General features: G+C 38.4%; 2 protein-coding genes, 1 non-coding gene and 1 pseudogene across 9 annotated transcripts; 1 reads left to right on the top strand and 3 right to left on the bottom strand.

Annotated features, from left to right (window-relative positions):
* Positions 1–8,128: 8,128 nt before the first annotated feature.
* Positions 8,129–92,662, bottom strand: IPMK (inositol polyphosphate multikinase). 6 transcript variants are annotated; one of them, XM_005565821.5, is made up of 6 exons: positions 92,164–92,662; positions 66,873–66,967; positions 53,720–53,816; positions 36,398–36,570; positions 15,631–15,712; positions 8,129–13,316 (listed from the first exon to the last, which is right to left on the bottom strand). In XM_005565821.5, exons 1-6 carry the CDS (start codon positions 92,351–92,353, stop codon positions 12,694–12,696), a joined length of 1,260 nt encoding a protein of 419 aa, XP_005565878.1. In that variant the 5' UTR covers positions 92,354–92,662; the 3' UTR covers positions 8,129–12,693. The 6 variants fall into 6 exon arrangements, with proteins under 6 accessions (XP_005565878.1, XP_045217102.1, XP_005565879.1 ...); XM_045361167.3 differs by having other exon boundaries at positions 36,452–36,570; XM_005565822.4 differs by having other exon boundaries at positions 66,882–66,967.
* LOC141407703 (translationally-controlled tumor protein-like) lies at positions 32,564–33,175 on the bottom strand (annotated as a pseudogene).
* On the bottom strand, positions 67,808–67,911 carry LOC123567015 (small nucleolar RNA U13). The gene has a single exon (XR_006689724.2). It is a non-coding gene; the product is annotated as a small nucleolar RNA U13 (small nucleolar RNA).
* A 1,261-nt stretch (positions 92,663–93,923) lies between the features above and the next one.
* Positions 93,924–113,312, top strand: CISD1 (CDGSH iron sulfur domain 1). 2 transcript variants are annotated; one of them, XM_045361168.3, is made up of 4 exons: positions 93,924–94,024; positions 100,755–100,916; positions 101,748–101,953; positions 112,772–113,312. In XM_045361168.3, exons 2-4 carry the CDS (start codon positions 100,910–100,912, stop codon positions 112,859–112,861), a joined length of 303 nt encoding a protein of 100 aa, XP_045217103.1. In that variant the 5' UTR covers positions 93,924–94,024; positions 100,755–100,909; the 3' UTR covers positions 112,862–113,312. The 2 variants fall into 2 exon arrangements, with proteins under 2 accessions (XP_045217103.1, XP_005565876.1); XM_005565819.5 differs by lacking the exon at positions 100,755–100,916.
* The last annotated feature ends 15,748 nt before the right edge of the window (positions 113,313–129,060 follow it).

Here is a 129,060-nt window from a genome sequence, read left to right as displayed (position 1 = left end):
CACAATCTAATTAATACCCACTCCTAGTTTAGAAAAAATAACTAGCATGTTTTAGTGTGTTCCTAATAATGAAATACACCTAGCTTGTGGCTGGAGCTTGACTCTGTTTGAATTGTGGTGTGGTGTGTTTGGGTTTGTACCCAAGTTCCTGATACTGTGGACAGAACTGTTAAACCATCGGGGGCCCAGACTCTCTCATCAACCCAATGGGGATTGTAGTGAAAATAAATTGTAGCCTAAAAATGTTTTACACACACACACAAAAGCACTGCAAGATGAAGCTATGTGATTTTAAAATGTAAGAAGTGTAATTTCGTTTGTTCATTCAATACATGTGTACTAAGAATCCTGAATCATAATTCATGACTTATCCATAATGTAAAAATCTTTGTGACCTTGGGTTAAGTAAATACTTCTTAGAGCCGGTATCGAATGTACTATACATAAAAAAGAAAAAACATTGATGAATTCACTTCTGCAAATTTAAAAATTTCTGGTTTTCAAAAAGAATGTTTTCTCTGTAATGAGAATGAAAGACAATTCACAGACTGGGAGAAAATACTTGCAAATTATATCTAATAAATAACTTGTATCCAGGATGTATCATTAACTCCCAATGTGCAATAATGATATGGGCGGGAAAGCCTATAAGAAAGGAATGCTTAAAAAGTTAAACAGATACTTCCCCAAAGAAGATGTATACATGGTAAATAAACACATAAAATGACATCATTAGCCATCAGTGACATGCAAATTAAAACCACAATGAGATACTACTATAAATCTATTAGAATGCCTCAAATTGGGGGGGAAAAAAAAAAACAAAACTGACCATACCAGTGTTGGTGAGGATGTGGAGCAACCAGAATGGTAAAAATGTGAAATAGTCAAATCACTATGGAAAACAGTTCAGCAATTTCTTAAAATGTTAAACCACTAAATGACCCAGCCAGTCTACTTCTAGGTATTTATCCAAGAAAAACCAAAGCATATGTTCATACAAAGATTTGTACACAAAAGTTCATAGTAGCTTTATTATGGTAATAGTCAAAAACCAGAAATAATCTAAATTTCTATCAACAGGTCAACAGACAAGAAAATTGTGCTCTCTCTCTCTCTCTATATATATATGAATACTATGTAGCAGTTAAAAAGAAATGAACTATTGATACATGAAACTATGAGAATAAATTTTAAAACAATTATTCTGAAAGCAAGAAGCCACACCAAGTAAATCAATAAATAAAAAGTATAGAAATAACAAAAATTCAAATAACTGTATGTACTCGAAAGCAGATCATTATTTGCCTGGGAATGGAGAAAGGAAGGAGGGATGATGAGGAGGGCCTACAAGCAGGATTACCAATGGGCATAAGGAAATTTTTACAATTGATTGACATGTTCATTTTCCTGGTTTCAAGGGTATATGCATATATCAAAATTATCAGATTGTATATTTTATATATGTGCAATTTATTGTGTATTATATAATAAAGCTGTTAAAAAACCAATTGATCATATTTGTTTGTGTCTACTTCTGACCTTTATTTTCTGTTCCATTTATCTATATCTATCTCTCAATACCACAGTGTCTTTGTTTTTTGCAGCTTTAGAGTGAACCCTGGAATTTGGTAGTGTGAATTATACAACTTCACTTTTTTTTTTTTTTTTTTAGATGGAGCCTCCCTCTGTCATCCAGGCTGCAGTGCAGTGCAGTGCCGTGATCTCAGCTCACTGCAACCTCTGCCTCCTGAGTTCAAGCAATTTTCCTGCCTCAGCCTCATGAGTAGCTGAGACCACAGGCATGCACCACTACACCTGGCTAATTTTTGTATTTTTAATAAAGATGGGGTTTCACCATGTTGGCCAGGATGGTCTCAAACCCCTGACCTCAGGTGATCCCTCCTTCTTGGCCTCCCAAAGTGCTGGGATTACAGGCATGAGCCACTACACCTGGCCATACAACTTCATTCTTTTTCAAAATAGTTTTGTCTGTTTTATTCCCTTTGCCTTTCCATACATATTTTAGAATGTAGATTTTTTTAAGGGAAAAATATTCTGCTAGGATTTAAAACAGGATTGTTTCAAATCTATAGATCATTTTGATAATAACTGACATCTTAAAAACTGAGTTTTCAATCCATAACTATGCCATATCTTCAATTTATTTAGGTCTTCCTTGACTTTTTATCAGTGTTCTGTGTATTGATTTTTAAAAATCATATGTGTGAATAGATTATATTACCTATAAGTTTCAGTTTAGGATAGCAAATATGGTTTTATAAAGTAGTCATTATTGAAACCTATTAAGTCTAATAGGTTTCAGAACCTGACCTAAAGAAGTATTACGTAAAAGAGAAGACTGACTTTCAGAATACACCAAGACTCAAGGGTTGGTGAATAGAGAATGATTCAATGAAAGGTGCTGAGAAGATAAAATGTGGGAGAAAAATATGGAGAATGAAATGTCAATAAGGCCAAATGAAGAAAGAGAACATTTATAATGGAGAACACATTCAACTGTATCCAATGCTATTACGTCATGTAAAATGAGGAGAATTGAACTTCAGATTTAATAATAAAGAAGTTGTTCTTGTCAAGAACTGTTTCAATTTATGGGGGTGTCAGGGCTGGGATGGTGAGAAAGCCTGACTGGAGTGAGTTAACAGAGAAAAGAAGGAGAATTGGAAATAACTTGAGGCATTTTGCTGAAAAGGGAGCAAAGAAATAGGGTGGTAGGTGTAGGAGTAAAGGAAAAGTCAATAATAGATGCTTAAAGGGGGGAATATCATAGGTGTGGAAAATCTTACCTGTATACTAATGGGAATGCCACAGTAGAGAGAGAAACATTTCAGTTGCAGAAGAAAGGAGTGAGCATAGCAGTAGTAATGTTTTGCTGTTGTTTTTGAGACAGGTCTCACTCAGTTGCCCAGGCTGAAGTGTAGTGGCACCATCGCAACTCACTGCATCCTCCACCTCGTGGGTTCAAGTGATCCTCCCACCTCAGCCTTTTGAGTAGCTGGGACTACTGGCACATACTACCACAAATGCCTTTTTGTTTGTTTGTTGCTGTTTTAGAGGCAGGATCCCACTGTGCTGCCCAGGCTGGTCTCGGACTTCTGGGCTCAAGAGATCATCCCTCCTTGACCTCCCAAAGTGCTAGGATTACAGGCATGAGCCACCACACTTGGCCCAGTGATGGTTTTTAATATGAGAGAGAGTATTGGATCTAAGGGCAACAGGAGAAGAGTTAAATTCACGTAGAAAATGGCAGTGTTCATCCATTATAACAGCAGAAAAGAAATATATATATATATATATATCTAGAAGGAGATGGATATGTAGGTTTGAAGATGTGCTAACATTTTGATTACAACCATTTTCTTAGTGAAAAAGTAAAAACATGGACTAAGGGAGGCTGAGGGAGGAGGCATGGTGAAACAGCCCTCTGGAGAATGGTGGGGTAATTGGCTTTGAAGGCGTAGTAAGATTGCCTTGACAGTAGTGCAGGCAATCTTCAAACCACTTGGAGTTTGAAGTAATAAATTTCAAGAGACACCAGGAAGATTGCTGTGTTTTTCTCCAACCATTTTCATCTAGCTCTTTTTATTAAAATAATTTCAACTTTTATTTTAGATTCAGGCCATACTTTTGCAAGTTTGTATTATATTATATTATACATATTATATTATATATTTATATATTATATAGATTATATGGATTATATTAATATATATTATATTACCTGGGTATATTATATTGTGTGATGCTGAGGTTTAGAGTATGATTGATTCCATCACTCAGGTACTAAGCACAGTACCTAATAGTTTTTATTCCTTGACCCACCCCACCCCCAGTAGTTCCCAGTGTCTGTTGTTGCCATCTTTATGTCCATCAGTATCCTTTGTTTAGCTCCCTCTTTTAAGTGAGAACATGCCAACTTTTTTCATCTCTAAGGTACAGGTACTGAGTTGGTAGAAAATAAAGAAAACCAGGGTTTGAGTTTCCCAGGGAAATACAATGAAAGGAATAGGGCTAGAAAGTCTGTAACTGTGTATATGGGAGTGACTGTAATGAAGGACTTTTGAATCCAAGTTGTATAAGGCTTAAAGTAAGAACATGAAGATGATGAACAATGCAAAGGTTAGAATCAATGCACTGGATCCTTGTGGGTGAAAATAGTAGAAAGAGGAAGATGAAAGTATAGGAGGAGATAGGGTGGGATATTAATCAGTAATGTCTAGAGTGCCCATGAGAATGAGTGGCTGAAGTTGGGGTAGAAAATAAAATCACTGGAAGTGAAGAGGTCAGGGACTGAGAGGTCAAGGTATCGGAAAAATGACCTATGTGTACAAAAAATCATCAAAAATAACTTCAGAAACTGTAATGTGGAGTATGAATGTGAGCCAGGTACTGTGTTTGACATCATTGGAGGAGCTATGGATAGATAACTGAGATAAGGAGGGAGAGCAGGTACTTCAGAGGCACTTGCCTTGTTTTATTAAAGGAAGGAGCAGGAATAACAATGATTCTGAAAGTGGCTACAGAACATCTACCACCTCCTGGCCTGACCTTATTTAAATACGGTGAAAAAATAGCCACTGTTTACCTTAAATATCTCCTTCTGAAAATATAAGGAATTGTGCAATATCTTTTGGAAGGATTATTATAAACAGTTTGAGAACACTGTAATACTTGAAGAAATGCACTTCAGTTATTTGCAGATTTGTTATGTGGAAGCTTCTAATATGTTATCTGCTATTTATGGCTTCATCTCAAATGGATGATACCATATTTCAAAAACTCAGATCCTTGAGCACTTTCATGAAAGTAAGGTCTCTACAAAAGCTATATGGAAAAAGTAAAAATTAGCCTGGAAAAGCTACATAGCACATATTTGTGTAGTAACTGAGCACAGGTCTGATTAACCCTTCTATTTAAGATTAGGCAAATTTACTTAAATCTAGAAACTAGAAGTTAGGGATAAACACACTGATATATTTGGATAAGGCCAGAGTGCTAGATGTTGCCATTTTTCAAAGGAGATTTACTAATTTTATTATCCCCAAGAAACAGATTCAAAACTAATTATTACATATGCAAATGTACATATTATTATCAATAACAGAGTAAAAACCTAACAGTATCCCCTCTGGGGAAAAAATGAATGGGAAGTGCATGGGAAAGGGAAATTATAAAGTAAATAGGCATTCCTCCTAAGACTTTTCACCCTCTTTGGTACATTAAAAAGAAAAAAAAATAGCAGGGAGAAAATGACAATGAATTAATGTGAAATTCTGATTTAGGATGATGAAAATCCAACTAAACTGAAATAAAACAGCATATTCAAGTTCAAACAGTATTTTAAAACTAAGTAGCCCCTGCATCTAAAAGCTGAACTAAAACTACTAGATCTGTGAAAAGAGTTTCAACATTAACTAGTGAACTGGTGTTTATAACACACAATAGAAGGTATGCATTATTTTGCATTATTTCTGTCATAGAAGCGAACAGTTTGCCTACATTAGAAATAAAATCAGTTGACATTGATCACCAAGGAAACTCATGAATAAGACAAGATTGCTTAGGACACCAAACCACTCTCCAAACTATAACATCATAATTTAAAGAGGAAGATGGCAATACTCTAGGACTGCCCAGTGGGCTCTACTTAGAAGAGGTAACGGATGAAAGAAGAAACAAAGAAACAAGAAAAGGGATTTTAAAATTCGCATATGCTGCTTGTCCTGCTGCCTCTGTTCTGATTCACAGAATTAAATATCCAAGTTAAATGTCTAACTTGTTCTGACATTGCTGCCCCAGAAAGCCATGGACGACAAGACACACTTTCTTGGTGCCCTGTGTGAGTTAATCTGAGGTTGGAGCATGTAGTTGATTGTACTGTGGTTTCCCGGTATCCACACCCTTCTTCAGCGTCCTCCCACTCTAACTGCATTCAGCAACAGTAGCAAACTTAAACAGAAACTTGAAAACTGTTTGCATGTTTTCAGCTTCTCCTGAACTCCTAACTACAACTAAGAGAAATGCCGGGACTAGCCTGCTGAAATATGAGACACATTGTCCCACCCCTACCCCCAGATGACCTGCCAGCTGATTCTAGAGACATAAGTCTAGCCAAGATCAGTAGAACTGCTCAGCCAACTTGCAGACCCATCCAAATAATAAACGGGGTTAAGACTTACGCTGACCCTTTGGGGTGTTATGCAGCAATAATTGCGGACAGAGTGGTCAGGCTAGTCCACGAGTTGGACTGATTATCCCCTCCACCTCTGACATAACTTGGGTGGGTCAGGGCCAACCACTATGAAGAGTGGAAACTGGGAGTTAAAACGAGTAAGAATTAAAAGTTATGGTATTACAGTTTCTTTACAAATTTGTAAATATGAGGATGTTATTTGAACTGCATTAAAGCCTCAAAAGCTATAAACTAGGTCTATTTACCTTGAGTGTATGATCTTTAAAGTGTATGAGGTGAGACTGGTTATTCCTCTGTGAACTGTCTCCACACGATGCTTCCACACTCATCATTGTCCTAGAGCCTATTCCAAGGCACTTTAAAAATTTAACTTTCATTAAATAATAATTTTAAAGACCTTCCTAACTCCTCTTAGAAAGACTTGGTTTTCAACATTTCTTGGCATTTGAGCCTATGGTACCATGTCATTTATGCCCAAAGCACATCTAGAATGTTGTCAGATGACAAGAACAATGTAATTAACAAGCATATGCAGATATTTTCTTAGGTTGGCAAAGTAGTAATTATTCACACAGAAAGAAAAAAAAAAAAAAAAAAAAAAAGGCCAGTGGCACAAATAATAGAAAATAACAAGTCTATCATTACAGGACTCCCAAAACTTGTTGCAGGAGGCATGGTTTAATGTCCTTGACATTAACTTTCCAATGAACTTTTTCTTCCAATTTAGTGGCCAGCGTTATCTTAAGCCATTTCTGGCTGTATTTTCTTCACATTCTAAGCCCATTTCCTTTTCTGTTGTCAGCACTCTCTTGGCCTTCAAACAGCTCTAGTTGGGCCTCTGTTCAAGTGGTAGTGCACACCCTACCTCCAAGGAACTTGTTGCAAATCTTGTTAGTCAAAAGTGCGGTCCATGGACCAGCATCAGAGTCCAGTCCAGTCTACTTAATCAGAATCTGCATTTAAACAAAATCCTCACGTGATTATTTTTACTTACAATTATTTTCACTTTTTATTCTTTCTCTTTAGCTTTTATTTAGTCTTTACACTTAGCTATAACTTGGGGACTGTGGCAGTGGGGTTCCATGGTTTTTTGTTTTGTTTTGTTTTTAGCAGTTAAGCAGCCTATCTTAATCAGGAGGGAAAAAACTACTACATCACATAGTATTGCTCCTCCTCATAGCATTCACAAAGAAGCAGGCATTAAAGGTGGAATTCAATACAACCACCTTTAGCACTACGATCTTATAAATTACACTCTCTTCTTCCTCTTGCATGCTATTAGAATGACTTCTCTATCTTTACAACCCTGCTGGATATTGAAAAGTCAATCATAATTCCACTACTTTATCCCACATCAACATGTTTTCTTCTCTTTCAGTCAGTATATGTCTTGATAATAGGTACTGAATCCTTTTTAACTTTTTAAAATCTCCAAAGCAAGATATAGTGCCTGGAAAACCAGTAGGTGTTCAACAGTACCCTCTTTTTAACTAATAATGAAAAGAATAACTTGGTCGCTAATTCCTGAAATTTCAAATACACGCAAAAACAAAAACAAAAAACTTACCTACTTAAGCTTAAGTTATTGCATTTTCATAGCCATATCAATTTGTTTCTCCTATGGCCCACTTCTCCTTCTAGGTTGATTCTAAAGATTTTAGTTTATGTGATAGAAAATATAAATATCCATGGAAAACCTTAAATATTTTATCATTTCCAATATGTACGCTTAAAAAAAAATCCCTTCTCCAATTTGTCTGAAATTAGGGAATTTCTATTGATGCACTTTGTCATCTTTGATTCCCCAATGATTCCTGTAGTTTCTGATACATAACATTCAAATATCTGTTGAATGAATGAGTTATTTTTAAACCACCATGTTCGTTAGCATGTTACAATTAATGAAAAAAGTTCCAATGCAAAACATTTTAATAGGTTGTCAAATATACAGTTATTAGAATTATGTAAATATCATTTATAAAAATTGGTATATCACATTAGATGATTCTATAAAATAAAAACACAAATCACACATTGACAATAACCCCTGCAGTCCAAGTATACTCCCACAATAGTACAAATTACAAACACATTAAAAAAAAAAAACCCTAAAGACATTTATACATTTAAACCAAAGTAACTGTGACTAGACTAAATACATTCATTCATCAAGTACAATAAATTTAGCATTGTTGCTCATAGTCACTAATAACACAATTTTAGGTGCAATTTCACATGCTTTCATAAATCTTCCAGTACAGTTCCCATAGTAAAGTGTCTTTGTGCACACCATTTTCATTTATATGCAGGTGCATCATACATCATACTTAAAACTATTTCACTTCACAAACTGTTAATATATATTTTAAGTGGACAGTAGGTAAAAAATTTAAACCTCAATGATGACAAAATCTAAAATTAAAGAAAAGTCTTGAAAGCCTATAGTGACTTGTTTACTTGCATGAATAATATTTTCACTTAGTACAGGCTATTAATATAAGTAATGAGAACTTAAATATTAACTCAAAAAAAGATAGAGGCTCCAAACTTTTCTAAGAAATTAATGCATTTTCAAAGTAATAATATAATCAGTCTGTAAGTCAAAAGTAATTTCATATTCATTGCCAAATTTAAAATAACAGTGATGTTAAGATTGAGGCCTAAAACTGTTGTACTAAATTGTAAAATACAGTAAAGATGCAGCTCATTTGCTTGGGAATATGTAATGGAATGTTTCTCAGAGCAATGTTTATGTTAAACATTACTTTAAATGGACAGTCTAAATAAATGTACCTTTGCCAGCAAGGAAAGTGAAAAATTAAGGCTTTTTTATGCTATCTGTAACTACTACCCAAACTTAAATAGAGGTTACAATACTGCAAAATATTACTTCTCACTTCAACTATTGTTAGTTGCTTCATTTCAACCCCATACTTATTATTTAGATGCCTATTTTTCTATATCTCTATTTTAATTAAGTCCCCAATCCCACCCTATCCAAAGAGAATGCTGAAAATGGTTAGGACCTTATCTGTTTGGTTCACAGTTGTAATACTGGGGGCTAAAAATGCTTAACACATGGCATAAATCCAAGAAATATTTTTGAATGAACTAAGAAGCCTGGCCTCCAAAGACAACCCTACTTGTTTTTCCAAAGCAATAACAGATAATTGTTACCTCTTTAGATAATCAGATTGACAATTATTCAAAAGGAATAGATGTTTCCTAGGCTATGAAAACATCAAAAACATGTAATAGAAAGGATAACTGAGGGTACAAACGTATCAAATCAAGACTAAAGGCACCAGAGCAAAAAGGTAAGCATTGTAAACATTTTTTAAAGCAAAACAAGTTTTAACGTGTAAATGTCAAACTAGTAAGAGAAAATGTACTAAAATGATGACAACGCTTTACCATAGTAGACACAATTCCTGTAATTTCACAAACAGAATTCTTTCGTTGTTCTATCGTTTTCTTTCATCCTACATCTTCTACAATATTCCAACCCCTAGAAACAAATGTATTTTCAGTTGTGTGAAACAAAAAATTGCAACTGAAGGGTCTACGGAAATTCCTTTTTCTTAAATGATGTTATAAATTTGATACACAGACTTGATAGACATAAGAACATCATCTTGGAAATCATAAAATACTAAATTATGCTCAATCAAAATACAGACAAAGCTTCTTCAGTTGAACAGTTTAGAGCCCCATAAGAGCAAATTGTAGTGTAAAGAAGAAAAGTAAGTACAATCTTTCCAGACGCACGAAACAAAGAATAATGAATACTGAGTTGAAATACCACAAGCTCCACATTAGAGCCATTTAATATACACATTTTCATAACTGTTTCTTGAAAAACTATTTAGATAAAATATTTAGCATTTATCATTGATTTTAATTTACTTGAATCTATGCAATGTCCATCCATATTAAAATATCAATTAATGTAAATACTTTATTACAAAACTATTATACAATTTAAATTTTTATTAGAGAAAGGTATTATTCACATCCACAATTTCTTAAAGTCCTTTTTAAATGAGTGTATTCCATAAGAAATACACTAAAATCATTACTTATGTTTCATAGGGGAAAAAACTATGAGAATCCTATTTACCCAAACTATATCCCTAATATGCTTATTTCTTAAGCCTTTACATGTTCAAATATGCTTGTTGAATAGTGATCATTCATCCCCACAGTGGTAAATTTCAGCATAACATTAAGTGACTGAGAGAGACTAAAATAGTCACATGTAGATTAGATAAACAGATACTTATTCTGTTATACCTAAGCTTTCTTATAAAGCAACACAAAATGAGCACTGGATAACAATAACAAATGTAAACAAACAGAATTAAATGTTAATCCCTTCCCTGAAAAACAACAGATAAGAGGGCTTCTTGCTTTATTAAAAACAAAACGATCTATTTTATCAAAAGGGTAAGACATTGATTTTACAAAATTATATTTCCAAATACAGATAAAAAAAAATCTTGAACAGTTAATTCAGATTTTATTGAGCTAAAATGTGCAAAAATCTGATAATACTTACGTGTATTAAATTCATTGTACATAGGTTGATATAATCCCATACATAAAAAGCCTCAGTATCTTGTTAAGATTCAAAATAGTGTTTAATTATCTGAACTTAAGATTTATTGAACCACTATCCAAATAACAACAAAATCCATATTGTAAAAGAAAAAAGTAAAACTAAAAATTTTCTGATTATCACTTGAAATTCATTCCCATTAAAACATAAAACTATAGCCAATATCCATTTGAAAAGTGAAGAAAAATTGGAAGTCCCCGTGATAATTACACCAATTCTAAATAAAAAATTAAAATCAAATTTTGCTATTACAAAATGCATGTGATTTTAGGTTATTCAGGTTTAATAGATTTACTAAGGATAGAGTTCATAGAGCATTTAGTTGGTACTTCTGTTTGTACTCAGGTATTTGCAAAGTACCCCCAGAAAAGGCTGAGAAGGTAAAATAAACATAAAATTGTGAAATTTTCTCCACACCACAACAAAGGCGCTCAGATTTAAAAATTCAATTTGTAACTCTAGAAGAAAAAGAGGAGAAACAATTTACAACCCCAAAATATTTTCCAGAACTATGACAAAACTGATAACTACCTAGAAATGTTATTAGTGAATCGAAGTGCAAGTAATGACAGCATTAACATCAAATGTATTTGAAGACTCAAAGTTTTAAATGTTTTCAATGACAAACAACTAGTTGATTTTTTTTAAGGTGGTGGGTGTGAAACAAAGATAATACAAATCTAATTTTTCCGGGAACAGTAGCACTGCTCCTGTCCCCATGAAATTAAGTTATAATTTCACCATTCAACATAATATAAAACTGTTTTGATTAAGAGTGAAATAGAAGCATGAATATAGATACGCACCAAACCCTATATTAGGGACTAATTTACACATGGTATTTTGATAACAACCTAATTAGATACTGTCTTTCATTGCTTACTATAATTCTGAGAAACTGCTTTTAACAACATTTACACTACTGCTTAACTAAATGGGGACACAAAAATACATAAATTTTTAAAGAAAAAATTCAAGTTATTTAGAGGAGAAATAAAACTTCAATTATTTACTTTTTTGAAGCTGCATTTAGATACAAAGGTATATGGTTTACGATACTTTTCACAATGTAATAAATTTATATTCCAATTTTCTCATGAATTTTCGATTGTAAAAGAAAATATTTTGTTCCTTGAAAATAACATCTCTCTTCCCCTAACCCAGGTAAGAACAATTAGTGTGCCCTTAATTTCAAGACTTTGTTGTTGTCATCCATGTCAATTGTCTTTTTCATGAAGTATAGTATTTTGAGAGAGAGATGTAAAAATTAAAGAGAAAATCTGCTTTTGGAATGCAACGATTCTAAATCATTTCACTAAGAAGCACCCTTTGACACACTGGTCTGAACTTTTAATATAAAACCTAAACAGTACTTATTTCTGAAGTAGAATTTTCTCCAGTTTTAGTAACTTCATACATAGCAATACTAAGGACATCAACCTGTGCTTTTGAGATTTTGATAGGTGTTCTAATAACGTAATATTTTAGATATGGCTCATTGTCAAGGCTGGGTGGACAGAGATTTCATGAACTGGCTACAGAAAGCTAACTAAACTCTTAATGACTGAATAATGGTTTGCATTTTGCTTGAGCCAAAAAAGATGTTTAAGCCATGTACCACCACATTCCCTGCTTAACATTCCTAAGTTTCTTTATTCTTCATAGTTTTCTAATGAACAAATAATTAGTTTTCCTGAGTAAGATTATAAAAAAGTTAACCTTTCTTCCAAAAGTATAAAGACAAATAAAATGTCGACTCACAATACAAATTTTTTACACAGCATTACAGGTGCAGAGATATTGACTGCTCCTCTTCACTATGATTGGCCCACCCTTTAAAAAGACTGTAACAGAGAATTCAATTGTCTAAAATACTTCGAAGTACAGAAATTAAATGCTTTAGCCCATAAACATATCCCTCATCGATTGTGTTGCTAGGGAACACATGAGCAAAATCTATCATTCGCACTTCTACTTCAGCGATCTCTTGGCAACCAGTGGGAAGATGGTAGAAAACTTTTTCCAGTTGGGAAAGTACATTTCCATTTAAATGTTCCTGTGACATGCTTTTCCACCCATTGTCTTGCTCCAGATGTTCAACTTTCAATGAAGTCTGACTGTGATGCTTTTTTGTATACATTTTCCTGTGACGAGCATACATCTTGGACAAGCTTTTGCCCACTGAAGCCTCTATTTTTCCATTAGCTGTGGAACTTAACACATGAAAGTTATTATTGTACTCTAGTACTTCTGTGTCTGACAGTTGTCCTTTGGACAAAAACTTTTCTGCCAAAGTTCTGTCATTCAATTTTGTAGTGGTTGGCTGAGATGAACCTTCATAAACAAATAGTAATGAACTTGCGTAAAAGTTAAGCTGCTTCTGGTTTTCAAACCACTGCAGAATTTTCTCAATCTTCTGAATACTGGCAGCAACAGCATCTTTTCTTAAGCAATACCCATTATGAAAAAATCTGGAGACTCCTATAAAAAAGAAAAATATGAGCATTATAATCAAATTATGAAATAACTATTATTTGGGAAGTAAACTCATCACAGAATTCTCCAATATTTTCCCCATCCTCCCTTATAATTAAGTGAACAGTTAATCCTAGAATTCTAAGAATTCTAGTCAGATATAGAAATCTGACCTCAGCTTAATTTTTGGTGAAGATGATCTTACTAGAAAACATTTAAATTACACTAACATGATATGAAATGTCCTATTTAGACAAAAGAAAATTTATTACACTTGACTGATAGTTTACTTCTCTCACTATATTCTCTTAAGAAATAGGATTCCAGGCTGGGTGTGGTGGCTCATGTGTGTAATCCCAGCACTTTGGGAGGCTGAGACGGGCGGATCACGAGGTCAGGAGATCGAGACCGTCCTGGCTAACACGGTGAAACCCCATCTCTACTAAAAATACAAAAAAAAAAAAAAGAAAATTAGCCAGGCATGGTGGCAGGTGCCTGTAATCCCAGCTACTCGGGAGGCTGAGCAGGAGAATTGTGTGAACGCGGGAGGCGGAGCTTGCAGTGAGCCGAGATCATGCCACTGCACTCCAACCTGGGCGACAGAGCTAGACTCCGTCTAAAAAAAAAGAAAAAAGAAAAAAGAAATAGGATTCCAAGACTTGCTCTATTTACTATTGTGAGAAATTTTACAGTAAAATTACTTGTTCGGGCTGGGCACAGTGGCTCACGCCTGTAATCCCAGCACTTTTGGAGACAGAGGCGGGTAGATCACCTGAGGTCAGGAGTTCAAGACCAGCCTGGCCAACATGGTAAAACCTCGTCTCTACTAAAAATACAAAAATTAGGCTTGGTGATGCATGCCTGTACTCCCAGCTACTTGGGAGGCTGAGGCACGAGAATCACCTGAACCTGGGAGGTAGAGGTTGCAGTGACCCGAGATCATGCCACTGTGCTCCAGCCTGGGCAATAGAGCAAGATTGTCTTGGAAAAAAAAACAAAAAAACAAAAAAACTTGTTTGTTAGAATCTCATTTAGAGCTAACTAAAACCTAGAGTCAAATTTAATTATTTTTTAATGGTACCATTACCAAATACCAAACCATAACTCTACTAATTTTCATTTGCTTTCAATAATATTGATTAAGTCAATTGTTCCAAAAAGTTCAGCTTACTTTTGGGAATAGCGCTTTTCCAGGTTAGGTATATTATTGAAAATTGAGACCTTTAAATGTTTTAACCTATCAGATTATTAGGGCTTTTTAAAAACTAGGCCTAGTTTATCATACTTGGGAATTTATAGGTACATATAATTTGATTTCTGCTTTCAAATAACTTGTTTCCCCAATTTGGGACAGAAACTATTAAAAGATACATTCAGGTATGACTAAATTAGTAGCATGGGAAAATATTTTTTAAATAGCCCATCTGAAAGTTATTTTGCTGTTAAGTACTCCAAGGCAAACACTAATTGTTAAGCTCAAGCTATGGATGTTTGCTTTCTATACACAAAGTAAGAATTGTTCTACAAACTTTTTACACTATGCATAAGTTCTTCTCTAACTATCTTAGTATAGCTAAGAATAAACGTGTAATATAAAGTTATTTCCAGGAATCTAGGATATTGTTGTTTTTGTAATATCTTGGCCATAAATATTTTAGAAACATACTATATGTATGTTAACAGATTTTATTTAAATCAGTTTAATGCCACTTAATTATTCATTATGAAGAGCTCTAGAAACTTACATAGTTCAACTACACATGGAAAAATTCAATAAAAATACATTACATGCTACAACACATATTTTAAAGTCTCTTATGTAACAAGCAGTTTTAATATACTATGATCTATAACGTTTACTTACAAAATAATTTTATAGACAACCTCTAGTTCCAGTATTGAGCTAGATGGTTGGTACACAGCTGTTCATTATTTTTTTAAGTTATATTAATAAGAAATAAATGAAAATGTAACAGGGCCATTCATAGTCCCATGGTCTTGATGTATTATGAACCAGGGCTTGCGATTAATCCAATTCTGTAAATCTAAGTTTCATTATTTATTTATTTTATTTATTTATTTATTTATTTATTTTTATTATTATACTTTAAGTTCTAGGGTACATGTGCATAACGTGCAGGTTTGTTACATATGTATACTTGTGCCATGTTGCTGTGCTGCACCCATCAACTTGTCAGCATCATTATTTTTTTTAAAAAAATGATTATGAATCAAATCACCTTTCCAAATGGCAACTAAAACTGAAATAACTTTAGAATTAACTGTTCAATCATAAAAGCATTAGTTTTTTAATCCTTACCATCTTTTATAGTTTCTTTTGTTAAGCTTCTTCCATAATGCTGATTTTGTGTCTCATAGCTATCGGAATGAACATGATAAACCTGTCAAAAAAAAAACCAGTGAATATTAAAAAGCTAATACTCCTTGACCATGTGGGGTTTATCCCAGCCACAAGGGTGGCAAAAGATGAAATCTACTCAGGTAATTCATTCTAATAGATTTGAGAAGAAAAAAAAAATCGCAGTCATATCAATGGATGCTGAAAAGGCACTTTACAAATTTAACATCCACTACTGATGAAAACTCTTTGTAATATAAGGATAGATGAATATTTCCAATATGATAAAACTATCTACCTCAACCTACCAGGAGTTAGTCTCAAGTTTAAAGGACAGAACTGAAAAAGCACTTCTTTTAAAATACAAGAAGCTTTCACAAAAATATTTTATCACGATGTCTTTTATATTATTATCATCTAATATTCTGGAGTTCCTAGTAAATGCAATTAGAGAGAAAGAAATTAGAGGTATAATAATTTGGAAAGGTGGAGATAAATACTCTGAATATTTGTACACTGGAAAATAAAATTAAAGACAAATACAAATAATAAAATATATGACATGGCATTTGAATACAAATTAGTAAACAGAAAATAAGCTTTCTAAACACAAACAATGCATTAGAAAATGTAATGAAAGAAAAGACCCCATTTATAAAATGTAACCCCCCCAAAACATGAAAATAAGCTAGATAAGTAAAAGATGTATAAGAAGGTATCTTTAAAACATTCCTAAGACACACACCTATGTTCTCAAAAAAGATTCAACATAATAAACTATATCAATTTTCCTTAATCTACAGCTAAAGTGCGATTATAATAAAAATACCAACTCTTTTTTTGGGGGATGGGGAGGGACACAGTCTCTCTCTGTTGCCCAGGCTAGAGTGCAGTGATGTGATCTCGGCTCACTGCAACCCCCGCCTCCAGGATTCAAGTGATTCTTGTGCCTCAGCCTCCAAGTACCTGGGATTACAGGTGCGTGACAACACAGCCAGCTAATTTTTGTATTTTTAGTAGAGGTGAGGTTTCACCATGTTGGCCAGGCTGGTCTCAAACTCCTGGCCTCAAGCAATCCACCCGCCTCAGCCTCCCAAAGTGCTGGGATTACCGGAGTAAGCCACCATGCCCGGCCTCAAAAATTGTTTTTAACCATAAGCCAACTCTAAAGTTCACATATGTAAAAAAAAAAAATTAAAAAAATAAATAAATAAGATTAATAAGGTGGAACTAACCTTGCCATCCTACCAGATATTAAAACATATTTTAGAATGAAACATACGTGAGAACTTACTATATGAGAATGGGATTTTAAATCAATGGGGAAGGATTATTTATTAAATGGTGTTATTCTGATTAAACAGTGATCAGGAAAAAATAAGTTGTATTCATACTTGATAGCATATGTCAGGATAAATTCCAAATGTATCAAAGATTGAAATGATAAAAGGGTCCCTGAAAACATGTAGGAATCCTTGAGTAACTGATAATAACTAGGGACGGCATTTCCAACTAAAACTCAGAAATGACACAGTTGTTTTTTTTTGGTAGATAGTATTTGTACATACTTATGGGGTACATGTGATATTTTCTTACAGGCATAGAATGTGTAATGATCAAGTGAGAGTATTTAGGGTATTCACCACTACAAATATTTATCATTTCTATGGGTTCACAGTGTTTTTCCCATGCAGAAATCAAAAGAAAAAAAGATTAAAAAAATCATTTGAAATGTATTTGATGAACAAAGGGCAGGTTTACACTTATGGGGGAAAAAACAAGAAACAGAAAGTGTTTAAGGTAGATTTTGTAATAAACATATACAGTATTTGCATGTTTAAAAATATCTCTGGAAGGATATATAGAGAAAAATAACTATAATATCTTGTGTGGAGGCAGACTATGCAACTGTACAGGTACACCTCATTTTATTGTGTTTCACTTCATTGTGCTTTATAAATATACTGCATTATTTACAAATTGAAGGTCTGTGGCAGCTTGAGCAAATCTATTGGCACCACTTCTCCAACAGCATGTGCTCACTTCATGTCTCCGTATTACAATTTGGTAATTTTTGAAATTTTTCAAACTTATTATATCTGTTATGGTGATCTGTGATTAGTGATCTTTGATGTTACTCTTGTGATTATTTTGGGATGTCACAAAGCACACCCACATAAGATGGCAAATTGGATAAATATGTGCGTCTTGACTGCTCCACTGACCAGCTGTTCCCCCATCTCTCTTCCTCTCCTCAGGCCTCCCTATCCCTGAGACACAATAATATTGAAATTAGGCCAATTAATAATTAATAACCCTCCAATGAATAATTAATAACCCTCCAACGGCCTCTAATGAAAGGAAATGTCACGTTTCTCACTTTAAATCAAAAGCTAAAAAGTGATTAACTTAGTAAGGAAGGCATTTTGAAAGCAAAGACAGGCCTAAAACTAGGCCTCTTGTACCAAACAGCCAAGCTATGAATGCAAAGAAAAAGCTCTTGAAGGAAATTCAGAGTGCTAACTACAGTAAACACACAAATGATAAGAAAGTGAAACAGCCTGACTGCTAATATGAAGAAAGTTTTAGTGGTCTGGATAGAAGACCAAATCAGCCACAACATTACCTCAGGCCAAAGCCTAATCCAGGATAAGACTCTTTTCAACTGTATTAAGGCTGAGAGTCACCATGAGGAAGCTGCAGAAGAAAAATGCAAAGCTAGCAAATGCTGGTTCATAGATCCTAGCAGAAGTTTATGGAAAGATGTTGTTTTTAACCTAAAATGCAAGGTGAAGCAGAAAGTGCTGTTGTAGAAGCTACAGCAACTTATCCAGAAGACAACTGATGAAGGTATCTACCCCAAACAACAGATTCTCAATGTAGATGAAACAGCCCTCTATTGAAAAAAATGCCACCTAGGGTTTTCATAGCTAGAGATAAGAAGTCAGTATCTGGCTTCAAAGCTTCAAAGGACAGGCTAACTCTCTTGTTAGGGGCAAATGCAGCTGGTGACTTTAAGTTGAAGCCAATACTCACTCATTTGTCCTAGAGCCCTTAAGAATTATGCTGAATCTCCCAGCTCTTTCGGAGGCTGAGATGGGAGGATTGCTTGAGACCAAAGGACAACTTGAGGCAAGGAGCTCAAGAACAGCCTGAGCATCATAGTGAGACCCTGTCTCTACAAAAAATTTAAAAATTAGTTGGGTGTGGTGGAACATGCCTGTAGTCCCAGCTACTCGAGAGGCTGAGGTGGGAGGATGGCTTGAGCCCAGGAGTTGGGGGCTACAGTGAGCTATGATTATGCCACTGGACTCCAGCGCAGGCCAAGACCCTGTCTCAAAAAAAAAAAAGTGCTGAATCTACTCTGCCTGGGCTCAAAGCCTGGATGACAGCACATCTGTTTATAGCATGGTTTACTCAATATTTTCAGCCAACCATTGAGAACTACTACTCAGAAAAAAAGATTCCTGGCCGGGCGCGGTGGCTCAAGCCTGTAATCCCAGCACTTTGGGAGGCCGAGATGGGCGGATCACGAGGTCAGGAGATCGAGACCATCCTGGCTAACCCGGTGAAACCCCGTCTCTACTAAAAATACAAGAAAATTAGCCGGGTGAGGTGGCGGGCGCCTGTAGTCCCAGCTACTTGGGAGGCTGAGGCAGGAGAATGGCGTGAAACCGGCGGGGCGGAGCTTGCAGTGAGCCGAGATCGCGCCACTGCACTCCAGCCTGGGGCACAGCAAGACTCCGTCTCAAAAAAAAAAAAAAAACAAAACAAAAACAAAAACAAAAACAAAAAAAAAAAAGATTCCTTCCAAAATATTACTGCTCATTGACAGTGCACCTGGTCACCTAACAAGAGCACTGATGATGTACAAGGAGATTAATGTTGTTTGCATGCCTGCTAACAACATTCCTTTTGCAGTTCTATGGATCAAGGAGTAATTTCAACTTTTAAGTTGTATTATTTAAGAAATATATTTTGCAAGGCTACATACAGCTGCCATTGATAGTAATTCCTCTGATGGACTGGGGCAATGTAAATTGAAAAGCTTTTGGAAAGAATTCACCATTCTAGATGGCATAAAGAAGATTCGAGATTCCTGGGAGGAGGTCAAAATATCAACATTAACAGGAGTTTGGAAGAAGTTAATTCCAACCCTCATGGATGACTCTGAGGAGTTCAATTCAAGACTTCAGTGGAGGAGGTAACTGCAGATGTGGTAGAAAGAGCAAGTGAACTAGAATTAAGACTGAAGGCTGTAAGAGGTGACTGAATTGCTGCAAACTCATGATAAACCTTGAATGGATGAACAGTGGCTTGCTTGCTTGTTTTATTGATTGGCTGACTGAGATAGGGTCTCGCTCTGTCACCCAGGCTGGAGGGCAGTGGCACAATCATGGCTCACTCTTGTACTCAAGCAATCCTTCCCACCTCAGCCTCCTGAGTATCTGGGACTACAGGTGTGCGCCACCAAATCTGGCTAATTTTTGTATTCTTTTGTAGACGGGGTTTCGCCATGTTGCCCAGGCTGGTCTCAAACTCCTGAGCTCTAGCGATCCACCCATCCTGGCCTCCCAAAGTGTTGGGATTACTGGCAGAAGTCACTGCCCCTGGCCTCAGAGTGGCTTCTTATGGATGAGCAAAGAAAGTGGTTTCTTGAGATGGAATCTACTCCTAGTAAAGATGCATTGTTGAAAGCATTGTTGAAATGACATTGTTGAAATGACAATGTTGAAATGCATTGTTGAAATGACAATGAATGATTTAGAATATTACATAAACTTACTTGATAAAGCAGAGGCAGGATCTGAGAGGAGTGACTCCAATTTTGAAAGTTCTACCGTGGGTAAAATTCTATCAAAGAGCATCACATGCTCCAGAGAAACCTTTCATTTAAAAAAGAGTAAATTTATGTGGCAAACTTCATTGCTGTCTTATTTTAAGAAATTGCTGCAGGCACTCCAACCTTCAGCAGCCACTACCTTGATCAATCAGCAGCCACAGGCAAGAGCCTCTACTAGCAAAAGGAAACAACTCACTGAATGCTCAGATAATCATTAGTATTCTTTAGCAATAAGTATTTTTTAATTAAAGCATACACGTTGTTTTTTAAAAAACACAATGCAGCCAGACACAGTGCCTCATGCCTTTAATAATAGTGCTCTGGGAGGCCGAGGCAGGAAGATTGCTTGAGCCTAGGAGTTTAAGACCAGCCTGGGCAATATGGCAAGACCCCATCTCTATAAGAAATAAAAAATAAGCCAGGTGTGGTAGCAAAGATATTTGTAATAAAAAGTTAACATTCTCAACCTAAAAACATGTAAATATGTAGAAAAAAGTATCCAATTTTTTTTTTTAATGTAAAGAAAACTGAGAAACAGGTGTAGGAGGACAGAATGATAAGCAAAAGCAAGCCTCTGCTTTTCCTGGATTGTACATCACCATATTACTTGCTCATTTTGCGACTTCTTTGCAGAAACTGACAAGCTGATCTTAAAATTCATGTGGAAACGAAAGGGACCCAGAATAGCCAAAACAAATTTGAAAAAGAAGAACAAAGTTGAGGCCAGGTGCAGTGGCTCACACCTGCAATCTCACCACTTTGGGAGGCCAAGGCAGGAGGATCACTTGAGCCCAGGAGTTCAAGACTAGCCTGGGTAACAAAGTGAGACACAGTCTCCACAAAATAACTTAAAAACTAGTTGGGTGTGATGGTGTACACTTGTAGTCTCAGTTACTTGGGAGGCTTAAGTAGGAGGACTGCTTGAGCCCAGTAATTTGAGGCTGCAGTAAGACACGATCATGCTACTGCACTCTAGCCTGGATGACAGAGCAAAGACTCAGTCTCAAAATAAAATAAAATTTTAAAAAGAACAAAATTAGGGGGCCGGGCGCGGTGGCTCAAGCCTGTAATCCCAGCACTTTGGGAGGCCGAGACGGGCGGATCACAAGGTCAGGAGATTGAGACCATCCTGGCTAACATGGTGAAACCTCGTCTCTACTAAAAAAATACAAAAAACTAGCCGGGCGAGGTGGCGGGCGCCTGTAGTCCCAGCTACTCGGGAGGCTGAGGCAGGAGAATGGCGTGAACCCAGGAGGTGGAGCTTGCATTGAGCTGAGATCCGGCCACTGCACTCCAGCTTGGGTGACAGAGTGCCGAAAAAAAAAAAAAGAACAAAATTAGAGGACTCATTATTCAAAACTTACTCCAAAGCGACATTAATCAAAGCAGTGTAGTACTTGGCATAAGGATAGACAATATGAAATAATGGAAAACATTTATGGTCAATTTATTTTCAACAAAGGTATCAAGAATATTCACTGGGGGAGTAACAGTCTTATCAACAAATGGTGCTGGGACAACTGGATATCCATATGCAAAAGAATGAAGTTTGACTCCTTCCTTAAAGCATACAAAAAATTTAATTAAAATGTATCATAAATCTCAATGCAAGAGATAAAATTACAACATTCTTACAAGAAAAATAGGAGTAAATATTGATGAGTTTGGGTTAGGCAATGGTTTCTTAGATTTTACACCAAAAGCCAAGGTAACAACAACAACAACAAAAAAGCAAATTGGACTTCAAAACTAAAAATTTGGAGGCTTCAACAAATACTATAACGTAAAGACAATCAGATTAGAAAAAATATTTGCAAATCAAAAGTTTGATGGATTTATATACAAGTCAATAATTAAAAACAAAATGTCTGAATAGACATTTTCCCAAAGAAGACATATGTAGTCAATAATATTGCACACAAAAAGATGCTGAACATCATTAATCATTAGAGAAAGGCAAATCAAACCACAAGGAGATGCTACTTGACACCTACTAGGATGGCTTATAGCATAAAAACAAAAAGGAACAAAGGTTTCAAGAATATGGAGAAAATGGAACCATCATGAATTGCTGGTGGGAATGTAAAATGAATGGTGAAGACACCATATGTTCTCACTTACAAGTGGAAACTAAGGTATGAGTAAACAAAGGCATACAGAGTAATATAATGGACTTTAGACACTTGGAAGGAGAAGAGTGGGAAGGGTGGCTAGGGATTAAAAAACCTACATATTAGGTACAATGTACGCTACTCAGGTGATGAATACACTAAAATCTTAGCATTTACCACTACATAATTCATCCATGTAACAATAACAACAAAAAACTATACCCCAAAACCTACTTAAATAATTTTTTGAAAAATTAAATAACTAAAGAAAACGGTGAAGTCACTTTGGAAAAATACTTTGGCAGTTTCTCAAAAAGTTAAACATAAACTTAACCCTAGGACCTACCAATTTCACACATAAGAATCTACCTGAGAGAAATAAAATATATACCTGCACAGAAATGTGTATACAAATGTTCATAACAGTTATTAGTAGCCAAAAAGTAAAAACAACCCAAAGTCCATCAATGAATGAATGGATAAACAAAATGCGGTATATCCATATAATAGAATATTATTTGGCAATAAAAAACAAAGTACTGACTTATATGACATGGGTGAACTTTAAAAACATGAAACTAAATGAAAGAAGACAGTCACAAAATACCACACATTGTACTGTACAATTCGATTTATATGAATTGTCCAGAAGCCGCAAATCCGTAGAGATAGAAAATAGATTAGTGGTTCCCTAGGGACAGGGAGTTTGGAAGGAAATTGGTAGGGACTGCTAATGCATATGAAGTTTTTTGCAGAAGTGATAAAAATATTGTAAGTTGAATGTGGTGACAGTTGCCCAAGTCTATGAATTGACTAAAACCAGTGAACTGTATACTTTAAATAATTAACAGAATGTTATGTAAATGACATCTCACTAAAGCCATCATAAAAAAATAAACCTCTTTAAGGAATAAAACTTCTATTTATGTCTAGGGAAACAATATATCCCAGTAGAGCGAAATCATACAATACCTTATTTGCTTATCCTGTTTATGTACCCTAAAGGTAATGCAAACCCAAAGAAGAGTTTACTATTGTTATTATTTTATTTCAATAGCTTTTGGGGAACAGGTGGTTTTTTGTTACATGAATAAGTTCTTCAGTGGTGATTTCTGAGATCTTGGTGCACCTGTCACCCAAGCAGTGTACATTTTACTGAATGTGTGGTCTTATCCCTCACCCGCGTCCTACCCTTCCTCAAGTTCCCAAAGTCCATTAATCTCATTCTTATGCTTTTGCATCCTCAAAGCTTAGCTCCCACTTGTGCAAGCATACAGTATTTGGTTTTCCATTCTTGAGTTCACTTAGAATAATTGTCTCCAACTCCATTCAAGTTGCTGCAAATGCCATTATTTCATTCCTTTTTATGGCTGAGTAATATTCCATCGTGTATATTTCTTTATCCATTCATTGGTTGACGGGCATTTAGATGGGTTCCATATTTTTGCAACTGTGAATTCTACCACTATAAACATGCTTATGCAAGTGTCTTTTTCATATAACAACTTCTTTTTCTTTGGGTAGATACCCAGTAGTGGGATTGCTAGGTCGAATGAGTTCTACTTTTAGTTCTTTTTTTTTTTTTTTTTTGAGACGGAGTCTCGCTCTCGCCCAGGCTGAAGTGCAGTGGCGCAATGTCGGCTCACTGCAAGCTCTGTCTCTTGGGTTCACGCCATTCTCCTGCCTCAGCCTCCTGAGTAGCTGGGACTACAGGTACCCGCCACCATGCTTGGCTAATTTTTTGTATTTTTAGTAGAGACGGGGTTTCACCGTGTTAGCCAGGACGGTCTCGATCTCCTGACCTCGTGATCCACCCACCCCGGCCTCCCAAAGTGCTGGGATTACAGGCATGAGCCACCGCGCCCGGCCTACTTTTAGTTCTTTAAGGGATCTCCATACTGTTTTCCATAGTGGTTATATTAGTTTACATTCCCACCAGCAGTATAAAAGTTTTCCCTTTTCAACACATCCATGCCAACATCTGTTATTTTTTGATTTTTTAGTTATTGCCATTCCTACAGGAGTAAGGTGGTATTCCCTTGCAGTTTTAATTTGCATTTCTCAATTAGTGATGTTGAGCATTTGTTCATATGTGTGTTGGCCATTTGTATATCTTCTTTTCAGAATTGTCTATGCCCTTTGCTCACTTTTTGAAGGGATTATTTGCTTCTCGCTTGCAGATTTCTTTGAATTCCTTGTAGATTCTAGATAGTAGTCCTTTGTCAGATGCACAGTTTGCAAACATTTTCTCCAAATCTGTGGGTTGTCTGTTTACTCTGCTGATTATTTATTTTGCTGTGCAGAAGCTTTTAATTAGGTCCCATTTATTTATTTTTGTTTTTGTTGCATTTGCTTTTGGATTCTTGGTCATAAATTCCTTGCCTAAGCCAATTGTAGAAGAGTATTTCCAATGTTATCATCTAGAATTTTTATAGTTTCAGGTATTAGATTTAAGTCTTTGATCCATCTTGAATAGATTTTTGTATAAAGTGAGAGATGAGGATTCAGTTTCATTCTTCTACATGTGACTTGCCAATTATGCCAGAACCATTTGTTAGACAGGGTGTCATTTACCCAATTTATGTTTTTGCATGCTTTGTTGAAGATCAGTTGATTGTAAGTATTTGGCTTTATTTCTGGATTCTCTATTCTGTTCCACTGGTCTATGTGCCTATTTTTATACCAGTACCATGCTGTTTTGGTAACTATACCCTTGCAGTGTAGTTTGTAGTCGGGTAATGTGATGCCTAGAGATTTGTTCTTTTTGTTTAGTATTTCTTTGGCTATATGGACTCTTTTTTGGTTCCATATAAATTTTAGCTTTTTTTTTTCTTTTTTCTTTTTGTAGTTCTGAGAAGAATGATGATGGTATTTTGATGAGCATTGCATTGAATCTTTTGGCAGTATGTTTGTTTTTGGCAGTATGGTCGTTTTCACAATATTGACTCTACTCATTCATGAGCATGGGATGTGTTTCAATTTCTTTGTGTTATCTATGATTTCTTTCAGCAGTGTGTTGTAGTTTTCCTTGTAGAAATCTTTCACCTCCTTGGTTAAGTATATTCCTAAGTACTTTTATTTTTTATTTTGTGGCTGTTGCAAAAGAGATTTAAGTTCTTGATTTGATTCTCAGCTTGGTAGTTGTTGGTGTATAGCAGTTTGTGTACACAGATTTTGTATCCTGAAACTTTACTGAATTCATTTCTCAGATCTAGGAACTTTCTGGATAAGTCTCTAGGATTTTCTAGGTATTCAATCATGTCACTGGTGAACAGTGACAGTTTGATTTCCTCTTTACTGATCTGGATGCCCTTTATTTCTTTCTCTTGTCTGACTGCTCTGGCAAGGACCTCCAGTACTATGTTAAACAGAAGTGGTGAAAGTGGGCATCCTTGTCTTGTCCCAGTACTCAGGGGAAATGCTTTCAACTTTTCCCTATTCAGTATGATGATGGCTGTGGGTCTGTCATAGACAGCTTTTATGATTTTGAAGTATGTCCCTCCAATGCCAATTTTGCTCAGGGTTTTTATCATAAAGGCATGCAAGATTCTGTCAAATGATTTTCTGCATCTATTGAGATGATTATATGATTTTTATTTTTAATTCTGTTTATGTGATATATCACATTTATAGACTTGTGTATGTTAAACCATCCCTGCATCCCTGGTATGAAATCCACTTGATCATGGTGTATTATGTTTTTGCTATGCTGTTGGATTTGGTTAGCTAGTATTTTGTTGAGGATTTTTGCATCTATGTTCATCAGGGATATTGGTCCGTAGTTTTCTTTCTTTGTTATGTCCTTTGCTGGTTTTGGTATTAGGGAAATATTGGCTTCACAGAATGATTTAGCGAGGATTCCCTCTTTATCTTATGGAATTTCAGTAAGATTGGTACCAATTCTTCTTTGAATATCTGGTAGAACTCAGCTGTGAATCCATCAGGTCTTGGACTTTTTTTCTTGGTAATTTATTACTGTTTCAATCTCGCTACTTGTTACTGGTCTGTTCGGAGTTTCTATTTTTTCCTGATTTACTAGGTGAGTTATACATTTCCAGGAATTTATTCATCTCCTCTAGATTTTCTAGTTTGTGCACATGAAGGTGTTCATAGTAGCCTTGAATGATCTCTTGTATTTCTGCGGTATCAGTTGTAATGTCACCAGTTTTGCTTCTAATTCAGCTTATTTGGATCTTCTCTCTTCTTGGTTAATCTAGCTAATGGTCTATCGATTTTGTTGATCTTTTCAAAGAACCAGCTTTTTGTTTCATTTATATTTTGCATTATTTTTTGTTGTTTCAATTTCATTTAGTTCTGCTCTGATCTTTGTTATTTCTTTTATTCTGCTGGGTTTGGCTTTGGTTTGTTCTGGTTCCCTAGTTCCTTGAGATGTGACATTAGATTGTCTATTTGTGCTCTTTCAGACTTTTTGATGTAGGCATTTAATGCTATGAACTTTACTCTTGGCACTGCTTTTGCTGTATCCCAGAGGTTTTGATAAGTTGTGTCGCTATTATCGTTCAGATTAAAGAATTTTTACACTTCCATCTTGATTTCATTGTTTACACAAAAATCATTCACAAAAATAATTCAAGGGCAGATTGTTTAATTTCCATGTATTTGTATGGCTTTGAGGTTTCTTTTGGAGTTAATTTCCAATTTTATTCCACTGTGGTCTCAGAAAATACTTGTTATGATTTTGATTTTCTTAAATTTATTGAGACTTGTTTTGTGGCCTATCATATGGTCTATCTTGGAGGATGTTTTGAATGTTTATTCTGCAGTTGTTAGGTAGAATGTTCTGTAAATATCTGTTAAAGTCCATTTGTTCTAGGGTATACTTTAAGTCCATTGTTTCTTTGTTGACTTTCTGTCTTGATAACCTGTTGAGTGCTGTCAGTGGTATACTGAAGTGCCCCACTATTACTGTGTGTTATATCATTTCTTAGGTCTAGCAGTAATTACTTTATGAATTTAGGAGCTCCAGTGTTAGGTGCATATATATTTAGGATTGTGATGATCTTTTTGCAATGAATTTCCTAGGACTTCTTTGAGCTTCCTGTAATTGATGTCTAGATCTCTAGCAAGGCCAGAGAAGTTTTCCTCAATTATTTCCTCAGATAAGTTTTCCAAACTTTTAGATTTCTCTTCTTTAGGAAGACCAATTATTCTTAGGTTTGGCCATTTAACATAAACCCAAATTTCTTGGAGGTTTTGTTCTTTTTTTTTTTTTTTTTTTTTTTTTTTTGAGATGGAGTTTTGCTTTGTCAGCCAGGCTGGAATGCAGTGGTGTGATCTTGGCTTACTGCAAGCTCTGCCTCCTGGGTTCATGCCATTCTCCTGCCTCAGCCTCCCACGTAGCTGGGACTACAGGCGCCCGCCACCACATGCGGCTAATTTTTTGTATTTTTAGTAGAGATGGGGTTTCATCGTGTTAGCCAGGATGGTCTCGATCTCCTGACCTCGTGATCCGCCCGCCTTAGCCTCCCAAAGTGCTGGGATTACAGGCATGAGCCACCACACCTGGCTCTGTTTTTTAAATTTAAGTTGCTTTTCACCTTTCTCTGGTATCTCCTTGAGTAGCTTAATAATCAGCCTTCAGAATTATTTATATGGCAATTCAGAGATTTCTTCTAGGTTTGGAACCATTGCTAGGGAGCTACTGTGATCTTTGGGGGTGTTATAGAGCCCTGTTTTCGTCATATTACCAGAATTACTTTTCTAATTCCTTCTCATTTGGGTAGACTGCTTCTTCGAATTGTTCTTGAATACATTTTTGATTGGACTTTTTTTTTATTTATTTACTTTTTTTCTCTCTCTCTCTTAAGGATTAGGCTTTAATTTTTATTTTAGTCTAAACTGATTCTTGGTACTTGTAGGGGTAAAGACTCTGTATGATTTCCTTAGTTATAGAGAGTCTTTGTGTGCTGGCTTTCCCCAATGCTGGCTATAGTAGTTATATTATTGGTGGGTGAGTGAGTTCACTGTCTCCTATAGAGTTGGAATGGCAGGGATCTCTTGAAGCTTATCTTGTTCTCTCGTGGTGCATGCTTCATTTATTTAATTTTTTCCTGGTGTTTTATTTCCTAAGTTGATGATTCCAGTTTCAGGCCCATAGAGGAGGTATCCCTGGGTAGCACCGGGTGTGGCTAAGGCAGGTGAGTAGATGTAATACCCAATGGTGGGCCAAGGTCCCAGCCTTGATGAGGGTAGCTGGGGCGGCTCTCAATTAGATGTGCTGAGGACTTATCAGAGTGAAGAGTGGAAACTACCACAGCTCCCCTGCCAAGTCAGCAGGAAAACTATTTACCTCGCAGCCTCATTCCTATACTAGTGTTTCAGCTATTCAGATTAGACAAGCACCTCTTTTCATCTATAGGAATGTTGGTATTCCAAACAGGGAATGATTGTGACTGTGCCTCTCGTGCAGGCCTGAATCGGGGGGATGGCTCCTCCTGTCAGGTTGCACTCACCCTGGATTATTCCAGGAGGGCTGTCTGTAGGTGCCTCCATGCTGCATTGCTGTGGGGGATGTCCCAGCTATATCTACAGTGGAGTGCCGGGGAGAACAAGGACCTTTTCTCCAAGGTCCTTCATGATCACAGTGGCTGCCTGCCTGTTGCAGTGTATGTGCAGACTTTCCCAGCTATGCCTAGCACTGCAATTGTGTCTCTGCTGTGAGAAACTACCCACCAGTGAAAAGATCTGGAACTCAAGGCCTGCTGTTCAGATTCTTTTGTCCCACAGGGTGATCCTTTGACGTGGTGCTCTCCCCATTCCCCTAGTGATGGGGCTTCCTGAGAGCCAGACGGTAGTGATTGTTATTGTTCTTCTGGGTCTAGCCACTCAGCAGGGCTACCAGGCTCCGGTTTGTGCTGGGGAATGTTTGCCTGTGATGCAATCAGTCTTCAGGTCTCCCAGTCATGGATAACAGCACCTGCTCTTGTGGAGGTGGCAGGGGAGTGATGTCGACTCTGTGAGACTCCCTCAGTGTAGGTAGGTTTAGTGTGCTGGCTTTCTCAAATGCTGGTTATGCTAGCAGTGAAGTTGTCACATGGAAAGACTGAGGACCACTGGTTAGCCAGGGTGTTGGAGGCAGTACCTTTGGCGCTTGTTTTCTCCTTCCTGGGAGCAGAGTTATTCCGTCATGAGTTGCTGTAATGGCCTGAGTTTGTCGGCCTCCAGCCAGGAGGTAGCACTTTCAAGAGAATATTGCAATACTTGCAGTATTGGCAGTAGGATTTGAGCTTGCCCTAAGTTGGCAAGCGGGAAGTATTCTGGTTTCTCACATGATGGGCATTGCCATAAAGCTCCCAAGAGTTTATGTCTTATCAGGGCAGGTAGAGAAAAACCATCAGGTGGGGGTAGGGTTAGGCAGATCTGAGCTCAGACTCTCCTTGGGTGGGGCTTGCTACAGCCACTGTCGGGGATGGGGGGTGGTTCTCTCAGGCCAATGGGGTTATATTCCAGAGGGACATATTGCTGTCTCTGTCGTGCTATCCAGTTTGCCAGAGAAGTGGGGAATAGCCAGTAGCAAAAGGCCTCACCCAGCTTCCATGCAGTTGGCGAGGCCGGTGTTGCTCCCGCAGTGCATGTTAACAGCTCCAAGTTTAGATCCAGGCAGCCTGCATGTGAAACATAGACCTGCCCTGGGCCATAAGCTTCCCCACTGAGAAAACAATCATGGCTTTGAGGCCACACCCCTCCTTGTCTACCAACAATGGTGGTGGCTCCTGTGCTCCTATCTGCAGCAGTTCCTATTTGCCCCTGGATTCTGCTCAAGGAAGTTCGTGCCCACTTGAAATTGCCCAGAAATTCAGCTGCAAGCTTCCTTTCACCCAATGACTACTCCGTAATTCTGCTGGCTGCCTTCCCTGAGATCTCATGTGAGATATAGTCAGGGAATGACTTCCCTGGGCTTGCGCTGGAGACTGGGAGTACCTACAAGGTTGTTCCTGCTGTTGCTTATACTTTTACATTTTACGTGGCTCCCTAAATCCATTCCACCTCTAGGTAAGGTTAAATCCTTCTACTGTGATCTGGATTCTCGGATTCACCCAGGGGGTATGTGTTCAGAGGCAGGTTTTCCCCCTTCAAACTTTGGGAACTCACAGTTTTTCACCTGACTCACAGAGTTTGCAGGGATCCTTTCAAAAGATCTGTGAATTCATTTGGTTTTCCTGGTACTTTCCTGTGGTGGTTTTCAGAACGACAGTTCACTTTGTGAATCTCCACACACTGTTCTGTCCATCCACGTGGAAGATGCGCATTAGCCCTGCCTGCCATCCACCATCCTCCTACCATCTGACAGAAGAGTTTTTGAATAGGGAATATCATGATTAGATATACATTCTACAATGTTTAGAGAAAGGATTATAAAATGACAAAACTGAACTTGAGAGACTAGAGTCTGGAGAGGGATAACAGTGATAATGGAACTTGAGAAGTTCAGGAATCAAGATCAGTAGGATTGATGGATGGCTGACAGGTAACAGTGATTACCCGGTTTCTTTCTTTCTTTCTTTCTTTTTTTTTTTTTGAGACGGAGTCTCGCTCTGTCGTCCAGGCTGGAGTGCAGTGGCCGGATCTCAGCTCACCGCAAGCTCCGCCTCCCGGGTTTACGCCATTCTCCTGCCTCAGCCTCCCGAGTAGCTAGGACTACAGGCACCCGCCACCTCGCCCGGCTAGATTTTTGTATTTTTTTTTTTAGTAGAGACGGGGTTTCACCTGGTTAGCCAGGATGGTCTCGATCTCCTGACCTTGTGATCTGCCCGTCTCGGCCTCCCAAAGTGCTGGGATTACAGGCTTGAGCCACCGCGCCTGGCCTTTTTTTTTTTTTTTTTTTTTTTTAATGAGACAGTCTTGCTCTGTCACCCAGGCTGGAGTGCAGTGGTACAATCTCAGCTCACCACAACCTCCACTTCTGGGTTCAAGCGATTCTCCTGCCTCAGTCTCTCGAGTAGCTGGGACTACAGGCGTGTGCCACCATGTTCAGCTAATTTTAATATTTTTTATTAGAGACAGGGTTTTGGCATGTTGGCCAGGCTGCTCTCGAACTCCTGACCTCAGGTGATCCACCTGCCTCGGCCTTGCAAAGTGCTGGGATTACAGGCATGAGCCACCACGCCCAACTGACTACCTGGTATCTACTGTGTAACACTGGATATATGGTGATGCCATTTACTGAGACAGGGAATAATAGAGATTTGTTTTTAGGTTGAGCACAGTGGCTCATGCTTGCAATCCCAGCACTGCTTGGGATTGCCCAGGATCACTTGAGCCCAGGAGTTCAAGACCAGCCTGGGCAACACAGTAAAACCTCATCTACACTTAAAAAAAAAAAAAAAAAAAAGTCAGCCAAGTGTAGTGGCACATGCCTGTAGTCCCAGCTACTCGGAAGGAGGCTGAGGCAGGAGGATCCCTTGAACCCAGGGGTTGAGGCTGCAGAGAGCCATGATCTTGCCACTGCACTCCAGCCTGGGTGACATTTCACACACACACACACACACACACACACACACACACACACACACAGACAGATACTTGTTTTCATTGCTGTGGTGGTTGGTTTGCAAGAGGGATAATGTGTGTCAGTGTTGTGGGGTTTTTTCCCCCAACTAAATTAGAATCTTTTTATTCTCTTAGTAATCTCTTCCAGAGTCAACTACTTCCATTGTAGGTGATAAAATCTGTAAGGCTCCACTTCAGATGTTGGCACTGCTATGAGCATGGTCTCTCCCTTTTACTGCAACTCAGAATTAAAATTTTTGCTTCTTATTTTTTATATTTCAGTTCCAGAAGTAGTTTCCGCCATAAAAGTTATCTAATGACAGTCTTACTCTTTCTAGTAGTAGCTTACTGCCAGGCTCTAGCTTCTCCAGGAACGTTACAAGATGGATTTAGTTTAAATATGTATTAAAATAAAAGGTATTCTCTCAAATGAGTTTAAATGCACTTTATTTTTAGACAACCTACATGGCACGTTTTTCTTAAAAACAATGCATCCACTCCACGCATCCACAGTCAAAATAAATGAAGAGCTCAAGATGACATCAGTCCCATTTGTCTTAAGTCCTGGTGTTGTATGGATGACAAGCAGTAGCCAGTTACGATGATAAGTGATAGATACAAAGTAATTGCCAAACGCTTTTAACATTTTTCCATTTCTGAACCACCCTTAAAGAAAATCATTTATGCAGTCACACTATCCTCATGATAGTTCAATAGAGCAACCATACCATCTGGATTCATGTTTTCACAAATAAAGAACTAGTAGTTTTTGCAATTAGCAAGGATGTGCAGCCTCTGTCGCAAAAGGTTTTACTCTTTCTGGTCTCTGTTCTTCAAGTTTGCCTTTGATTGTTATCATGTAATCTTTGATGTAGTTCTTGCAGGTGTTTTTAGTGAAGCTGGTTTCTTGCAAGTGATAGTTTGTGACAGCAACAACAACAGTGATAACTGTGGTTTTGGTACCTTCGCCCTCTGGACCTTCAGCAGAGGCATTTCCACCAATGAGGAAGTCATCAATGTTACCCTCTGTCTTACTGACCATCTTGCCCTCCACCACCAGGCACAGCCCATCTGCAATCTCGTAAATGTGGAAGAACACCTATCTCATCACAGCTGATGAGATGCTGGTAAACAATCATGATGGCAGCTGAAGGGAGACAGAGGACAGCGGTGCTAGCTTAGCAGGAGCCAGGAGCTCTGGGCCAGGGTGATGGAGCCAGAGCGCTCCAGGAATGGCGAACCATGGAAAAAGCTATGTCAGTTTTTTACGTATTGAGTTCAAGACGTCTTTAAGCACTTAAAATATTTAAGTAAGGTGTTCAGTAAGTTGTTAGATGTACGTATCAGGAGATTAAAGAAAAAGCAGAGCCTGCTGATAAACATTCATGAATTATCTGTGTAACTAATACTGAACTAATGAGAATAGAGAGCCCTGCTTAGGAAGAAATAGAAAAGAAAGGTAGACATTAAAATGGAACCAAGAGGAATACCTCAGCATTTAAAGAATAAATAGAGGCCAGGCACGGTGGCTCACGCCTGTAATCCCAGCACTTTGGGAAGCCAAGGTGGGCGGATCACGAGGTCAGGAGATTGAGACCATCCTGGCTAACATGGTGAAACCCCGTCTCTACTAAAAAAAATACAAGAAATTAGCTGGGCGTGGTGGCGGGCGACTATAGTCCCAGCTACTCGGGAGGCTGAGGTAGGAGAATGGCGTGAACCCGGGAGGCGCAGCTTGCAGTAAGCGGAGATGCGCCACTGCACTCCAGCCTGGGCGACAGAGTCAGACTCCATCTCAAAAAAAAAAAAAAAAAAAAAAAAAAAAAAAAAAAAAGGAGAGAATAAATAGAAATGGGCTGGCAAAGAGGACTACAAAGTGGCCTTAGGCAAAAACCAGGAGAGGGGTGGGTGTCAGATTCAAAGAATAATGTTTCAAGGAGGACGTGGTTGGCATTGAAAGCTACTTTTCAAAGTAAAGTTAAGGTAATGAAAAATGCCATTTGGAATTAGTGGCATGGTGGTGCTTAATGAAGAGCTAATCCATTAGCATGATGGGGCAGAAGCCAGATTAGAATGAGCTGAATACTGAATGGGAAACAGGGAAATAGAAATGAGTTTGGTTGTAAAGCGAAGACAAGCTAAATCTGCGGTTGGAAAGCAAAGCAGGTTAAAGGTGGGGTTTTGATGTTTTGTTTTTTAAAAAACTTGACAGTGATTTGAAGATATTTAAAGCAAAACGATAAAAGCCAGTAGAGAGAGGCAGAAGTTGAAAATATAAGAAAGATAAGAGAAAATCAATAGTATAAGGTTCTTGAAGACGTAAGAAGGAATGAGATTCAGAGGGTATACAAAGGAGCAGTCCTTAGATAGGAGGACAGAAAATTCTTCAATGTGACAGGAAAGAACAATGAGGGAATAAAAGCAACTGCAGGTATGGCATGTGCATGTGTTAGCAGGAAATTACGGGAAATCCTGTCTGATGATTTTTATTTTTTCTGAAGCAGAAAGCAGTCATCTGCTAAAAGTCAGAAGGAAAGAGGGAGGGTGAGAGATCTGAAAACAGTGGAGGCTTAAATAGTTGCCCAGTCAGATTCCTGTGGGATGTTTATTTCTTGTTTGTTTTAACTTCATTCCATTACCGTTTTTTCTTTTTCTATACACTCATATTTAATTATAGTTTTCTAAAATGAAATAACTGCTTGAACAATTTCTCTGGTTTTATACACAACCCAAATATCAAATTCAATTTTGCTACTACCATCACAATGACAATTTATCCATAATGCTTCCTATTAGCTCTTCTGTTTAAAACTCAAAAAGGAAGATCCATATATCATTTTACAGGAATTTCAGAACTACCCATCATGCTTACATATAGGTAAACAAGTACTTGGTATATCCACAAATTTTACCTTCACACATCTAGAAAATGCAGCATTTGTTCAGAGGACTTTATACCACATTACTTCTTTTTTTCAAAATGGCCTCAACAATTCTCCTCACCCTGTGCACATTGCTATTCATGCTGTGACTTTGCTTTTCCTACCGTCGGAGGTGGAGTCTGTTTCCTCACCCTACAAATCTGGGCTAGATTTTGCCCTACAGAATTTCATAGAAGTGACAGCAAATAACTTTCTAACCTAGAGTTTAAGAACCCTTATAGCTCCTGCTATCACTTTCTTGGAATGTGGTACTTCAAAATAAAAAAGCCCAAGCTAGCCTTCTGATAGATAATACCACAAAGAAAAAGTCCCAGCCAACAGTACCAACTTCCTGACACAAGAACAATTTCTCTGGTTTTATATACAAACCAAATAAATGAGAGAGAGTCATTTTAGACCATCTATACCCAGTTGAACCATCAGATGACTGCAGAAGGAACCCTAGATGAGATCAGCAAAAGAACTGCACACTTGAGACTAGTTCAAATTGCAAATTCACAGAATTGTGAGAAAATAAAACAACTATTTTAACCCAAAAAGTCTGAAACAATGACCTATTTGTGTTTTTTTTTTTTTTGGGGGGGGGGGCGTTGTTTGTTTTTCTGAGACAGGATCTCACTTTGTCACCCAAGCTGGAGTGCAGTGGCATGATCACGGCTCACTTCAGCCTTGACCTCCTGGGCTCAAGTGATCCTCCCACCTCAGCCTCTCGAGTAGCTCAGACTATAGGCACATGCTACCTCTCAACCAGCCGGTTTTTGCATTTTTGTAGAGATGGGGTTTACCATGTTGCCCAGGCTGGTCTCAAACTCCTGAGCTCAAGTAATCCACCCATCCTGGCCTCCCAAAGTGCTAGGATTATAGGTGTGAGCCACTGTGCCCAGCCACACAATTACCAAAATTTTAATTTATTTTCTATTTCAAAAATGGAGAAAAATGACTGAATATATAAATTTAGCACTTTTCTCATGGGACAATCATAAACAATATCACGTTTACATTTAATATTTGCTTGCACCTAAATTTAAGACTTCTTTAAAACAAAATTACCAGAATTATAGTCTTGAGATTCAGCCACTATCCATTTATTTATTAATCACCCTACTATGTTCCTGAACCAGAGAAACTGATCATATATCAGTGAACAAACAAACAAAAAATTTAAAAAGCCTTGCCCTCGCTTTTCACATTGGGGAGTTACAGACAACTCAATTCCAGAATACATTATTTTCTGATATATTAGTACTACAATGACACCCATAATTTTCAAGGGAAGAACAAGTACAGAGAAATGTGCATATTACACTAATAAGCACTCTTACCCTCATGCCAAGCACCAAGAACCCAATCTCTTCCATTAATGGGTACTTGCTGACCTGTTGCTGAATCTTCTCAGATGAGGCAAAAGGATCATAGCTTTTTTGCCCTATCTTTACATCCATTATACAGGGCTTATTAAATTTATGGGTCACATCTTCCAGTTTTAGGTATAAATCTGTTATTAAAGAAAAATATTAATTAGTAATAGGCAAACATATTACTACTCAAGTACTTGCCAGGGAAAAACAAAATGAGAAAATCTTAAAACAGAGAAAAAAGTTAAAATAAATGTAGAGTCAATAATTATTCTTACTCTACCTAAAAAAACAAAACAAAACAAAAATAAACCTAAACAACAAATTTATAACAAGTATAAACATCACAGAGAAACTCCTGCAGGAGGTGAATTAAATAAATTCAACCATTAGCAAAAGACAGCAGATACAAGGTTTCCAACAATATTAAAAAGGCAATGGGATCATTTCAAAAGTTTTTCCAGAATGCATTCCCCTTGTGAATACAATTTAAGCCATATGTTTCAGCAGATCTCTTAGTACTTTAATAATTTTTAAAAATTTATTCGTTTAAAATTAGTAATCGGAATAAATCCTTCCCACAGAGCAATACAACAGAAGTACAGATTAAGAAAGGGTAAACCAATCCAAATGATGATCATTGTCAAATATACATTTTAGTCTTACTAGTTTCAAAGGAAAAACAAGTATCTTGCTTTTCATTTTATTGAGATAGGGTCTTGCTTTGTTGCCTGGGCTAGAATGTAGTGGCCAATCTTAGCTCAGTGTAACCTCTGCTTCCCGGGATCAAGCAATTCTTGGGTGCCTCAGGCTGTCAAATAACTGGGATGACAGGCATGTACCACCGCCTGGCTAATTTTTATATTTTTAGTAGAGATGGTGTTTCGCCATGTTGGCCAGCCTGGTCTCCAACTTCTGGCCTCAAGTGATCTGCCTGTCTCGGCCTCCCAAACTGCTGAGGTTACAGGTGTGAGTCACCACGCTCAGCCCCTCTAGCTGTTTTTTGTTTTTTGTTTTTTTTTTTTAGAACACAGGCATTTCCCAAAAGTTGCTCTGTATATCTTGCTGGCATCCTACATACATCTTTCCACAAAAAAATTAAATAGAGATTCAAATATAGTATTATAAAAGCCCCAGTTATCATACACGGCTGACCTGCTTATAGTTTTAGTTTGAAAGCAAGGGTCCAGGTCCCCTGAGGGAAACAGTAAGGAAAGAAATTCTTCCCTCCTTTCCTGCGTTAAAGAATCGTCTCGGCTGAGCAAGGTACCTCATGCCTGTAATCCCAGAGCTTTAGGAGGCCGAGGCAGGTGGATCACCTGAGGGTGAGAGTTCGAGACCAGCCTGACCAACATGGAGAAACCCTATCTCTTTTAAAAATACAAAATTAGCCAGGCATGGTGGCAGGCGCCTGTAATCCCAGCTACTTGGGAGGCTGAGGCAGGAAAATGGCTTGAACATGGGAGGCAGAGGTTGTGGTGAGCCGAGATCGTGCCATTGCACTCCAGCCTGGGCAACAAGAGCAAAACTCCATTTCAAAAAAAAAAAGAATTGTCTCAAAGTTCTGAATGAGATCATGACTCATTTTTTAGTTAGGAATGCAATAAGAAGTATTTCTACTCAAAGGCAGAAAAGATTACTTTCAACCAACGTGACAAATAAGATTAGAGAAGGTGTGTATTTTTTCTGAAATAAATAAAAGAGTACCGGGGTAAGAGAAGCCTTACTCTCTGATGTCCTTTCATTATCCCCATCCCACCAAGACTAGCATAGTTACTGAATTACAATAAAGAAGTTTGTGCTCAAACAAAAGTGAGAACCCAGTTAAGGCTTGAAAAGTTTTAAGCCTCTCAGATTTAAAAGGCATAAATCTTCTCCTTCAAAGGATAAGATATACTTTTTATGCTTTAGTCAAAGAAGATGAGAGCAGGGTTATAACTCTGTAGAACTAAGTGAAGTTAAGCCCAAATATAACAAAAAAGTTATTGCAGTCCAAGGGAGCAGCACTGACACACCCAAGGAGCCCTCCACACTTGAAAGAAAGGTTCTCCTAGACAGACACCTTCAGGATAAGATAAAACAAAAGATCTTGACAGAGACATGAAACTGCTGTCTGTGAAAACTAATGGGACAAGTGGAAATATCCTGATCAAGGAGTTGGAACACACCCAAGCTTCTGTGTCTAAAAGATAACCACGGATGGTATGAGAGAAGAGAGCAGCACAGAACAGTCACCTTCAGATTTTCTCCTCCCATTTCCAACTACCTTATGCAAAAAGGAAGAAAACAGATCCAGCCCCTCTCTAGGGCTGCATGATAATTTCAGTAAAAAGACTTGAATTTCAAATATCAGAATAAAACTAATTAGATAGTAATACATAGTACAGTAGATCCTTGGCATTCACAAATTTATTATCATTAATTTAGACTCAAGGGACTCCAGAAATCTTACTGGGGTAAAGTTGTATATGGGAGTATAAAGATAGTGAGAGAACATAGCTAACTGTCATAGCATCTATATCTCACTGTAGGGTTAGTATCTTCTACCTGTCAACTTGATAGCGATTAAAAACAAACAACAAACTTTTTATGATAAGATAAAGATAACAGAACCTAGAGTAAAGGCTTTGCAAATCTGAAATAAAATCCCCTATCTCTTCCTTTTTCTCTTTGAAAGGAGTAAAATACAAATGCAAACTCTATATATAGTGGAAATACAATAAATGTTTGCTGAATGAATGAGTGTTTGCCCTTCCCATTCCTATTGTCTAGTGAAACTTCAGATGTGGCCTTCCTCACGCTATAATAAATTGAGGCACCCCTTCAGTAAATAGGGATGAATGCCATGGGTTTTATTTGATATTTAGTTACACTATCCAAACGTGTTTTTCTTTACTTTACTTTCAGGTCCTTATTATGTTTCATATGGTTGGAATTACCAAGTAACTGCTAAATTATTTATTAGCCTTCAGAAATAAAACTGTAAGTTAAGCCTATTGAAGACTGGTTTGGTGTTTTCTTTCTGTTCTCTAATCTTACATTTTTTTAAGTGAAAATAAGAACTTGAGATTCTCATTTCTACCTTTCCCTCTGAGTTAAAAAATAAACATCAGAACCTGCTTTAGAGATGCAGAATTCTTACAAAAGAATGCGATACCATGTATTTCACCACTTACTGCAAGTGTTTTTGAAAAAGGTAAATAGAAAAATAGGGTATGATCTGAGCATTGAGATTTTTACTGATTTTTTACAGGCTGTCATTAATAGAAATAAATCTGAATATTAATTCACCCTGAAAAATGCTATTAGCAAATTCCTTCCCTAGAATAGAGCTTAATTCAAGGTAGGTCAATCCTGAGACTCAATTACTTAAATGACCAAAGACATTTTACTACAGGGAGCCTCACTTACAAAGCAATATCAAATTCTGGATTAACAAAGGACACCTTTTCAGCTAGGCCCCTCTGGGTGTAGAGTGGAGCAGTATTTTTCCATTTCTAGGTCACAACCCATCATTGGATTATGAATTCAACTTAATAGGTTGTAACCAAAAGTTTCCTAAATGAAAGAGAAAAGAGAATATATGAGACTATCTCACATAGAGTAAGACTAAGTATTGTTGTCTGGGTTGGTCTCAGTCTTATAAACATTGAGTTGCAATGTAAAAATGTATTTATTACGTATCATAGACTAAGAAGTTTATTCCCCCCATGCCCTAAAGGCCCAGTGTTTTTTTTTTTCCTTTTAGACAAATAAGTTTTAAAAACATTTGACTAGATAGAATGTCACTACATCATTAGTATGTCTGCCCAGCTCAAGAACTATCCTCAGACCTACAGAATCCCTTTGCCAACACCATCATACTTTGGGAATCCAGCCCATGGGCCACCGTCACTGACTGGGACAGGAGCAAATACCTGATACAAGCTTGGCCAGTCTTGCCAATTTGGAACTGGAATGCAGAGAAAACCTGTTGCTAACCTCTGTGGGTGACTGGTACTATAACATGTAAGTCCCTTGGTAGGGAGGGGAGAGGTGTGGATAGCAAGGAAGGCAGAGGAGAGAACAGAAAGGGCTAACAAAATATGCAGAGAGAGATCTCCCTAGGCTTTGGGTTCGGATTCTAGTTCCAGTCCCATCTGAGACTCAGATGCATGGCCCTTGGCTTTCATAAGACCCCTCATATCCTTATAAGAACTTTTCGTTGTTGCTTAATCAAGTTCAAGTTCATTTCTATAACTTGTGCCCAAAGAATCTTAACTGAGATAATACAGTTTAAAGCAAATGCTTTAGAAGAAGAAAAAGGAGGCTCAAATTTCAACTCTACAATTTGTTAGCCTGTGACCTCAGGAGCACTTATCAAAACCTCAACTGTATGTAAAATGCAGATAATTATAGACTCTACCACACAGATATTAAGAAGACTAAATGAGATAATATACAGTAAAGCACTTAGCATAGTGTCAGTCCTCACCCCATAAATGCAGGTTACACATTCCCACATACCCTCCAAAATAAATTTTCATGCATTCCATATATAATTACTGTCAAGGCGCACAGGTGAAGAAAACAGATAAAAACCTGCCTTCATAGAGCTGCTTTTGAAGAGTTGAAATCGCATTACGCTTAGCATAATTGCTGCTATGTATTTGGTACTCACTGAATATTAATTTTATCAGTATATATAAATATTAAACATGCAAGTCACTGATAAAATATTAAAACCTGCTAACCATGTTAGGTCACCAACAAGTCCAGGTCTAACTTCAATATTCAGTATAAATAAAAATATAAGATGATTCCCTGGAGTCTATTCTTATCCTTCCAGATGAGACAAACATAATAAACACAAAATTAAAAGATGTATTCACAACTCAATTATGCACTTGATAATGGATATTCTCCAACCCTCAGGCTAATATCAAGCCTTAGCCTTTAGTTAAATATTAAAAATAATACCTATATATAATAAACCTACTTATTGCAAATTGATTTCATCTCAAGTTAAAGTAACTCTCTTTTCCATGTGTCATGACTGCAAAACACACCCAATCTGACCACTAACCTCAAGTATGCCCTTAAAGTTGCTCAACTATCATGATCTGTTTCCCAAATCTCCTCACTTTTCCATCCTCTGAGACTACAATTTCATCCTTCCTTCCCCCATCATCCATAAGCTCAGCTTGCCTATTTTTTTTTTTTAATTCTAAAGAAAAAGGTACAGCTTAGTCAAGGTTATAGATGGTAAACATTACTACAATAAATATGACAGCTAGGTTTTCTTTGATGCAATAGTAACATAAAAAAGATGACGGCAAATAAGAAATTTGTTCTAAGATTGATCCAAAAAAATCTAATGAACTAAAAATAAGACAGATTTTTGTTTTTGTTGTTTGAGACAGGGTCTCATTCTGTACAGCAGGATGGAGTACAGCAGTACAGTCATGGCTCACCGCAGCCTCGAACTCCTGGGCTAAAGTGATCCTCTCACTGCAGCCTCCTGAGTAGCTGGGACTACAGGTGCATGTTACCACACCCAGCTAATTTTTATTTTTTTCTTTTCTTTTCTTTTCTCTTTATTTTATTTTATTTTTGAAACAAGGTCTCTCTCTGTCTCCCAGGCTGGAGTGCAGTGGTGTGACCTTGGCTCACTGCAACCTCTGCCTCCTGGGTTCAAGCCAATTCTGTTGCCTCAGCCTCCTGAGTAGCTGGGACTATAGGCACCCACCACCATGCCCAGCTAATTTTTGTATTTTTAGTAGAGACAGGGTTTCACCATGTTTGCCAGGCTGGTCTTGAACTCCTGGCCTCAGGTGATCCACCCGCCTCAGCCTCCCAAAGTGCTGGGATTACAGACATTAGCCACTGCACCTGGCCTAATTTTTTTTTTTTTTTTTTTTTTTTGAGACGGAGTTTCGCTCTGTCGTCCGGGCTGGAGTGCAGTGGCCGGATCTCAGCTCACTGCAAGCTCTGCTTCCTGGGTTTACACCATTCTCCTGCCTCAGCCTCCCGAGTAACTGGGACTACAGGCGCCCACCACCTCGCCCAGCTAGTTTTTTGTATTTTTTAGTAGAGACGGGGTTTCACCGTGTTAGCCAGGATGGTCTTGATCTCCTGACCTCGTGATCCGCCCGTCTCGGCCTCCCAAAGTGCTGGGATTACAGGCTTGAGCCACCGCGCCCGGCCTACCTGGCCTAATTTTCAAAATGTGTTGTAGATACAGAGTCTTGTTATGCTGCCCAGGCTGGTCTTGAACTCCTGCCTTAAGAAATCCTCCGACCTTGGCCTCCCAAAGTGCTGGGATTACAGGTGAGAGCCACTGCGCCTGGCAAGATAGATGTGTTCTATCTGGAATAGTTTAAGTTCACTCTGTTCAAGGTCAAGAATATAAATTAGACTATATTAATATGATGTTTGGGAAATATCTGGTAAAATAATTATAATATTTCATATGATGCAGTTTATAAGGCAGAATTCTGAATATTAGAATAGAGATTATTTTTACATATCTATATACACAGACATGTGTATATCATAAAGATAGATAGCACAATTAACTAGATTTACTTTTATAACTCTGAAAACTCTATTTAGGACTCTTATGAAGCGACTCCTGCAGAAGTCTAAGGACTGGCACTTGTAAACCCCAGATCTAAGAGAGAGGGTCTGTAAAGTTTAGTGCTGGTACTTGTATAATAAATAAAAGGATATCTACTCTTCATAAATATGTGGAGTTCATTTCAAGAGGTAACAATGTTTAGAAATAAAGTTACGTTTAAGAGGCTATGGTCAATAACTTATCACTTATTAATTTATAGAAAGTATATAAAGAATTTCTATAGTCCCTTAATTTTTCTGAGGTAAAGATCATGAAAATGCCACGTGTTCAGAAATATAACACTTCCTGCTGTTTTAAGCAGACTACATAAGATCCCTCTGTGGCTTTACCAAGGACATTGTTTTCATGCTCAAAATATTTATATATTTCATGATGCTGATGACAGTATGAGATTATATTTGGTTAAGTGAAGTAACTCAGGAATGGAAAACCAAACATTGTATGTTCTCCCTCATAAGTCGGAGCAAAACTATGAGGATGCAAAGGCATAAGAATAATACAATGGACTTTGGGGATTCCGGGGAAAGGGCAGAAGGTGGGTGAGGGATAAAAGACTACACACTGGGTACAGTGTACAGTGCTCCGGCAATGGGTGCACCAAAATCTCAGAAATCACCACTAAAGAACTTATTCATGTAACCAAACACCACCTGTTCCCCAAAAACCTATTGAAATTTTAAAAAATTTAAAAATAAAGATTACACCAGGTTACTATGAATGAAACTTTTCTATCTTGCTAAACATATATAATTAAATATAATTATCTTAAACATAAGTTAAATATACATATTCTTTTATAAGTGTTAGGTATAAAAAAATTCCTTTGGCTAATTTTCTACTGCTATTCTTGGTATCCTAAGAAAGAGAGGCAAAAAGTGCCCTACAGAAAAATCTCAAAAAATCTACAGATAACTGAATAGTAAAGCTGAAATAACCAGTTCCTTTAAAGGGAAGGCAATAGGGAGGGCATTTAGGGAATTGAAGGAATACTTATTTATAGCCCCTTAATCAATATTGTTGATTTCATAAATCATGAAAATACAGGTTTCAAATTGCATTAAGTTTTTCCTCACCCTATCTGGAAAATCTACTAGGTATTAGCTACTAGTTTGATTTCTAAACCTCACAAAAAGGAGGAAAAGCCAGAGGAAGAACCACTGCTCAATTATGAAGCCAACTGGAAAAACAGATGATATGGTTTGGCTCTCTGTCCCCAACCAAATGTCATCTCTAATTGGAATCCCCATGTACTGAGGGAGGAACCTGTTGGGAGGTGATTGGATTATGGGAGCGATTTCCCCCAAATTGTTCTTGTGATAGTGAAGGAGTTCTCATGAGATCTGATAGTTTTAAAAGTGGCAGTCTCCCCTGCACTTTCTCTTTCCTGCCGCCATGTAAGACCTGCCTTGTTTTCCCTTCACCTTCCCCCATGATTCTAAGTTTCCTGAGGCCTCCCCAGCCATGCAGAACTATGAGTCAACAAAACCACTTTTCTTTATAAATTATCCAGTCTCAGGTAGTATCTTTAAAGCAGTATGAAAATGGACTAATACAATAAGACCTTTCTTTTCCACATCAATCTCCAGCTATTCCTGAGAACAATACAAGTTGAAAGCAGAAAGAATAGTAAGTAGAGACTTTGGGTCCACAGATTAGGGGTGAAGGAAGAGGGATGCAACAGACATGTATGTCAGCTTGTTTCAGTTCATGCCTCCTGCAACATGACTAGTAGCTAGCTCCAGAAAACTACCAAACAGGCTAGAGATTACATTTGAAAAGTCTCAATTTTTTCAAACCTACTAAAGGTTATACTTTTCTATCCCTCCAAATAATTATATTCAAAGGTTTTTAATGCTACTATGTATTAGCCTCTTATGTGTTTATACACAGGTACAAATGATACTTATTTGTATGAATAGCATGACATGTTCAAAGATAATTGCCAACAAATGTTATATTTTTAAATTCCAGGGCAGTTCCAAGATGGCCAAATAGGAACAGCTCCAGTCTACAACTCCCAGCATGAGAGATGCACAAGACGGGTGATTTCTGCATTTCCAACTGAGGTACTGGGTTCATCTCACTGGGGCTTGTCCGACAGTGGGTGCAGCCCACTGAGCATTAGCTGAAGCAGGGTGAGGCATTGCCTCACCCAGGAAGCCAAGAGGTCAGGGAATTCCCATCCCTAGCCAAGGGAAGCTGTGACAGATGGCACCTGGAAAACTGGGTCACTCCCACCCTAATACTGTGCTTTTCCAAGGGTCTTAGCAAATGGCACAGCAGGAGATTACATCCCAGGCCTGGCATAGAGGGTCCCACACCCACAGAGCCTCGCCCATTGCTAGCACAGTCATCTGAGATGGAACTGCAAGGTGGCAGCAAGGTTGGGGGAGGGGTGCCCACCATTACTGAGGCTTCAGTAGGTAAACAAAGCAGCCAGAAAGCTTGAACTGGGTGGACCCCACTGCAGCTCAAGGAGGCCTGCCTGCCTCTGTAGACTCCACCTCTGGGGGCAGGGCAAAGCCAAACAGAAGGCAGTAGAAACCTCTGCAGATTTAAATGTCCCTCTCTGACAGCTTTGAAGAGACTAGTGGTTGTCCCAAAATGGAGGTTGAGATCTGAGAACGGACAGACTGCCTCCTCAAGTGGGTCCCTGACCCCCGAGTAGCCTAACCGGGAGGCACCCCCCAGGAGGGGCAGACTGACACCTCACACAGCTGGGTACCCCTCTGAGACGAATCTTCCAGAGGAAAGATCAGGCAACAACATTTGCTGTTCAGCAATATTCACTGTTCTGCAGCCTCCACTGCTGATACCCAGGCAAACAGGGTCTGGAATGGGACCTCCAGCAAACTCCAACAGACCTGCAGCTGAGGGTCCTGACTGTTAGAAGGAAAACTAACAAACAGAAAGGACACCCACACTGAAACCCCATTTGTACGTCACCATCATCAAAGACCAAAAGTAGATAAAACCACAAAGATGGGGGAAAAAAAGAGCAGAAAAGCTGAAAATTCTAAAAATGAGAGCACCTCTCCCCCTCCAAAGGAATGCAGCTGCTCGCCAGCAACAGAACAAAGCTGGACGGAGAATAACTTTGACGAGTTGAGAGTAGGCTTCAGATGATCAAACTTCTCCAAGATAAAGGAGGAAGTTCGAACCCATGGCAAAGAAGATAAAAGCCTTGAAAAAAGATTAGACGAATGGCTAACTAGAATAAACAGTGTAGAGAAGTCCTTAAATGACCTGATGGAGCTGAAAACCATGGCATGAGAACTACATGATGAATGCACAAGCTTCAGTAGCCGAGTCGATCAACTGGAAGAAAGGGTAGCAGTGACTGAAGATCAAATGAATGAAATGAAGCAAGAATAGAAGTTTAGAGAAAAAAGAGTAAACAGAAACGAAAAAATCCTCCAAGAAATATGGGACTATAAGAAAAGACCAAATCTATGTTTGATTGGTGTATCTGAAAGTGACAGGGAGAACGGAACCAAGTTGGAAAACACTCTGTAGGATATTATCCAGGAGAACTTCCCCAATCTAGCAAGGCAGGCCAATATTCAAATTCAGGAAATACAGAGAATGCCACAAAGATACTCCTCGAGAAGAGCAATTCCAAGACGCATAATTGTCAGATTCACCAAAGTTGAAATGAAGGAAAAAATGTTAAGGGCAGCCAGAGAGAAAGGTCGGGTTACCCACAAAGTTAAGCCCATCAGACTAACAGCAGATCTCTCAGCAGAAACTCTACAAGTCAGAAAACAGTGGGGGCCAATATTCAACATTCTTAAAGATAAGAATTTTGAACCCAGAATTTCATGTACAGCCAAACTAAGCTTCATAAGTGAAGGAGAAATAAAATCCTTTACAGACAAGCAAATGTTGAGAGATTTTGTCACCACCAAGCATGCCCCACAAGAGCTCCTGAAGGAAGCATTACACATGGAAAGGAACAACCAGTACAAGCCACTTCTAAAACATGCCAAATTGTAAAGACCATCGATGCCAGGAAGAAACTGCATCAACTAATGAGCAAAATAACCAACTAACATCATAATGACAAGATCAAATTTACACATAATAATATTAAACTTAAATGTAAATGGGCTAAATGCTCCAATTAAAAGACACAGACTGGCAAACTGGATAAAGAGTCAAGACCCATCAGTGTGCTATATTCAGGAGACCCATCTCACGTGCAGAGACACACATAGGCTCAAAATAAAGGGATGGAGGAGGATCTACCCAGCAAATGGAAAGCAAAAAAAAAGCAGAGGTTGCAATCCTAGTCTCTGATAAAACAGACTTTAAACCAACAAAAGATCAAAAGAGACAAAGAAGGCCATTACACAATAGTAAAGGGATCACTCAATTCAACAAGTAGAGCTAACTATCCTAAATATATATTCACCCAACACAGGAGCACCCAGATTCATAAAGCAAGTCCTGAGAGACCTAAAAAGACTTATACTCCCACACAATAATAATGGGAGACTTTAACACCCCATTGTCAACATTAGACAGATCAACGAGACAGAAGGTTAAGAAGGATAATCCCAGGACTCGAACTCAGCCCTGCACCAAGCAGACCTAATAGACATCTACAGAACTCTCCACCTCAAATCAACAGAATATACATTCTTTTCAGCATCACATCGCACTTATTCCAAAATTGACCACATAGTTGAAAGTAAAGCACTCCTCAGCAAATGTAAAAGAACAGAAATTATAACAAACTGTCTCTCAGACCACAGTGCAATCAAACTAGAACTCAGGATTAAGAAACTCACTCAAAACTGCTCAACTACATGGAAACTGAACAACTTGCTCCTGAATGACAACTGGGTACATACCGAAATGAAGACAGAAATAAAGATGCTCTTTGAAAACAATGAGAATAAAGACACATGTACCAGAATCTCGGGGACACATTTAAAGCAGTGCGTAGAGGGAAATTTATAGCACTAAATCCCACAAGAGAAAGCAGGAAAGATCTAAAATTGACACCCTAACATCACAATTAAAAGAACTAGAGAAGCAAGAGAAAACACATTCAAAAGCTAGCAGAAGGCCAGAAATAACTAAGATCAGAGCAGAACTGAAGGAGACAGATACAAAAAGCCCTTAAAAAAAAATCAATGAATCCAAGAGCTGGTGTTTTCAAAAGATCAACAAAATTGATAGACCACTAGCAAGACTAATAAAGAAGAAAAGAGAGAAGAATCAAATAGATGCAATAAAAAATGATAAAGGGGATATCACCACTGATCCCACAGAAATACAAACTATTATCAGAGAATACTATAAACAACTCTACGCAAATAAACTACAAAATCTAGAAGAAATGGATAAATTCCAGGACACATACACCCTCCCAAGACTAAACCAGGAAGAAGTTGAATCCCTGAATAGACCAATAATAGGCTCTGAAATTGAGGCAATAATTAATAGCCTACCAACCAAGAAAAGTCCAGGACCAGACGTATTCACAGACAAATTCTACCAGAGGAACGAAGAGGAGCTGGTACCATTCCTTCTGAAACTATTCCAATCAATAGAAAAAGAGGGAATCCTCCCTAACTCATTTTATGAGGCCAGCATCATCCTGACACCAAAGGCCAGCAGAGACACAACAAAAAAAGAGCATTTTAGACCAATATCCCTTATGAACATCTATGCAAAAATCCTCAATAAAATACTGGCAAACCGAATCCAGCAGCACATCAAAAAGCTTATCCACCATGATCAAGTCAGCTTCATCCCTGGGATGCAGGGCTGGTTCAACATACACAAATCAATAAATGTAATCCAGCATATAAACAGAATCAAAGACAAAAACCACATGATTATCTCAACAGATGTAGAAAAGCCCTTTGACAAAATTCAAAGCCCTTTCGACGCGACGTATCTCAAAATACCAAGAGCTATTTATGACAAACCCACAGCCAATATGATACTGAATGGGCAAAAACTGGAAGCATTCCCTTTGAAAACTGGAACAACACAGGGATGCCCTCTCTTACCACTCCTCAACATAGTGTTGGAAGTTCTGGCCAGGGCAATCAGGCAGGAGAAAGAAATAAAGGGTATTCAATTAGGAAAAGAGGAAGTCAGATTGTCCCTGTTTGCAGAGGACATGATTGTATATTTAGAAAACCCCATCGTCTCAGCCCAAAAGCTCCTTAAGCTGATAAGCAACTTCAGCAAAGTCTCAGGATACAAAATCAATGTGGAAAAATCACAAGCATTCTTATACACCAATAACAGACAAACAGAGTGAAATCATGAGTGAACTCCCATTCACCATTGCTTCAAAGAGAATAAAATACCCAGGAATCCAACTCACAAGGGATGTGAAAGGACCTCTTTAAGGGGAATTACAAATCACTGCTCAATGAAATAAAAGAGGACACAAACAAATGGAAGAACGAACATTCCATGCTCATGGCTAGGAAGAATCAATATCATGAAAATGGCCATACTGCCCATGGTAATGTATGCCATCCCCATCAAGCTACCAATGACTTTCTTCACAGAATTGGAAAAAACTACTTTAAAGTCCATATGGTACCAAAAAACAGCCTGCACTGCCAAGTCAATCCTAAGCCAAAAGAACAAAGCTACAGGCATCAAGCTACCTGACTTCAAACTATACTACAAGGCTACAGTAACCAAAATAGCATGGTACTGGTACCAAAACAGAAAAGATAGACCAATGGAACAGAACAGAGGCCTCAGAAATAATACCACACATCTACAACTATCTGATCTTTGACAAACCTGACAAAAACAAAAAATGGGGAAAGGATTCCCTATTTAATAAATGGTGCTTGGAAAACTGGCTAGCTATATGTAGAAAGCTGAAACTGGATCTCTCCCTTACATCTTATACAAAAATTAATTCAAGATGGATTAAAGACTTAAATGTTAGACCTAAAACCATAAAAACCCTAGAAGAAAACCTAGACAATACCATTCAGGACATAGGCATGGGCAAGGACTTCATGTCTAAAACACCAAAAGCAATGGCAACAAAAGCCAAAATTGACAAATGGGATCTAATTAAACTAAAGAGCTTCTGCATGGCAAAAGAAACTACCATCAGAGTGAACAGGCAACCTACAGAATGGGAGAAAATTTTTGCAATCTACCCATCTGAGAAAGGGCTAATATCCAGAATCTACAAAGAACTCAAACAAATTTACAAGAAAAAACAAACAACCCCACCAAAAAGTGGGCAAAGGATTTGAACAGACACTTCTCAAAAGAAGACATTTATGCAGCCAACAGACACATGAAAAAATGTTCATCATCATTGGCCATCAGAGAAATGCAAATCAAAACCACGATAAGATACCATCTCACACCAGTTAGAATGGTGATCATTAAAAAGTCAGGAAGCAACAGGTGCTGGAGAGGATATGGAGATATAGGAACACTTTTACACTGTTGGTGGGACTGTAAACTAGTTCAACCATTGTGGAAGACAGTGTGGCGATTCCTCAAGGATCTAGAACTAGAAATACCATTTGACCCAGCAATCCCATTACTGGGTATATACCCAAAGGATTATAAATCATGCTGCTATAGACACATGCACACATATGTTTATTGTGGCACTATTTACAATAGCAAAGACTTGGAACCAACCCAAATGTCCATCAATGATAGACTGGATTAAGAAAATGTGGCACACATACACCATGGAATACTATGCAGCCATAAAAAAGGATGACTTCATGTCCTTTGTAGGGACATGGATGAAGCTGGAAGCCATCATTCTCAGCAAACTATCGCAAGGACAAAAAACCAAACACCACATGTTCTCAATCATAGGTGGGAATTGAACAATGAGAACACTTGGACACAGGAAGGGGAAACATCACACACCAGGGCCTGTCGTGGGGTCAGGGCAGTGGGGAGGGATAGCATTAGGAGATATACCTAATGTAAATGACGAGTTAATGGGTGCAGCACACCAACATGGCAGATGTATACATATGTAACAAACCTGCATGTTGTGCACGTGTACCCTAGAACTTAAAGTATAATAAATAAATAAAATAAAATAAAATTCCACTGCTCACGTGCTAAAAGTAGATAATAGCGATGATTGTACAATTCTGTGAACACACAAGAAACCACTGAGTTGTATACTTTAAATGGATCAGTTTTATGGTATATAAATTATATCTCAATAAAACTATCATAACAAAATTAAAAGAAAAAACCTCATTGGTCAAAACATTCTTATTGTTCAAATGATTATATGATAGTTTGTTGAACAAGTTGGCTTTCAGCATTTTACTACTTTGGATTATTAAAAACAGTATCAGCTTTATAAAATTCTACCCTGAACACATAAGAAAAGATACCCCAACAACAAGAACAAAAACCAACAGGAAATAATGTCATTAATTTAAGACTATGTAAAACACAGTAATGCAAACTGTAGTATTCTACTAAAACTTAAGCAAATATGTTTTTATGATCCTGTGAGCTAAACATGTACATACATTGCCATCTTCTATTTCTTTCATTTGCAATCCAAAGGATAAAAACAGAAAGATGATTCTATGAAGTTGCCAGTAAAATCAAAAGAAAACAATCTGCATGGTCCAACAGTTTTGCCCCACTTCTTCCAGAGCTAACAAAGTAGGAAAGAAGTAGAAAATCCCTTGAAGCAACTGTTGGTACTACTGGACCACCGTGTTATCATATATACTTTATTTCTTGTCCTTTTTCCCCTTCAGTTTATGTTTTCTCCTCTCTTCACTCAGCTTCCTCACTTCATCCTCTCATCTTAGTAGCACAATATCTCCAAAAATGGAGATATTTATTTTCAAATGAGAGAATTAGAGTTTATAAAATATTTTCACATAAGATAACATGCATCTTTACAACTCAGTGGTATTACTTTCTATTAGTAGAAGGTGGAGCTCAAAAAGATTACTGAGTTAGCCAAGTTCATAAAATTTGTAAATAACCAAGACAGGGGCCAAATATTTTTACTTCAAAGTTACTGCTCCTTCTATATTAGCATAGCTGAACTTCAAGATTATATAGTACTGAAGACCAAAAAGGTTGATTACTAGCAATCCCTTGATTATTTAAATTATATGCTAGTAATCCTAAACTAAAAATGTTATCTTTAATTAAAATATTTCTTCTCTTATCCAAATTCTTTCTGTATACTCTATTCATAGTAATTATGCTATGTTTGCTGTTATTCTACTCTTTCCAAACAATCTTTTAAACTAAGCGTTTAATTATCTAGATTTTTAATCAAACACCATCCTCAGCAACCTTCATTAATTTTTCAGCGTCACTTTACTGAGGAATAATGATTTACTCTAAATTAAACAGCAATCAGTAGCAAAGTTCATTGGAATCTAGATACTGTACCTTCTCCTTTCCTTTATCTCATTTATAGCATTCCTGAAAACTTCCACTTACAGCAAAGGGGGAAAAAAAAGGAAGGCATGAAATGAGTTTGTGAGAGATTATATAGGGAATGATGACCAAAGGGCAATCATAATGACTTGTAAAGTAATTTAAGCAAAATGTTGACCTGAACCATAGACACATAGATATATTTAGGACTAAAAAGACCTGTAAGCCCACAAAAAAGAAGGAAGGAATTAAGGGAGGGAGGAAAAAAGATAGTTAATAGAGCTTCAGCTCACTTTCTTTTTTTTATACAATTAAAGTACAAAGGAATCATAAATACTCAAGGGAGATACGGATTTACTATTAGCTAGCTGAGGATACTCACAGATAACAGGGTTCCCTATTAGTGAATCCTGGCACACAAAGTCAGTAAGTTAAAGGAAGACAAGAATTGACCAAAGGATTAGGCAGGCTCACAATGGAATCCCCTTCTCTTTCTGTCCTCCAAGTGTGGATCAAGAATTATCCACATCAGAAACACCCATGGCTTTTATTTAACAGTTATATCACTATACTCCAACATAGACCTGTATAAACAAAATGTCTGGGAGTTGGACTTTTATATTTGCATTTTAACAAGACCATAGGTTATTTTTAAACCCACTGAAGTTTGAAGCCCTTTCCCCTCAATTCACCTTTGTCAATGGTCAGTCAAGCTGCTTGTTTAATTAAATTGTGTCTGCTTTGGCAAATGCCTTCTGGGGGCAAATACTGCTTCAGGTATTAGTTAATCTCAAAAAAGAGAAATTCTGTGTCCTTATTTAGGTCATTTTATTCCCTATAAAACTTACCAGTGTTTTTCAAAAGACTGTAATTTAAAGCCTGGAGGTGAGGGATGAAGGAATAGGATAAGAGACAGGGAGGAAGTCATGTAGAGACAATATTTTTCTTGATTTTGTAAAAATTACTCAAAATGGGAAAAGAAACTACACAATAAATTAGGACAGAACATCTGCAAATTAAGATAGTATTAAGTATATATGCTTCCATTCAACTATAAGAGATTGGCCATTTACTTGTACATGCCACTTTAAAAATCATTATGAAAACAAAAGTATTAATAAGTTTCATTTAGTGAAAGAAAGATTAGAAAGCAAAACATATATATTCTGTGTTTTTATAATATATACTATGTTAAAGTTTAATTTTATATAAGGCCTTTAAAGAAGGTACACTCATAAATTAAAACTGAAAGATAATTTTTATGAAAAGATTACCGTTTGGTGCAGTGGGAGGTGACCAGATGCCATAATATTTTGGCAAATATTTTCGTAGCTCTAGAAGAACACCATCAAAACAGTCAGCAGCATAAACCTGAAACAGAGAAATATAACATTGCTAGGTTCTTACAATGCTTTGTAACTGCGCTGCACATTTCTCAAATAAAATATATTATGTTGAATTATAATTCATCTGGTATGGCTTCAATTGCAAGTAAATTTGAAACAAGCAAAAAATATTACTGTGTGTCTCCAATGAGTAACTATGTATTATTTAGAGTACACTCTTGTTGGTTATCTAATTCTAGCCTTTTACTATCCTTGAACTATTTTATAACTTTGTAAGTTATAGATGCTGATAGCAAATGCAAAATAACTCTTGTCCATAGACATGTAAATATATTCTGGCCAGAGGATGTTCTTCTGACTTTCCTCCATGCACGCTGAGAGGAGGAAATGTAGTGGCAATATGAAAATTCACGTCAAACTTCCATTATTCCAGATAAATGTGTGTTTCTTTAACTTCTCTTTTGAACAAGTTTTAACATCTATCTGGTTCCCTCATTAAACAATATGTTAAAGCAAATCTTTAACACATATTTATTTTATATCTATAAGGTGATTTTTGCTTTTATCTTTTTTAAAAAATATCCTTTAACACAGTGTAAGTCTAATTGCTGCTCATTTAATTCCTTGATTTGTAACCGTTAATAATTCTAAAAGATACTAGAAAATTCTAATATCCTAGAACTAGATTCTAGTTTTCCTAGAAGAAAAGAGAGAATATTTTTTGTTTAAAAAATGACATGTGGAGGGGCGGAGCAAGATGGCCGAATAGGAACAGCTCCAGTCTCCAACTCCCAGCACGAGCGACACAGAAGACCGGTGATTTCTGCATTTTCAACTGAGGTACTGGGTTCATCTCACTGGGGAGTGCCGGACGATCGGTGCTGGTCAGCTGCTGCAGCCCGACCAGCGAGAGCTGAAGCAGGGCGAGGCATTGCCTCACCTGGGAAGCGCAAGGGGGAAGGGAATCCCTTTTCCTAGCCAGGGGAACTGAGACACACAACACCTGGAAAATCGGGTAACTCCCACCCCAATACTGCGCTTTAAGCAAACAGGCACACCAGGAGATCATATCCCACACCTGGCCGTGAGGGTCCCACACCCACGGAGCCTCCCTCATTGCTAGCACAGCAGTCTGTGATCTACCAGCAAGGCAGCAGCGAGGCTGGGGGCGGGGCGCCCGCCATTGCTCAGGCTTAAGTAGGTAAACAAAGCTGCTGGGAAGCTCGAACTGGGTGGAGCTCACAGCAGCTCAAGGAAACCTGCCTGTCTCTGTAGACTCCACCTCTGGGGACAGGGCAATAACAAACACAGCCGAAACCTCTGCAGATGCAAACGACTCTGTCTGACAGCTTTGAAGAGAGCAGTGGATCTCCCAACACGGAGGTTGAGATCTGAGAAGGGATAGACTCCCTGCTCAAGTGGGTCCCTGACCCCTGAGTAGCCTAACTGGGAGACATCCCCCATTAGGGGCAGTCTGACACCCCACACCTCACAGGGTGGAGTACACCCCTGAGAGGAAGCTTCCAAAGCAAGAATCAGACAGGTACACTCGCTGTTCAGAAATATTCTATCTTCTGCAGCCTCTGCTGCTGATACCCAGGCAAACAGGGTCTGGAGTGGACCTCAAGCAATCTCCAACAGACCTACAGCTGAGGGTCCTGACTGTTAGAAGGAAAACTATCAAACAGGAAGGACACCTACACCAAAACCCCATCAGTACATCACCATCATCAAAGACGAGAGGCAGATAAAACCACAAAGATGGGGAAAAAGCAGGGCAGAAAAGCTGGAAATTCAAAAAATAAGAGCACATCTCCCCCGGCAAAGGAGCGCAGCTCATCGCCAGCAACGGATCAAAGCTGGACGGAGAATCACTTTGACGAGATGAGAGAAGAAGGCTTCAGTCCATCAAACTTCTCAGAGCTAAAGGAGGAATTACGTACCCAGTGCAAAGAAACTAAAAATCTTGAAAAAAAAGTGGAAGAATTGATGGCTAGAGTAATTAATGCAGAGAAGGTCCTAAACGAAATGAAAGAGATGAAAACCATGACATGAGAAATACGTGACAAATGCACAAGCTTCAGTAACCGACTCGATCAACTGGAAGAAAGAGTATCTGCGATTGAGGATCAAATGAATGAAATGAAGCGAGAAGAGAAACCAAAAGAAAAAAGAAGAAAAAGAAATGAACAAAGCCTGCAAGAAGTATGGGATTATGTAAAAAGACCAAATCTACGTCTGATTGGGGTGCCTGAAAGTGAGGGGGAAAATGGAACCAAGTTGGAAAACACTCTTCAGGATATCATCCAGGAGAACTTCCCCAACCTAGTAGGGCAGGCCAACATTCAAATCCAGGAAATACAGAGAACGCCACAAAGATACTCCTCCAGAAGAGCAACTCCAAGACACATAATTGCCAGATTCACCAAAGTTGAAATGAAGGAAAAAATCTTAAGGGCAGCCAGAGAGAAAGGTCAGGTTACCCACAAAGGGAAGCCCATCAGACTAACAGCAGATCTCTCGGCAGAAACTCTCCAAGCCAGAAGAGAGTGGGGGCCAATATTCAACATTCTTAAAGAAAAGAATTTTCAACCCAGAATTTCATATCCAGCCAAACTAAGTTTCATAAGTGAAGGAGAAATAAAATCCTTTACAGATAAGCAAATGCTTAGAGATTTTGTCACCACTAGGCCTGCCTTACAAGAGATCCTGAAGGAAGCACTAAACATGGAAAGGAACAACCGGAACCAGCCATTGCAAAAACATGCCAAAATGTAAAGACCATCGAGGCTAGGAAGAAACTGCATCAACTAACGAGCAAAATAACCAGTTAATATCATAATGGCAGGATCAAGTTCACACATAACAATCTTAACCTTAAATGTAAATGGACTAAATGCTCCAATTAAAAGACACAGACTGGCAAACTGGATAAAGAGTCAAGACCCATCAGTCTGCTGTATTCAGGAGACCCATCTCACACGCAGAGACATACATAGGCTCAAAATAAAGGGATGGAGGAAGATTTACCAAGCAAATGGAGAACAAAAAAAAGTGGGGGTTGCAATACTAGTCTCTGATAAAACAGACTTTAAACCATCAAAGATCAAAAGAAACAAAGAAGGCCATTACATAATGGTAAAGGGATCAATTCAACAGGAAGAGCTAACTATCCTAAATATATATGCACCCAATACAGGAGCACCCAGATTCATAAAGCAAGTCCTTAGAGACTTACATAGAGACTTAGACTCCCATACAATAATAATGGGAGACTTCAACACTCCACTGTCAACATTAGACAGATCAACGAGACAGAAAGTTAACAAGGATATCCAGGAATTGAACTCATCTCTGCAGCAAGCAGACCTAATAGACATCTATAGAACTCTCCACCCCAAATCAACAGAATATACATTCTTCTCAGCACCGCATCGTACTTACTCCAAAATCGACCACGTAATTGGAAGTAAAGCACTCCTCAGCAAATGTACAAGAACAGAAATTATAACAAACTGTCTCTCAGACCACAGTGCAATCAAACTAGAACTCAGGACTAAGAAACTCAATCAAAATCGCTCAACTACATGGAAACTGAACAACCTGCTCCTGAATGACTACTGGGTACATAACGAAATGAAGGCAGAAATAAAGATGTTCTTTGAAACCAATGAGAACAAAGATACAACATACCAGAATCTCTGGGACACATTTAAAGCAGTGTGTAGAGGGAAATTTATAGCACTAAATGCCCACAAGAGAAAGCAGGAAAGATCTAAAATTGACACTCTAACATCCCAATTAAAAGAACTAGAGAAGCAAGAGCAAACACATTCGAAAACTAGCAGAAGGCTAGAAATAACTAAGATCAGAGCAGAACTGAAGGAGATAGAGACACAAAAAACTCTCCAAAAAATCAATGAATCCAGGAGTTGTTTTTTGAAAAGATCAACAAAATTGACAGACCACTAGCCAGACTAATAAAGAAGAAAAGAGAGAAGAATCAAATCGACGCAATTAAAAATGATAAAGGGGATATCACCACCGACCCCACAGAAATACAAACTACCATCAGAGAATACTATAAACACCTCTACGCAAATAAACTGGAAAATCTAGAAGAAATGGATAATTTCCTGGACACTTACACTCTCCCAAGACTAAACCAGGAAGATGCTGAATCCCTGAATAGACCAATAGCAGGCTCTGAAATTGAGGCAATAATTAATAGCCTACCAACCAAAAAAAGTCCAGGACCAGATGGATTCACAGCTGAATTCTACCAGAGGTACAAGGAGGAGTTGGTACCATTCCTTCTGAAACTATTCCAATCAATAGAAAAAGAGGGAATCCTCCCTAACTCATTTTATGAGGCCAACATCATCCTGATACCAAAGCCTGGCAGAGACACAACAAAAAAAGAGAATTTTAGACCAATATCCCTGATGAACATCGATGCAAAAATCCTCAATAAAATACTGGCAAACCGGATTCAGCAACACATCCAAAAGCTTATCCACCATGATCAAGTGGGCTTCATCCCTGGGATGCAAGGCTGGTTCAACATTCGCAAATCAATAAACATAATCCAGCATATAAACAGAACCAAAGACAAGAACCACATGATTATCTCAATAGATGCAGAAAAGGCTTTTGACAAAATTCAACAGCCCTTCATGCTAAAAACGCTCAATAAATTCGGTATTGATGGAACGTACCTCAAAATAATAAGAGCTATTTATGACAAACCCACAGCCAATATCATACTGAATGGGCAAAAACTGGAAAAATTCCCTTTGAAAACTGGCACAAGACAGGGATGCCCTCTCTCACCACTCCTATTCAACATAGTGTTGGAAGTTCTGGCTAGGGCAATTAGGCAAGAGAAAGAAATCAAGGGTATTCAGTTAGGAAAAGAAGAAGTCAAACTGTCCCTGTTTGCAGATGACATGATTGTATATTTAGAAAACCCCATTGTCTCAGCCCAAAATCTCCTTAAGCTGATAAGCAACTTCAGCAAAGTCTCAGGATACAAAATTAATGTGCAAAAATCACAAGCATTCTTATACACCAGTAACAGACAAACAGAGAGCCAAATCAGGAATGAACTTCCATTCACAATTGCTTCAAAGAGAATAAAATACCTAGGAATCCAACTTACAAGGGATGTAAAGGACCTCTTCAAGGAGAACTACAAACCACTGCTCAGTGAAATCAAAGAGGACACAAACAAATGGAAGAACATACCATGCTCATGGATAGGAAGAATCAATATCGTGAAAATGGCCATACTGCCCAAGGTTATTTATAGATTCAATGCCATCCCCATCAAGCTACCAATGACTTTCTTCACAGAATTGGAAAAAACTGCTTTAAAGTTCATATGGAACCAAAAAAGAGCCCGCATCTCCAAGACAATCCTAAGTCAAAAGAACAAAGCTGGAGGCATCAAGCTACCTGACTTCAAACTATACTACAAGGCTACAGTAACCAAAACAGCATGGTACTGGTACCAAAACAGAGATATAGACCAATGGAACAGAACAGAGTCCTCAGAAATAATACCACACATCTACAGCCATCTGATCTTTGACAAACCTGAGAGAAACAAGAAATGGGGAAAGGATTCCCTATTTAATAAATGGTGCTGGGAAAATTGGCTAGCCATAAGTAGAAAGCTGAAACTGGATCCTTTCCTTACTCCTTATACGAAAATTAATTCAAGATGGATTAGAGACTTAAATGTTAGACCTAATACCATAAAAATCCTAGAGGAAAACCTAGGTAGTAGCATTCAGGACATAGGCATGGGCAAAGACTTCATGTCTAAAACACCAAAAGCAACGGCAGCAAAAGCCAAAATTGACAAATGGGATCTCATTAAACTAAAGAGCTTCTGCACAGCAAAAGAAACTACCATCAGAGTGAACAGGCAACCTACAGAATGGGAGAAAATTTTTGCAATCTACTCGTCTGACAAAGGGCTAATATCCAGAACCTACAAAGAACTCAAACAAATTTACAAGAAAAAAACAAACAACCCCATCAAAAAGTGGGCAAAGGATATGAACAGACATTTCTCAAAAGAAGACATTCATATAGCCAACAGACACATGAAAAAATGCTCATCATCACTGGCCATCAGAGAAATGCAAATCAAAACCACAATGAGATACCATCTCACACCAGTTAGAATGGCGATCATTAAAAAGTCAGGAAACAACAGGTGCTGGAGAGGATGTGGAGAAATAGGAACACTTTTACACTGTTGGTGGGATTGTAAACTAGTTCAACCATTATGGAAAACAGTATGGCGATTCCTCAAGGATCTAGAACTAGATGTACCATATGACCCAGCCATCCCATTACTGGGTATATACCCAAAGGATTATAAATTATGCTGCTATAAAGACACATGCACTCGTATGTTTATTGCAGCACTATTCACAATAGCAAAGACTTGGAATCAACCCAAATGTCCATCAGTGACAGACTGGATTAAGAAAATGTGGCACATATACACCATGGAATACTATGCAGCCATCAAAAAGGATGAGTTTGTGTCCTTTGTAGGGACATGGATGCAGCTGGAAACCATCATTCTTAGCAATCTATCACAAGAACAGAAAACCAAACACCGCATGTTCTCACTCATAGGTGGGAACTGAACAATGAGATCACTTGGACTCAGGAAGGGGAACATCACACACAGGGGCCTGTCATGGGGAGGGGGGAGGGGGGAGGGATTGCATTGGGAGTTATACCTGATGTAAATGACAAGTTGATGGGTGCAGCACACCAACATGGCACAAGTATACATATGTAACAAACCTGCACCTTATGCACATGTACCCTACAACTTAAAGTATAATAATAATAAATTAATTAAAAAAAAAAAAAATGAAATGTAACACATTTTATCTAATGAACTTTCTCTAAATATTCCCTACCTAATTATTTAAAACCAATGAAGTTTACTGGTGTAAAATGCTTACGAAAACTTAGTATTAGAATCTAATTATATATGCCAAACCATATTTATGTCAAGTAGTTGTATGCAACATAATTCTTCAGAATAAATTCAAGTGTGGCAGACTCTTGGCAGACCAAATATCCATGTGGTACATTGTATTTCCCAGACTCCCCTGTTGAATTGTTAGTAGAAGTGATTCTTATTAGTCACTTCCAGGCCAAGGTAACTTAGAGCAAGTGTACCTGAACATCCCTCCATTCCTAGCACAATGACCATGGGTGCAGTGCTGAGGATGAGCTAATTACAAGATGGAGGAATGAAGTAGATCTCTGTGTACTATCTAAAGAACTCCATGCTATATTTATAAATGAAAAAGATAAAAGGCATATTAGTTACAAATACATATAGCAGGTCTATGGAATTAAGAAAGATACATATATGGGTATCATCTCTGCAAAGGCACAGGAAAAATGATAAATATTCATTTGAAACTACTGATAGTTTAATTCTGGAACGGAAATGAAAGACAGATAAATTTTCTCTTCTTATTTAGAATATTTTTTTAAAAGTAGCGGGGCTGGTGTTTACTGCAACATGCCAGGCAAGATAACGTAAGAACCTTTCTTTTTGTTGTTGTTTTTTGTGTTTTGAGATGGAGTCTCACTCTGTCGCCCAGGCTGGAGTGCAGTGGCATGATCTCAGCTTACTGCAAGCTCTGCCTCCTGGGTTTACATCATTCTCCTGCCTCAGCCTCCCAGGTAGCTGGGACTACAGGTATCCGCCACCACGCCTGGCTAATTTTTTGTATTTTTAGTAGGGACGAGGTTTCACCATGTTAGCCAGGATGGTCTCGATCTCCTGACCTCCTGATCCGCCCGCCTCAGCCTAAGATAACCTAAAAACCTTTCTATCTTGAAATGTAGTATAAAATATAACAAATATTTTCTTAAATGCATCGCTGAGCTCTCAAGGAAAAAAAAGGGAATTCTTCTTAGTTTTGCATGCCTATGAAACAAAAGTGTTAACACAAGCAGTGATGTTTGGGCTTCACAGAGGTTCACTCAGGACCTGAACCAAAGGATCTCAGAACTCAAGGATGAGGCAGAGCTGAGGACAGAGTTACTATACTGAAACATGGAGACTAAATAAAATTCTAAATCCTGAAAAATAAAAATCTTGGCTTCCTTCTGCCTCCCCCAACCACTGAACTCCAAGAATGCTGGCAGCTAACCTTACAGACAAAAAGAGAAGTAGCAAATAAACAATATTAGGAATGAAAAGGGAATCTCAACTGATAGAGCATAATTTTTTTTAATACTAGGAAAAGCTTTGTCAAGAGGGCAATTTGTATTTAAAAAGCAATCTAGGCCAGGCGCGGTGGCTAACGCCTGTAATGCCAGCACTTTGGGAGGCTGAGGTAGGTGGATAACCTGAGGTCAGGAGTTCCAGACCAGCCTGGCCAACATGGCAAAACCCCATCTCTACCAAAAATACAAAAATTAGCCAGGCATGGTGGCATGCGCCTGTAATCCCAGCTACTCAGGAAGCTGAGGCAGGAGAATCACTTGAACCTGGGAGCTGGAGGTTGCAATGAGCAGAGATCATGCCACTGCACTGCAGCCTGGGCAATAGCAAGACCATCTCTCAAAAGAAAAAAAGTAATCTAAATATATTGTACTATCACACTAACAAATAAAATAAAAATCTGAAGAACTTTAAGAAACTGAATTACTGGTTAAAAATATATCCCTTCCCAGGAAAAAATGAAAGAAAGAAAGCACAAAAAAGAGGAAAGAAAGAAAAAGAAAGAGGGGGACATTCCAAGATGGCCGAATAGGAACAGCTCCAGTAGCAGCTCCCAGGGTGATCCATGCTTGCCTCACCAGGGAAGCACAAGAGGTTGGGGGATTTCCCTTTCCTAGCCAAAGGAAGCCATGACAGACTACCTGGAAAAACGGGACACTCCCACCCAAATACTGCGCTTTTCCCAAGGTCTTAACAACTGGCAGGTAAGGAGATTCTCTCCCGTGCATGGCTCAGTGGGTCCCATGCCAATGGAGCCTTGCTCACTGCTAGCACAGCAGTCTGAGATCGAACTGTGAGGCGGCAGCCTGGCTGGGGGAGGGGAGACCACCATTGCTGAGGCTTGAGTAGGTAAACAAAGAAGCTGGGAAGCTTGAACGGGGTGGAGCCCACCACAGCCCAACAAGGCCTAACGCCTCTAGACTCCAACTCTGTGGGCAGAGCATAGCTGAACAAAAGGCAGCAGACAACTTCTGCAGACTTAAACATCCCTGTCTGACAGCTCTGAAGACAGCAGTGGTTCTCCCAGCATGGCATTTGAGCTCTGAGAATAGACAGACTGCCTCCTCAAGTGTGTCCCTGACCCCCGTATACCCTAACTGGGAGACACCTCCCAGTAGGGGCCAACAGACAGCTCATATAGGCGGCTGCTCCTCTGGGACAAAGCTTCCAGAGGAAGGATCAGGCAGCAATATTTGCTGTTGTGCAGCATTTGCTGTTCTGCAGCCTCCACTGGTGATACCCAGGCAAACAGGGTCTTGAGTGGACCTCCAGCAAACTCCAACAGACCTAGAGCTGAGGGACCTGTTAGAAGGAAAACTAACAAACAGAAAGGAATAGCATCAACATCAACAAAAACTTCATCTACACCAAAATCCCATCTGTAGGTCAACAACATCAAAGACAAAAGGTAGATAAAACCACAAAGATAGGGAGAAACCAGAGCAGAAAAACTGAAAATTCAAAAATCAGAGCGTCTCTTCTCCTCCAAAGGATCACATCTCCTTGCCAGCAATGGTACAAAGCTGGACAGAGAATGACTTTGACGAGTTAGCTAACTAGAATAAACAGTATAGAGACGTCCTTAAATGACCTGATAGAGCTCAAAACCATAGCAAGAGAACTTTGTGATGCATACACAAGTTTCAATAGCCAATTCTAACAGTGGAAGAAAGGGTATCAGTGATTGAAGATCAAATTAATGAAATAAAGCGAGAAGACAAGGTTAGAGAAAAAAGAGTAAAAAGAAATGAACAAAGCCTCCAAGAAATATGGGACTATATGAAAAGACCAAATCTATGTTTGACTGGTATACCTGGAAGCAACGGGGAGAAAGGAACCAAGTTAGAAAACACTCTTCAAGATACTATCCAGGAGAACTTCCCCAACCTAGCGAAGCAGGCCAACATTCAAATTCAGGAAATACAGAGAACGCCACAAAGATACTTCTCGAGAAGAGCAACTCCAAGACACGTAATAGTCAGATTCACGAATGGTTGAAATGAAGGAAAAAGTGTTAAGGGCAGCCAGAGAGAAAGGTTGTATTACCCACAAAGGGAAGCCCATCAGACTAACAGCGGATCTCTTGGCAGAAACCCTAAAGCCAGAAAAGAGTGGGGGCCAATATTCAACATTCTTAAAGAAAAGAATTTTCAACCCAGAATTTCATATCCAGCCAAACTAAGCTTCATAAGTGAAGGAGAAATAAAATCCTTTAGACAAGTAAATGCTGAGAGACTTTGTCACCACCAGACCTGCCTTACAAAAGCTCCTGAAGTAAGCACTAAACCTGTAAAGAAACAACCAGTACTACCACTGCAAAAACACACCAAATTGTACAGACCACTGATGTTATGAAAAAACTGCATCAATTAACGGGCAAAATAACCAGCCAACATCATAATGACAGGATCAAATTCACACTTAAAAATATTAAACTTAAATGTAAATGGGCTAAATGCTCCAATTAAAAGACACAGACTGGAATATTGGACAAAAAAATCAAAACCCATTGGTGTGCTATATTCTGGAGACCCATCTCACATGCAAAGATGCACACAGGCTCAAAATAAAGGGATGGAGGAAGATCTACCAAGTAAATGGAAAGCAAAAAAAAGCAAAGGTTGCAATCCTAGTCTCTGATAAAACAGACTTTAAACCAACAAAGATCAAAAGAGACAAAGAAGTCCATTATACACAATTCAACAAGTAGAGCTAACTATCCTAAATATATATTCACCCAACACAGGAGCACCCAGATTCATAAAGCAAGTCCTGAGAGACCTAAAAAGACTTATACTCCCACACAATAATAATGGGAGACTTTAACACCCCATTGTCAACATTAGACAGACGAGACAGAAGGTTAAGAAGGATATCCAGGACTTGAACTCAGCCCTGCACCAAGCAGACCTAATAGACATCTACAGAACTCTCCACCTCAAATCAACAGAATATACATTCTTCTCAGCACCACATCGCACTTATTCTAAAATCGACCACATAATTGGAAGTAAAGCACTCCTCAGGAAATGTAAAAGAATAGAAATCACAACAAACTATCTCTCAGACCACAGTGCAATCAAACTAGAATTCAGGATTAAGAAACTCACTCAAAACCACACAACTACATGGAAACTGAACAACTTGCTCCTGAATGACAACTGGGTACATAACGAAATGAAGGCAGAAATAAAGATGTTCTTTGAAAACAATGAGAACAAAGACACATGTACCAGAATCTCAGGGACACCTTTAAAGCAGTGCGTAGAGGGAAATTTATAGCACTAAATGCCCACAAGAGAAAGCAGGAAAGATCTAAAATTGACACCCTAACATCACAATTAAAAGAACTAGAGAAGCAAGAGCAAACACATTCGAAAACTAGCAGAAGGCAAAAAATAACTAAGATCAGAGCAGAGCTGAAAGAGAGACACAAAAAACCCTTCAAATAATGAATCCAGCAGCTGGTTTTTTGAAAAGATCAACAAAACTGATAGATCGCCAGCAAGACTAACAAAGCAGCAAAGAGAGAAGAATCAAATAGACGCAATAAAAAATGATAAAGGGGATATCACCACCGATCCCACAGAAATACAAACTACCATCAGAGAATACTATAAACAACTCTATGCAAATAAACTACAAAATCTAGAAGTAGATAAATTCCTGGACATATACACCCTGCCAAGACTAAACCAGGAAGAAGTTGAACCTCAGAATAGACCAATAACACAGAACTTTGGGAGGCAGAGGCAGGGGGACTGCCTGAGCCCAGGAGTTCAAGACCAGCCTGGACAACATGGTAAAACCCCATCTCTACAAAAAAAAAAAACTATTTTAAAATTAGCCAGGCTTGCTGGCCTGTGCCTGTAGTTCCAGCTACTGTGGGGAGGTTGGGTGGGGTGGGGTGGGGAGATGCTGAGGTGAGAGGATCACTTGAGCTTAAGTGTTTTAGACCAGCCTGAACAACAAAGTGAGACCCCATCTCTACAAAAAAATACAAAAATTACCCGGGCTTTGTGGCACACGCCTGCAGTTCCGATTAGTTAGGAGGCACAGGCTGAGCTGGGAGAATAGCTTGAGCCTGGGAGGCAGAGGTTGCAATGAATCAAGATCATATCACTGTACTTCAGCCTGGGCAACGAGCCAGACTCTATCTCAAAAAAGAAAAAAATCAAAACAGAAAAGAGGCTATGTATCGTCCCTTTCCCACTCCACCCTTCTCCACCCAAGAGGCTGACTTGAATCAACTCCATCAGTGAGGTCCCTTGCCCTCTTGCCCTTAGAAGACACAAACAAGAGACTGAAGGGTATGAGAAGAGTTGAGGTCAGTTACTTACTTTTCTAGCTCCCTCCTTAACAGGTCATGTCTTCTCATAAAGTTACCTTCCCTAGGTTCCGGGAATCACTCTCTCCACTTCAGGCCCAGGGATGGTATAACATTATAACATCTCTTGCAGGTTGCCATAAGCTCTAACCCTACCTTTGTAAATAGTCCCTTTATGAAACCAACAGAGTATATCATTTGTATCTTGACAAAACGTTGCCTCACACAGAGGGTATTTTAATTTCCTTAACCTGAGAAGAAGTATCTACCATAAACACAAAAGAAGAATCTAAGAATTGAAATAGAATAGAAAATACTAGACTGCATCACATACAGTAAAGATAAGCACTGCTTTCCATGAAGCTTTTGTTTCCGTTACATGCATACAGTGACTATGCTGTCAAATATGTGTCTAACTGTGAGTCACCACCAGAAAACTCTGAAAAACACTTTGAAGACAACAAAACAAATCTTACCTCACTTACCATATTATAGAATTCCAGCTCTCTTGGGCCCCTTGGAGGTGGTTGTAACTGTTTCAAAACTGTACCATCTGGATGTTGTAGTATACCTACAGAACAAAAATCAGAAATTTTTTAACGCTTTAATAATAGTAAACCTTGCTTCATTAAATAGATTTGTTCCTGAAGTGACAGGTAAACTACTTCCATTAAACTTAAGGGTTTACTTTTACTTATTTCAGAAATTTTAACATTCAACCAACATGTTTCAGTACTTATTATATGCAAAGCACCAGAACACAAATTCCAAATATCTTCATTTTAGTGTCTCCAACCACTACCTCTTTTGGCACCCTCAGGCTTTATAATACATAGAACATAAGTGTAAATTTGTATAGAAATTCCTCAGTAACAGGTTTTCTATAAGATGTTAATTTATAGTTATAAGAAGCAAGTTAAAAGCAATAGCACAAATTGACCCCACTTTTAAAACCAGAAAAGAACATTTGTGTTAACAGTGGCAATATATGAATTTCCTACTTGGTAATTTTTTACAAGTCTGTCTTATCTAACAGTAACTAAAACATTTGCTGATTCAAATGCACTGTATACAATTATATAGATAGTACCAGGGCATCTAGCCAATGGGTAAAATGAGGGCTGAAATCAGGCAACAAGCCGAGAGCAGGAAGGGGCAACTTTTTATAATCTGTCCAAAGAGGGAGACTTTTTATAAAGTCGCCATATATATACACCAACACTGTTCCTACCCCTATACCATGAAGACACATTCCAAATTTATATGTTAAAATCTTAAACTTTGATGTATTGGGATTTTATAAAATCATGCTAGTCAGAATATCGCTCAAATAACATATTTAGAATTTTGATAAAATATGCCACTTGAGTTTCCTTTTCTTTTTGGCAAGTGTTAGGAATTTTTTTCTTTCTGTCAGATAGGTAATGTGCTAACACTGCAACAAGATTGGAGTGAGGCATATCTCACGCATGAGCATGAAAACTCAATCATTGTGCTTATGAACTACAAAAGGATCTAGAATTTTTAATAATGGCAAAAATGCAGAATTCAGCCAACAGAAGCAGAAAGTCTCAAGAGATACAGAAATCAAGTTTTTTTTTTTTTTTTTTTTAATCTTAAGACTTAGAATAGGCCAGGCTTGCTGGCTCACACCTGTAATTCCAGCACTTTGATAGTCTGTGGCTGGAAGAGTTTGAGGTGAGTCTGGGCAACATAGTAGACCCTGTTTCTACAAAACATTTAAAAAAGAAAATTAGCTGGGCATGGTGGTATGTGTCTATAGTCCCACCTACTCAGGAGAACGAGGTGGGAAGATGCCTTGAGCCCAGGAGTTTGAGGCTGCAATTAGCTATGATCAGGCCACTGCACTTCAACCTGGGTGACAGAGCGAGAGCCCCTCTCTAAAAAAAATTGTTTAAAATTTTTAAAAGGCCTAGATATAGAATAGAAGGAAGGTAAATATTAATCTTTCAGTATAAGACTGGCTGGTAAACAGTCAAAAGACTTCAAAGAGTAGTCCACTATAACTAAAAATTTCTGAAGAATTCTGTTCCTGAAGGTTTGGATGGAGCACAAGGCCTTTATTCCCATGGTTATAACATTTTCTGTGGAGCTTAAAATGAGTAAAGAAGCTTTGATGAATAGTATTCCAGAGGAAAATAAAAATTGAGCTTTCATAAATAAGCAGAGAACCATGACAGCTTCCCTGCCTTGGGGCAAACACCGCAGTCTAGATACAGGTGATCTTCCCATTAGACAAATACATTTTATCAGGCAAGCAGTAATCAGCCAAGCCACAGACAACTGTGTGGGATAGCAGGATGGATTAGAGATTGTAATAATCCCAACACAAAAAGAAATTGCTTGATCCAGTATGTCTCCCATATTACTCACCCTGCAACATAACCCCTCATGTTTGAGAAGATAGAAGGTGGTAATCTCGGCATTCTCTGGGTGAGTGAATTCCAGGATCCAAATAAACCAACAGTCAACCAACAGTTTCTCAGCCTGCAACCAAATACCCACACCCAGCTCAAAAACTGTCAAGATAAAAAATGAGGCACCTTGGAATGGGCTGAGCCAATAACAGATACACTGAATCTAAGACTGCAGCCTAACACTAGCTCAACTAAACTCAGTCCCTTACCCTAAACACAGGAAAGGGCATGTACTCCATGGGGGATCAAAACAAAACAAAAAATAGTACACATCACTTCCCACTGTTCTTTAAACAAAATGCCCTAGATTCAAGAAAAAATTATGACACATACTCAAAATATCAGCAAAACATGAAGCACAATCAAGAGAAACATTAATAGGAGATGACATAGAGATGACCAAGTCATTGTAATTAGCAAGCAAGCATTTTAAAACAAAAAGTATAAATATGCCAAAGAAACTATAGAAAAAGATTAACGTAAATGCTAGAGATTAGGTACTTCAGGAGATAAATAAACTATGAAAAAACTCTAAAACTGAAAAGGCACAGTATCTGAAATAAAAAATTTAATTAATGGGATTTAATCAACAGATAAGCAATCACAGAAGAGCAAAGAACATTCAGAAAGACCAATACAAAATATCTAAATTAAAGCAAATACAGAAACGTATCTAAAAAGAAAAAAAAAATGTATACAGCATTAGAAACCTGTAAGGTAATACCAAGAGTTTTTAACAAACGTGTAGTTGGGGTACTATAAAAAGAAAAGAGAATGGGCCAGAGAAAAAAATCTGTGCTTTCAAGTTTCCATCTAGGATACAGAAAGCTGAAAGAAGCATTGCTCCCACTTATAATCTACAAAATCATAACTTTTCATGAAGCCATCAAAGTGTTGACATAATAACCAACAAACTTGAAATCTAAAGGAAGACATACACCATGAAAAAAAAAAGACAAATGAGAGCGCTGGCTCACCCATGGAGGGGAATGGGATGGTGGGGTTACCTTACAAGGGGGTTAGAAAAATACAGCTAAAATTTTTAACAAATAGCTAATGGCAAAGTGTAGATTCGAGTGAGGGTATAAAACTCGAAGAAGTTGCAAACACTTGCGACATTTTCTTCCAGGCTGTCAAGAAAAAGACTGGAGAGACGCAGAAAGCCAGAAAAAGTGATCATCAGAGGTACAGGCATGGAGGAAGTGAGGCACCACTACTAAAAAAGACCCTTTTCCCCTCTGGATCCAAAAGTCTTAAGTTGTTGAGGTAAGAGCAGCAAATCATGTTGCCCCCAAGAAACAGGTGACAAGCCATTGTGGATGGTAGAAGAATAAAGAAAAATATTCTCCAACCCTGGGAGGGTGAAGGAAGACAGGATATCATGTGCAGTCCTAGCTTTAGAGGTCTCCTACTGCTGGGGGTGGGAAGGAAACTCATGCAAAGGACCTGATGAAGACACAAGGCAGTCTGACTCCTACAGGAAAGAGGGGCAGGATCCCTGAACAAGTCCCATTCCCCAAAACTTAGGATCACAGAGCATACCTAACATTGAAGCTGGGCCAAGACAATAGAGGATACCTCTTCAGTCTAGCACCGGGGTAGCTATCACCAAGTAAAAAATAACAGTAATCTACATTTGCGGGAGGGGCATGAACATAGAGAAAACCGCTTCTGAGGCCTAGGTGCACAAAGAAGACCTAAAGCAGAGGGTTAAACAGGAATACTGAGAAAAATCCTCTGGCAAATCAGGCCCACCCTGAACAAAAGATGACACTAGCAGAATTTCAAATCTGTGGTGCATAACAAAATGCCATAGACTGAGCAGCTTAAACCATAGAAATTTATTTTTCCATATTTCTGAAGGCTAGAAGTCCCAGAGCAAGGTGCTGGGAGATTTGGTTCCTAGTATGGACTCTCTTAGCCTGTAGAAGGTCACCTTCTCACTGTGTTCTCATATGGCAGACAAAGAGAGAGCTAACTCTCTAGTGCCTTTTCTTATAATGACACATTCTGTTGGGTCAAGACTTCACCCTTATGACCTCATTTAACCTTACTTACCTCCATAAAGGTGCAATCTCCAAATACGCTTACATTTCCAGGGGAGGGGGGCTTCAACATATGAATTTTGAAGGACACAAACACTCAGTCCGTAACAGAAACCAATTATAACAATATTTAAATTTACCTCAACTCCTCATTAGATTGGTTCAAATCACCAACATCATCAGTCAAGCAGAAGAGGTATATTCATTTCAGTAACAAATACCGTTGGCTTCAGTTTGCTACAGTCCTACCCATGATGCCCACCAGAATTTAATAAAAATTACAACACATAAAAAAGCAAGGAAAATAATACTGTCAAGAGATACAGTAAAATACAGACCAGTATCAGAAATGACAGTGATGCTAACATTATCAGACAGGGGAACTTAACCATAATTAATATGTTAAAGCTGTAAAAGAAAAAGTACACAACATGTATGAAAAGACAAGTGCTTCCATCAGACAGAAACTTAAAGAGTTTAATGGAAATAGTAGAAATAAAATACATGGTAACAGACATGAAGAAAGCTTTCTACAGGTTCATCACTACACTCAAAACAACCAAGGAGAATCAGTAAATTTGATGTCAGGTCAATAGAAATTATACAAATTAAAACACAAAGGGAAAAAAAACAAAAAGGAAGGAGAAATCAGAAGAAAGCATCCCAGATCTTTAGAATAATATCAAACAATCTATGATAATGATAACTATCTGATATGGTTTGGTTCTGTGTGCCCACCTAAATCCCATGTTGAATTGTAATCCCCTGTGTTGGTGGAGGGACTTGGTGGAAGGTGACTGGATCACGGGGGCAGATATCCCCCTTGCTGTTCTCATGATGGTGAGTTCTCATAAGATCTGGTAGTCTGAAAGTGTGCAGCACTTCCCCCTTCTCTCTCTCTCCCTCCTACTCAGCCATGTAAAGAAGGTGTGGGCTTCCCCTTTGCCTTCCACCATGACTGAAAGTTTCCTGAGGCCTTCCCAGCCATACCACCTGTACAGTCTGTGGGACTGAGTTAATTAAACCTCTTTTCTTCATAAATTACATCTCAGGTAGTTCTTCATAGCACTGTGAAAATGAACTAATACACTATCCTAGGAAAAATATCTGAGAAAGGCACACCCGTGTTGATTATAACATTATTCACAATAGCTGAGAAGTGGAAGCAACTTCTATGTCCATTGACAGATGAATGGGTAAAAAAAAAAAAAAAAAAAAGTTGTATAGGCATACAATAGAACGTCATTATATTGTATATATACATGCATATGCATTGCATGTATGAATATGCATTGTATATGCATACAATAGAATGTCACTGCCTTTACAAAAAGGAAAATTCTGTCTTATGCTAACGCATGGATGAAACTTAAAGACATTATGCTAAGTGAAATTAACAAAAAGATAAATACTACATGATTACACTTATATGAGATATTTAAAGCAGTTAAAATCTTGGAAAACAGAAAATAGAATGCTAGCTGCCAGGGGCCAGGAAAAGGGAGAAAAAAGGAGTTGTTGTTCAGTGGACATGAGTTTTAAAAGATGAAAAAGTAGGCCAGGCAACGGTGGCTCATGCCTATAATGCCAGCACTTTGGGAAACCGAGGCAGCCAGATCACTTGAGGTCAGCAGTTCAAAACCAGCCTGGCCATCATGGTGGAACCCTGTCTCTACTAAAAACACAAAAATTAGCCAAAGGTGGTGGCACATGCCTGTAAACCCAACTACTTGGGAGGCTGAGGCAGAAGAATCACTTGAACCCAGGAGGCAGAGGTTACAGTGAGCTGAGATCATGCCACTGCACTCCAGCCTGGGTGACAGAGCAAGATTCTGTCTCAAAAAATAAAATAAAATAAAATAAAAAGATGAAAAAGTCCCAGAGATCTGTTGTACATCAGTGTGCACGTAATTAAGAATACTGTACATTTAAAAATGGCTAAGGTGGCAAACTGCATGTGCTTTTTAACGAAATTAAAAATGTATATTCAGCAGGATTACAAATATTCAAAATAAATGCACGCTAAAATTTCTATCTGCGGAAGGCACTTTCTAAATAGTTGTTTTTTGATACATAACTGTACATATTTGTGTGCACATATATATATTTTGATAATGTGCTTACAATGTGTAATGATCAAATAAGGGCAATCAGCGTATCCATCACCTCAAACACATAATTTATTTGTGTTGGGAACATTTCAAATATTCTCTTCTAGCTATTTTGAAATATACATTTTTATGAACTATAATCACCCTATCATGCTATTAAACACTAGAACTTACTCCTTCTATTTTTGCACCCGTTAAACAATCTCTCTTCATTCCTCCCAACAACCTTTCCCAGCTTCTGGCAACCATCATTCTACTCTCTACCACCATGAGATCAACGTTTTTAGCTCCCACATCTGAAGAAGATCATGTGTTATTTGTCTTTCCATGCCTGGTTTATTTCACTTCATATGATGAGCTCCAATTCCATCCACGTTGTTGCAAATGACAGGATTTCATTCTTTTCTATGGCTGAATAATATTCCATTGTGAACCACACTTTCTTTATCTATTCATCTGTTGTGGACACTTAGGTTGATTCCATATCTTGGCTATTGTGAATACAGCTACAGTAAACACGGGAGTACAGATATCTCTTCAACATATTGATTTCTTTTGGATATATATTCACAAGTAGGAATGCCGGATCATATGGCTGATTTATTTTTAGTTTTCTGAGAAATTTCCGTACTATTTCCCAAAGTGGCTAATTTACATACCTAACAACTGTGTAGTAGTGTTCTCTTTCTCCACATCCTTGCCAGCATCTGCTGTTCTTTTACTTTAAAAAAAAAAAAATGTATATGCTGTTGTTGTTTTTGAGATAGGGTCTCACTCTGTAACACAGGCTGGAGTGCAGTGGCACAATCATAGCTCACTGCAGCCTCCAACCTCTGGGCTCAAGCAGTCCTCCCACCCCAGCCTCCCAGGGCTGGGACTATAGGAATAAGCCACTATGCTCAGTTTGACATTTTAATAACAACCATTTTAACTAGCATGAGATAATATCTTATTGGTTTTTAGATTTGCATTTCTCTTATGATTAGTGATGTTGAGCACTTTTTCATACCCCAATTGGTCATTTGTATGTCCACTTTTGAGAGATGTCTATTCAGAATCTTTGCCCAGTTTTTATTGGATTACTTTTGCTGTTGAGTTGGTTATTTATATATTCTGCTTATTAATCTGTTCTCACATGGATAGTTTGCAAATATTTTCTCCCATTCTATAGGCTGTCACTCTGTTGATTGTTTCATTTGCAGTGCATAAGCTTTTTGGTTTGATGTAACCCCATTTGTATGTTTGCTTTTGTTGCCTGTCCTTCTGAGGTCTTGCCCAGAAAATCTTTCCCCAGACCATTGTCCTAAAGCACTTCTTCAGTATTTTATTCTGGTAGTTTCATGTTTTACATCCAATCCAATCAAATACATATTCAGTTTTTATATATGGAAAGGGATAGTGATCTAGTTTCATTTTTCTGCTTATGGATATCCAGTTTTCCCACCCCATTTATTGAAGACATCATTCCTTCCCCAATGTATGTGCTTGGCACCTTTGCCAAAAATCAATTGGCTGGAAATGTGTGAATTTATTTACAGGTTCGCTATTATGCTCCATTAGACTATGTGTCTGTTTTTGTGTCAGTGCCATGGTGTTTTGGATATTAGACCTATGTGGTAAATTTTGAAGCCAGGTAGTATGATGCCTCCAGCTTTATTGTTTTTGCTCAGGATTTCTTTGGGTATTTGAGTGAGGTCTTTTGTGGTTCCATACAAATTTAGGACATTTTTCTATTTCTCTGACAAACGTCTTTGGTGATTTGATAGGGATTACATTGACTCTGTTGACTGCTTTGGGTAGTATGAACATTTTAATGATATTAATTCTTCCAATCCGTGAACATATCTTTTCACATTGTGTGTCTTCTTCAATTCTTTCAGCAGTGTTTTATAGTTCTCATTGTAAAGTTATTTCACTTTTTGGTTTAATTTTTTCCAAAGGTTTCTGTTGTTGTTGTTAAGTTGTTGTTGTTAACTATTGTATATGAGATTGCTTTTTAAATTTGTTTTTCATATTGTTCACTGCTGATGTGTAGAAATGAAGATTTTTGTATGTTGACTTTGTATCTTGTAGCTTTGCTGAATTCTTTCATCAGCTCTAACAGTATTTCGGTGCAGTCTTTAGATTTTTCTAAATATAAGATCATGTTGTCTGCAAACAAGGATAATTTGACTTCCTCCTTTCTTATTTCCTTCTCTTGACTAACTGCTCTGACCAGGACTTCCACTCGTATGTCAAACAGGAGTGGTGAAAATGAGCATCCTTGTCTTCTTCTAAGATCTCAGAAGGGCTTCAGTTTTTCCCAATTCAGTATTATATTAGCTGTGAGTTTTCACAAATGGCCTTTACTTGTTCTGAAGTACGTTCCTTCTATACACAGTTTGGTGAGAGTTTTTATCAGGAAGCGATGTTGAATTTTATCACATCTTTTTCAGCATCTATTGAAATAATTATATAGTTTCTGTTTTTTATTCTGTGAATGTGATGTACCATATTTCTTAATTTGCCATAGTATGTCAAACCATCCTCAGAAACTTTTCATCTATTTCACTTCTACTAATTTTGGTTTTGGTTTGTTCTTGCTCTTCTAACTCCTTAAGATGCATCATTAGGTTATTTGAAGTCTTTCTACATTTTGACATCAGTGTTTATTGCTATAAACTTCCCTCAAAGAACTGCTTTTCTTGCATCCCATGTGTTGGTATGCTGTTTCCATTTTCATTTGTCTGAAGGAATTTTATAATTTAATTTCTTAATTGACTCCATTCATTGTTCAGGAGCATGTTGTTTAATTTCCATACATTTGTACCATTTCCATTTTTTCCTTCTATTATTGGTTTGTAGGTTTATTCTGTGTGGTCAGAAAGGATAGTTGATATTATTATTTGTTTGTTTGTTTGTTTTGAGATGGAGTCTCGCTCTGTTGCCCAGGCTGGAGTGCAGTGGCACGATCTCGGCTCACTGCAAGCTCTGCCTCCCAGGTTCACACCATTCTCCTGCCTCAGCCTCCCAAGTAGCTGGGACTATAGGGGCCTGCCACCACCCCGGCCTAATTTTTTGTAGTTTTAGTAGAGATGGGGTTTCACCGTGTTAGCCAGGATGGTCTCGATCTCCTGACCTCATGATCCGCCCATCTCGGCCTCCCAAAGTGCTGGGATTACAGGCATGAGCCACCGTGCCTGGCCCCTGGTTGATACCATTTTTAAAAATTTGTTAAGACCTGCTTTGGAACCTAACATATGATTTGTCCTGGAGAATGCCGCATGCATTGTTGAAAAAAATGTATATTCTGCAACTGTTTACTGCAATATTCTGTAAATGTCTGTTGGGTCCATTTGGCTTACAGTCCAATTTAACTCTGAAGACTGTTGATTTTTCTATCTGGATCACATGTTCATTGCCGGAAGTGGGGTGTTGAAGTCTCCCACTATTATTCTATTACAGTCAGTTTTTCCCTTTAGGTCCATTAATATGTTTTATATACTTGGGTGCTCCAGTGTTGCATACAAACACATTTACAATGATTATATCCTCTTGCCATACTACTGACTCCTTCACCATTATGTAACAAATGGCCTCCTTTGTCCTCTGTAACACCATTGACAAAGTTTATTTTATCTGATACAACCACAGCTACTCCAGCTTTTTTGGTTTGCATTTGCATGGAATATCTTTCCATCCCTTTACTTTCAATCTGTGCATGTCTTTAAAGGTAAAGTGAGTTTCTTGCAGACAGCATATAGTTGGGTCTTGTTTCATTATGCATTCAGCAACTCTATGTCTTTTAATTGGGGAATTTAATACACTTACACTCAAGGTATGATAGATAAGGGTTTACTACTGTCATTTTGTTAGTTGTTTTGTGGTTGTTTTGTAGGTCTTTTCTTCTTTTCCACTTACTGTCATAGTTAAGGATTTTTTTCTAGTAGTATGTTTTGATTCTATGCCATTTATTTTTAGTGCCTCTCTTACAGGTTTTTGGTTTGTGGTTACCACGAGGCTTATAAAAAATATTTTGTAGTTACAACAGGTTATTTTAAACTGATAATAACTCAATGTGGACTGACAAGCATCAAAAACAAACTCTATATTTTAACACCATATCACCCCCCGTACTTTGACTTTCATGCTTCAATTTATACCTTTTTATATTGCCTCTTAACCAATTGTTGGAGTTTTTTAAGAGTTTTGTGTTTTAGTCTTCATATTTAAGATATAAGTGGTTTTATTTACCATAACTACAGTATTAGAGTATTCTGAATTTGATTGTTTCACTTTTTTTTTTTTAAGATTTACTTTTAGGCTCAGGGGTCCATGTGCATGTTTGTTCCGTAGGTAAATTGTATGTCACAAAAGTCTGCTGTACAGATTATTTCATCACACAGATAATAAGCATAATACCAAATAGTTGTTCTACTTTTATCCAAGAGTTTTCTTTTTTTTTTTTTGAGATGCAGTCACCTTCTGTCACCCAGGCTGCAGTGTAATGGTGTGATCTCAGCTCACTGCAACCTTCACCTTCTGGGTTCAAGTGATTCTCCTGCCTTGGCTTCCTGAATAGCTGGGATTACAGGCACCCATCACCCGCCCAGGTAATTTTTGTATTTTTAGTAGAGATGGGGTTTCACCATGTTGGCCAGGCTGGTCACAAAGTCCTCACCTCAGGTGGTCCACCCACCTCGGCCTCCCAAAGTGCTAGGATTACAGGCACGAGCCACTGTGCCCAGCCTCATCCATGAGTTTTTTTAACTTCAGACGTTTTCTTGTTACATCTTAGCATCCATTTCCTTCAGACTGAAGAACTCCCTCTAGCAGTCTAATATGGTTTGGCTGTGTACCCACCTAAATCTTACCTTGAATTGTAGTAATCCTCACATGTCAAGGGCAAAGTCAGATGGAGATAATTAAATAATGGGGGTGGTTTCCCCCATACTGTTCTTTTGGTAGTAAATAAGTCTCTGATAGTTTTATAAATGGGAGTTCCCCTGCACAAGCCGTCTTGCCTGCCACTATGTAAGATGTGACTTTGCTCCTCATTCACCTTCTGCCATGATTGTGAGGCCTCCCAAGCCATGTGGAACTGTGAGTCAATTAAATCTCCTTCCTTTATAAATTATCCAGTGTCAGTTATGTCTCTATTAGCAGCGTGAAAACAGACTAATACACAGTTCTGGCAAAACAGGTCTGGCATTGATGAACTCCCTCAACATTTGTTTGTCTGGAAATGTCTTTATCCTTCCTTTGTGTTTGAAAAATAGCTTTACTGGGCCAGGCACAGTAGCTCAAGACTATAATCCTAGCACTTTGGGAGGACAAGGCAGGCAGACTGCCTGAGCTCAGGAGTTTCAGGAGTTTGAGAACAGCCTGGGCAACACAGTGAAACCCTGTCTCTACTAAAATACAAAAAATTAGCTGGGCATGGTGGCATGTGCCTGTAGTCCCAGCTACTCAGGAGGCTGAGGCAGGAGAATGCTTGAACTCAGGAGGTAAAGGCTGCAGTGAGCCATCATGCACTGCACTCCAGCCTGAGTGACAGAGTAAGACTCCATCTCCAAAATAAAAAAGAAAAAGAAAAATAGCTTTACTGGGTACAATATTCTTGGTAGACAATTTTCCTCCCTCTTTCCCTCCCTCCCTTCCTTCGAATATAGCATTCCAGTCTCTCCTGGCCTTCAAGGTTTCTGCTGAGGAATCCATTGAAAGCCATATTGGGGCTCCACTGACTGAGATATGTTTCCTTTTTCTTAATGTTTTTAGTATTTTTTCTTTGTCTTTGATTTTTGCTAATTTGATTATAATGTGCCTTGGGGAATTCCCTCTCTAGGTTGAATTTGAATGGTAATCTCTCAGCTTCCTTTACCTAGATGTTGTCATCTTTCCTCAGAATTTGGAAATTTTCAGTCATTATTTCCTTAAATATGCCTTCTAGGCCTTTTTCACTCTCATCTCCTTTAAAAATTCCAATTATCAGAGGTTGCTTCCCTTATTGATGTCTCATAATTCTTGTAGGCCCTCTTCATTCTTTATTCTTTTCTTTTTGCTCTTCCGTTTAGGTAAATTCATAGCTTCTACCCTCAAGCTCAATAATTCTTTCCTTTGTTTGATCAAGTCTGCTGTCAAAACTTTCTAATGAGTTTTTCCATTCAGTTATGGTACTCTTCATTTATAGAATCTCTCTGTTTTTTAAAAAAACACTTCTATTTTTGTCAAACTTCTCATTTCATTTCATCTGGAGTGTTTTCCAAATTCCATTCAGATTTCTATCCATATTTTCTTGTGATTCCCTGAACTTCTTCAAAAAATAATTCTAAATTCTCTTTCAAAAATCTTGTAGATCTTCAATTCTTCTAGTTCATTTCTGGAGTTGAGTTGGTTTCTTTTAGTAGTATCATACTTTGTTGGATTTTCACAATCCTTGCATCTTTATGTTGATGCCTGCACATTTGAAGAGACAGTTAACTCTTCTAGTTTTTGCAGGTGTTATTTATTGCTGTTACTTAGACCTTTACTTTTTAGTATCAGACCTTAAACATGGCCTGTTGTTTCTTCCTGTTTAGTGGATGACTTAGAGTAAGTACCAGAACTAAAACACTGCATTAGAACTAATTCATTGCCCTGTCATTGTTTCCTGTTCTGGGGAAGACTTAAAATGAACATTGAAGCATAAATGCTGTTGCAGGATGAAATTGCTGCCCTGCCATTGTTTCCCACTCTAGGGAAGACTTACAGTGAGCACCAAAGCTTAAACACTGCCACAGAACTACATTGCTGCCCTACCACTGTTTCTTAAACTGGAGAAAACTTAAGTGAGCACTGGAACTTAATCATGACTGTTAGTGGTTTCTATCCAGGGAAGGTTCCATGCAAGCACCTGGGCTTTGTGGAAAGCCTGGGATTCAGGCTATCCCACAGACTATGTCCCTACAGCTCTATGGCATCAACCAGTCTCTTCAACACGGTTTCCCAGCTGATTGGAGTACTGAGTAGCCACAAAGATCCACACCTGTCACTGTAATCATTGGCCCACTTTTGTTCCCAATACACTCCAGCTGGTTCAGTCCTTCTGGCATTTCCAATGGTACCTACGAGATGGAGCTGGAGTGGGCTTTCCATGAAGATTCCCAGACCAGTGAGAAGAACAAACATCCACCTCCAATTCTCTCCTCTCACCTCAGAAACCATGGGTCTAGGGAAATTTTCTGAGTGGTGTTATGCCAGCTTGGGGGAGGGGTTGGCACAATCTGAAATGATGATTTCTCTTATCAGCCAAGGTTTCTCTCAGGTCTGTGGATACAGGGGATTTCTCTGATTCTCCCGAGTTCTGGTGTATTCAGGCTGGTGCTCTTGTCTTTGAATGGTTTCTAATCGTATTTTTATGAAAGCAGTGATGCTAGGGGATCTTCTATTCTGCCGTCTTGATGATATCACCATCTAGGTAATTTATATTTCTTTGTTTTTTCTTTTTTGTAAATTTCTCCTGGAAATTTCTATGATAAACATATATTGGTCAGGTGTGGTGGCTCACACCTATAATCCCAACACTTTGGAAAGCTGAGACAGTGATGTGGGAAGTCAGAGACCCCGACCAGAGGGACCGACTGAAGCCACAGCAGGAGAACATAAATTGTGACAATTTCATGGACATTTATTAGTTCCCCAAATTAATACCTTTACAATTTCTTATGCCTGTCTTTACTGCAGTCTCTGAACATAAATTGTGAAGATTTCATGGACATTTATAACTTCCCCAATCAATACTCTTATAATTTCCTATGTCTGTCTTTACTTTAATCTCTTAATCCCGTCATCTTCATAAGCTGGGGATGTATGTCGCCTCAGGACCCTGATGATTGCGTTAACTGCACAAATTGTTTGTAAAGCATGTGTTTGAACAATATGAAATCTAGGCACCTTGAAAAGAACAGGATAACAGCGATTTTCAGGGAATTAGGGAGCTAACCACAAGGTCTGACTGCCTGCAGGGCCAGACAGAACAGAGTCATATTTCTCTTCTTACAGAAGTTAATAGGAGAAATATCGCTGAATTCTTTTCTCAGCAAGGAATAACTCTGGGAAAGGAATGCATTCCCAAGTGAAGGTCTCTAAAATGGCCGCTCTGGGAGTGTCTGTCTTATGTGGTTGAAGATAACGGATGACATAATGCCCTTGTCTCCTGCAGTGCCCTCAGGCTTGCTAGGATTAGGACATTCCAACCTGGCAAATTCTAGTCAGACCGGTTGTCTGCTCTCGAACCCTGTTTCCTGTTAAGATGTTTATCAAGACAATGCGTGCTCATCAGTAATTCTAATTTCGCCCTGGCCTTGTGATCTCGCTCTGCCCTTCTGCCCTTGTAATCTTTTATTGCCCCTTGAGGCATGTGATCTTTGTGATTTACTCCCTGTTCGTACCCCCCTCCCCTTTTGAAATCCCTAATAAAAACTTGCTGGTTTTGTGGTTCGGGGACATCACAGAACCTGCCGACATGTGATGTCACCCCCAGAGGCCCAGCTGTAAAATTTCTCTCTTTGTACTCTTCCTCTTTATTTCTCAGACCAGCCAACACTTAGGGAAAATAGAAAAGAACCTACGTTGAAATACTAGGGGTTGGTTCCCCTGATAAGACAGGAGGAAAACTTGAGCTGATGAGCTCAAGACCAGACTCGGCAACATAGTGAGATCCCATCTCTACACAAAATAAATGAAAATTAGCCAGGCATGTTGGCACATGCCTGTAGTCCCAGCTACTTGAGGGGCTGAGATGGGAGGATCACTTGAGCCCAGGAGGTTGAGGCTGCTAGTGAGCTGTGATCACACCACCGCAATCTGGTCTGAGTGTAAAAGACCCTGCTTCTAAAATCAAACAGAACAAAACAAATGAAAACAACATATTTGCTTTTATTATTAGCAAAGAACACCTGTGATATAAGAAAGTATATACATTATATACATACTAAGAGAATAATAGATTCTGTTTAATCTCAGTTAAACACAGGGTATTTTAACAGCCAGGCCCAGTGGCTGACACCTGTAATCCTAGCACTTTGGGACTCCAAGGCGGGTTGATCGCCTGAGGTCAGGAGTTCGAGACCAGCCTGGCCAACATGGTGAAACCCTGTCTCTACTAAAAACACAAAGATTAGCCAGGCATGGTGGCACGTGCCTGTAATCCCAGCAACTTGGGAGGCTGAGACATGAGAATCTCTTGAACTTGGGAGGCAGAGGTTGCAGTGAGCTGAGATTACACCACTGTACTCCAGCCTGGGCAATGGAGCAAGACTCTGTCTCAAAAACAATAATAAATAAATAAAATAAAATAATAAAATAAAGAACATTTTTAAAATATGAAAAAGGTACTGAGAAAATATTTGACAAGGCAATGCCTGAAATGTTCTAAAAGTATTAAGAAACATAAAAACATGCAGCCAAGATGCTCAGAGAATCCGAAACAGACTGAAAAATATCAAACCCCTAGACAGTTTTTAAAGACACAGATGAGTTAAAAGTGAAAGAATGGAAAAGATATATCATGCAATTATTGCTCATAAGAACGTTTGATATAGTAATATTATATGTCAGACCACATAGTATTAGAGACAGCAGACTACAAGAAACAAAACATTATATATAAAGAGAGACATTTCTAAAGAATAAAAAGGTCAGTTCATTAAGATGATACAAAAATTCTAAATATGTGTGTACTAAATTATTTGGTGGTTCAAAATACATGAGAAAAAACTGACAGAACTGAAAGGGCAGACAAATCCACAAAGGACAAATCCATAATTACTTTCTCAACAATTGATAAAACAAATAGAATAGGCTGGGTGCGGTGGCTCACACCTGTAATCCCAGGACTTTGGGAGGCCAAGGTAGGTGGATCACGAGGTCAGGAGTTCAAGACCAGCCTGGCCAACATGGTGAAACCGCCATCTACTAAAAATATGAAAATTAGCCGGGCATGGTGGCACGTGCCTGTAATCCCAGCTATTTGGGAGGCTGAGGCAGCAGAATCGCTTGAACCCAGGAGGTGGAGGCTGCTGTGAGCCAAGACCACGCCACTGCACTCCAGCCTGGAGACAGAGCGAGACTCCATCTCCAAAAAAAAAAAACAAATAGAATATTAGTAATGATATATAAAACTTGAACAGCAACAAACAAGTTGACCAAATTGACACCTGTGGAATGAATGCTATATCCAACCGAATATACATTCTTCTAATATATAAATGGAGCATTCACCAAGATTGACTAAGTGCTTGACCATAAAACAAGTCTAAAATCTAACAAGATTGGAATCACAGAGAATATTCATATAGGAAATATTCTCTGACCACAATGGAAGTAACAATAAGATATTTGGGAAAATACCAAATATTCGGAAAGTAAACAACACCCTTCTAATTATTCATGTATCAAAATTCACAAGGGAAATTAGAAAGTATTTTTAATATAAATTATAATAAAAACTCAACCTATCAAAATTTGTGAAATGCAGATAATGTATTGCTTAGTACTTAAAGGGAAATGTGCAGTTTTAAATGCTTGTATTAGAAGAAAAAGGAAGTCTCCAATTTAAGATGTCAGAAAAAAGAACGTATTAATTCCAAATAAATAGAAAGACAGGAATGAAAAATCAAAGAACTAAGAAATGGACAATGAAGAGAAATCAATGCAATTTTTAAAAATGGTTCTTTTAGATCATTCCAGGAACATAAGTTGGTTTATATTTCAAAATGAATAAATATACTGATGTTTTGAGGAGACAGAGTTCTCACTGAGGAAGAAGGGAGATATAAATACAGAATAGAGGGAGACAAAAAAGAACTTCATGGTGTTGAATTTAAATTATAGGTAGAGGGATTAACTCAAATGTTTAAGAATATGAAATTACACATTTCTTAGTCCAGTCTGTGAATGGAAAAACAGCAATCACACCCAAGAAACCATGAGCACACCTAATGGCCAGACCATAGTTTCTAAATACCATTTACCCCTAAAGGAACAAGCGTTTCTTGAAGAAAAATGGCTCATTTCAGGGCCGAGACAGGGAAGACACAAAAGAATATCTGGAATATCTTTTTATGCCAGAAAGTTAAAAAATGTTTTAAAAGAAAAAACAGGAAATATCAAAAAGACATAGGAGCCAGCTTGAAGTTCCAACTGCTCAAATCTGAGACAACCATAACATCAAGCAGCAACAATAATGGATAATATCTATCCACTGAAGTTTGAAAAAAATCCACCTTAACAATCAATGAGTGAATCAGGAGGAAAATCTATTCCTTAATATAGAATGCCAACTAACAAATGTAACAGAAATGAGGACTGGGCACAATGGCTAAGGCCTATAATGCCAACACTTCGAGAGTCTGAGGCGGGTGGATTGCATGAGCTGAGGAATTCAAGACCAGCCTGGCCAACATGGTAAAATCACATCTCTACAAGAAAAAAAAAAAAAATTAGCCAGGTATGGTGGTACATGCATACAGTCCCAGCTACTCAGGAGGCTTAGGTGGGAGCATCACTTGAGCCTGGAAGGCAGAGGTTGCAGTGAGCCATGATTGTACCATTGCACTCCAGCCTGGGTAACAGAGCAAGAACATGTCTCAAAAAACAAAAACGAAAACAAATGTAACAGGAATGCTAGTTAGAATATTAGTATTTTGCAATTATCATAGTACTATGTGAGCCTGTCAAATATTATCAATCAAGGTACAGTTTCATGAGGAGCAGCATATATGACAGTTTCAAAATATTCCTCTCAAATTACTTAACAGCAAAAATGATAACTTTCCTGTGGAAAAACCTGGCAGAAATCACTTAACCAGGTGATCAGTTACATCACCAATAATGCAACTGACATCCTATGTCTTATGATATGCTTTGAGGACATGACATAGTCATATAATATTCTCACCAAAAATGCATAATCTGAATACAATCATGACAAAACATTCAGACAAAGTGAATTTAAAGGACATTCTAAAATGTTATACACCTATACTCTTCAAAAATTCCATGGTTATGAAAGATACAGAAAGAAGTGCTCCCAATAACAGGAAACAAAAGAATCATAACAACGAAATGTAATGTGTGATCCTGGATGAGGGAAAGTGCTGTAAGTGATATTACTGGAATAATGGCAAAAGCCAAATGCTAAATACTCTGAATTTTGTAATTTTACTATGGTTAGGTAAGAAAATTGTCTTATTTTTAGGCAATATACACAATTATTTAGAGGAAAGAGGTTATGATATCTAAAATTTATTCTTAAATGTTTATGCACAATCATCATATACAGAGAGTAATAAAGCACATGTGGCAAAATTAATATTAACGATTGATAAATCCAGATAAATGGCATACATTAGTTCACTGTACTATTCTGGCATATTTTTAATAAATTTAAATTTTTTTCAAAAAAAAACCTTAAGGCAGTACAATATACAGTAAAAGCAAATACTTAAGGAAAAAGCCTAGTAAACAATATGTAAGTCCTGTACACTGAAAACTATGACTCACTGAGAGAAATTAAAAGACTAAATAGAGGGATATACCATGTTCAAGTATTGGAAGACTCAATATTGTAAAGAAATCGATTCTCACCAAAGCAATCTACAGATTCAAGGCAATGCCAAATAAAATCTCATCGGGTTTCTGGGGAAAAGTAATGAGTTGATTTAAAATCTGTATGTAAATGCAAAGGACCAGAAAAAGCCAAGACAATCTTGAAATAGTTAAGTGGGATGCATGAATACTTATTACAAAACAACTTGAATCAAGATCGTGAAGTAGGATAAACAAGCCAATGAAAATAAAAGGCCAAAAGCAAATTCAGGAAACTGATTGAATATGCACAGCTGAGCTGTAAAAAAAAATGAGGCGGAACGCTAAGAACTGATATATATCAATTTCTAGGATATAGTCTTAACTCTTAAAAACCAGGTGAAAAACAGTATATAAAGCATACTAGCTTTTGTATCAGAAAGAAAGGGAGATAAAACTTACATATCTGTAAAAAGAACTCAAAAAGGATAAATCAGAAAACAACTTGATTACCTACAAGAGATGCTGAGGAATGGATGGGTGGAGTAATAACGAAGTGATATTTTTAATTATACTTTTCTGTAAAGTTTTGTTTTTTGGAAGCATGTTAATTTTATGAGCTTTCAAATATATAATTAAACAAACAAAATTTGAGGAGGCAGGGATATGAATTTAAACAGAAACAAATGAACCCAATTGTATTTCAAATGAATACTACTACTGCAAAAAGGGAGAAAAAGAAATAACAACCAAAACCAAAAAACCTAATCCAACTAACTTTTGTTTTTTTGTTTGTTCTTTTAGACAGTCTCGCTCTGTCACCCAGGCTGGAGTGCAGTGGCACAGTCTCCGTTCACTGTAACCTCCGCTCCCAGGTTCAAGAGATTCTCCTGCCTCAGCCTCCTGAGTAGCTGGGACTATAGGTGCCACCAACACATCCGGCTAATATTTGCATTTTTTTTGTAGAGACAGGGTTTCGCTATGTTGGCCAGGCTGGTCTCGATCTCCTGGCCTCAAGTGATCCACCTGCCTTGGCCTCCCAAAGTGCTGGAATTAGCCACCGTGCCCAGCCCCAGGTAATTTTTGAACACAGTTTATACCCTCAGTATAAGAAAATCTCATCCTGAATTCATGAGTTCATGTCCTTTGTAGCGACATGGATGAAGCTGGAAACTATCATTCTAAGCAAACTATCACAAGGACAGAAAACCAAACACCGCCAGTTCTCACTCATAGGTGGGAATTGAACAATGAGAACACCTGGACACAGGGCGGTGAACATCACACACTGGGGCCTGTCATGGGATGGGGAAAGGGGGAGGGATAGCATTAGGAGAAATACCTAATGTAAATGACAAGTTAGGAGGTGCAGCAAACCAACACTGCACATATATACATATGTAACAAACCTGAACCTTGTGCACATGTACCCCAGAACTTAAAGTATACAAGAAAACAAAACAAAACAAAACAAAACTCATCCTGAATTCTTTATTCTAGGCTTGTTTTCTGAAGTAGTATGGGTGTAGAAATTCTGAAAATTATACGATTAAGCAAAAGAATAAACATATTAATATCACTGGGAGCCAGGGTTCTTACTAGAGAAGAAGGGAAATACAAATTTAGAATCAAGGGAAAGGAAGAACTCGGGTTTAAATGAAATACAAAATTACAATTTCTAAAATATTTATACATACTTTAAAAATCATGTCCACTGAAAAGTCCTGGAAGAAATGATACTCCAACAGCTATTACAACACAGATCTTGGTTTCTAAATACCATTTTCCACCCAAAAAGAAACCAGGGCTCCTTGGAGAAATGGTTGACTCTAGGGCTGGGGAAGATAGTTATGAGAGAATTCTAAAAAACCTGTTATGACAGAAAGGAAGTGCTCTCAATGGTCAAATTTGGGACAATTTGAGCAACAAAATAAATAAGTTCCTTTTTTAAAAACATTGAGATGTGATTAAAGTCAAATAAATAAGTTCCATAATGGGTAATGATACATGTTATCCAATAGGAATCCACGATGCAAACTGATTATAAATAAGGATATAAATACTTAGGGGTAAAGGGAGAGCTATTTCTCAGAATGCTAGCTGTTGAAGCAGACGGAGTGAAAGAATGGGGGAAAAAAATCACAATTTTGTAACTATCAGAATAAATACAGCTTCAGGCAAGAATCAACAGATGCCAAATCTAGGGGTGAGGTTGATGAGAACACGGATAGCTGCATAACTGTAAAGTGTCTCCTCACATACAGCTTATTAATTGTAGAAGAGAAAACATTAAGTATATACTGAAGTCAGGCATGGTGACTCATTCCTGTAATCCTAGCACTTTGGGAGGCTGAAGCAGAAGGATCACTTGAAGCCAGTAGTTCAAGACCAGCCTGGGCAACAAAGCCAAATCCCATCTCTACAAAAAATGTAAAAATTAGCCTGGCCCAGCGGTGGCTCACACCTGTAATCCCAGCACTTTGAGAGGCGGAGGTGGGTAGATCACCTGAGGCCAGGAGCTCGAGACCAGCCTGGCCAACATGGCAAAACCCCGTCTCTACTAAAAATGCAAAAACTAGCCAGGTGTGGTGGCACACTCCTGTAATCCCAGCTACTTAGGAGGCTGAGGCACGAGAATCACTTGAACCTGGGAGGCAGAGGTTGCAGTGAGTCAAGACTGTACCACTGTTCTCCAGCCTGGGCAACAGAGTGAGACTCCATTAAAAAAAAAAAAAAAAATTAGCCTAGCCTAGTGGTGCGCACCTATACTCCCGGCTACTCAGGAGGCTGAGGCAGGATTGCTTAAGCCCTAAAGTTTGAGGCTGCAGTGAACTATATCATGCCACCGCACTCCAGCCTAGGTGACAGAGCAAGAGCCTGTCTCAAAAAACACACAAAATTAGATACTGAAGAAGCCAGACTACACTTGAATCAGACAACCAGAATTAATCCACTACTAAAGGGCAGCTATTGTTAGCCTCCACTTATACAACGTTCCAGCTGGAAATGTATCACCTGAATCCCATCACTAAGGAACTATCAGAAACCCAAATTAAAGAACATTTCATAAAATAACTGGCCTGTTCTCTTCAAAATGACAACGTCATAAAAGACAGGGAAAGGCTGGGGATCCGTTACAAATGAAAGGACACTAAAAGACATAACAACTAATTGCAATAAATGATTCTGGACCGGATCCTGTACTGAGAAAAACAAATGTGATAAAAGACATTACAGTATTGGAACAGTTGACAAAGTGAGAATGTGGACTATAGATTAAAGTATTATATCCCTGTTAAATTTCCCATAGTTGATCAATGTGCTGTGGCTACAGAAGAGAATATCCTCATTCTTAAGGAAGATACACTGAAGTATTAACATGTAAAGTGACATAATGTATGCAACCTACTTGCAAATAGTTAAGAAAACATTATTTGCATTGAGAGATAATAAAACAAATTTGGCAAAATGTTAATTTCTATTGTTCTTGCAACTTTTCCGAAGGGTTGAAATAATTTTAGGTCAATGTTTCAGAGGATATCTAATCAAAAGAGACTACTAAGCCAAGATAATTGTAGGTCTTTCTCCCCCACAACAATTACCAGTTTAAATCCTTGTTTTCCCTATAGACTGCCCCATTTCTACATCCTATATCGGATCAAGAAATAAATATCAGATTCCCATCATTTGTTTAAAACTTTAAGGATTTTTTAAAGAAATTGATATTAAAAGAATGTTATGCAGAAAAATATTTATGCTAACTTTGGTGAGTTTGGGGAAATTATATGGATCTTTTTTTGTGAAAACTTCCTACAGAGATAGGTACACAATGTGCAAGGTATGCTATAATATACGAGAATGTTTAATAAGTACATTACTTATCACAGCAAACAAATGGTGAAAAATCTAAAAATCTACGATTAGAGAAATAAATAAATTGTGATACATCCACATTGCAGAACACAATTTTTAGAAAGAATAAAGTATATCGTAAGTACAAAAATATAGGTATAATACATGATGTAATACAGAATGAGTGAGAAAAGTTGCTGATAGATTTATTTGTATGAAAAAACAGAACTGTGCTAATGTGTTTATGTATGTGCCCAGAAACAAAGGCCTGAAAGGATAGACAGGAAGTAGTTACCAGTGATTGCCCCTGGGAGAATGAGTAGGGGGAAGGGCACTACTCAAACTGAATTTTTTTCCTAAAAGATCCGTATACTATACAATTTTTACAATTTAAAAAACAAAATACTTTGTATTCTTAGAACTGAGATTTAAATGTACTTTGATGAAATATGGTTTTAGTGAAGAACATAAAATATAACTGATATCTGAACTACCAATATATGCTTGTTACTTAGCATATATAACAAGATCTATTTTTCTGCTCAAGCACCTTTGTTCTATCAAGTTCCATGAGTTTAATTTTTAAACTAGCAAAGCCAACAACTCCTTTTTGGAAATAGGTAAAATAGTCCTAAATTGAACATTTCTGGTTACTTAATGATAGTAACACAAATTTAAAAACAAAACAAATACCAACATAATGTCCTTAACAAAGCTTATCCTGAGAATTACTTCAATTGACAGATCAAACCATGAGCTAAATGATATTCTTTAAACTGTACATGATTACGACAGTGGAGAAACATAATAAAACTGTTGAACTTTGAATTAGTGACCATCTTATCCATTTTACAAATAGGGAAGATAATCATCATTCAAGTATCCTTTTACTTAACAATACATGCAGGATTGTATAACTATCTGAGAATTAAATTCAACAATTTATTAGGTTGATAGCACAGTATGTTCAATCCATTCTACTATGGTGACACAAAGACTGTCCCTACTCAAAAGACCCTTATGAAATTGCAAAAAAAAAGTTTATTTTACATGGAATGAAATAATAAAACTAAGGAGTACTAAACTCCAGAATCTAAACTTTTCCTTTAATTAGGCAATTTGGGTGACAAATTAACTTTTCAGCCACTATTTGCAATAACTCTCTGAATGGGATCACTATTACATACTGTGAAAAGCAGTGGTTACGCTCTTAAGTGACAATTATCATTTAGATTGTTTTTATGTTGAGATTTCTAAAATCTATTCTCCTTTGCATGTAAGTCAATCTCTAGGGACCTTTAGAGAAACATCTACTTTTTCAGGCATCTAGAATATTATTAGGAATATTAAAATCACAATTTATTAATATAAATCAATAGGCATTCCTCTATTAACTGAAATCCCATGAGTACTCTCAAATTCTCATTACAAGACACCGACACACAGGAGGAAATGTCTATACTGAGCACCTTGAGGAGGTTGTTTCTTTACCTCCGTGTACTAAAAGAACCGTCAATTTTCACTATTCAATATTTCCCGACTGTTACTGAGTCCCAGTCCGTGTATAAGGCTATGAGAATACAGATTCCCTCTCTAACCTCTATGAATTCAGTTTAGTGGGGAGAAAGGCACACAATTAAACAAAGTAGGTAAAAATAAAAGTAGTGGAAAACGTCGCTTTGAGAAACAGCATATACTCAAACTAATACCCATTTTCTAAAAGCCTTGAGTTGTTTCAGCAAACACAATACATGGTGAAAAAAAAACAGTACTCCAAGGAAGAACTCTTGGTTTCACAATTCTTAACATATTGTAACGTGACTTTAGGCACGTCATTCTTAACCAGGGTTGGTCTTAGTCACCTCGTCTAAAAATGTCAGTATTAGCAACCTAAACCCGAATCATTTCACCAGCATAAACTAAATTGTATCTAGTGGTTCTTCTGGGTCAAAGATCCACAATACTCACATACTCATCCATCAGATTACCCAAGTAATCATGGCCCAGGAAACCACTACGAGTAAGCTAGATGAATTAGAGTTCCTAAGCTGAGATAAGCTTTAAACTTGTGAACTCAGAAAATGTATTACAGTAGCCATGGTACAGCCTTATAAAATGAACAAGAATAGTTGAACATTTTGTGTATCATTCTAGTACCATACCCGTGTGAATTTCCTACCAGGAATCCGAGTTTCTGCACTACTGGAACCACGCCTCCCAGAGAAATCAAGGAGACACCAGAAAAACCTCCTCAAGGGACAGGGAAAAATCACAGACAAGCTTTCTTCCCTTCCCACCTCCCCCCAAAAAAGCCCAGTGTTTTTCTTCCCCTCCAGCTATGCAGCTGCACCCAGCAGAGAAGTACTAGATTAGCATCATCTGCATTTCATTCCTTTTCTTTTGCAATAGCTACTCGCCTATAATAAACAGACCTTGTGCTCAAGGGAGAATTTACTTCCCCGTCCAGTAAAAATGAAGTTCCTTATTTTCACTAACAACGCCGTCTCCAATCAACACCCAACCTCCCCGGGGGGTGGGTGAGACCAGGCACGCCTCTCCCTGCCACCAGTGCTGCAAGCCTGACGACCCACACCCTAGGAATCGTCCCACTTTCCGACCCCTTGTGCTCCAGTGGCAAGGCTTCGGGGGACAGCGGAAGAGGCCGGGGATTTGGCGTGCACACCAGGGGGGCCCGGGAGCGCCAGGCTGCCTCGGCTGGCAGGGGGCTCGCGGAGGCGGAAGGGGAGCGGCGAACCCCGTGCCACCCCCACTTACCCACTTTGTCCTTCCCGTACATGTGCCCGGCCACCTGATGCGAGAGGGGTACACAGCCGTTGAGGAAGCGGAGTCTGCCGCCCGCCGGCTGCGGGGTGCCCTCAGGGGTGGCCTCGATCGCCGGTGGGGTCCGCATTTCTGGGGGACCCGGCGCCTCGACCCGGAGGGGGGATGGTGGCTCTGTTGCCATAACGGAGAGCAGAAGCGGTAGCGGCAGCGAGAGCAGGAAAAAAAATATAGGGCAAGGGAGGGGGCGCCGGAGAACCCGGGGGTCGCTCAGGCTCGGGCGCGAGGAGGCCCGGGGGTTCCCGCGGCTGGTGCCCGCTGAGGCCCCGGGAGGGGGCCCATGACGCCGCAGGGACGCGGGCGCTCCTCTGCCCAACTCGGCGGAGCGCGGCTCCCGGCTCCTGCTCCTCTGCCGCCTCAGCCGCCGGCCCCGGCGCTGCCCAGTAGACAGAACCGAGCCGAAGAGCAGCAGCAGCGGCGCCCCGCGCTCCCTGGGGCCCTGACGGCGACGGCGGCCCCACCTCCTGCGCCCCCGCCCCCTCCCACCGTCCTCCAGTCCCCTCAGCTGCCGCGCGCGCGTCAGCGCCGCCTGCACCGCCGCTACTGAGCATGCCCAGAGGCCGTCCGACAGGACACCCCCCTGCTATCAGCGGGGAGGGCGCGCGGCGCTGCCGGGACCTGGCGACGGCGAGCAGGGATGGGGCAAGCGCACTCGTGTTCCTTCTCACCCCCACCTCGCGGGCATTTCGAAGTCTCGCGTGCTGCTGTGGCTTCATTCATTCAACACGCTTCTCAGCGCGTCAGCTCAGAGAAGCCAGGGACTTCCAAGTGTGCGGAGCAGTCCGGCATTAGAATTGGAAGGTACTAGCATTGCCAAGGGTGGCTCTAAAGGCCACCCCTAACTGCACTCAACTCCCTCCAACTCCCACCCCGCACAAAAACAACAGAAGTTAAAGCAGGCAGCTTATTAGAAGATGCCCCTTCAAAATACCCTTCTAGTTAATCTCAGCACCCCCTCCCCGGATTGCTGTGTCTAAACCGCTCTTACCAAAAAATAAAACATATAAAAATAAAATAAAATTGGAACCGACACTAATTTCATACTGTAAAAGAGAAAAATCCTAATTTTTTTAAGTGAACACGTTTTTTAAAGAAAGGAGCAAGTTTTTTCTCTCTCCCACTCGACCTTTAAGACAGTGCAGGTTCCAAGGTCCTGAGTAGATAATTATATCAAAAGCCAGAGAAAGGGATGGACACCGGTGGCTAAGCGAGGTTCTGGAATGGGACTCAGTCATTGATTCCTGTATGTCCGCCACTGGCGTGTTATATAAAAGCTGGACCTGGACTTGAAGGTAAATCGTCACAAGCCTCGAGCAAGAAAAACTGGGGTCAAATCTTAGGTATCTGATTAAAGTAAGTGTCCTATTAACACCTGTCTCTGTCCCCAGAAGCCCACACACCTGGAAGAGACGTAAAATCTGGCCTGGATTCCTTAATCCCAGGGCCCTGCCCCTCCGCTTCAGGGCCCCGCCCCTCGGCGTTGCGCAAACTCCGTTGCTACCTAAGTCTTTTCCTCCTCCCCGCTCCCGTGGCTGTCAAAATCCGGAGTCCAGACTTCCTTAAGGCCCAGGGCACAGCTCCACGCATGCTCAGCACCTACCAGGGTCGAGCTCACACACGTGCTTACGACCCGCCGCGGCGCCTGCGCGGTAGCAGCGCGGAGTCGGTGCCCTTAGTACGGCACTGGCACCTTTAGTCTCGCCGGCCGCGCGAACCCGTTTGTGCTCGGTATCCTAGTGCACACGCCTTGCAAGCGACGGCGCCATGAGTCTGACTTCCAGTTCCAGCGTACGAGGTGAAGTGGGGCCTGGGAGTGGGTGAGGCTGGTGAGGCTCACCGGTTGCTGCGCCCGCAGCTCAGCTGGGTTGTTTTACCGCTGCCCTACACGCCCGCCGGTCCTATAACCTTGAGATGCAGAAGGGCAAGTGCTCGGCCCGGCTGCGGGCTCCGGCCGGGATAGGGAAGGGGGGGCGAGGTCAGGGATGGATTGATGGTTTGGGGCCATGCGAGACCAGAGTCCACGTTTCCCCCAACTAGCCAAACCCTAACACCAAATGACCGCGCCGCTAGCTTTTCTTGTTCTCTTCTAAGACGCTTTCATATCCTTAAGTCACAGAGCCTGGAAAGAAAGGAAAGGTGGGAGAAAACAACAGCAAACCTGTTTACCCTTCTCCTGTTTCAGTCAGCGTCGGGCCACAACGTCGATTTCCTGCAATCCTGAAGCATTGCATGACTAATCACATCTTAGTTTTGCAGATTTTTTTTTTCCAGGGATGAAACCCAATCCGAGGTCTTCAGTTTTCCCGGTTTTTTGTTATGCCCCTGGCATCTGGCACTCGGTGGCAGTAGTCCAGGATAAAGAATTGAAACCCGCCTTCGTTGAACCTTCAGCTTTCTGAGTCTTCTTTCCCCAATGCTAGTACTTAGCGTTTGGAAACAGTATTTCGCAGAAAGTCCCTTATAATAAAATTAGGAGACTTTATAAGCAGTCATTTAGTGTGGAGTTTCACTTTATAACCATTCTTGGTGATGTTATAGTTGTTAATACAATACTGTGTACCAGACACACGGTATGTGTGATCTTTGTCCCTCTATAAAACACCACTTCGCAAGGTTTTGAGTAAAGGCAAAGAGATTGTCCAGAGGTTAATTAAAAATACGTTCAGTAAATATTGAGCATCTGTAGTGCCAGGTAATGTAAAGTCCCTACTAACTTGAGCCCTATTTTTTTAATAGGTAGTTTCCAAAAATTGGAGAGTTCCACTTCTGTTGACAAAATTTACCTGGCTAAGTAAGGGTGATATTCCATGACATTTCGAAGTTACTAATGATATAGAGATTATTATTTGCAAAAATTATATTAAAGGATACTTATCTTGAGACTTTTTTAATAGAGGCAGCTTGGTGCATTTAAAATAGGGTGTGATTTTTGTTTTTGTTTTTTGGAAAACTGTTCTCTTGGGAGTAAGACTTGTGAAATGAGATGTTCGTGTGACTTGTGCCGCTGATACTTTTAATTTTACAGGAAGACTGCACATGTTTGAGGTGGACCAAAAGATTCCACAGTGTGTGTTTAAAATGTGGTATCTTTTTATGTACATGAACACTAAACGTTATTTAGGTTGCATATTACTGAAATGTGAAACAGGTGAACCCCTAGGACTTACCACTATCTGCAGGCTAGTCTGCAAGATTTCTTTTTTAAACAAGTTTTTTTGTTTTGTTTTGTTTTTCAAGTCTAACCACAGAGGAATTCAAAGGCAACTTTCCCAATCATTTTCCATTGCCTAAGGAATAGGAAATCACTGAAGTAGGTTATTGGCTTCAACTGGAAGTATTCAGCTTTGTTATGAGGAGTGACTATGATCTATTTTTTGAGACAGAGTCTCTCACTCAGTGGCCCAAGCTGGAGTACAGTGTTGTGATCATAGCTCACTGCAACTTTGAACTCCTGGGCTCAAGCCATCCTTTCTCCTTGGTCCCCTGGCTTCCCAAAGTGCTGGGATTACGTATGTGAGACACCACACCCTGCCATGACTACTTTTTTATTTCACCAAAAAGCATACAGGTTGTCATGAGGACTGTAGGGAGAGGCCCAAAGCCTGTGTAAATCTCTTCTATCAACACTTCCCTCCTCAATATAGTAGTAAGTAGGCAGGGTAGGGACAGAGAATGTCAAAGCGATTTAACTTTTAATGTTTAGATCACACAAGTTTGGTTCTACTCTCAAACTTTAAACCAAGTTTATTCCTACGGATTGAAAATCAATTTAGATCTTTTAATTGAGGGGAAGATACCATGTCTCTTCTCAATTAAATGAATTTGTAATTATAAAGGGCTTAGAATGATATATGACAATGGTAAGCACTATATAAATATATGTTAAATATAAAGTGTGTACATATATGCATAACTCTTGTTCATCTTCAGAAGAAAAATAAAAGGTAGTTTATAAATAAAATTTTACGGGGACAAGGCCAGGACTGGAATTGCACAGAGGCAATGAGAATGAATGATTGGAACCGAAATACTCTTAAGATCCTGATCACTGAGATAGCTCTTCATACCAGTATGGTCGATAAGACCATTAGTTTATTATATTTTCTAGTACTAAGTGGCCTTCACTGCCTACTTGTCCAGTCTCTTATGATTCTTCCTCATATCCAAATAGATGACCTTTCTGAACATCATCCTGCTCCTTGATAACTCTAGCACTCATTGATTGCTTTCACCCTTAACCCTTTCCCTTCTGTTTGCAAGGAAGATGTTAACTCTTAGGCTGTTCTCTCTCCATGTCCTCCAGATGCCGTTTTATTTTACTTAAATCTTTGCCTCAGTGATACCTGTTGCTCGTAAATATTTAGCGCCTCATGAAGATTTTCTTCTCTTCAGCCTAAAGTCACTCATAATTCACCCTCATCTTTAAAAAAAAAAAAAGCCAACTAAACCAGATAATTTTAAAAGGCCTTCCTTAACCTGCCTTCCCCTGAAATCACTTTTTTTTAATTTACCCTCAAGTTGCAACATAGGGATTTGTCTCTTCATCTTGTATTTCGTTATCTGTCCCAAACTCTGATCATTACAATGCTTGTAACCAAAATTACATTTCATAAATTCTTATCTCTTTTGTATTCTTGTGTATTTTATTGAAACTAATTTTCTAATTCATTTAACCTCAACATAGGAAAATATTGTTTTGGTTCACTAAATTCACCAAGTCATTTAAAGTCACTATTTAAGGGTTTGTTTTTGTCTGAAAAGGAATGTATGGATCATACTGAAAATAAAGGGGATAGCTCCTGTAAGTTATAAACAATAAATGAAAAATAAGAGGGCTGGGCGCGGTGGCTCACGCCTGTAATCCCAGCACTTTGGGAGGCCGAGGCAGGCAGATCATGAGGTCAGAAGTTCGAGATCAGTCTGGACAACATGATGAAACCCCATCTCTACAAAAAATACAAAAAATTAGCCAGGCATGGTGGCACATACCTGTAGTCCCAGCTACTTGGGTGGCTGAGGCACGAGAATTGCTTGAACCCGGGAGGCAGAGGTTGCAGTGAGCTGAGATCACGCCACTGCACTCTAGCCTGGGCAACGGTGCGAGACTCTGTCTAAAAAAAAAAAAAAAAGAAAAGGGGGGAGTTTGGAGCTATAGATTGGCCAAATTGATGGTTGTTAGAGCTAGTTGAGGGTAAATGGGGTTCATTATAGTATTCCCTTTGTGTGTCTGAAATGGTCCATAATAAAGTTTTTTTAAACATAGCTTATTATATATGCCTGAAGTTTTTTGTTTGTTTGTTTGTTTTTAACATATGTATCAGAGAGTAAATTCCACACCCTGATACAGCAGGTTAAGAAGAAGGTAAAGATAAGTCATTTAGTGTAAGAGCGATGCAGTGTAAGGACAAAAAAATTGCACATAGGAATTGCAAATTTAATGTAGTCATACATTATTTCTTTTGACTCAACCAACATTATTGAATACCACTTATATGCCAGGCCTTGTGAAAAAAAAAAATTACCAGCCTATGGGAGATCTAAGGGAAGGAAAGGTTTAAACACAGCTCCCCTCCCCCTCTCCTGACAGAAGAGGAGAAACATTATGATTCTATGGCAGTTGATGGTTGGCTGGAGAGGGCAGTTTAGAGCAGAAAAGGGGCTAAGGTAAAAGAAGCTGAGAGAGATTCCTAAGTTAAAGCAAAATAATGCTCACGGTAAAAAAAAAAAAAAAAAAAAAAGCCAAAGATTGGGTTGTAAACAAGGCTGTTGAGTTTGGGAACAAGTCCATGTTTTCTCTCTCTCTGAATAATTTTAAAGAGAAAACCAAGTATTGTACAATAGTACGCCAATGGAAGAATAAGCAAATGGGAGGATTATTTAGAAATTATTAGAAGTGTTACCTTTCTCAACATTTGTGATCTTTAATGGTATTTGTGTAGATACAAAGCACGGTTACACAAGGTCTGGTAGGGTGGGGTTTGACCTAATTACAGGAATTAACTGTTCCTTGAGAAATGTCTATAGAAAAGAAAAGCGAAGGCTGGGCATGGTGGCTCATGCCTGTAATCTCAGCACTTTGGGAGTCCGAGGCAGGCGGATCACCTGAGGTCAGGAGTTCAAGACCAGCCCGGCCAACATGGTGAAACCCCGTCTCTACTAAAAATTCAAAAATTAGCCAGGCATGGTGGTGAGTGCCTGTAATCCCAGCTATTCGGGAAGCTGAGGGAGGAGAATTGCTTGAACCCGGGAGGCGGAGGTTGCAGTGAGCTGAGATTGTGCCATTGCACTCCAGCCTGGGCAACAGAGCAAGACTCCATCTCAAAAAAAAAAAAAAAAAAGTGAGGGTAATCCAGAAGAGGCAGAAATAATGCTCAGGGGCTGAGTGCCATGGCTCACACCTCTAATCCCAGCACTTTGGGAGGCCGAAGTTGGTGGATCACTTGCGGCCAGGAATTCAAGACCAGCCTGGCCAACATGGTAAAACCCCGTTTCTACTAAAAAAAAAAAAAAAAAAAAATTAGCCAGGTGTGGTGGTGCATACCTGTTATCCCAGCTACTCAGGAGGCTGAGGCAGGAGAATCCCTTGAACCTGGGAGTTGGAGGTTGCAATGGAGCCGGGATCCCGCCACTATACCCTAGCTTGGGCAGTAGAAACTCTGTCTCCAAAAAAAGAGAAAAACAAAGAATGCTCCAGATTTTTTCTAGATCCCAAGTCTGAACCAGTATCTGAAAGGTGCCAACAGAAATATCCGTCTGTCTGTGTATAATTTCCTTTTCCTTTAGAGTTGTCAGTGGCATCCACAGCTTTTTGCCAGAAAAGACTGATTCAGGCTGCAGTCATGAAATGATAAAATAGCAACATTTTTTTTTTTAAACTTCTGAGAACTATTGCATTTGTCCCTAATGAGATTAGAGAATTAGAATTTGGGAAGGGAAAAAAGAAAAGAAATGGGAATTGTTTTCTCAAAACCTCAGAGCAAATACAAAGCTATTTTGCTTGAACACATGGTACTGTGACATTTGCACAGGGTCACAAGTGACCCTTGCTGGGGAGTAGGGGGTAGAGCACAAAGTGTGTGTTTTGATTCCCCATGTGTGTTTTGATGCCCCCATGGGGCAGCTAGTCTTGGGGATCTGGAGTCAGTTTCCATTTCTTTCAATGATGCCTTTGGTGTTACCCCTTTTCCATGTCAGTTATTCTGTCATCTCTCCCACCATCACAAAATCCAAGGGAGGTAAAGCTTAAAAAAAGTCACCTGTGGGTGCAGTTGGTAAATTATATGAGAAAAAAGAATGCAAGAAGAATGTTTTAATGACTAGGAGAGATTGTTTTCACCTATCATGATGGGTTTCAAGTAGAAATTCCTATAGTATTCTCTTTTTAGATCATGAAACAAATTAATACTAGCCAATTGTAGTTCTTTGGATCTCAGGACTTTTTGCAATATGTGGGTGCCATCCCAACAAATATGTTATGAAGTACTTTATAATTCACCTAAAAAGTAAAGTATAACTAAAATCAACAGCATTAAGGAAGTTATTTTATTCTTTTAGGATATTGCCCCCCTTTAAGTTTGTACTAAAGACGATGTTCAGCAAATGTTATGGTGCAATACTATGCAAAGCAGCATTTTAGCCCATTTTGTGATAGGTACATTAGCTATTCAGAGTGGCTTTCCATTAGCTAAGAAGTGGATTGCTACAGCTCCTGGCAGAAGGAATGTTTTCTCAAGAAAGTTCCATGGTAAATAACATTAGAAAGGAAGATCATGAATCTAGCTAGAAGTCATAGCAAAGTTGCAGACCTGCTTGCAATAACCACAGGGTAATACCATGAAGTGGCACTAAAATTTGAGATAAATCTACACATAATGTGTACCTACTTAAAAAACGTCTTCTGATGAAGCCAAAGGTTTGAAGCTGTCAGATGATATATTAACTTGTCTTCTCAGTCATGCAGGACTTGGGAAAGACGAAATGTCAATGTTTATTAGGGAATTATAGCAAGAAAGAATGGAAATGTTATGGGAAGGAAAACAGTATAAATTAATTTGTTAAGAAAAGTACTACCGTGGTTGAAAATAAAATCCAAGGAACACGTTAATTAGAAAGCGAGGATAAACCAGAAAAGGCGGAAATTATGCTCTCTTACGAGATGAGCAAGATGCAGGAATAATTTAGATAAAGTCTAAATTATTAAATAAACTAGAAAAGAAGACCAAGATACAAGAGATGAGAATGATCCTTTCTATTACAGTTTTAGAAGACTGAGCTCCAGTTTTATGTAAGGTACTATTAGGTGTGGTGAAATAAGAAATTTGACTCAATAGTGCAAGTAAAGTATACAACTAATTATTCATTATGTGTTTTTATTTGGCCTCGGAATGTGTTTTTTTGTACTTATCTCTCTAGGGTTTTATTTGATAGTCTGGGAACTTATTTCAAACACTGAAGATCTGACTCAGGAAGTGCTGGGAAGGAGTCCAGTGTGTTTATCCTGACCCCTGTTCAACTTCTTCCTGCAGCCCACTCCATGCTGGGAATAGACAACTCTCTTCTGAGGCTGAGGCTAACCAGATTATGCAGAACTTTCTTCTCTCCATCATTGCCTGGAGCTGGGGTAGTTGTTAAGCCCTTGAGTTTCTAAAGACTTGAAAAGCTGCTTGAAAAGAATAACTAGATGGCTTGTTAGTCAAACAGTTTTTATTATTAGAAAGCAGAATAATGCCATTAAATTCAAAATGAATTTTATAGGAAAGTAAATTTAGAATTTATTAAATGAGAATATAACTATACTTATATTAATCATGTTTTCTACAAAAAATGAAGTTAGTACATTCTGATTTTTATTTTAATGAGAAAACACTTTGAAAATTTTTTAAAAAGGCCTTTTGAATGCAGAATGACTTTGAAACCTGGAATCCTGCCACATACATTCCTTTGAGTGTTTAACATTAAGGGTGGTTTTATTTTGTTTGTTTCTTTGGGTATCATTTCTCTTATAGCTTTCTGCAATAGTTGCAACTGAGTTTTGGTAGATTAAATCATTTAAAAATCACTAAGGGATCTTACTATTTAAACTCAAATGAGTCATTTTGTTAACATAACAAAATGTTATTTGTAATCTGAATTTTTATGTTTCAGGGCTTTTTCTTTTTTTTAAGCAATAGGTACCTGCAAGTTCACATGTTATTTAAAATCTACTTATAAACACTTTTTAAATGATTATTGAGCTTTGGGTTTTTTTAACTCCAGCTCTAAAATAATAATTTTAAGTTTCTTCTTCTTAATGTAGCTGTCATCACTCAGCAGAAAATACACAATTGCTTCAGTAAGGGCCAGGGAAAGTCATAACAAAGGACTATTATACCAGTGTTTTCTGGTCATTTTGTTAACATTAAAAGCCTTGGACTATTAGGATGCTTAATACTCAAAAACTGGATTTTCTGAACATTCATGTGATATTATTAGTGTATATTTTGGTTTTGATAATTATTTTTTTTCCTTCCCTGCTCTAGTTGAATGGATCGCAGCAGTTACCATTGCTGCTGGGACAGCTGCAATTGGTTATCTAGCTTACAAAAGATTTTATGTTAAAGATCATCGAAATAAAGCTATGATAAACCTTCACATCCAGAAAGACAACCCCAAGATAGTACATGCTTTTGACATGGAGGATTTGGGAGATAAAGCTGTGTACTGCCGTTGTTGGAGGTCCAAAAAGGTGAGGAAAGCCATTCCTTCATACAGTACCATTTTTAATGTTATATTTCCTTTTAAATTATTCTGTCAGACTTGTATCACCAGATATTGTTATGATATCCCTTTTTTGTTGTTGTTGAGACAGAGTCTATTCTGTCATCCAGGTGGGAGTGCAGTGGTGGGATCTCGGCTCACTGCAACCTCCACCTCTGGGTTCAAGCGATTCTTGTGCCTCAACCACTGAGTAACTGGGATTACAGGCATAAGCCACCACGCCTGACCTGTTATAATATCCCCTTTCTTTTTCTTTCCTTCTTTCTTTCTTTCTTCCTTCCTTCCTTCCTTCCTTCTTTCTTTCATTCTTTCATTCTTTCATTCTTTTTCTTTTTTTTGGAATCCTATTCTTCTTTGTCTTCCATACGCTCTTAAAGGAATATATTTTCTAAAATATCTAACCAGTATGCAGTAGAATTACATTGTACCTTCATCGAATTCAGGCAGATTTAACCATATTCTTGGCCAAAGAAAAGAGAAAAATCCCTTTAATTTGCTCTTAGGATTTCTTAGCTTCCACTGTCCCAGGAAGTGAAGTGTACAGCCTAATCACAAAGAGAAGCAAAAGAAGTAAAATATTTTTTTGAGCTTTCAAACACCAGATACTAAGACAAGTGTTAGAAATTTGAAAAGAAACTTCTTTAAAATTACCTGTAAAAACTTACCTGGTAAATGTCCTATACCTTCTTTCAGCTGCAACTCCTCCAGTTAAATATCTAACAATATAGGATCCTAAAATCTTATTTTCTTATATGAGAATTGTGTTTTATCAAGTCCCTTTTGGAAGTGTCATCTGTGAAACCTGCAGGTTTTAGACATGATGGCAGCTAGTAGTAGGCCGGGCGCGGTGGCTCAAGCCTGTAATCCCAGCACTTTGGGAGGCCGAGACGGGTGGATCACGAGGTCAGGAGATCGAGACCATCCTGGCTAACACGGTGAAACCCCGTCTCTACTAAAAAATACAAAAAACTAGCCGGGCGAGGTGGCGGGCGCCTGTAGTCTCGGCTACTCGGGAGGCTGAGGCAGGAGAATGGCGTAAACCCGGGAGGCGGAGCTTGCAGTGAGCCGAGATCCGGCCACTGCACTCCAGCCTGGGCTACAGAGCGAGACTATACTGTCTCAAGCATCTCAAAAGGATTTGTACACCGAATGGCTTTGGGATTTCTGGTGTGTTGTGAGAAACATGGTATAAACACTGTACTACCACTCTTAGCATTCAAATAAAATGAATTTCAGCAGGGCGTGGTGTCTCACACCTGTAATCCCAGCACTTTGGGTGGCTGAGGCAGATCACTTGAGCCCATTAGTTCAAGAGCAGCCTGGGCAACATAGTGAGACCATCTCTTGAAAAAAAAAATAGCCAGGCATGGTGGCATGCCTCTGTAGTCCCAGCTATTCAAGAAACTGAAGCAGGAAGATCACTTGAGCCCAGGAGATTGAGGCTACAGTTAGCTGTGATTGCACCACACTGCGTTCCAGCAACAGAGTGAGACCCTGTCTCAAAAAATAAAATACAATGGATTTTACAAAAAAAAAAAAAAAAAAATGACGTTAAAGGGCCCTCAAAAAAATCAATAAAAACGATGTATCTGTTTCTGAAAGCACATTATGTTTGAGATCTCTTCCCATAGTAGAGGGTCATTTTCACAAATAACTTGTCACAAATATGGAAGAAGCCACATACTAGGTACAGGCTAAGCTGTACCTTCTTATTTGGATTTCTCTAATCCAAATAATCCAAAAATTTGAAATCTGAAAGGCTCAAAAATTTGAAATATTTTGAACACTGACATGATACCACAAGTGGAAAATTCCACACCTGACCTCATGTGACGGTTCACCAGTTGAAGTCAAAACAGAGGCACACAGGACACAGTTAATTCAGTGACCCAAAGGGAAAAAAAGGCCCCTCCAGCTGCTGATGTCGGTATTCTGGTGGTGCTACTATGCTGCTTAATTTCCCGGAGCACTTTTTTTTTTAACTGAATTAATGGTATGGTATGTTTTTTACTGTTAAGTACTCACATGTGAATACATGCAAGAAAATGTTTGCTTATCAGTAGCATATAAATTCGTAGTCAGGAATGATGGTGATGCAAGATAACCACAGATTGTCCACATGTGTGACTGAGATGGTGACACTTTTGCTTTCTGATGGTTCATTGTATACAAACTTTGTTTCATTCACAAAACTGTGTAAAATAGTGTATGAAATTACTTTCAAGCGGCTGGGCGCGGTGGCTTGCACCTGTAATCCCAGCACTTTGGGAGGTCGAGACAGGTGGATCACGAGGGTCAGGAGATCAGCTCCCGGCTAACACGGTGAAACCCCGTCTCCACTAAAAATACAAAAGGTTAGCTGGGTGTGGTGGCGGACACCTGTAGTCCCAGCTACTTGGGAAGCAGAGGCGGGAGAAAGGCATGAACCTGGGAGGCGGAGCTTGCCGTGAGCCGAGATCTAGCCACCGTACTCCAGCCTGGGCGACAGAGCAAGACTCCATCTCAAAAAAAAAAAAAAAAATTACTTTCAGGCTACGTGTATAAGGTATATATAAAACATAAGTAAATTTTATGTTTAGGCTTGGATCCCATCCCCAAATATAACCTCATTAGGGATATGCAAACATTTCAAAAGTTGAAAAAATCTGAAATCCAAAACTCTTCTGGTCCTAAACATTTTCTTTTCATTTTCTTATGACCAAGTATTTCAGATAAGGGTTACTGAACGCACACTAGAAAGCATATTTCACTCCTTTCTCCCAATAGGTTTGCTGTTGTACAATCCAATGATAAAGTACTTAGGTTATGCCATTTTGTTCAAAAACTCCTTGATGAGTATATTGAATATAAACCAAAAATTAATAGGCCCATTACAACAAATTATGAAGAGCACTATTCATTTGGAATTTGGAATTGTTGATAAGTACTAGTGGGGTTACTGGAAAATAGTAAAGTAATACATCTAGAAATTGTGGAATTTCTAAGTTGGAGTTTTATAGTTCTTTAGTCAGTGATCTTCAGTAGTTCATTTACTATCTACTATATGTGCATGCGTGAGAAACATTAAAGAGTAAAACAGATGTCACAGATGTATATAGTACATGCAGTGTAAGTGGTCTAAATAAATGGAAGCTAAGAGGAAGAAATTACACTGTAAGGCTGGATGCAGTGGCTCACACCTGTAATCCTAATACTTTGAGATGCCAAGGCAGGAGGATCACTTGAGGCCCGGAGTTCAGGACCAGCCTGGGCAACATGGTGAGACCCAGTCTCTGTTTTTGTTTGTTTGTTTGTTTGTGTCTTAATTAAAAATAGACCACATCTTCTGGGAAAGCATAGTCATATACTTGGGAGTCAAATTGCTCTGAGAAAAATTGGTAGCATTTGAATAAACTGCATATATTGGAGACTCTCAAAATCTGCAAGAAAGGACTTGTGAACAAAGGTGAAATGGATAAAGAATCTAGTCTGGTTCTTGTACTGCCCTCCCCCCAAGGAATAAATCTAAATTGAGGAGAGTCTTGAGGACAGTGTGAGGAGTTTGTGACTCCAGACATGGGGAGCTTCTTGACAGGGGTTTCAGACATAGAGTTATACTTTTACCAGGGTGCTAGCTATGGAAATGGAGACAAATGAGCAGACATGAAACATTTTGGGGAAAGGATCAGCCAGATGCACTGACTTCTGTGTGAAAGACTAGGGGAGAAAAACTAAAGCTCATTGAAGGATCTAAGCATGTAGGATTAGAAGAGGGTTATGCCATTAACAGAAATAAGAGATTCGAGGTGAAAGGCTAATTTTCCAGGACAGCTATAAGTTCTGCTTCAGAGAGCGAATTTGAGGTGGTAGTTGAATGGAAATACACAGCAGACAGCGTGAAATGTGAGACATCAGGGTTGGAGATATAGATCAGCAAAACTGATGAGTCAAGTGTAGGAATGCAACTGATCTTTGATATGGATAAAAATCAAGGGCTAAATATGAAATCTTGGGGAATTTTCTGCATTTTGGAAAGGGCACAAGAGCCATTTAAGGAGATGGAATGGGCCAGAGAGGTTAGAATAAAACTAAAAATACCATAGCTTCAAAGTAGAAGAGGGAAAAGTTTCAAAGATTTAGTACTGAACATTGGCCTATGCAAAGACAGCTACGTGAATAGACAAGACTATTAGATTAAGCAATTGCCCTTTTGGTGTCATTTCAACGGAGTAATTAGAATAGAAGCTATATCCCAGTGAGTTAAAGTGTGAATTAACTAACAAAGAAATGACAGAAGTCTATGTCAGATTTCAGTAGATGCAACAGTGAATGGAAAGAAAAGTAAGATAATTGCTTGAGTGAACACTACAGCTTGGCTTTGAGATCAAGTAAAGTGTGTTTGCTTTGATTCGGTTTTCCCAGAGGGCAAAGAATCCAGTGAAGTAAATGTGGGCTTTCATGAACTAAGATCTCAAATATTTTGGGAAGAATCACCAATGGACACAAACTAGTGGTGTAAATGTTTATTAGACTTTATAATTCAGAACATTCCAGGATTATTCTTTCATTTTACAATTTAGAGTTTCCAGATGGTTAGGCCAGAGACTGCCATTTCCCATAGGTGAACTTCAGGAGAGGGAATGAGACCAGTCATTTTATTTCCAGTTTTCTCCTGCCTTTTTTTTCCCCCTCTGGCTTATCTTTTATGCCATTTAGTGATCCTCTTTGTGTCTTGAATTTGTCAGTTCTGAATTTTCATTGCATCTTGGGCACTTATTCCTGCATTAATCAATTAACAGTTTGCTTTGAATATTATCCAAGTTAACAAATGTTAATATTCTTCAGACACTTTTGGAAACTCCCCACATTCCTGTGGTTCTAAGGTTATCACACAGGTGCCAAGTCACACACTTGCATGCCAGTTCACAAAGACTAATTAATACCTTTGATTAAGTGGCTACCTTTAGTTTATAGTCAGTAATTTTTCCCTCATACAAACCAGTTGTATTTATAACAAAATTTAAACATCATTTTACCAATGGAAAAAATGTTATATGCGATACAAACTTCAATTCTAATTCATTCTTAAGGTGCAGTCACTAGTAACCTGTTATGTGTCTGTAACATTTTGAGCAGGTGTCTCAACACCAATGAATCAGATTTCTTAGTAATGTGCAGAAATTACTTTTTTAAAAAACATATCCTTCCCTCTTGTCCAGTGCTTCTCTTGCCAGCATTGGTATGTCATCTGATGTTTCAGAAATTGGCTTGGCTTTTTTTTTTTTCTTTTTCTTGAGACAGAGTCTCGCTCTGTCACCCAGGCTGGAGTACAGTGGCGTGATCTCAGCTCACTGCAGCCTCCACCTTTTGGGTTCAAGCAATCCTCGTGCTTCAACCTCCTGAGTAACTGTGATTACAGGCATGCACAACTGTGACCGGCTAATTTTTGTATTTTTAGTAGAGGAGGTTTCACCATGTTGGCCAGGCTGGTCTTGAACTCCTGACCTCAAGTGATCCACCCACCTTGGCCTCCCAGAGTGCTGGGATTACAGGTGTCAGCCACTGTGTCCAGACCAGAAATTGATTTATTTTATAGTACAGTCTTCCCTCAGTGACCGTGGATTGGTTCCAGGACCTCCCATGGATACCAAAATATGAGAATGCTCAAGCCCCTGATTTAAAATGACAGTATTTGCCTATAAGCTATGCACATAATCCTGTATACTTTAAATTATTATATCATCTCTTGATTACACGATATTATGTGTCTAATACAGTGTGAAGGCTATGTAAATAGTTGTTATACTGTATTGTTTAGAAAATAATGACAAGGGGCCGGGCGCGGTGGCTCAAGCCTGTAATCCCAGCACTTTGGGAGGCCGAGACGGGCGGATCACGAGGTCAGGAGATCGAGACCATCCTGGCTAACACGGTGAAACCCCGTCTCTACTAAAAAATACAAAAAACTAGCCGGGCGAGGTGGCGGGCGCCTGTAGTCCCAACTACTCGGGAGGCTGAGGCAGGAGAATGGCGTGAACCCGGGAGGCGGAGCTTGCAGTGAGCTGAGATCCGGCCACTGCACTCCAGCCTGGGCGGCAGAGCGAGACTCCGTCTCAAAAAAAAAAAAAAAAAAAGAAAAGAATGACAAGGAAAAAAGTGTACATACTCAGTACCCATACAATTATTTTAGCGAGTATTTTCTATCCGCAGTTGGTTGAATCCGTGGATGTGGAACCCACAGATACAGATGGGGCCGACTGTATTTCACAAAAGGGCTGTCCATATTTGAAGTGAGAATGAAATGAGCCAGTATAGAGGAAATGATTAAAGTGACTACAGGGAAAAATAGTATTTGAGACAGTGGTATCTTGACAAAGGCTGGAAGGAAATGAGAGTAAGAGCACAGATGTGAAACGCAGCCTTAAAAAGGAAGAGAGAGTCTTGCTTTCGAAACAAAAAGATGAAAGGACTCTGATGTAAGAGGGAAGGTTATGGGATGTAGTATTGCTAGATTCCTCTCCCTGCAACTTCAGGTTGGTTACATCATTTGCTGAGTTGTATTATGGCCACCTAGGAGGCAGTTCAAACAAGGACAGCAAAAGAATACAGACTAAGAAGAAAGAGAGGAAAGACTTCCCAGTTAACATCAGGAGCTCAACTGAAATTGAAATGAAATGCAACTGGACAATTTAGACTCATTTTCTTTCATTTACAGTGGAAGATTTGAGTTTGATACTTTTGTCATTGGTAGTAGGCTTGATCCTGGGTTGTTTTTTGTTGTTGTTGTTGTTGTTGTTGTTGGGGAGGGGGCGGGTGTTGGGGGAAAAAGAGAAATCCTCCATCCTGTTAATGGCTTAGAAGTGGGTTTTACTGAGTCTTTCTTCATAAAAACGATATTCTGAATGTTGGTGACATTCCTTGGCCAATCCACATAAAGACAGTCTTACAAAAACCTTAATTTCTCTTTGTTTTTAGCTCTTCATTAATAGCTCTTAATTTCATATTATAGTTACTGTCTTAGGTTTACTGAAGTAGGTACATAAGAATGGTATAAAATGTCATAATCTCTAGGGTAGTCTCAAAAAATCTCATTACTTCAGTTTTCTTTCTCAACCAAAACAAGCATATTTTTCTGGACAGTTTATGGTGATGAGCCAAAATGGTGCCAGGCAACTTCCTTGGGACAGAAAATCAAAACTAATATAAAGTACAAAGTTCAGAGAGGGAAGATAGTCTTTAAAAGAAAATTGTTTCAGGTGGAAGAGATAAGTCAAAGAGGAGCATTTTTTCTACCTTGAATTACCCTCAAAACAGAGACATAACTTGAGATGTGGGACTATGAAAAAGAAATCTTGTGTTTTTATGAAGATCCAAATAGCATTGCTAGCTTTCCAGGTGGAGAGCAAGGATCTCCAGTGTTTTTTCTACTAAACCTTTATTCCAGCTTCTTCTAACCTTTTCTTCCCCACTTTTAAAGATATTTGGGATTTGTAGTGTTCAAATTAGGTTAAAAACATAAAAGGATGTTTTCTGGACATAAAGGAAATTTGATTTATAGTCTTTTTCCAGGATTTGTTAATAAACAAACACTGACATCTTAGAACAAATTAAGTGTCAATACTACATGAACTGAATTTAATATTCTTTGTGTGTTTTTTTTTCATAATTTAAAACAATTTAACAAATTTTAAAATTTTTAATGAAAAAGCGTTAATAAAATTCTCATTTTTGTATATTATTTAATGTAAAAATTACTGTACTTCCTACATTGTATTTGAAAGTATATAATGCCAGGCACAGTGGCTTAGGCCTGTAATTCCAACACTTTGGGAATGTAACGGGCAATGTAGTGAAACATTGTCTCCACAAAAAAAATTAGAAATCAATTGAGTGGGATGGCTTGCACCTATAGTCCTAGCTACTCAGGAGGCTGAGATGGAAGGCTCACTTGAGCCTGGGAGATTGAGACTTCAGTGAGCTGCGATTGCACCACTGTGCAATCTAATTTAATCTCTTTAAAAAAAAAAAAAGTGTATATCCGCCACACATTATCTTTTTCCTGCTTAGGTCAGAAATAAAGCAAGACACATAACACAGTAACTGGGGTTACGTGGTATAAAAAGTACCATTAAAAAATATGTCTCTGAACAAAATTATACGCCTAGTTTACATTTTAAAGGCATAAAAGCTTTGTGCACTTTAATCACATGAAAGTTTATTAACTAATAACCGGGATAAACTTGCTTTTTAAAGAAATGTTTATTTGTTTATGTGTTTGCTTTTAAGAATATGAAGAAACAGGCTAATTTCAGTTTTTAGGCAGAATTGGGTGGTTAGAAAAAGCGTATTCTCACTTTCGACATATGACTTTCTTAATATTTTGTAAGATTTTCTTTGTATATTTTTCTATAGATTTCTCTCCTACTCTGTGTATGAAAGAAAATAATTTGAGAAAATGTAGTTTCTAATATTTTCAACATAAGATTAAAAAAGAAAAGTTAAACATGCCATTTCAGTAAGTTATTTAGAAATATTTCATTTTTCAGAAATGTAGCCTGTGTGGATTTACAGTGAAGTGTTTTGTGTGTGCTATTTATAAAAATAGAATCTTTACAGTGTAAACTTTTATACTCACTGTAAAATCATCTGTGTTTGTTTATTAAACATATGTCACTTTGAAATGCTGTACTTTGCTGTGGGATACATTTTAGTTTAATTTTTATAGCCTCTTTCCTCATCCATGCCAAGAAAAAACTGAAAGCTTAACTATATGTTTTTGCATCAAAGGCTTGTTTCTAATATGAATATACTGTATACCACATCTTATTGACCTCAAAAAAAGAAATAATGTAAACTTTACATATATTACATTTACACTGCCCTCTATGACAGGATAGAGTTTATATCTGGAAATATAAGATATACCAATGACTTGAGTTTTTCTGTGATTTTTAACTAATTTAGTGCCTCTTGCAATTATTTACAGATAGATTAAAATGTGATTACTTTAACATCAAGTAGACTTTTGGATATCAAAGTTTAAGATTAAATACCATCATTGTCAAGTTTCACTGATCTATTCTATTCCCTGCACTGCACATAATGAGGTACTTGTTACTCATAAGGCTAAGACTCCTCTTACTTTACTCTTCCGAATAGTCTTCTTCAAAGCAACAGTGTACCTTAAACTAAACAGTGAAACTCTAGATTCTAGATTGCAGATACATTCAAAACGCCAAGATTAATGCAAAGTTGCTAGCTCTCGTCATTTGACATGAAATAGAAATAAAAGGTACAAATATAGAGAAGCAAAAAAATTACTGATAATTATACCTTCTAAGTGTAAAATCCTGAGGAGTTAAGTAAAATATTATTAAATTCTTATTTGTTCATTTTATAATAGAGAAGGATATACTTGTTAAAAATGATTTTATATAGCAAGAGTTCAGATATGAAAATAACTAATTATAATAGTGTTTAAAAATATGACAGAAATAATCTTACCAGAATATACATGAGATCTAAGAATGAAAACTACAAAAGAAATTAAGACTTGGCAAAAAATATTCTCAAGCTTATCTGGAGGAATAAAGTGATAAAGTTAATAAAGTTAACAAAGACGAATAATGAAGGAAAACTAGCCCTACAAAACACTGAAATGTTTAAAATACAAATATCCCAGTGTAGTAGGCTGATCAACATAACATAGAAGCTATAAATAAGTGCTTTCACATGTATAATTTATTTTGATAACATTATGAATAAAGGTATTAGTGTGGGAAGCAACAGCCTCCAGTAATACTGAAGCAACAGGATCTTAGAACAGCATTTGCAAAGTGTGTTCTACAGAAAACTATGATAATAGAAATCAAAATTTAAAGTGTCCATAGTCCAGTCACCTTGAGAAACTCTGGGATAAAATTGTGTTTTTTATAGCAAAATTAAAATAATGTGTGCTGTGATTCAAATGGGCTATATGAAATGTGAAATCATGAAAATGAACGGAAATTTATATTTGTCACATCTCTAGAAGAAAGCTGTCTCCATGAATGATGTTAAAAAGGGAGATATTGGCATGTTTGTATGAAAGTGGAGAAATTGAGAATATGAAAAAATAAGCAAAATGAAAAGATTTGGGAAAGATTGCTGCAAAAATAAAGGGATAATATGCAAATTGATTTTTATTTTTTATTGTTTATTTTTATATGTTTTGAGACCAAGACTGGAGTGCAGTGGTGCAGTCTCGGCTCACCAAAACTTCCACCTCCCAGGTTCAAGCTTCAGCCTCCCGAGAAGCTGGGATTACAGGCACTTGCCACCATGCCTGGCTGATTTTTGTATTTTTAGTAGAGACAGAGTTTCACCATGTTGGCCAGGCTGGTCTTGAACTCCTGACCTCAAACGATCCACCCATCTCAGCCTCCCGAAGTGTTGAGATTACAGGCATGAGCCATTGCGCCTGACCACAAATTGATTTTAAATAAATGAACTTAAACTCTTAGAAGTAAATAGGCAATAGACATATTCACTAGAAAGGAATGTAACTAATATATAAACATAAAAAAGGCCTTCAACACTCATCAAAATCACAGTGAAATTCAGTAAATGATGGGTGTATTATGCTCAAGTCAATTTCTTCCTCTTACTAAGTAGTATAGTTTACATATGCTGTTTCAGAAAGCCTATATAAGACAGCCAAGAAAATCTTTTATGTGATGTTATGTGAATTAAGCATCACCTTCCACTCTGCCAAGCATAATACTGATTTTGAGATTAGATGTTTCACATTCATTCTTTCTCTTCCTAGTTCCCATTCTGTGATGGGGCTCACACAAAACATAACGAAGAGACTGGAGACAATGTGGGCCCTCTGATCATCAAGAAAAAAGAAACTTAAATGGACACTTTTGATGCTGCAAATCAGCTTGTCGTGAAGTTACCTGATTGTTTAATTAGAATGACTACCACCTCTGTCTAATTCACCTTCGCTGGGTTCTAAATGTGGTATATTGCAAACTGCAGCTTTCACATTCATGGCATTTGTCTTGATGAAACATCGTGGTGCACATTTGTTTAAACAAAAAAAAAAAAGGAAAAACCAACCTCGTGGCCTGTGGGTTATTTTGGTCTTGTAAGGATCCGTTTCTTTAAAATATTGACATATAGAGTTGTATCTTACATAGAATATAGTTGTATCTTGAAGTCAACATATTAAATTATTCTCAAAATTATGTATTTGCAGATTGTACTTGTAAGTTTCAAAGAAAAATTACCATCTTTTCATATTAACCTAGAAACTAAATATGATGTGATTCAGCTATATAAATTTCTTAATACAATCTAGGAAAGACCTGTTGTGACCTTGATTTTCTTGACATTGGAAATGACACTGAGAAAGTATGGCTTCTGTTTTACACAGTTTTCGACCAAAATGATTGATGAATGTTATTCTGCTTAATTTCACAAGTAAGGTCAATAATAAAGGGGTGGTAACTTCTTCGTATTCATCTTCATAGATATTTAATGAAGATGGCTCCATTAAAGGAGCCAATAGTGAAAATTTAGTTAAAAGTGATATTAGATTTAAATTAGTCATGAAGAATGTCTTAAAATCTAATGTTCCAGAATTCTGGCCCAAGGAATGGTAAGCACTTGAACTGAGGACTTTGAAGGAATTGGAGCACATAATGTCAAGCCTTTTAATCACTAAGCCACATATCCTGACAGAAATAGTAGTCACAAGATTAGATCAAAGGCGTGGGAAGATTTTTTTTTTCCCACTCTAGCTAATGAAGCACTGGCTTTTAAATTGTGTGATCTTTTTCTTAAAAGCAAAAGTTTGAAGACGAGTGTTTGTTTATGTAATATTCTTCAAAGACTCAGAGCAGAAACATTGCATTCATTGTTGATTCAGAAAAAAGAAAATATAAAAACAAAATAATTAGCAATAGAAGAGTTAAGACAAATAATTCATAATATTTTTAAAGAGAGATTAGATTTTTGAATTTCATAGGTTAGAAGGAAAATCATGGCAAAATATATAGAAAATTGGGCAAACATAATTGAAATTGATTAAGCTGGTAAACATCTTCATTATTTTAGTATACATGAATTCTCAGTAGTAGTCGATCACAGGTTTGTACTTGATAAAATCCATTTACCTTGACAGGAATCAAACCTGACATCAACATTCCTCTGTAATATATCATCATGGCTATTTTTAAATACATAGTTTTGTGTATTACTGTAGATAAAAGTTGGTAACGGAATTGTACAGTGGTTTTAAGAAGCCTGTGTAACTAACTTGGATATGTCTTTAAGTCACATATTCATCATAAAATCTAAAATGCTACAAACTGATTCTATTAGATTCTTAGGGTAAATTTTTTCTTTGCCCACCTCCTTTTTAAAATAAGTATACATGTCAGCAAAACAGAGCAATCATGCTTTTAAAGATGAATTGTTTTGTAGAAAACTAAATGCATCAGCTCCCAATGTTTCTGATAAAGGGACATCCTTCTAACATAACAGACTGTTCTTTATCTTGAATTTGAAATTATATTGTTAGTCATGCGTTTTTGTAACGTCAGGGGGAACCTGGTACCAGTTCTCAAAACTGTAGGATTATATGAGTGTGTATATATGTATGGCAGAATTATAAATGACCACCTTACTGTGAAATATAGATCTTGAGCATTTTGAAAGGCCAAAATAATTAGGTAAATGTATTTTCAAGGTCATGTTAAAATTTTTACATGCTCTTGAACTAGCATTCATTTATGATTAAAACCTTTTCAGGTTATTTAACCTAAACACCAAGGTGAGTGTGGTTAGGTTAATATGAGATTTTTTTTACACAGAAATCATCGTGTGCAATTACTGTTCTAGCTAAGCACCTTAATGCTTCTAAGTGCTTTTTATTTCGTTGAGGCAAGACAAGTGGGGCTTTCATCCTTTTTCTCTGTGTCATTTATATTCTGATTACTTCTGAAGAGTTTTTACTAGGTTGAGAAGTTTCTAATGTGAAAAATCTTGTTCATCTGTTCATGCAACAGACATTTATTAGGCATCTGTAGACCATATAATTGAGACAGAGAAACATTTTGGAGAATTAGAAGCTCACACTATTTATGGCATAGGTTATATAATTATGGTAATTTATGATTTATTCTCTTGACAAAAACAGCTACAACCATGTATACCTACTATTTCTACTACAAAGTAGGTGAGATTTTTTGATTTTACATTAGTTAGGTAGGTTTTTGATTTGATTTTGCTTTAGGATAGGCATTGACTATGACTCCTGATTAGCAACATACGGTATTTTGTGCTTGGGTATCTGTGAGGGTGCGTAATTCTAGCTGTCAAAAGCTGTGCTTTTTCTCCTTGATTTTAATACTAGCTGACCTCAGGCAAAGCCACTCACCTCTCAGCCTTTTAAATTGTGAAGTGAATGGACTAAATGGCATTTTAGGCAATTGTTCCCAGATTCTAGGCCAAGACTAAATTTTCAGCTCTCCTCAAAGGAAAAATGTAAATAATGCTGATAGCTCAAATTTGATTTTTTATTATGATTATTTCAGCTCTTATGGTATTGAAGTGTCTTTTATGAAATGTCGATGGTAGTAGCTTGGCAAAATAATAAGGTGGCAGCACAATATTGGTCCCTATTTTTTTTTTTTTTTCACTGCTCCATGGAATTTAAAAGTCTGGAAACCACTAAGCTAACATCCTATTTAAAGGTCTGAGACTTATTAAGGTATTAAAATAACAGTTTTCTTTTGAAATTTAGTTTGTGTTATATGGAATTTTTGATTAGCACAATGTGTTGACGCTTCATGGAAAGTTACTATTTAAAAAAAAAAAAAAAAAAAAAGTCTTTACTTTCGTTCGGTTTACCATCATGGATCCAAACCAAGGGTAAAGGCAATACATCCTAATGTCTTCTCAACCCATAACTTTAAATGATTAAATAAAACACACAACAGGGAGATCGATTGTTAACATGTGTTAACTGAAATTGCCAGGAATCACCCTAAAGGGGAAAAATTGTCTAATCAGTAAAGAAATATAAGATTATAAATTAGAAGTGTTGCTATGGTGTTAGCTCTTACATCCCTGAACAACAAAAAAGACAGTTCAACACCAAGCATGGAACAGAAAAATGCTGAGCTTAGAATGCTGTCAGCTAGATATTGTGTAAAGTAGATGTTCTCTTTAATACCTGTATCTCTGTAGATAATGTATTTCTAGTTCTTCCAACCTGTCCCTTACAGATAACCAGAAGTTAATTCATGTTAATAGTTTATTCTTTAATTGTGACATCATTTTCATTTGTAAATATGCAGCATTGTGTAGATTCCCAGCTTTTTCATTTAAAATAATTTTGAGCGTTGTCCACCTGCCTGAATGCTCATTACTGGGAGGTAAATAATTTTTCTGCTGGTGATACTGTTTGCCAACAATTTCATAAGCAGTGGTTTATCTAACTCATTATACAAGATAGACATGAGATACAGACAAGAGAGTTTATGTCTCTTATGGCTTTATCATCGGTTAAACTTAGCAATGTCTGTTAAATTTATTTCAGAATCTCCCAACTATGAAAAGTAGAGTTCCACTTATGTTATCCATATCTGCACAGTAATCTTTTTTTTTTTTTAATCCTGAACTTTCTTAACAGGTTTCTTCTCTTTATTCTGAACAATCATGCTGTGTGTTTTCCTTGAATACTATGATTTTAAACTTTTTAAATGTCTCAGCCTTCATTTTTCCAATGCAGTCTACCCTGTAGCCTTCACGTGTACCTTCTGTATCTCTTTACTTTCACATCCCTCCCGGCAAAGAACATTTTGATCATTACTTAAAGCAACATCACCCCTTTCTCTTTTTTTTTTTTTTTTTTTTTTGAGACGGAGTCTAGCTCTGTTGCCCAGGCTGGAGTGCAGTGGCCGGATCTCAGCTCACTGCAAGCCCCGCCTCCCGGGTTCACGCCATTCTCCTGCCTCAGCCTCCCGAGTAGCTGGGAGTACAGGCGCCCGCCACCTCGCCCGGCTAATTTTTTTTGTATTTTAGTAGAGACGGGGTTTCACCGTGTTAGCCAGGATGGTCTCGATCTCCTGAACTCGTGATCCGCCCGTCTCGGCCTCCCAAAGTGCTGGGATTACAGGCTTGAGCCACCGCGCCCGGCCAAATCCAAATTCTTTTTTTTTTTTTTTTTTTTTTTTTTTTGAGACGGAGTCTGGCTCTGTCGCCCAGGCTGGAGTGCAGTGGCCAGATCTCCGCTCACTGCAAGCTCCGCCTCCCGGGTTCGCGCAATTCTCCTGCCTCAGCCTCCCGAGCAGCTGGGACTACAGGCGCCCGCCACCTCGCCCGGCTAGTTTTTTTTGTATTTCTTAATAGAGACGGGGTTTCACCGTGTTAGCCAGGATGGTCTCGATCTCCTGACCTCGTGATCCGCCCGTCTCGGCCTCCCAAAGTGCTGGGATTACAGGCTTGAGCCACCGTGCCCGGCCCCACCCCCTTTCTCTTTTAAAACTGTTTCTCTTAGAATCCACAGGGAAGCTGCATCGAGCACAGAAGCCAATACGATTGGCTTTCCATTGCTAGTTACTGCTTTCAGCCTGACCCTGGATGCCACCTAGTGTTGAGTCTCTGATAATGAAAATATGAAGCCATGTAATATGAATTACATTTCATAATTTAACAATGCCATCGAGTATATGCATTTGGTATATGTCCCTGATCTTGCAGTACCTTTGTACTCCAAAAAGTTTGGTCACTTGCAGCAGTTTACGTTTCTGTGACTCCCTTATGCTTTTGGCATCTGGTTTGGAAAGTAACTATAATGTTCGAGCACTCACCTTTTTTAATCCCTGAGAAATAAAATAATTTTTAAAATTTTGATTATTACAGTAGTCTCAGTACCCAGAACACTTACAAATACATAGCAGATGTTCAGTAAATATTTGTTTAATAAATAGATTTGAATGCAAGATTTTTAAAGGATACAGAGGTAGCTGCCAAAAAGTCAATATTTTGTCTTGTTCTGTCCCCAAACCTGATTACCTTTTTTTTTTTTTCTTATTTGTTTCTCTACATCCTGTATTCTAAATTTTTGAACATGCCTGTTAGGAAAATGTACTGAATAGCTATCTTATTCTGACATGATTGGCTATAAAGTAGTCTACCTAATCAACACTTCTGTGGCTAAACTTGTGGTATAAAAACCAACCAACCAACAAAACAACTATCCAAGTCAGCTTAAACCAGTGTGTACATGGTGTATCATAACTGGGGAGAGGTATGGTACTTGGTTATTTCAAATCTGTGGCCAGTGCTGTGGGAGAAAGCGGCTATGAAGAAGACTGAAGTTTCTGGTGTTTGTCAGCTTGAAAGTCCTGCTGATTGTCCTTGGGGCAATATGGGAGCAACAATGATGGAATTCTAAGTCAGACTTCAATTCAGATCCCTGATCTGCCCCTCATTATTTGAGATCTTGAAGAAATTATTCTCTCTAATGGTTAATTCTATGTTGCAATTTGGGCTACAAGGTGCCCAGATATTTGTTCAGACATTCTTCTGGGTGTTTCTGTGAGTGGTTTTGGATGAGATTAACATTTAAATCAGTAGACTAAGTAAAGCAGATTACAGCCCCTAACGTGGGTGGGCCTCATTCAATCCTTTAAAGGCTTCAATAAAGCAAAAATGCTGTTCCTTCTCCAGGAAGAGAGAATTCTTCCTGCTTGACGGCTTTGAACTGAAATAAGCAATCTTCCTGGATCTCAAGCCTGCCTACTTTCAGGCTAAAACTAAAGCAGCTGCTCTCTTGTGTCTCCAGCTTGCTGACTCACCCTGCAGATCTTGTCAGCCTCCGTAATCATGTGAACCAATTCCTAATAATCTCTCTCTTCATCCTATTTACCTTTTTATCATGAAAAAAGGAGATTGTCCTTACCCTCCAAACATTAGAGATAATGAATTTAAATATCTATCATGGTATCTCACACATAATATAGACAAGCTTAGCCTCCTTAGCCTAAAATCATGTCACTTGCTAAAAGTAGTACAATGATTCAGAGTTGTTTCTTACATAATTTTAATATGGAGAAATGATTGAACATTGGCAAACTTGTTAACATCCTAAAACAATTTTGGAAAAAAAATATTTTTAGAATTTTTATGCATGAGAGAAAAAAAGGGCCATTTTATAGTAATTTCTACAAATAGTTATTGTTGGCCTAAAGAAAGAAACTGAGTCAATATAGGCAAAAAGTTTATTTGAGGACTGCAACCCAGGAGACACAGATTCAAGTTGCCCTGAATATATACCCCGATTAGCAGCAGTTACAAGTGGGTTTTTAAAGGAAAAAAAAGTGTCTGTGGTGGGGGCGGGGGTGGGGGCACTTCTTACATTGGTTCATTAACCATAATAAGCTATTGATGGGCTACACATCGTTCTTCCTATCACAAATTCCAGTAATGTGAAGATAACAGGTGAGGGTTACATTGTGCAACTTGTGATAACATTTTAGGTAACTTATTAGCTAGTCTGGAAATTACAGGAAAGGAAAGGAAAAGTAAAATGCCCTTAAACAATTGCCCCGAGGCATGAGTAGGTGGGTCTATTAGTCCATTTCCATATTGCTATAAAGAACTGCACAAGACTGGGTAATTTATAAAGCAAAGAGGCTCAATTGACTCACAGTTCAGCACAGCTGGGAAGGCCTCAGGAAACAAACTCATGGCAAAAGGTGAAGGGGAAGCAAGGCACCTTCTTCACAGGGCAGCAGGAAGGAGAAGTGCCAAGCAAAGGGGGAAGAGCCCTTATAAAACCATCAGCTCTCCTGAGAACTCACTATCACGAGAACAGCATGGGGGAAGTGACCCCCATGATTCAATTACCTCCACCTGGTTTCTCCCTTGACTTATGGGGATTATGGGGTTTACAATTCAAGATGCGATTTGGGTGGGGACACAAAGCCTGACCATAACAGTGGGTAAGGGTGTGATTGAAGTCTCTTATTCCTGTCTCCCACCTGATTAATTCTGCATACCTCATATAGCTCAGACTGCTCTGAGCTACTTTTCTTTCACATTATCGAGCACCTACTGTTTGCCAGACTATAAGTACAAGACGGAAACAATTTCTGCCCTTGTGGAGTTCGTCAATACACATACACACATCTCTCCTAGTAGGAGAAAAGGCTAGTGTTAGAGACAAATATAAAGGTCATTCTTAATTAATATGATTAGAGCTATGAGGTGGGAGAGTGAAGTACAAAAGCTATATGAGTACAAGAGGCATAAATCTAGAACCACCCAGGTTAGGGTAATAAGAACTAAAGAATAAGTTATGTTTTTGAAGGGAAATGGAGGCAGCAAGTTTCAAAGCTTGGAGACCAGTTCAAAGCAATACACTTTGCCCTCTCCAAGATGGATGTGATTGGTTCCACCACTTGTTAGGTCTGCAGTGTGCCTTCCTGTAGAATAATATCATTAATAGCATTTTTTCCCCTGACTTTTAATATGCAAGATGAAATCTAGTTGTCACTCCTGACTCAATATCAGGATTAAACAGAAGAGGCAGCTCACATTGCCTTGGCCAAGACTTAAAAGGTCTTGTATTCAAATGTAAACCAAAAATAAAACTCGAAGCCTCCCAGCCAATTAAATGGACCCCCTCTCAGCCAAAGGGATGCCAAACAAACATGAAAAACTAGATCAGGTCATGTTGGGAAGTGGGAGGTCAGATATGCCTCATTATATCTCTTTCTTTTGGGGTTTAGACACAACAAACCAGCATTAACATTAAAATAGAGATCTTAAGACTGACAGATTCTTAGTAGCAACAAGACATGAAATTCTGGCCAGGTGCGGTGGCTCATGCCTGTAATCCCAGCACTTTGGGAGGCCGAAGCAGGTGGATCACTTGAGATCAGGAGTTTGAGACCTGCCTGGCCAACATGGTGAAACCCTGTCTCTACTAAAGGTAGAAAAACTAGCCAGGTGTGATGGTAATTCCAGCTACTCAGGAGCCAAGGAGGCGGAGGTTGCACTCCAGCCTGGGCAACAGAGCAAGACTCGGTCTTAAAAAAAAAAAAAAAAAGATGAAACCTGACACTAGTATAGCATTCCATGACAAATAGCAGGCCCTGAAGGAAATGAAAGAATTTTGTCCCAAAATATATTTCTTTGACATATTTTAAAATGGCCCTGCAAAGCTGCCTCTTGTGGGGGAAATGTACATTCCATAGAGAATCCCCTTCCCTTCCCTTCCCTTCCCAGATCTTTTTCTGATCCTGAGGAGATTAGCTGAGAGTCTCTAATATCCTTTAAATATCTGAAGAGGAAATATTTGCCATCTATTGCCTCTAAGAGCAGCCACCTTTGAGGCTTTATCTGCATAATAACCTTGATCTTCACAACTGCTTATCTTTACCCAGACACTCTGTTCTGTTTATTCCCAGCTTGTAAATAATAACTTAGATTTTTCAACAAATTGCCAATCAGAAAATCTTTGAATCCACCTATGACCTGATGTTCTGGATGGAACCAATGTATACTTCACACAAAAACCAAGCTGTAACCCAACTACCTTGGACACATGTTCTCAGAACCTCCTGAGGATATGTCATGGGTCACAATCCTTAACCTTGGCAAAATAAATCTCTAAATTGACTGAGACCTGTCTTAGATAATTTTTGGTTTACACAAACATGATCACCTCACCAGAGAGGCTAAAATGTTAAATCACTGGTGGTTACATACTCTTATTTCCTATTGAAGAAATACCTGACCTGGATACAAATGTTTCATGACCTCAGTACAAATAGTGATGTTTTAAATTAAACTATACCGGCCACACGTGGTGGCTCACACCTGTAGTCCTTGCATTTTGGGAGACTGAGGCGGGTGCACCACTTGGGGTCAAAAACTCAAGACCAGCCTGGCCAACATGGTGAAACCCTGTCTCTACTAAAAATACAAAAAATTAGCCAGTTGTGGTGGTGGGCGCCTGTAATCCCAGCTACTCGTGAGACTGAGGCAGGAGAATCACTTGAACCCAGGAGGCGGAGGTTGCAGTGAGCCAAGATCACACTACTGTACTCCAGCCTGGGCAACAGAACGAGACTCCATCTCAAAAATATTAAAAATAACAATAAATAAATTAAGCTATACCACCATGTGATTTTTGAAGAAGAAGGCTAAGTGGGTGTGTATATCAAAGCCATTGTTTTCATTATTCACTGCTCATTACTGAACACATTGGGGGAATCTCTAACAAAGAGATAAGGACTTTAGATCAGGTCATTTAGCCTCTTTGAGAACCTATAAAACATGGACAAGAAGACTTGTCTCACAGAGCTGTCATGAAGGTGAAATGCACAGGAAGCACTTTACACTGTGCACAACACCTGGTAAGTGTGTTCCATTATTCATTACTGTCCATTTTGGTTCAGCTGTTTAACAGCATATCAGAATGAGTAGGAATCATGACTACTGCATAGTCATGAATGTTTCCATTCAAAGAAGCCATTTTCTTTATTAGAAACTATAGCTTAGTGGTAACTATAGTCAACCAACTACAGTTGGTTTGGGGACTAAGGTTGCTTTCTTTGTTATACCCTTTGATTAATACTGTTAGAAGACCCAGAAGAAGAAACTGGAGAAGGACAGAAGCAATAAACACACCACACAAAGGTGAGGAGGTTGGAAATCTGAACTGAGAGAAGTAGCTCAAACATTTCTACTTTTTTTCTAGGTCCTATTTTGTCCTTTAGCCTCCTCTATTAATATCTGCTCCTAGGAGGAAAGCCTAGCGAGAGATCCAAGTTTTAGGGACCTCTATGCACTTGTTACCATGTCCTCCAGGGGGAGGCCTGACAACACTTTTCTGTGGCAAGGTAATAGGTGGGAGTGGGTCAAACTCTTTTTTGTAGAAGTTTCTCATTAACACTTCATCAAGATTAGAAAATCAGTGGTACTGTTGACGAATGCAAGTGTGCCACTTGATTTCAAAGACGCAAGTTGATTTCAACCAGCTAAGTTTTTATTGGTGTGCTAAGAAAGAGTCGAATATAAACCCTAAGGGCAGAATCAAAAAGCAGACTGTAAGCTGATCAAAGCAAGGGGATCTTAGACTGTTCTTTTATCAGTGGGACAGAAAAATGCACAGGCAGAGAGCTCTAAGAAATTCCACATGTAATATCAAATAAAATTTCTAATCTCACATCACCTTCAAATACATCTTAAATTATCAGAAATGTTTAATACATTTCCGGGGTGAAGCACATTTCTCTACCCTTACTCTTCTAATTTAATGGGTTTTTTTTTTTTCTTTTTTCCTGCTGGGTAAGAAGGATTCATAATTCCTCACTCATATAAAATGAAGAATCAACTCAGGACGGGGGAGGGGGGAGGGATAGCATTAGGAGATACACCTAATGTAAATGATGAGTTAATGGGTGCAGCACACCAACATGGCACATGTATACATATTTAACAAACCTGCACGTTGTGCACATGTACCCTAGAACTTAAAGTATAAAAAAAATTAACTACAAAAAAATAAAATGAAGATTCAACTCTCTATCTGTATATCTCTCTCTGTGTATTTATGTATATGTAGTATTTATGTCTTACAAATACCAACCGCAAGCTAAAAAGTCACTTTACAGATACAAATCAAGGTATAAAGTATGCAATTAGAAAACAAGTAAACATGCCTTTGGGATTATTATTTATTTATTTATTTCTGAGACCGAGTCTTGCTTGGTCACCCAGGCTGCAGTGCAGTAGTGCCATTTCAGCTCACTGCAACCTCTGCCTCCCAGGTTCAAGCAATTCTCGTGCCTCAGCCTGCCGCGTAGCTAGGATTACAGGCACGCACCACCATGCCTGGCTAATTTTTGTATTTTTAGTAGAGACAGGGTTTCACCATGTTGGCCAGGCTGGTCTCAAACTCCTGACTTCAAGTGATCCACCGCCTCGGCCTCTCAAAGTGCTGGGATTACAGGCATGAGCCACGGCACCCAGCCTGATTATAATTTATATTGGAAGATATTGTATAAGCAGAAAGTTCAGAGAGACCCAGAAAAGAGGTGGGAGCTCTTTAGGTTTTAATGGTTGGAAAACACTGCATGGAAAAAGTCCAACATGAACTGGGTCTTTATAATAGTATACACAAGGAAGAGACCTGTCAGGAAACACCTGTCGTACTTGTCTGTTCAATGGCACTAACACAAATAAGCAAATAGGCTCACTCTCAATGTTTGAACACAGCCCAAAGCAATAGAAGCAGAGCTCAGTGTGACATGAAATTCCATGACAACCTTCCTCCTAAGCAAATGCCATTAAATTTTCAACCCCACTTAATCACTTGCACCACCATTTTAAACTAGATTTTATAAGAACCTGCCTACTAATGAATACTATTATTTCTGCTTAGGGTTTGATAGTGATTGCAAAATGCTTCTCATATATCATCTCAGTTGATCTTCACAGCAAATCTGTAAGGTTGGTAAGGTTTCTTGGTCCTCATTTTATAGATGGCCTGAAAAGTTAGGTGCCTTGCAAAGGTCACGCCATTAACAAGGAAGGTATACAATGTTGGCGTGAAGTGCTATATGTTTTCTACAGCAACAGATCACCTCTTGTATCATGCCCAAATGTGAATTTAACTCATTTTAATTCATTTTTTCTCTTCTGTCCCTTCCTCTATCTCCATGCTTCTGTTTGAAGGTCTTCCCTTAATTTTTTTTCCTGAAACCTACAAATTTTTCCCACTTATTTATCTCTTTATTATTTATGTAGCTCTGATCCCTCAGGCTACACACCTTTTGCAAGGATATGGGTAATGTCTACTTTCCTTTGATTATTTTGTTCTCCTCCTGTTGGTTCTATTCTGACTCTAGAGACAACAGGCTGTTTGGCAGAGATTTTATATGTGAGTTGGTCCCTTTTCTTCTTATCTGAGGCATTTAAGCATGAGTTGGCCCAAACTGACATGCTCTCTAGACTTCCATTCATTACACAGACTTTAGCTTCCACAACATCTCAAATAGTCTCTAACTGGATATCAGATTTCAGAGTGTTTGTTTCAGGACTTACTGGTCACAGTGCCACCAAACCTTTATATTCTCAGGTCCACATATCAAATATCTGCCCTGGATTATAATATTATGCTGCTTTACCACAATATGTCTTCCACCTAATCAGATGATCTCCAACAATTTTATTCCTGAATAATAATGTACATAGATAAATTTTTAGCTTGCTGCTTAATGCTATGTTGTTTAAAAACTGTTCTTCAGATCTTATTTCTTCAGATGTTTCTTCACACATAAACCGTAAGCTTTACATCACACTCCATCATAGTCTGTCTAAAACCAGGCAAAATGGGATTTCACATCAAAGTTTCACCTACATAATCCCTGAGGACCAGCTGACTTGGAAACTAATCCTAGCAACAGATGATCTTTGCAGAGATTCTGATGAAGTGTTTTTTTCCCTGAGACATTGCTGGCAGTCCTTTTTAATTCCGGTGACCTTAGAGGAATAAGCAGATATCCCAACTCTATCAGAAATTCCTTTTGCCTTTTCTCCTCCTCAAGGTACAGCAGAATTTCTCTCCCTGCTTTTTTTCTGTTCCATCCTTTGTACATTTTTTTAAAGAGATATCACAACATTTCTTTTGCTTATTTTTCTACTACCTTTCTACTCTTTGAGGCAACTATTATCAGACAAAGCTGGCTGCAGATCTTGGCCCCACCCCACTTTATCACCTGTGTGACCCTCAGCAAATGAACCTCTGAATCTCTGAACCTCAGACTGTGTGTGTGTAACATACGAAAGGTGATAGCTACTTCAAAAGGCTGTTGTCAGGGACAAGGCAGATAATATACCTAAAGCACGTAGCACAATGTCTGGTCCATAATAAGTGCTAAGTTGCCATATTATTATTTATTATTATTATTTTTCCTCTTCTCAATTTCAGTTCTTCCCAGTGCTTACTTCCCAGTTACTTCATGGCACAATCTTTTTACTCTCCATCAATTATTTTTCAAGGACTCTGTTCCCTCTCAAAGTGGACTACTATCTAACCTTCTACCAAAGCAGCAATCAATATTCAGGATGCCAATAATACTGATTAAATATTCACTGTAATGTCTAGTCCTATATTAGGCATCATGACCTCAGAGATGTAAACTGAGCTCAGAGAGAAGGGCTCTTAAACAGCTGGAACTCCCACGTTTCGATTGCTGGACAATCCGCAAATAAATATCCAAAGTAGGATACATTTGCATTTGTCTTCCCGTTGTCTTTTGATTACTCGATTTAATTTTTTAAAAATCTGAAATGACATTTATGAATAATGTCCATATGAACTAATGGATTAAATCTGAACCCCTCACTGGACATTCAAGACCCTTCATAATATAACCCTAACTTAACTTTGTTATCATTAAATACCCCCTAATGCCTGCCTTATGTTTCATCCCTTGTCATTACTCATTATTCTGCAGTATTTGCCTTCACATTTTGGCCTCTGTGTCTTTGCTTATGCTATTCCATTTGCATATGTCTTCTCTCATTCTTTTTCTATGTTAAACATTACTTATTCTTAATGTCCATTTCAAATTATCTCTCCTCTGACGTCAGTGACAATCTTACTCCTTTTGCATTTCAGAAACACTCATATGCAGGTATCTATTCATTCAGAGAACAAGTACAAAGTATCATACTGATGCTTTGGATACAAAGATTAATTTTTAAAATTTAAAACAATTCCAGCCTAGTGGGAAAACTAAGAATAATACCTATAAAACAGAATAACTAGTGTTAAAATAATAGTATGTGCAAAGTACAGTTGTTCAGTCTATTCGAATTCTGTTCTTGGGGGCTACAAGGTGGTTGGACTGACTATCTTTCCAGAGAAAGTGGCACTTGAACTGGTACACGAAGAATAGATGAGATGTGCCCAGTCCAAGAATAAGAGGAAGTTAAGAGGGGCTGAGGGGGTGGGGGGTGGGGGGGCGGGAAGCCACTGGGGAAAAGAAGAAGCATTAGATTGCATAGTGTGCTAGTGTAGATCAAGGTTATTCAGTGTAGTTCAAGACCAAGCCTGACTACCCTTCTGGCATTGTCGTCCTTCATCTGCAACCCATACCCTAGAAATCAGCGATTCCAATCTAATCTAGATCCCACACCAAGCTGCTCTTTTTTCTTGCAACACCTCCCCACATCCATCTTCCTTCCTTCCTTCCTTCCTTTCTTCCTTCTTTCCTTCCTTCCTTCCTTCCTTCCTCCCTCCCTCCCTCCCTTCCTTCCTTCCTTTCTTTCTTTCCTTTCTCTCTTTGTTTTCTTTCCTTCTCTCTTTCTTTCTTTTCTTTCTTGACAGAGTCTTGCTCTGTCACTCAGGCTGGTGTGCAGTGGTGTGATCTTGAGCTCACTGCAGCGTTAACGTCCTGGCTTCAAGCAGTTCTCCCACCTCAGCCTCATGAGGAGCTGGTACTACAGGCATGTGCCATCACACCCGACTAACTTTTATATTTTTTTTTTGTAGAGACGGTTTCACCGTGTTGCCCAGGCTGGTATTTTTTTTTTTTTTTCTGGGTAAATCTGCATATTGCTTCCTCTGGAGAGCCATCCCTACTCCTTCAGTCAGGATTAGGTGCCCTTCCTTATAGCCCTCAGAACTGTGCATAGTTTTTGTCAATAGTTTTACAATGACTATAAACCTTTTTACTTAAGCTATAAAGTCTCATGTATTTCCCTGCTGTCTAACATATGTTGAATGAATGAATGAGTGAATGGACACCTGTTACGTGCCAGAAATTCTGGTAGGCCCTAGGAGGGAAAGTGCAGTAAGACATAATTCTTGCCCGTAAGGAGTTTAAAGCTCAGATGTGTCATAAGGGGTGTATCAGTGGCTGAGGATGAAGGGAGAAGAGAGAAGGAGGCATTGAGTTGTGGGAGCCACTGGCCGAGACTGCAGAGAGGAGACAAGGAGAAGGATTCCCTTTGTGTGTCCCTAGCACCTACCAACATAAAGACTGAAAGCTGTTGGACTCATGCTCAAAAGAATCATAGGCAAGTTGTGTTTGTCCCATTAAGCTAACATTTAAAAATCAGAAGATTTTATCCAAAAGATGGATTTCCAGCTTCTTTTGAATAATCTGGTAACGTGGGACTGTAATCTCAGAACGGAAAAACAGCTGTCTTTTAAAGATAAGGTGGTACTAACTCTCACATTTAGCAGTTTTTATTTTAAATAAACCTATTTCAGTTAAGAGATGAATTACTTTAAAGAAAAATAAAGGTAAATAACTAGACAAGCAGTCCTTGGATATGGCCTAAAAAGTGAAGGGGTTCTTCAATGATGATGGTTCAAGGCCATAGAGAGCAGCACATGGGCCTCCAGTTTGTCTACCACTGCCCACCCTATCCCAATTCCAACTTCCAACATTTTAGTCAAAATGTATACGTAAGTTGGACATATCTGTAAAATCATTGTGTATTCCTTTATAGGGTGCCATCTTTGTAATTATTTTCCAGAATTTAGTCTCACCTGATGTTTATATTGCAACCTCTACTTTCCTACTATTTATATTTTCTTAGAATGTCTTTGTTCATTCTTTTATTTTTAAGTTTTCTAAGTAATATTAATTTAGTGCTCTCTTTATATACAGAGTATACCATGTAAATGTTCTTCACTTCATAATTCAAGCAGATTATTTTATAATAGATAGGTTTAGCATATTTCCATTTATGGATATAACAGATGAGTGTTAGTTCTATCATTTTTTAATGATTTCTTTCTTATTTTAGCTTATTTTTAATGATATTTCACTATATGTTCTATGTTTGTTTTGTGTTGTTACATTTTTTTCTGACAATTGGAGAAGTTTGTATTTTTGTTTTACCTTTATTGTGAAATATACATACTCTTCTATTTGTTTTTTGTTTGTTTGTTTGTTTTTAGATGGAGTCTCTGGCACCCAGGCTGGAGTGCAATGGGTGATCTCCGCTCACTGCAACCTCTGCCTCCTGGATTCAAGCGATTATCCTGCCTCAGCCTCCTGAGTAGCTGGG

The sequence above is a fragment of the Macaca fascicularis genome, chromosome 9 (assembly GCF_037993035.2).
Source record: "Macaca fascicularis isolate 582-1 chromosome 9, T2T-MFA8v1.1".
NCBI classification, from domain to species: domain Eukaryota; kingdom Metazoa; phylum Chordata; class Mammalia; order Primates; family Cercopithecidae; genus Macaca; species Macaca fascicularis.
This window is presented reverse-complemented; position numbering and strand designations above follow the sequence as displayed.

Bases quoted from the DNA above. Each gene is read 5' to 3' on its own strand.
- IPMK (XM_005565821.5), bottom strand. From the start codon at position 92,353: ATGGCAACAGAGCCACCATCCCCCCTCCGGGTCGAGGCGCCGGGTCCC. The intron at 66,968-92,163 runs GTAAGTGGGGGT...TTTGTTCTGTAG, and splicing joins GTACGGGAAGGACAAAGTGG to GTATACTACAACATCCAGAT. The intron at 13,317-15,630 runs GTAAGGATTAAA...TCTTTTTTATAG, and splicing joins AAAAGAAACTATAAAAGATG to GAGTCTCCAGATTTTTTCAT.
- CISD1 (XM_005565819.5), top strand. From the start codon at position 93,994: ATGAGTCTGACTTCCAGTTCCAGCGTACGAG. The intron at 94,025-101,747 runs GTGAAGTGGGGC...TCCCTGCTCTAG, and splicing joins TTCCAGTTCCAGCGTACGAG to TTGAATGGATCGCAGCAGTT. The intron at 101,954-112,771 runs GTGAGGAAAGCC...TTCTCTTCCTAG, and splicing joins GTTGTTGGAGGTCCAAAAAG to TTCCCATTCTGTGATGGGGC.